Raw genomic sequence first — 144179 nt, 5'->3', positions numbered from 1 at the left:
AATGTCATTGTTAATTAGTAGCTCCAACAGTTTTGGCATGCTTTAAACTTTGACAGAGTTTTGGCCAAATAACTCTGAAAAGGCTTTCACGTACATGTTTGATCAAGGTTTATGGGCCTCAAGTAGTTAAAATGTCAAGATTTTTTTGATAATTATTTACCTACAGGGTCTCAAGATTGCATCAAGACCAAATTTGTTTTGATTGATTAAGGACTTAAAGACAAGTTCGAAAAGAGCAATTTTTACTCTTTTGGCCACTGATGAAAATCTTTGCATTTTTGGTAAATACATGTAATTACAAAGTTGTAAAGGCTACAGCAAAGTATACAAATAAAAAAGAATAACAAGCCTAGGCCACTTGTACCTTTAGATATAACTGATTATCTGCTATAGCGCCCCCTTGAGGCCAATCAACGCCATATTTTAATGGATAATAGAAGGCCCTGAGATACATGTAGGATATAAGTATCGTCCTGATTGGTCATTGTTTAGCATGTCAAAAGCTTGCTGGAATCTGATTGGCTAATACCGATCGCAAAAATTTGCATATCAAATTTTCCTTCTGCAAAACATTAGGACATAGGCCATAGATGATACATGCCAAAGGAGAGCTTCATAGCTTGTACGGTTCCTGAGAAACAGATTTTTAGCTTTGGCTCCGCCCCCTGGGGGCGTATGTCTACACAGATTGACAGGCTACCTCAGAATCATGTTGGCATCAAAGTTGTAAAGTGGCATTAGTGTAGGTTTAAGCATTCAAAAGTTACAGCTGTTAGAGTAAATTTGGGTGTGCCACGGTAAGATTAATTTGCATATGGCGGCCATATTGTTTACAAATTTCACAATTTTTTTGATAATTATTGAGGTTGGGACTCTGCTGAGTTGTTTGACACCAAATATCACAGGATTGGTCAATGACCCTAGGACAAGTTCTCAAAAGTAGGTTTTGCATATTATGCTAAATAGCAAAAAATCTAAGTGGGCGGAGCTTAGTGGTTCTATTTGCCTTTTTGATTTGCTATTAACCAAGGAATCATATAATGCAAGAATTTTTGCTCTAGCTATCAGGGCGTGGGAGTTACAGGGCAAAAGGCATTTTGCTTTGCCATAGCGCCCCCTTGAGGCCGATAGGGCTCATCTTTTGAAACTGAGTAGCGGTGAGAAGTACTACCATATGACCAAGTCTCAGCCCTGTGGGCCTTACGGTTTCTTCCGCCCGATCACTTCTATGGCAGAAAAAGAATAAGAACTATAATAATCGGAACAATTACAATAGGGTTTCTAGCACTACGTGCTCGAACCCCTAATAATAATAATCAGAACAATTACAATAGGGTTTCTAGCACTACGTGCTCGAACCCCTAAATATAGCCGCAAGCGGCGATTTACGGGGTTCGAGCGTTACAGGCAAAGAGACCCCTGGAGGCCAGTTAGGCTTAAAACATGTTGCCGGTTGACCGGCATCGCCAAACTGGATGAGGATGACCAGCATGACCGTGAAGACCAAGCTAGATTACCAGCATGACTAATCTGGATGACAAACTTGTTGACCATATTGACCAAGCTGGAAGACCATAATGACCAAACTGGATGACCAGCATGGCAAAGGTGGTTGGCCAGTATGACCAAGCTGGAAGACCACCATTACTATGAGGACAAAGCTGAATGACCAGCAGGACCATAATGACCAATGTGAATGGCCAGCATGACCAAGCTGGATGGCCAGCATAACCAAGCTGGGTGACCAGCGTGACCATAAAGACCATAATGGCAATGCTAGATGAGTGGTGTGAGTAAACTAGTTGAAAAGCATTGATAAATTGAGCTGTAGTTTTCATCAGGTTTTATGTGGTGTCTTACTGCACCCTAGTGGGCATTTGGTGAAACGAATTCAGTTCTTAAATTGAAAAAACACAAGGCATAAAAAGGGCATATAAATAACCCGTATATAGTATATAAGTTTTGACCTGATTAACATTCCGCCTGTTAAAAGCTTGCTGGAATGTGATTGGCTAATAGTGACCACAAAAGTGTCCATATCAAATTTTCATTTGGTGTACCATTAGTGCATGGGCCATAGATGATAATTGGCTAGGATGACCTTGATAGCTTGTGTGGTTCTAGAGAAACAGCTATCGAGCATTGGCCCCGCCCCCTGGGGGGGTGTATGTCTACTTATACTGACAGGGTATCTGAGAATCATGTAATGATCAAAGGACTGAAGTGGTATTAGTGTCAGGTTAAGCATTCAAAAGTTATAAGTGTTAAAGACATTTTACTGCACCATGGTAGAACTCATTTGCATATGGCGGCCATATTGTTTATAAATGTAAAGATTTTTTAAATAATTATTGAGGAGTAAGCTCTGCTGAACTGTTTGACACCAAACATGTCATGATTGGTCAAGGATCCAAGGACAAGATCTCAAAAGTAGGTTTTGCATATTATGCAAATTAAAAAAAAATTAAGTGGGTGGAGCATAAACAAGAATGACCCAGGCGGCTGACCAGCATGAACAAGAAGGATAAATATGTTCAATTAAGCAAGACAAGCAAGATTGAATAAGTTCAGCAGAGCTTTAATTTAGAATAATTCAAATGTAACTGTTTCACCAAATGACCACCAGAGCGCAGCAAGAGACCACATATAACCTGCTGGAAATCTACCACTCTATAAGTAAGACAGAACATTCCCTATCAGTGTGTTTCTATTTATTAAAAAGAGAAGAAAAGTCCGATTGGGCTCCAAATTGGTACTCATGATCAAGTGGTCTGTATATACATGTATGTAAATTTGTGTGTTGATAGGGTCAAAGGTTCCTGACTTCTGACCATTTAGGTTTGAAAAAAGTGATAATACAGGCTTATGGCCTACAAAATGGCTGTTGCTCTTTGGCCATATTAGAGGCAAAAAATATCTGATTTGGCTCAAAATCAGCAATCAGGATCACAATATCAGTCTATATATGTATGTCAATTTCTGTGTCAATAGGGTCAAAGCTTCCTGACTTCTGTCCATTTAGATTTGCAAAAAGCGATAATACAGGCTTGAGGCCTACAAAATCGCTGTAGTTTTCCAGCCGTTGTAGAGGCAAAACATGTCCGATTTGGCTGAAAATTTGCAATCAAGATCAGATTATCAGTCTATATATGTGTATAAATTTGTGTGTTGATAGGGTGAAAGGTTCCTGTCTTCTGTCCATTTAGGTTGGAAAATAGCGGTAAATAAAATAAATTGAAAATAGTTATTTTTTCACTGTAGAGCCTACTGAAGACTTATTTGGCTCATACTTGGCACATGTACTTCAAATGTCATTGTTAATTAGCAGCTTCAACAGTTTTGGCATGTTTTAAACTTTGACAGAGTTTTGGCCAAATAACTCTGAAAAGGCTTTCACGTACATGTTTGATCAAGGTTTATGGGCCTCAAATAGTTAAAATATCAAGATTTTTTTGATAATTATTTACCTACAGGGTCTCAAGATTGCATCAAGACCAAATTTGTTTTGATTGATTAAGGACTTAAAGACAAGTTCGAAAAGAGCAATTTTTACTCTTTTGGCTACTGATGAAAATCTTTGCATTTTTGGTAAACATATGTAATTACAAAGTTGTAAAGGCTACAGCAAAGTATACAACTAAAAAAGAATAACAAGCCTATGCCACTTGTACCTTTAGATATAACTGATTTTCTGCTATAGCGCCCCCTTGAGGCCAACCAACGTCATATTTTAATGGATGATAGAAGGCCCTGAGATACATGTAGGGTATAAGTATCGTCCTGATTGGTCATTGTTTAGCCTGTCAAAAGCTTGCTGGAATCTGATTGGCTAATAACGATTGCAAAAATTTGCATATCAAATTTTCCTTCTGTAAAACATTAGGACATAGGCCATAGATGATACATGCCAAAGGAGAGCTTCATAGCTTGTACGGTTCCTGAGAAACAGATTTTTAGCTTTGGCCCCGCCCCCTGGGGGCGTATGTCTACACAGATTGACGGGCTACCTCAGAATCATGTTGGCATCAAAGTTGTAAAGTGGCATTAGTGTAGGTTTAAGCATTCAAAAGTTACAGCTGTTAGAGTAAATTTGGGTGTGCCACGGTAAGATTAATTTGCATATGGCGGCCATATTGTTTAAAAATTTCTCAATTTTTTTGATAATTATTGAGGTTGGGACTCTGCTGAGTTGTTTGACACCAAATATGACAGGATTGGTCAATGACCCTAGGACAAGTTCTCAAAAGTAGGTTTTGCATATTATGCTAAATAGCAAAAAATCTAAGTGGGCGGAGCTTAGTGGTTCTATTGACCTTTTTGATTTGCCATTAACCAAGGAATCATATAATGCAAGAATTTTAGCTCTAGCTATCAGGGCGTAGGAGTTACGAGGCCAAACGCGTTGACCTTCGCCATAGCGCCCCCTTGAGGCCGATCGGGCTCATCTTTTGAATCTGAGTAGCGGTGAGAAGTACTACCATATGACCAAGTCTCAGCCCTGTAGGCCTTACGGTTTCTTCTGCCCAATCACTTCTATGGCAGAAAAAGAATAAGAACTATAATAATAATAATAATAATAATAATAATAATAATCAGAACAATTACAATAGGGTTTCTAGCACTACGTGCTCGAACCCCTAATAATAATCAGAACAATTACAATAGGGTTTCTAGCACTACGTGCTCGAACCCCTAAATATAGCCGCAAGCGGCAATCATCGGGTTCAAGCACCAACTTGCACAATGGTGCCTACTGGAGCATTGAATGGTGATGTGTAAGAAGGTCTAGTATGATTGGAGATGCCCTGTCACATTTAGAAATTATCAAGTTTTTCACCTGTTATTAATGTTGAGCAGAGGCCTTTCAACCTGATCAGTGCTTAAATTCACATGTAAATCTAGTGAACTTTGTAGGATATTCATTAAGTGAGTTAGAACTAGTCAAAAGGTGTCTACATGTTATTGGTATTGATCAGGTGGCTTCAACCAGAATGTTCACAAAGTGGTATTCAGATTGACCTTTGAACCTTTGCAGAACAAGCTGAAATGTTTGACCAAACAAGTTTAAATTAACACAAAGGAGTGAATGTTCTGATATGACATGTAATTACGAAGTTATTATAAATCTAGTTCTGAATTAAATGGCGCTTCATCAAGCACCAACTAGCACAATGGTGCCTACTAGAGCATAGGATGGTGATGTGTAAGAAGGTCTAACACAATTGGAGACATTCTGTCACATTTAGAAATGATCAAAAGTCTTTCACCTGTTATTAATGTTGAGAAGAGGCACAAAGGAGTGAATGTTCTGATATGACATGTAATGACAAAGTTATTCTTAATCTAGTTCTGTATTAAATGGCGCTTCATCAGAGTGATATTGTACAGAGGTCTTTAACATTGTGAGATTACAGCAAATACTACAGAGTTACAGCAATTTAGGTTAGAAATTCCAAGGATGCACAGATTGCTTGATGCCTGGAGAGTATTGTATGTGAAATTTTCACAAATGTTTTTAATGAACATTTACCTAGAGACTCTACAGTGTGCAGCAAGACTGAAATGGAGGTGATAGGCCAAATATCCAGAGAGTAGTTTCAATATAGCTATTTTCAAACAATTAGCAATTATGAATGAACAAAGCACTTTTTAAACATAGTTGTATTGAGAAATTTGTCAGAGCCACTGTACTAAATATGGCAAAAACAATTAGATGTCAAAATAGTACAGCATGATTGACATATACTCGTTTTTTTGGAACAGCGCCCCCCAGTGGGCGGATTGTTTCAGCACTTTGCAGGTCACTACAGTGTCACCACCTGAACATAACTGCCAAATATCATCCAGATTGGGCAACATTCAGCCTGCCAAAATGTCTGCTGAATGCTGATTGGCTGATGGTGTTCAGCCATGTTGATTGATTAAGTTGCCCTTTGAACATCCTTTAGAGGCTGTATGATAGATTCTGCATGCAAAGTTTCAACTTGCTAGGTTGCACGGTTGCTGAGAAACAGTGCTCCAAATTTACCTCTTGAAGTGAATGGGGCATATATCCGGAAGGACTAATTTGCATATGGCGGCCATATTGTTTACATATTTCAACTTTTTCTTAATGAATATTGAAGCGCATGCTCTCACGAGTGTTTTGATACCAAACATGCCAGGATTGGTCAAAATTCCTAGGACTAGTTTGCAAAAGTAGGTTTTGCATATTATGCAAATTAGCAAAAAATCTATATAGACGGAAGTGCATGGTCCAAATTGGAAAGTTGTTGGTATTGACCCAAGGAATCCATCAAAAAAAGAATTTTGAATGTAGGTCTTATGGTTTTTGAGTTATTGAGAAAATTGTGAAAAATGAATTTCCTTGTTTATAGCGCCACCACTTGACCAATCGGTGCCATTTTTGTTGTCCACCGAGATGCACTGATCCTACATCTACCTACCAAGTTTCATTTCTCTATGACTTACGGTTTAGGCTGCACAACTGTTTTTACAGGAGAAAAAGAATAATAATAATAATAAGAAAAATCTTAGCAAAAACAATAGGGTTCTACGCACCTTCGGTGCTTGAACCCTAATAATCAGAACAATTACAATAGGGTTTCTAGCACTACGTGCTCGAACCCCTAATAATCAGAACAATTACAATAGGGTTTCTAGCACTACGTGCTCGAACCCCTAATAATAATAATAATAATAATCAGAACAATTACAATAGGGTTTCTAGCACTACGTGCTCGAACCCCTAATAATCAGAACAATTACAATAGGGTTTCTAGCACTACGTGCTCGAACCCCTAATAATAATAATAAATATAGCCGCAAGCGGCGATTTACGGGGTTCGAGCGTCACAGGCAAAGAGGCCCCTGGAGGCCAGTTAGGCTTAAAACCTGTTGCTGGTTGACCGTCATCACCAAACTGGATAACCAAGCTGGGTAACCAGCGTGACCATAAAGACCATAATGACAATGCTAGATGAGTGGTGTGAGTAAACTAGTTGAAAAGCATTGATAAATTGAGCTGTAGTGTTCATCAGGTTTTATGTGGTGTCTTGCTGCACTCTAGTGGGCATTTGGTGAAACAACTTCAGTTCTTAAATTCAAAAAACACAAGGCATAAAAAGGGCATATAAATAACCCATATATAGTGTATAAGTTTTGACCTGATAAACATTCTGCCTCTCAAAAGCTTGCTGGAATGTGATTGGCTAATAGTGACCACAAAAGTGTCCATATCAAATTTTCATTTGGTGTACCATGAGTGCATGGGCCATAGATGATAATTGGCAAGGATGACCTTGATAGCTTGTATGGTTGTAGAGAAACAGCTATCGAGCATTGGCTCTGCCCCCTGGGGGTGTATGTCTACTTAAACTCACAGGGTATCTGAGAATCATGTAATGATCAAAAGACTGAAGTGGTATTAATGTCAGGTTAAGCATTCAAAAGTTATAAGTGTTAGAAGACATTTTACTGCACCATGGTAAAACTAATTTGCATATGGCGGCCATATTGTTTATAAATGTAAAGATTTTTTTAAATAATTATTGAGGAGTAAGCTCTGCTGAACTGTTTGACACCAAACATGTCATGATTGGTCAAGGAGGCAAAGACAAGATCTCAAAAGTAGGTTTTGCATATTATGCAAATAAAAAAAAAAATAAGTGTGTGGAGCATAAATAAGAATGACCCAGGTGGCTGAGCAGCATGACCAAGAAGGATAAATATGTTAAATTAAGCAAGACAAAAAGATTAAATAAGTTCAGCAGAGCTTTAATTTAGAATAATTCAAATGTAGCTGTTTCACCAAATGACCACCAGAGCGCAGCAAGAGACCACATATAACCTGCTGGAAATCTAACACTCTATAAGTAAGACAGAACATTCCCTATCAGTGTGTTTCTATTTATTAAAAAGAGAAGAAAAGTCCGATTGGGCTCCAAATTGGTACTCATGATCAAGTGGTCTGCATATATATGTATGTAAATTTGTGTGTTGATAGGGTCAAAGGTTCCTGACTTCTGTCCATTTAGGTTTGAAAAAAGCGATAATACAGGCTTATGGCCTACAAAATGGCTGTTGCTCTTTGGCCATATTAGAGGCAAAAAATATCTGATTTGGCTGAAAATTTGCAATCAAGATCAGATTATCAGTCTATATATGTGTATAAATTTGTGTGTTGATAGGGTGAAAGGTTCCTGTCTTCTGTCCATTTAGGTTGGAAAATAGCGATAAATAGAATAAATTGAAAATAGTTATTTTTTCACTGTAGAGCCTACTGAAGACTTATTTGGCTCATACTTGGCACATGTACTTCAAATGTCATTGTTAATTAGTAGCTTCAACAGTTTTGGCATGTTTTAAACTTTGACAGAGTTTTGGCCAAATAACTCTGAAAAGGCTTTCACGTACATGTTTGATCAAGGTTTATGGGCCTCAAATAGTTAAAATGTCAAGATTTTTTTGATAATTATTTACCTACAGGGTCTCAAGATTGCATCAAGACCAAATTTGTTTTGATTAATTAAGGACTTAAAGACAAGTTCGAAAAGAGCAATTTTTACTCTTTTGGCCACTGATGAAAATCTTTGCATTTTTGGTAAACATATGTAATTACAAAGTTGTAAAGGCTACAGAAAAGTATACAACTAAAAAAGAATAACAAGCCTAGGCCACTTGTACCTTTAGATATAACTGATTTTCTGCTATAGCGCCCCCTTGAGGCCAATCAACGCCATATTTTAATGGATGATAGAAGGCCCTGAGATACATGTAGGGTATAAGTATCGTCCTGATTGGTCATTGTTTAGCCTGTCAAAAGATTGCTGGAATCTGATTGGCTAATAACGATCGCAAAAATTTGCATATCAAATTTTCCTTCTGTAAAACATTAGGACATAGGCCATAGATGATACATGCCAAAGGAGAGCTTCATAGCTTGTACGCTTCCTGAGAAACAGATTTTTAGCTTTGGCTCCGCCCCCTGGGGGCGTATGTCTACACAGATTGACATGCTACCTCAGAATCATGTTGGCATCATAGGTCTAAAGTGGCATTAGTGTTGGTTTAAGCATTCAAAAGTTACAGCTGTTAAAGTAAATTTGGGTGTGCCACGGTAAGACTAATTTGCATATGGCGGCCATACTTTTTGCAAATTTCAAGATTTTTTTAATAATTATTGAGGTTGGGACTCTGCTGAGTTGTTTGACACCAAACATGTCAGGATTGGTCAATGAGTTTAGGACAAGTTCTCAAAAGTAGGTTTTGCATATTATGCTAAATAGCAAAAAATCTAAGTGGGCGCAGCTTAGTGGCCTTTTTGATTTGCCATTAACCAAGGAATCATATAATGCAAGAATTTTTGCTCTAGCTATCAGGGCGTGGGAGTTACGAGGCCAAACGCGTTGACCTTCGCCATAGCGCCCCCTTGAGGCCGATCGGGCTCATCTTTTGAATCTGAGTAGCGGTGAGAAGTACTACCATATGACCAAGTCTCAGCCCTGTAGGCCTTACGGTTTCTTCTGCCCAATCACTTCTATGGCAGAAAAAGAATAAGAACTATAATAAATATAGCCGCAAGCGGCGATTTACGGGGTTCGAGCGTTACAGGCAAAGAGACCCCTGGAGGCCAGATAGGCTTAAAACATGTTGCCGGTTGACCGGCATCGCCAAACTGGATGAGGATGACCAGCATGACCGTGAAGACCAAGCTAGATTACCAGCATGACTAATCTGGATGACAAACTTGTTGACCATATTGACCAAGCTGGAAGACCATAATGACCAAACTGGATGACCAGCATGGCAAAGGTGGTTGGCCAGTATGACCAAGCTGGAAGACCACCATTACTATGAGGACAAAGTTGAATGACCAGCAGGACCATAATGACCAATGTGAATGGCCAGCATGACCAAGCTGGATGGCCAGCATAACCAAGCTGGGTGACCAGCGTGACCATAAAGACCATAATGGCAATGCTAGATGAGTGGTGTGAGTAAACTAGTTGAAAAGCATTGATAAATTGAGCTGTAGTGTTCATCAGGTTTTATGTGGTGTCTTACTGCACTCTAGTGCGCATTTGGTGAAACAAATTCAGTTCTTAAATTGAAAAAACACAAGGCATAAAAAGGGCATATAAATAACCCGTATATAGTATATAAGTTTTGACCTGATTAACATTCCGCCTGTTAAAAGCTTGCTGGAATGTGATTGGCTAATAGTGACCACAAAAGTGTCCATATCAAATTTTCATTTGGTGTACCATTAGTGCATGGGCCATAGATGATAATTGGCTAGGATGACCTTGATAGCTTGTATGGTTCTAGAGAAACAGCTATCGAGCATTGGCCCCGCCCCCTGGGGGGGTGTATGCCTACTTAAACTGACAGGGTATCTGAGAATCATGTAATGATCAAAGGACTAAAGTGGTATTAGTGTCAGGTTAAGCATTCAAAAGTTATAAGTGTTAAAGGCATTTTACTGCACCATGGTAGAACTCATTTGCATATGGCGGCCATATTGTTTATAAATGTAAAGATTTTTTAATAATTATTGAGGAGTAAGCTCTGCTGAACTGTTTGACACCAAACATGTCATGATTGGTCAAGGATCCAAGGACAAGATCTCAAAAGTAGGTTTTGCATATTATGCAAATTTAAAAAAAAATTAAGTGGGTGGAGCATAAACAAGAATGACCCAGGCGGCTGACCAGCATGAACAAGAAGGATAAATATGTTCAATTAAGCAAGACAAGCAAGATTGAATAAGTTCAGCAGAGCTTTAATTTAGAATAATTCACCTGTAGCTGTTTCACCAAATGACCACCAGAGCGCAGCAAGAGACCACATATAACCTGCTGGAAATCTATCACTCTATCAGAAAGACAGAACATTCCCTATCAGTGTGTTTCTATTTATTAAAAAGAGAAGAAAAGTCCAATTGAGCTCCAAATTGGTACTCATGATCAAGTGGTCTGTATATACATGTATGTAAATTTGTGTGTTGATAGGGTAAAAGGTTTCTGACTTCTGACCATTTAGGTTTGAAAAAAGTGATAATACAGGCTTATGGCCTACAAAATGGCTGTTGCTCTTTGGCCATATTAGAGGCAAAAAATATCTGATTTGGCTCAAAATTTGCAATCAAGATCACAATATCAGTCTATATGTCTATGTCAATTTCTGTGTCGATAGGGTCAAAGGCTCCCGACTTCTGTCCATTTAGATTTGAAAAAAGCGATAATACAGGCTTGAGGCCTACAAAATCGCTGTAGTTTTCCAGCCGTTGTAGAGGCAAAACATGTCCGATTTGGCTGAAAATTTGCAATCAAGATCAGATTATCAGTCTATATAAGTGTAGCGATAAATAGAATAAATTGAAAATAGTTCTTTTTTCACTGTAGAGCCTACTGAAGACTTATTTGGCTCATACTTGGCACATGTACTTCAAATGTCATTGTTAATTAGTAGCTTCAACAGTTTTGGCATGTTTTAAACTTTGACAGAGTTTTGGCCAAATAACTCTGAAAAGGCTTTCACGTACATGTTTGATCAAGGTTTATGGGCCTCAAATAGTTAAAATGTCAAGATTTTTTTGATAATTATTTACCTACAGGGTCTCAAGATTGCATCAAGACCAAATTTGTTTTGATTGATTAAGGACTTAAAGACAAGTTCGAAAAGAGCAATTTTTACTCTTTTGGCCACTGATGAAAATCTTTGCATTTTTGGTAAACATATGTAATTACAAAGTTGTAAAGGCTACAGCAAAGTATACAACTAAAAAAGAATAACAAGCCTAGGCCACTTGTACCTTTAGATATAACTGATTTTCTGCTATAGCGCCCCCTTGAGGCCAATCAACGCCATATTTTAATGGATGATAGAAGGCCCTGAGATACATGTAGGGTATAAGTATCGTCCTGATTGGTCATTGTTTAGCCTGTCAAAAGATTGCTGGAATCTGATTGGCTAATAACGATCGCAAAAATGTGCATATCAAATTTTCCTTCTGTAAAACATTAGGACATAGGCCATAGATGATACATGCCAAAGGAGAGCTTCATAGCTTGTACGCTTCCTGAGAAACAGATTTTTAGCTTTGGCTCCGCCCCCTGGGGGCGTATGTCTACACAGATTGACATGCTACCTCAGAATCATGTTGGCATCATAGGTCTAAAGTGGCATTAGTGTTGGTTTAAGCATTCAAAAGTTACAGCTGTTAAAGTAAATTTGGGTGTGCCACGGTAAGACTAATTTGCATATGGCGGCCATACTTTTTGCAAATTTCAAGATTTTTTTAATAATTATTGAGGTTGGGACTCTGCTGAGTTGTTTGACACCAAACATGTCAGGATTGGTCAATGAGTTTAGGACAAGTTCTCAAAAGTAGGTTTTGCATATTATGCTAAATAGCAAAAAATCTAAGTGGGCGCAGCTTAGTGGCCTTTTTGATTTGCCATTAACCAAGGAATCATATAATGCAAGAATTTTTGCTCTAGCTATCAGGGCGTGGGAGTTACGAGGCCAAACGCGTTGACCTTCGCCATAGCGCCCCCTTGAGGCCGATCGGGCTCATCTTTTGAATCTGAGTAGCGGTGAGAAGTACTACCATATGACCAAGTCTCAGCCCTGTAGGCCTTACGGTTTCTTCTGCCCAATCACTTCTATGGCAGAAAAAGAATAAGAACTATAATAAATATAGCCGCAAGCGGCGATTTACGGGGTTCGAGCGTTACAGGCAAAGAGACCCCTGGAGGCCAGATAGGCTTAAAACATGTTGCCGGTTGACCGGCATCGCCAAACTGGATGAGGATGACCAGCATGACCGTGAAGACCAAGCTAGATTACCAGCATGACTAATCTGGATGACAAACTTGTTGACCATATTGACCAAGCTGGAAGACCATAATGACCAAACTGGATGACCAGCATGGCAAAGGTGGTTGGCCAGTATGACCAAGCTGGAAGACCACCATTACTATGAGGACAAAGTTGAATGACCAGCAGGACCATAATGACCAATGTGAATGGCCAGCATGACCAAGCTGGATGGCCAGCATAACCAAGCTGGGTGACCAGCGTGACCATAAAGACCATAATGGCAATGCTAGATGAGTGGTGTGAGTAAACTAGTTGAAAAGCATTGATAAATTGAGCTGTAGTGTTCATCAGGTTTTATGTGGTGTCTTACTGCACTCTAGTGCGCATTTGGTGAAACAAATTCAGTTCTTAAATTGAAAAAACACAAGGCATAAAAAGGGCATATAAATAACCCGTATATAGTATATAAGTTTTGACCTGATTAACATTCCGCCTGTTAAAAGCTTGCTGGAATGTGATTGGCTAATAGTGACCACAAAAGTGTCCATATCAAATTTTCATTTGGTGTACCATTAGTGCATGGGCCATAGATGATAATTGGCTAGGATGACCTTGATAGCTTGTATGGTTCTAGAGAAACAGCTATCGAGCATTGGCCCCGCCCCCTGGGGGGGTGTATGCCTACTTAAACTGACAGGGTATCTGAGAATCATGTAATGATCAAAGGACTAAAGGGGTATTAGTGTCAGGTTAAGCATTCAAAAGTTATAAGTGTTAAAGGCATTTTACTGCACCATGGTAGAACTCATTTGCATATGGCGGCCATATTGTTTATAAATGTAAAGATTTTTTAATAATTATTGAGGAGTAAGCTCTGCTGAACTGTTTGACACCAAACATGTCATGATTGGTCAAGGATCCAAGGACAAGATCTCAAAAGTAGGTTTTGCATATTATGCAAATTTAAAAAAAAATTAAGTGGGTGGAGCATAAACAAGAATGACCCAGGCGGCTGACCAGCATGAACAAGAAGGATAAATATGTTCAATTAAGCAAGACAAGCAAGATTGAATAAGTTCAGCAGAGCTTTAATTTAGAATAATTCACCTGTAGCTGTTTCACCAAATGACCACCAGAGCGCAGCAAGAGACCACATATAACCTGCTGGAAATCTATCACTCCATCAGAAAGACAGAACATTCCCTATCAGTGTGTTTCTATTTATTAAAAAGAGAAGAAAAGTCCAATTGAGCTCCAAATTGGTACTCATGATCAAGTGGTCTGTATATACATGTATGTAAATTTGTGTGTTGATAGGGTCAAAGGTTTCTGACTTCTGACCATTTAGGTTTGAAAAAAGTGATAATACAGGCTTATGGCCTACAAAATGGCTGTTGCTCTTTGGCCGTATTAGAGGCAAAAAATATCTGATTTGGCTCAAAATTTGCAATCAAGATCACAATATCAGTCTATATGTCTATGTCAATTTCTGTGTCGATAGGGTCAAAGGCTCCCGACTTCTGTCCATTTAGATTTGAAAAAAGCGATAATACAGGCTTGAGGCCTACAAAATCGCTGTAGTTTTCCAGCCGTTGTAGAGGCAAAACATGTCCGATTTGGCTGAAAATTTGCAATCAAGATCAGATTATCAGTCTATATAAGTGTAGCGATAAATAGAATAAATTGAAAATAGTTCTTTTTTCACTGTAGAGCCTACTGAAGACTTATTTGGCTCATACTTGGCACATGTACTTCAAATGTCATTGTTAATTAGTAGCTTCAACAGTTTTGGCATGTTTTAAACTTTGACAGAGTTTTGGCCAAATAACTCTGAAAAGGCTTTCACGTACATGTTTGATCAAGGTTTATGGGCCTCAAATAGTTAAAATGTCAAGATTTTTTTGATAATTATTTACCTACAGGGTCTCAAGATTGCATCAAGACCAAATTTGTTTTGATTGATTAAGGACTTAAAGACAAGTTCGAAAAGAGCAATTTTTACTCTTTTGGCCACTGATGAAAATCTTTGCATTTTTGGTAAACATATGTAATTACAAAGTTGTAAAGGCTACAGCAAAGTATACAACTAAAAAAGAATAACAAGCCTAGGCCACTTGTACCTTTAGATATAACTGATTTTCTGCTATAGCGCCCCCTTGAGGCCAATCAACGCCATATTTTAATGGATGATAGAAGGCCCTGAGATACATGTAGGGTATAAGTATCGTCCTGATTGGTCATTGTTTAGCCTGTCAAAAGATTGCTGGAATCTGATTGGCTAATAACGATCGCAAAAATGTGCATATCAAATTTTCCTTCTGTAAAACATTAGGACATAGGCCATAGATGATACATGCCAAAGGAGAGCTTCATAGCTTGTACGCTTCCTGAGAAACAGATTTTTAGCTTTGGCTCCGCCCCCTGGCGGCGTTATGTCTACACAGATTGACGGGCTACCTCAGAATCATGTTGGCATCAAAGTTGTGAAGTGGCATTAGTGTAGGTTTAAGCATTCAAAAGTTACAGCTGTTAGAGTAAATTTGGGTGTGCCACGGTAAAATTAATTTGCATTTGGCGGCCATATTGTTTAAAAATTTCTCAATTTTTTCGATAATTATTGAGGTTGGGACTCTGCTGAGTTGTTTGACACCAAATATGACAGGATTGGTCAATGACCCTAGGACAAGTTCTCAAAAGTAGGTTTTGCATATTATGCTAAATAGCAAAAAATCTAAGTGGGCGGAGCTTAGTGGTTCTATTGACCTTTTTGATTTGCCATTAACCAAGGAATCATATAATGCAAGAATTTTTGCTCTAGCTATCTGGGCGTAGGAGTTACGAGGCCAAACGCATTGACCTTCGCCATAGCGCCCCCTTGAGGCCGATCGGGCTCATCTTTTGAATCTGAGTAGCGGTGAGAAGTACTACCATAGGACCAAGTCTCAGCCCTGTAGGCCTTACGGTTTCTTCTGCCCAATCACTTCTATGGCAGAAAAAGAATAAGAACTATAATAATAAATATAGCCGCAAGCGGCGATTTACGGGGTTCGAGCGTTACAGGCAAAGAGACCCCTGGAGGCCAGTTAGGCTTAAAACATGTTGCCGGTTGACCGGCATCGCCAAACTGGATGAGGATGACCAGCATGACCGTGAAGACCAAGCTAGATTACCAGCATGACTAATCTGGATGACAAACTTGTTGACCATATTGACCAAGCTGGAAGACCATAATGACCAAACTGGATGACCAGCATGGCAAAGGTGGTTGGCCAGTATGACCAAGCTGGAAGACCACCATTACTATGAGGACAAAGTTGAATGACCAGCAGGACCATAATAACCAATGTGAACGGCCAGCATGACCAAGCTGGATGGCCAGCATAACCAAGCTGGGTGACCAGCGTGACCATAAAGACCATAATGGCAATGCTAGATGAGTGGTGTGAGTAAACTAGTTGAAAAGCATTGATAAATTGAGCTGTAGTGTTCATCAGGTTTTATGTGGTGTCTTACTGCACTCTAGTGCGCATTTGGTGAAACAAATTCAGTTCTTAAATTGAAAAAACACAAGGCATAAAAAGGGCATATAAATAACCCGTATATAGTATATAAGTTTTGACCTGATTAACATTCCGCCTGTTAAAAGCTTGCTGGAATGTGATTGGCTAATAGTGACCACAAAAGTGTCCATATCAAATTTTCATTTAGTGTACCATTAGTGCATGGGCCATAGATGATAATTGGCTAGGATGACCTTGATAGCTTGTATGGTTCTAGAGAAACAGCTATCGAGCATTGGCCCCGCCCCCTGGGGGTGTATGTCTACTTAAACTGACAGGGTATCTGAGAATCATGTAATGATCAAAGGACTGAAGTGGTATTAGTGTCAGGTTAAGCATTCAAAAGTTATAAGTGTTAAAGACATTTTACTGCACCATGGTAGAACTCATTTGCATATGGCGGCCATATTGTTTATAAATGTAAAGATTTTTTTAATAATTATTGAGGAGTAAGCTCTGCTGAACTGTTTGACACCAAACATGTCATGATTGGTCAAGGATCCAAGGACAAGATCTCAAAAGTAGGTTTTGCATATTATGCAAATTAAAAAAAAAATTAAGTGGGTTGAGCATAAACAAGAATGACCCAGGCGGCTGACCAGCATGAACAAGAAGGATAAATATGTTCAATTAAGCAAGACAAGCAAGATTGAATAAGTTCAGCAGAGCTTTAATTTAGAATAATTCACCTGTAGCTGTTTCACCAAATGACCACCAGAGCGCAGCAAGAGACCACATATAACCTGCTGGAAATCTATCACTCTATCAGAAAGACAGAACATTCCCTATCAGTGTGTTTCTATTTATTAAAAAGAGAAGAAAAGTCTGATTGGGCTCCAAATTGGTACTCATGATCAAGTGGTCTGTATATACATGTATGTAAATTTGTGTGTTGATAGGGTCAAAGGTTCCTGACTTCTGACCATTTAGGTTTGAAAAAAGTGATAATACAGGCTTATGGCCTACAAAATGGCTGTTGCTCTTTGGCCATATTAGAGGCAAAAAAAATCTGATTTGGCTGAAAATTTGCAATCAAGATCAGATTATCAGTCTATATATGTGTATAAATGTGTGTGTTGATAGGGTGAAAGGTTCCTGTCTTCTGTCCATTTAGGTTGGAAAATAGCGATAAATAGAATAAATTGAAAATAGTTATTTTTTCACTGTAGAGCCTACTGAAGACTTATTTGGCTCATACTTGGCACATGTACTTCAAATGTCATTGTTAATTAGTAGCTTGAACAGTTTTGGCATGTTTTAAACTTTGACAGAGTTTTGGCCAAATAACTCTGAAAAGGCTTTCACAGACATGTTTGATCAAGGTTTATGGGCCTCAAATAGTTAAAATGTCAAGATTTTTTTGATCATTATTTACCTACAGGGTCTCAAGATTGCATCAAGACCAAATTTGTTTTGATTGATTAAGGACTTAAAGACAAGTTCGAAAAGAGCAATTTTTACTCTTTTGGCCACTGATGAAAATCTTTGCATTTTTGGTAAACATATGTAATTACAAAGTTGTAAAGGCTATAGCAAAGTATACAACTAAAAAAGAATAACAAGACTAGGCCACTTGTACCTTTAGATATAACTGATTTTCTGCTATAGCGCCCCCTTGAGGCCAATCAACGCCATATTTTAATGGATGATAGAAGGCCCTGAGATACATGTAGCGTATAAGTATCGTCCTGATTGGTCATTGTTTAGCCTGTCAAAAGCTTGCTGGAATCTGATTGGCTAATAACGATCGCAAAAATTTGCATATCAAATTTTCCTTCTGTAAAACATTAGGACATAGGCCATAGGTGATACATGCCAAAGGAGAGCTTCATAGCTTGTACGCTTCCTGAGAAACAGATTTTTAGCTTTGGCTCCGCCCCCTGGGGCCGTATGTCTACACAGATTGACGGCCTACCTCAGAATCATGTTGGCATCATAGGTCTCAAGTGGCATTAGTGTCGGTTTAAGCATTCAAAAGTTACAGCTGTTAAAGTAAATTTGGGTGTGCCACGGTAAGATTAATTTGCATATGGCGGCCATATTTTTTGCAGATTTCAAGATTTTTTTTAATAATTATTGAGGTTGGGACTCTGCTGAGTTGTTTGACATCAAACATGTCAGGATTGGTCAATGAGTTTAGGACAAGTTCTCAAAAGTAGGTTTTGCATATTATGCTAAATAGCAAAAAATATTCTATTGACCTTTTTGATTTGCCATTAACCAAGGAATCATATAATGCAAGAATTTTTGCTCTAGTTATCAGGGCGTGGGAGTTACGAGGCCAAACGCGTTGACCTTTGCCATAGCGCCCCCTTGAGGCAAATCGGGCTCATCTTTTGAATCTGAGTAGCGGTGAGAAGTACTACCATATGACCAAGTCTCAGCCCTGTAGGCCTTACGGTTTCTTCTGCCCAATCACTTCTATGGCAGAAAAAGAATAAGAACTATAATAATAATAATCAGAACAATTACAATAGGGTTTCTAGCACTACGTGCTCGAACCCCTAATAATAATCAGAACAATTACAATAGGGTTTCTAGCACTACGTGCTCGAACCCCTAATAATCAGAACAATTACAATAGGGTTTCTAGCACTACGTGCTCGAACCCCTAATAATAATAATCAGAACAATTACAATAGGGTTTCTAGCACTACGTGCTCGAACCCCTAATAATAATAATAATCAGAACAATTACAATAGGGTTTCTAGCACTACGTGCTCGAACCCCTAATAATAATAATAATAATCAGAACAATTACAATAGGGATTCTAGCACTACGTGCTCGAACCCCTAATTACAATAGGGTTTCTAGCACTACGTGCTCGAACCCCTAATAATCAGAACAATTACAATAGGGTTTCTAGCACTACGTGCTTGAACCCCTAATAATAATCAGAACAATTACAATAGGGTTTCTAGCACTACGTGCTCGAACCCTTAATAATAAGATTACGAAGAACAGTAAGTTGGCTTTTCCAAGCCAACTTAATAACTAGAAAAGGTAAAGTTCGTGAACGAACTTTAAGTTGGCTTGGAAAAGAACGCTAATAACGTTAAAAATTTAAAATGGTTGCTAAGCTGTTTCTGTCTGAAGAGTGTGAAGAGTCATTGATATGCTGTTAACCTGTGGCTAAACGCTAAATGCTAAAAATGCTGAAATCTAAAAACTTTTCTTGAAACGCTGAAATCTAAAAACGTTTGGTAAAACGCTGAAATCTAAAAACATTTGTTCAAATGATGAAATCGTAAAACTTTTGGTTAAGCTTTTGATTGCTAATGTGTTGCTAGGCGGTTGCTATCATTTCTGAAGTGGTTGCTAAGCTGTTGCTAGGCAGTTGATAATATTTTCCAGGTGGTTGCTAAGCTGTTCCTAACTGTTTGCTAGGCAGTTGCTAACATAAACCAGGTGGTTGCTAAAGTGTTGCTAGGTGGTTGCTAGGGTGTTGCTAGGTTGTTGCTAAGGTGTTCCTATGGTATCCGGGGTGGTTGCTAAGATGTTGCTAGGTGGTTGCTAACCTGTTGCTAGGTGGTTGCTAAGGTGTTGCTATGGTATCTGGGGTGGTTGCTAAGGTGTTGCTAGGTGGTTGCTAGGTGGTTGCTAGGGTGTTGTTAGGTGGTTGCTAAGGTGTTGCTACAGTATCTGGGGTAGTTGCTAAGGTGTTGCTAGGTGGTTGCTAGGTGGTTGCTAAGGTGTTGCTATGGTATCCGGGGTGGTTGCTAAGGTGTTGCTAGGTGGTTGCTAGGTGGTTGCTAGGGTGTTGCTATGATATCCGGGAGGTTGCTTAGGTGTTGCTAGGTGGTTGCTAAGGTGTTGCTATGGTATCTGGGGTGGTTGCTAAGGTGTTGCTAGGTGGTTGCTAAGGTGTTGCTAGGCGGTTGCTAAGGTGTTTCTAAAGTGGTTGCTAAGTGGTTGCTAGGCAGTTGCTAACATTTTCCATGTGGTTGCTAAGTGGTTGCTTAGTGGTTGCTAGGCAGTTTATGTCATTTCTAAAGTGGTTGCTAGGCAGTTGGTAACATATTCCACGTGGTTACTTAGTGGTTGCTAGGCAGTTGCTGTCATTTCTAAAGTGGTTGCAAGCTGTTTCTAAACAGTTGCTAACGTTTTCCAGGTGGTTGCTAAGCGGTTGCTATGTAGTTGCTATCATTTTTAAAGTGGTTGCTAAGTGGTTGCTAGGCAGTTGCTATCATTTCTAGAGTGGTTGCTATGCAGTTGATAACGTTTTCCAGTTGGTTGCTAAGTGGTTGCTAGGCAGTTGCTAACGTTTTCCTAGTGGTTGTTAAGGTGTTGCTAAGTGGTTGCTAGGTAGTTGCTATCATTTCTAAAGTGGTTGTTAAGGTGTTGCTAAGTGGTTGCTAGGCAGTTGCTATCGTTTCTAAAGTGGTTGCTAAGTGGTTGCTAGGCAGTTGCTAACGTTTTCCTAGTGGTTGTTAAGGTGTTGCTAAGTGGTTGCTAGGCAGTTGCTATCGTTTCTAAAGTGGTTGTTAAGGTGTTGCTAAGTGGTTGCTAGGCAGTTGCTATCGTTTCTAAAGTGGTTGCTAAGCTGTTGCTAGGCAGTTCCTAACGTTTTCCTGGTGGTTGCTAAGGTGTTGCTAACTGGTTGCTAGGCAGTTGCTATAATTTCTAAAGTGGTTGCTAAGTGGTTGCTAGGAAGTTGCTAATGTATTCCTGGTGGTTACTAAGTGGTTGCTAGGCAGTTGCTAACGTTTTCCAGGTGGTTGCTAAGGTGGTTGCTAAGCAGTTAATAGGTGGTTGCTAAACCCTGGCAGGGGTGCCGGGGTGTCCAAACTTTTGACTGATAGCTGCTCCATACAGCAGCTCCTCCATACACTCACAGTACTGGAGGAGCAGGGGAGAGAAGGGGTTCCGTGCGCAGAGCTGCTTGTGTGCAAGATGGAATTCTGGGCCCCACATTCATTTCTATGGGGAAACTTCGTACGACATTTGTACGAAAACCGTACAACGTATCATTTTATTAATTTAAAGATCTCGACAAGATCTATAAGCCCTCCGAATTTGGTCTTCGTATCTCAAAAATTGTGCCGTACACGGCTATTCAAAATTCTCCTAGTTCATTGTCTATGGGAAAAAAGGCGCACGTTTACGAAGTTTTTACGAAAACCATACGATATATCGCTTCAAAAAGCATAAGCAACCTAATCGGGTATAGGTCCTACGATACTGTAAAATTTTGTCATTCTACGTCAAAAGCTGTAGGAGGAGTAGTCGATTAAATTTCGCGAATAGAATAATAAGTAGAACTAGAAAAGGTAAAGTTCTTGAACGAACTTTAAGTTGGCTTGGAAAAGAACACTAATAACGTTAAAAAGTTAAAATAGTTGCTAAGCTTTTTCCGTCTGAAGAGTATGAAGAGTCATTGATATGCTGTTAACTTTTGGCTAAACGCTAAATGCCAAAAACGCTGAAATCTAAAAAACGTTTGGTTAAACGCTGAAATCTAAAAACATTTGGTTAAACGCTGAAATCTAAAAACGTTTGATTAAACGCTGAAATCTAAAAACGTTTGGTTAAACGCTGAAATCTAAAAATGCTTGTTTAAATGCTGAAATCGTAAAACTTTTGGTTAAACTTTTGATTGCTAATGTGTTGCTAGGCGGTTGCTAATGTTTTCCAGGTGGTTGCTAAGCTGTTGCTAACTGGTTGCTTGGCAATTGCTAACATATACCAGGTGGTTGCTAGGTGGTTGCTAGGGTGTTGCTAGGTTGTTGCTAAGGTGTTGCTATGGTATCCGGGGTGGTTGCTAAGCTGTTGCTAGGTGGTTGCTAAGGTGTTGCTATGGTATCTGGGGTGGTTGCTAAGCTGTTGCTAGGTGGTTGCTAGGGTGTTGCTAGGTGGTTGCTAGGTGGTTGCTAAGGTGTTGCTATGCGGTTGCTAAGGTGTTGCTATGGTATCCAGGGTGGTTGCTAAGGTGTTGCTAGGTGGTTGCTAGGTGGTTGCTAAGGTGTTGCTATGCGGTTGCTAAGGTGTTGCTATGGTACCTGGGGTGGTTGCTAAGGTGTTGCTAGGTGGTTGCTAGGGTGTTGCTATGGTATCCAGGGTGGCTGCTAAGGTGTTGCTAGGTGGTTGCTAAGGTGTTGCTAGGTGGTTGCTAAGGTGTTGCTATGGTATCTGGGGTGGTTGCTAAGGTGTTGCTAGGTGGTTGCTATGTGGTTGCTAAGGTGTTGCTATGCGGTTGCTAAGGTGTTTCTAAAGTGGTTGCTAGGCAGTTGCTAACGTTTTCCATGTGGTTGCTAAGTGGTTGATAAGTGGTTGCTAGGCAGTTTCTATCATTTCTAAAGTGGTTGCTAGGCAGTTGCTAACATATTCCACGTGGTTACTAAGTGGTTGCTAGGCAGTTGCTGTCATTTCTAAAGTGGTTGCAAGCTGTTTCTAAACAGTTGCTAACGTTTTCCAGGTGGTTGCTAAGTGGTTGCTAGGTAGTTACTATCATTTTTAAAGTGGTTGCTAAGTGGTTGCTAGGCAGTTGCTATCATTTCTAGAGTGGTTGCTATGCAGTTGATAACGTTTTCCAGTTGGTTGCTAAGTGGTTGCTAGGCAGCTGCTAACGTTTTCCTAGTGGTTGTTAAGGTGTTGCTAAGTGGTTGCTAGGTAGTTGCTATCATTTCTAAAGTGGTTGCTAAGTGGTTGCTAGGCAGTTGCTTTCATTTCTAAAGTGGTTGCTAAGCTGTTGCTAGGCAGTTTCTAACGTTTTCCTGGTGGTTGCTAAGGTGTTGCTAACTGGTTGCTAGGCAGTTGCTAACGTTTTCCAGGTGGTTGCTAAGGTGTTGCTAGGCAGTTGCTAACATTTTCCAGGTGGTTGCTAAGATGTTGCTAACTTGTTGCTAGGCAGTTGCTATCATTTCTAAAGTGGTTGCTAAGTGGTTGCTATGCAGTTGCTAACGATTTCCATGTGATTGCTAAGGTGTTGCTAACTGGTTGCTAGGCAGTTGCTATAATTTCTAAAGTGGTTGCTAAGTGGTTGTTAGGCAGTTGCTAACGTTTTCCATGTGGTTGCTAAGTGGTTACTAACTGGTTGCTAGGCAGTTGCTATCATTTCCAAAGTGGTTGCTAAGTGGTTGCTAGGCAGTTGCTAACGTATTGCATGTGGTTACTAAGTGGTTGCTAGGCAGTTGCTGTCATTTCTAAAGTGGTTGCTAAGCTGTTGCTAGGCAGTTGCTAACATTTTCCAGGTGGTTGCTAAGGTGTTGCTAACTGGTTGCTAGGCAGTTGCTATCATTTCTAAAATGATTGCTAAGTGGTTGCTAGGCAGTTGCTAACGTTTTCCATGTGGTTGCTAAGGTGTTGCTAACTGGTTGCTAGGCAATTGCTATCATTTCTAAAGTGGTTGCTAAGTGGTTGCTGGGCAGTTGCTAACGTTTTCTATGTGGTTGCTAAGTGGTTGCTAACTGGTTGCTAGGCAGTTGCTATCATTTCTAAAGTGGTTGCTAAGTGGTTGCTAGGCAGTTGCTAACGTTTTCCATGTGGTTGCTAAGGTGTTGCTAACTGGTTGCTAGGCAATTGCTATCATTTCTAAAGTGGTTGCTAAGTGGTTGCTGGGCAGTTGCTAACATTTTCTATGTGGTTGCTAAGTGGTTGCTAACTGGTTGCTAGGCAGTTGCTATCATTTCTAAAGTGGTTGCTAAGTGGTTGCTAGGCAGTTGCTAAAGTTTTCCATGTGGTTGCTAAGTGGTTGTTAGGCAGTTGCTATCATTTCTGAAGTGGTTGCTAAGTGGTTGCTAGGCAGTTGCTAATGTATTCCACGTGGTTACTAGGCAGTTGCTATCATTTCTGAAGTGGTTGCTAAGTGGTTGCTAGGCAGTTGCTAACGTTTTCCATGTGGTTGCTAATGTGTTGCTAACTGGTTGCTAGGCAGTTGCTATCATTTCTAAAGTGGTTGCTTAGTGGTTCCTAGGCAGTTGCTAACGTTTTCCAGGTGGTTGCTAAGGTGTTGCTAACTGGTTGCTAGGCAGTTGCTATCATTTCTAAAGTGGTTGCTAAGTGGTTGCTAGGCAGTTGCTAACGTTTTCCAGGTGGTTGCTAAGGTGTTGCTAAGTGGTTGCTAGGCAGTTGCTAACGATGAGCAGGTTTCTGAGGAGGAAGATGATGTGGATTATCGACTGGAAGACACAGACACGTGATCAGTCTGATGAGGAGGACATCAGTGCTAAAGCTGCTCCCGTTCCTGCTTCCTTTCGTGACAAAAAGCCCAGAATCATCCTGGACTATAACAAAAACAAAGGAGCAGTGGACACCATGGACAAGCTGACTGCCACCTACACTTGCTAGCCAATAACGAGAAGAGGGTCAATGTTTGTATTTTACAACATCCTTGATGTGTCTGCACACAATGCATTCAACATCAGCCACAACAGCCACAACCCCAGAGTGACCATCTGATTCAAAAATAAAGAAATTTCAGGTCTGCCCTAGCAATAAGGACAGAAAGACAAATACATTGTGCTTCACCTGCAAAAAATACTTCTGCAAAGAACACACAAAAAGTTTCACTTTTTGCCACACATGCCTCTAACAATACTAACGCACCTAAAAACTAGAACTTGATTTCTGTTGGTTTGATTTGCTTGATTGGTTGTTTGTTTGACCTTGAAAATTTCCATTTTATTATTATTATTATTATCTATAAAAAACATTTCTGTTCTTTGCCTTTTTCTTAAAGTATTTTATATATTGGTTAAAATTGACCTGTAACACCATAGATGTTACTAGAGTTAATATTATAAAACATATACATGTATTTATTTTTTACATTTAAGAAATGTGTTCTAAAACCCTTCAGTAATAGTCAGGGAATATATCAACCTTTTTTAAAGTTTTATTATTCTCTTGAGGTTCATTTGGCAATATTTTTATATTGAAAATCAGGGGTATGCTCTCAAATGAAGGGCCCAGGGGGCCCCAAAAAAATTTTTTAAAATCAAACCTTTCATGGATGATCAACCCTAACAAGGTAACTAAGAGGTGATAAACAAATTGGATCATAAATAATTGTTTTTAGGGTATCTTAGGGCTGATTTAAGACATGGGTCAAAACCGACCCGTTAACATAAGCAATAGTAACACTAGAGGAAGGTTAAAAGCCCATGCGGTGAACTCGCTGTTTTGTCGCCTCCTAAAGGAACTTCCACACGCTGCAATAATGTCTTCTTTTCATCTCCCATGATGCACTGCGTTTTAACGGCTTCAGTCATTCAAGTAGTGCAGTCGGTGTGTGTGTAGCTACGCGATCACTTGGAGCTCCGGATCCGGATCCGTGTCCTGGACTGGACTGGACTGGACCCGACCCGTGTTAAACTCGAATTTCCACTCCATGTTTCGCACACTGCTGGACTGAAGAGAAGCAATCGACTTACTCACAGATATATGACAGACTCACAGAGACAAACCGCCGACATTAAGCAGCACCAGAACTTGGATGGAATTTGACTCAGGGCGGAACGAACTGGGAGCGATGGGGGAACCTTTGCAGCCGGCGACGCCGAGCCGCCACGAGAAAAGCCTCGGACTATTAACCACCAAGTTTGTTACCCTGCTGCAGGAGGCGAAGGATGGAGTGCTGGACCTCAAAGCCGTAAGCATGACATATTGTCCGTGTCTCAAATGGTTCCGTGCTCCTTGTGTAGGGCGCTGCACAGCTCATAATATATCGGCTTCTCTGGGGAAAGTAGTGCATCGTATCTTTAAAAAATGGGCTTACCATTCCCTCATAGACCTCATTATTGATTGCCAAACCTTCCGTTACTTGTTAGTACACTAGTTAAGAAGGGAACACGGGGGTGCTTGAGATCGGACCCCAGTTAGCACGTTGTTGGTTAGCGTTAGCTAGCTAGCTCATCGTGTGCATTTACCGTGGAAACTTTTGTAATGCTTTTACAGCTTGTCTTACTCCTCTTCCCTGCTCAGAATCGTGGAGTTTTTGTTTCAGTTGTGAATCTTTTAATAAAGTTGTTCGAAAGTTAGTCTCGGCCTGTTTGACGGCACTTGGAGAGAATGAAAACAGCCAGTTAGTTGCGCGCCTCAGCATTGCAGAGCTGACTATGTGTCATGAGTTGCCGTATGTTGCCTTTATTAGTTATCTAGTTAATTAGCCATAGTGAGATTATTATTATTATTATTATTATTATTATTATTATTATTATTATTATTATTATTATTATTATTATTATTGTTATGTGGTGGAACTGGGGGTTACTGATCCTGTACTGCGGTCAAGCCAGCCTCCACTTCCACATACTTGGTCAAAGTAGCCGCCGCGTTGGGGCATTGGGACAACAGGACATTATGATGTCATTTCAAAATAAAGGCCCGTCAAATTATAACAATTGTTATTTTAATCTAGGTTTAGACCTGTATTATAAGGAATATGATATCGCAGATCAATTTCACGTAGTCCTGTAGTACACCATTTGTATATGTCACTCACTTAATAACGGGACAATATACAGACAATATAAAGGCCCATTCAATTATAACTATTTTGACTTAATATTTAGACTGTTATTAAAGACAATCCACCTGTTAATATGAAGGCTTTTTGGAATGTAATAATTGTTATACTTTAAATGATCTTTATTTTACATTTACACATCATATTGTCCTATTTTTAAGTGTGTGACTCAAAGTGCTGTACTATCAGGACTGGGTAGAACTTATCTTAGTTAGCAGATGGATTCCTTTTAAAAAGTTTAAATTCAGAGTAAAATATTATTTTTGTTATAATTTAAAGGGCCTTTATTTTGAATTTACACATCGTATTGTCCTGTTAAGTGAGTGCCGCACACACACATGCGCTATACTATCAGGACTAGGTGCCAATGATCTGTGATAATAGGGCTGCAGCTATCGATTATTTTTGTAATAGAGTACTCTACTACAAATTTATGTGATTAATCGAGTAATCGGATAAAACGTTTTTGCTTGGTTAAAGAGCAATTAATAAGACACAAGGGAAAACAAGACATTTCACTTAATAATGAATGACCAATTGGTTTCCTTGTTTAGATAAGTAATATTTTAAAATTCACAACATACTTTTTCCAAGGTACATATACAAATACTTAAAACACAATAAAGAAATAAATACCACAAGTAAAAAAATACATTTAATTACATTACTTTTAAATTTGGATTTATTGTAAGTATCAAATATAGGGTATTAATCAATAAAAACGGCATAAACATTGGCTTTGTGTTGTGCATCTTAGCTTCTGAACAGCAGAGATGTTGTTAGTTCTGCCAATAAGGGAGAAGTGTGCTGCATTCTTTTACCACCAAGCCGGTTCTCCCAAATATATCAGGACCTGTGGAATAATTGTGACGACAGAAGTATTAAAAAGGCCGTGTCTCCATTGTAATAAACTAACCACACAAATTAGACAACATTCCTAATAATCCACACTCCACAGGGCTGCCGTTATATTAAGATACATTAATGTTAATATCATTGATTTTATTCCTTTAAAATCGCTGTATTCCCTCACCGCTTCCATATTCCTGCTGCTCAACTTAAACCTCCCCCTCCTTCTTCCTGGGCGAGGGAGCTGAGTGCGTTATTTCACAATAAATATTGCGAAAATACCGCATTCAGAGACCGAGTCTTATTTTTCATGTTTAACTTTTATAATAGGATAGAGTTCAGATTGTTAAGGCTCTAATTGTTCTATTATTTTGTACATTCCTGTATTTGTTTATTATTTATTTTTTTGTTGCACATTGCTGTTTTAATATTGCACACTGCTGCTACCAAAAAAAAGCCAATAGATTGCATTACATATATATCTTAATTAATTTATTTAAATTTGACCTTTAGTGCCTAATGTGGTGTATTACAGATCACTTTGCATCACTTATATCAAGCCCACCTTTTGAAATAAGCTATTGTTAATTTGATGAATCAAACCAATGACTGACCATAGACTAATCTAAAACTGGCATAGGCCTCTCTGCTGTAAAAAAAAGAAAAAAGAAAATCGAGAATCGAATGGAATCGTGACCCTAAAATCGGAAATAATATCGAACAAAATATATATATATATATATATATTAAATATCTTTTTGATATTACCTTATGGGATGAAAACATATCAAAATATATATCGTATATCGCAATTCAGAAAAAAAATATTGAGATATAGGTTTTGATCCATATCGCCCACTCCTAGCGTAAACACGGTAGGTAACCGCAGGGTTCGTACAGTCATGAAAACCTGGAAAAGTCATGAAATTTCAAAACAGCAAATCCAACCGGAGCTTCAGCTGCTGCACTGTAACTCTAATTCACTCAGTGAGAGAAACTTGCTGATTTAGTGCTCTCCGGCTTCATTCAGACTAATAAAAGGCAGATACGCGAGGACCTGAACTGCAGAAATGTGACTTTGTACACAGGAGAAGGAGCACGGGCTAGCTAGCGTTAGCTACTTAAACACCAGACTGATGCTGCTGCTCTCATTCCGGCCCTGGTATTTACCCCCGGGAAAAGCCCGGTTACCCTGCAGCGCTAAAGCAACGAAATCTCGCTGTTCCTTTAAACTGTGATTCAACAGACTGTCCAGATTTAACTTCTTAAAACCCACCGAGGAGACATGAGCGCCCGCCCCTGCCTGTAGGACTGAGAGTAAAAGAGATGAGAGGTGTGTGTGTGTGAATGAGGGGGTTATGCTTATTCAGTGTAGGTCGGTTTATATACATATATATCTTCAATTAATCTCTCCACATTTTCCATTAAAAATAAATGTTGAAATTAGAAGGAAAATGACTAGCTCCGTTTTAGTTTCTGAAAGAACAACATAGCCCGAGAGCAAAAACACATTTTAAGTAGGATACAGGCCTACTATAATCAGTTTTATTGTTCATGTCTGCACTGATATTTTAAAGACTGTACGGTCATGAAAATTTGAAAAGTGTATGAACCCTGTAACAGCTTCAGACAGTCTGTCCAAAGCTGTGCACCTCACTTCCACACAGTTTTGCGCAAATATTTCCAGCTGAATTCATGCTTTTAATCCCAGAAACACGCTATTATTTACCTTTTAAAAGGCCATGTAAATGCTTAATTATTGTTGTTTTGCTGTTTTCCTCCAGTTTTGAGTGCTTAGCTGACTCTAAAATGCTGACTCAGCTCTTGGTCTGTCCAGATCTCTGTCCTGAGACAGCGTGCTGGTGGGGGTGGGGCTGGTGATGTCACTGATCCTGCGTTGTGTAATATTGGGGATATATATTGCAGACAACTAAAACAATGCGATGTAAAAAAAAATCCAATATCATGCAGCCCTAGTCTAAACCTAATGTAAAGCAACATCTATCCATCGTCAATACCCACTTTGTCCGGAGGGCTGGGGTGAAATGAAGCTGGAGCCTATCCCAGCCGGCATCGGGCGGAGGGCAGAGTACACCCTGGACAGGCCACTAATGTCAAGTAAAAATGTATATCATGGATATTTTTCAAGAATCTGTCTTTTTTAAGGTATATCACGGTATTATTTAATTTAATTTATTTTTTTGCATGACTGGGCTTTAATATAGGTTTGTGAGTTAATGTACTGTTAGAAGTACGTATAATATAAAAAATAAATGAATGAATAAATCAGACTTCATTAGCTGCAAAACACCTGAAAAAAGTGAATAGACCAAAAGAGATATGCCAACAACTTTAACACTGCTTCCTTTACAAAACTAAATATTTAAAATTGTTCCATAAACACTATAAATAGGCCTGTCGTGATACTTAAGTTACCGACTTATTGTATGATAATTATTTTTAACCGCTATCATTTTTGCCGACGTCGATAACAGCCATCGGGTCTCCGCGCGAGTTTGTTTACATTAGAACGTTAGATTTCTAGTGCTGCTCCTCACCGGCTCTCTGGCTAAGGCTAAGTCGAATCTGTCAGACAGCGACATCTATCGGTTAATGAGTGTACTCACACAGAGCTGCACCAGTAACGGTGCCTCCACACACACACGCGCACGTACACAGTGGAGAGTGTGTGGAGATGTTAGCTGGCAAACGTATTTGAATGTCTGACAGTTACATTTAAAAAATACTTTTATAGCAAGAGCTATGGCTGAACCATCTGTGCCTTTGACCATATGGACACGTGTATTTTTGAGCTAATGTGTGTTTTACAGAATATGCCTATATGATCAGAAAAAAGAATCTGCGAGTTCCTTTGTGTTATATCTAGAGTATTCATGTAAATGTTACTTTCTTCTATTTGATTTGAACTATTTTAAGCTAGACAGACACTGTGTGATATTTTTTTTTTATCGGGTGCGGAGAGCCCTTCCGCATGTTGGAATGGTTTGTCCTGTAGGAAAACGCACACGATTTACATGGTGACACTGTAGTCTGACTGGCAAGCTGAGGGACTGCACTTCATGCAGTCCGTAGACAGTAGAAGAAGCGCGAGGTGCGCACCTATTAATCCACCTGCAGAGCTTTAAACGCGTGGATGAGCTGTAACTTTTGGATCACAGTGTGATTTGTTACATTGAACATAGTTCTACATCACGTCACAGGCCATTTTCTTCAGCCGAACCTGACAGCACGCCAGGAAAGCGGTGAAAATTCTCGACGGCCCAAATTCTGGCATCGGGTCAGTCAGGCTCGGGCAGACAATCTAAACTCTAGTATGCAGAACTATATTATTATTGTTGTTATTAATTTTCCATTCTTTTAAATAGCAGGATACTTTGATTTTTATTTCTCTGCCCGGACTCAGGAAAGTGATGGGAAATCTCGGGTCGAGTCCAGGCTCCAGGAAATATACTGTGATGTAGTCATCTGTTTTTAATATTTTTTTTATTTTATATAAAGCTATGGCATGATAATCACTATATAGCTAAGTAACCAAGTATTATTGTTACCGAAAACGGACGAAATAACGAAAAACTGAAAGTGAGTTATCCTTAACTGAAACTAATAAAAACGGTAATTAAAAGAAAAAATAAACGAACTGAAATTATAGATTGAATACCCTAATTTTCGTGTTTGTTTATTTATAAGCGCAGTTTCCACAACAGCAGTTTAACAGCGGGTGGTGTTGTGCAGTTTCTGCTCGCGAAAGGGTAGCCGGATTCTGCGGGGGTCAGATTCCAGCAAGTGAATTCCTCGTGGTCCACGGAATTACTTATTTTTACAGCGCTCGAGCTAGCTGCGAAATAAAGACAGAAAACCCTGAGGAAACTGCAGAATTTTGCATGGGATTAGAATATGAGCGCGATGGAGATAAAAGCCCGTGTTTTGTAGAGAAACAGGTGATGAGGAGTAAACTCCAAAATCCATTTGAGAAGCAGCTGTAACTTTACCTGTGAGTAACTCCTACATTAACTCCACCAGCTCCAACTGCTTATCCCTCCCACTGCACAGAATGTCTTAAATGTCCCGTTTTTTTTTAAAAGTACAGATTTGGCTCGTGGTTAATATACCGTCACTATTTTACAAAACCGTCACCATATTTAAATATCGTGGTATACCGAAATATCGTCATACCGCCCAACCCTACTAAGTAGGTTACATTACTCTAAGGTATGGCAGCACAAACCATGTCTTTGCAATTTGTGGACAATGGCTCTCACTGTGGTTCGCTGGATTCCCAAAGCTTTGGAAGCAGCTGTAACTTTACCTGTAAGTAACTAATACACCAGAACACCCCACGCAGCAGGATAAACTGATAAATCTGATCATTTCAGAGTTTGAGTTTTTGCTGTATGATCTCTTCAGTGAGAATCCCCACCCCATAACCAATCAGTGAGCTCCAACTGCTTACCCCTCCCACTGCTCTTTCATTATGGATGCGCAAAATGTCTTAAATGTCCCATTTTTCAAAGTACAGATTTGGCACGTCACGTCATGTGGTTAATATACTGTCACCATTTTACAATGCTGTTACCATATTTAAATACCGTGGTACACTGAAATACCGTCATACCACCCAACCCTATTCTGGAGTTTGATAACAGATGGCGTGCTATTTAGATTAGTAGGTTCTGGGGTTTGATAACAGAGGGAACTGTGCTGGTTAGATTAGTAGATTCTGGGGTTGGATAACAGGGGGATGGAACTGTGCTGGTAAGATTAGTAAGTTCTGGGGTTTGATAACAGATGGATGGCACTGTGCTGGTTAGATTCGTAGGTTTGGGGTTTGATAAGTTAAATCAAGTAGTTTTATTGTAAATACTGCATATGTACGGGACATACAGAGAATTGAAATTATATTACTCTCCTTCCCCAAAATTACTGCAAGTACAGAAAATAGATATATGATATAAAATAATGGAAGACACTGTATGTACATTACAACAAGGACACAAATAGACATATGTAAGACAGATGACAATAGTGCAAAAGTGATGGGGGGTGATTAAGATGGAATGACAGTATAAACAGAACCCGTATAAACAGTAGTGCAAATATGATATAATAGCTTATGGCTGGTAATGTGAATGATTGCGTAAAGTTCTTAAAGTTCACAGTTTTATGGGGAGTTAATGTGTGTATGACAGTGCAAGTATAGCAGTAGTGCAGGTATGGGGTGTGTTGTGCATGTCCCTTTTGAAAAAAGTTCCAGTACTGTGTGTATTCTGGTACAGAATGGGGGTGGGGGCTTCAGCTCTTCTCAGCTTGCGGAGAAGGTAGAGACCTTGATTTGCCTTCCTGGCCAGTGATGCTGAGTTGATGCTCCAGAACAGGTCCTCTGTGACCTGCACTCCCAGGAACTTGGTGCTGCTCACCCTCTCCACAGCAGTTCCGTTGATGTACAGAGGGGTGTGCTGTGTGCGACTTCTCCTGAAGTCCACAACAATCTTTTTAGTCTTCTCTGTGATCAGAGAGAGAGATTGTTGTGTTTGCACCAGGAGGCCAAGTGGCTCACCTCGCTCCTGTAGTGTGACTCATCGTTGTTGCTGATAAGACCCACCACCGTCGTGTCATCCACAAACTTGACCAAGAGGTTGGAGGTGTGTTCTGGTGTGCAGTTGTGGGTCAGCAGAGTGAACAGAAGAGGGCTCAGCACACATCCTTGGGGAGCCCATGTTTTCAGTGTGGTGATGCTGGATGTGTTGCTGCCAACCCACACTGCCTGTGGTCTTCCGGTCAGGAAGTCTAACAGCCAGTTGCACAGTGATGTGCTCAGCCCCAGACTGTCCAGTTTGTGAATAAGCTGTTTGGGGATGATTGTGTTGAATGCTGAGCTGAAATCAACAAACAGCATTCTGACGTAGGTGTTGTTCTTGTCCATGTGTGAGGGCTGAGTGGAGAACAGTGGAGATGGCACCATCGGTCGAGCGATTTGACCGATGTGTAAACTGGTAGGGGTCCAGGGAGGTGAGGAGCAAAAACTTGATGTGGTGCATAACTAGTCGTTCGAAGCATTTTATGAGGATGGGGGTGAGTGCAACCGAATGATAGTCTTTGACACAGGATGGCGATGCCTTCTTTGGGACAGGGATGTTGGTGGTGGTTTTGAAGCATGCGGGAACCATAGCCTGACTCAGAGAGGTGTTCGAGATGTCCGTATAAACCTCTGCAAGTTCCCAGGCACAGTTCTTCAGCACATGACCAGGAATGTTGTCAGACCCAGGAGCCTCTTGAGCAATGATCCTGCTGATGCTCTCCTCACACTGTCTGGGGACAGCATCAGCACCTGGTCACCAGGAGGAGGGGTGGATTTCTGGGCGGGTGTGTTGTTGAGTGGCTTGAACCTAGAGAAGAATCTATTCAGGTCGTTCAGCAGAGAGATGTTGCTGTCGCAGGTTTGTGGATGGGGTTTATAGCCTGTGATGGACTGAATTCCCTGCCACAGGTTCTGTGTGGCTCGGCTGTCACTAAAGCATTGGGATATATTCTTGGAGTACTGCCTTTTGGCTTTCCTGATCCCGTGGGACAGGTTGGCACTAGTTGTCTTCAGGCCTGCCTGGTCTCCTGTTGTGAAGGCTGCATTTCTAGTCTTCAGGAGCTTGTGGACCTCTTCTGTCAGCCATGGTTTCTGATTAGCCCAAACAGTGATGGTCTTGAAGTCAGTTACATCATCAATGCACTTGGTGATGTAGGCAGAGACAGTTTCTATGTACTCCTAAATGTCTCTGGAGTTGTTGTGGGTGGCAGCCTCTCTGAACATATTCCAGTCTGTTGTGCTTGGTCCTCTTCTTTTCTCACTCTATACTCACTCTCTGGGTGAAATCATATCTTCTCATGCATTCTCATACCACTGCTATGCTAAAGACACTCAACTAATCCTTTCTTTTCCTCCTTCCGACACTCAGGTTTCATCCTGGATCTCAGCATGCCTCAGTTACGTCTCGTCGTGGATATGTTCTCATCATCTAAAACTTAACCCTAGCAAGACTGACCTTCTGTTTATCCCAGGAACTACGAGCCCTCATCACTCCATCTCTTTCGAGAACTCACTGGTCAGTCCATCGGCAGAAGCACAAAGTCTAGGCGTAATAATGGACGACCATTTATCATTCTCGAGCCATATTGCAAATCTGACCCGATCACGCAGATTTCTCCTGTAAAACATCCAAAAAATGTGACCGTTTCTTTCTCAAGAAGCCACTCTGGTGCTTGTGCAATCTCTTGTCATCTCAAGACTTGACTACTGCAAATCTCTACTGGCTGGTCTTCCTCTGCGAGCCACCAAACCACTACAATTAAATTAGAATGCGGCAGCAGGACTTGTCTTCAATCTTTCAAAGTTCAGTCACGTGACTCCTTTGCTGCGTCAGACCAGCTCCTTCATACTTGGTGGCAATGGTCAAAGCCAGATCTGTACCAAGAGCTCTCAGAGCTTCCAGTACGGCTCGGCTCGAACCTCCATCCATCAAAACACACAGAAAGCAAACATCCAGACTCTTCTCTGTGCTGGCACCAAGGTGGTGGAATGAACTTTCACTGGTTGTCAGAACAGCAGAGTTACTCGCAGTCTTCAAATGTCAACTGAAGACTCATCTTTTTAAAGAATTTCTAAACTAATAAAAAAAAGGGTTCTAAACATGATTAAGCTCTGTGTCTCTCTTAATTCTAGTCTACAAACTAGCTTTGTATATTTTAAGTAACATCGAAGCACTGTTGTAAGTCGCTCTGGATAAGGGTGTCTGCTAAATACCTTAAATGTAAATGTTCAGAAGTGCCTCTGAGGAACCCTCTGGACACACTCGTAACTGCTTAAGAACTGATTTGGTGAATTTAACCAGTGGTCTGTAAGCTTTCATTAAGCATAATGGTGAGGTGATCGTGGGGGAGGTGGGAGGCTTTGTAGGCTCCTCCTGGTCCAATGTGTTGCTTGCCCTGGTTGGAAAGTCTATGTGTTTAAGAAGTTCAGAAAACACACTCTTTGGGTCTGCATGGTTGAAATCTCCAGCCAGAATGAGAAAAGTGATGTTTTTCAGTGAGTTTATTTATACCTCACTCCTCACGCTATTGTTGGAGCTCGGATGGAGATACACAGCAGCGATCAGCACTACCGAGAAATCTCTCGGTAGATAGAACTTACCGCCCGATAGCATGTTAGCCGCTCCAGCTGAACGGCGTGGTCCGGGAGGCAGTTGTTGAGCCAGGTTTCCGTGACAACATTAACGCAACAGTCTCACACGGTCTTCTGAGTCGACCGAAGTACTCCAGTTTATTGTCCAGAGAGCGTATGTTGACCAGAATCATGGCTTTTTAAAAGGTAAATAAGTGTTTTTCTGGGATTAAAAGCGTAATTCCTGCTTTAACTGGAAATAGCTGCGCAAAACTGGACTAGACTGGACTGCTTTTGACACATGCATTTACAAGCACGTGAAGCATGGTAACCGTGGTAACCGCATGACCTCAGCACAGGCCTAGCCATGTGGCTGGAGTCCATGTGGTTACCTCGTGTGATAAATATATCTCATTTGGTTTTATATATATATATATATATATATACACACATTTTTTGTACTATTTTCTTTAGGGATGCAACGGTACAGTATCGCTGTTCTTGAGCCACGGTTTCGGTTCGGTTTCAATATATTAATATTATCTAGCTCCAACATGCAGTACATTTTTAGCCCCTTTTATTTCTAATCAACAAGTTGCTTCTACTCACTTGCAGAGCCAATATTAAATAGAAAAAAAGCACAGATTAATTAAAATCACAAAATTTATTATAAAAAGGAAAACTTAATCCTACCTAGGCCTGGACAATATTTCGATATCGGTATTTATCGTGATAAGAAATGTTTCAATAACGGTGATATCATTTTTGTGGCATATCGATATGTATTATTTACAGAATTGATCACAGACAGGGTTTTTTTAGCGGCGTCAGTTCACTGCAGAGCTGAACACAATCAGCCTCTGTAGCCGGGCTATGTCTGTGCATAATGACAAACATACAGACACGTAGGCAGCTAGGCTAGGCTAGGCCTGGGTCGGCTCCACTCCGCTCTGCATTGCACCTAAAATGTCCCACGATAAAGCTCGGCTGCGCTCCAGTCTGAACCTAAAATCTCCCGCGATGAAGCGAAATCGACCCTAACCGATCGGATCTCGGCCGCTCTCCTCTTCGCACCTAAAACCTCCCGCGATGAAGCGAAATCAACCTTAACCGAGCAGATCTCAGTCGTGGCCGCACCTAGAATACCCTGCGATGAAGCTCCTCTGCACTCCGGTCCGGTCTGTTCCACCACTTCAACCAGTTTCACTACACACAATATCTGAAGCACTTTTGTAGTTTATGTTGTATCTAAGTTATTTATAGTTGATATAGGTTTGTTTATTTGACAGGGATGTCATGTTCCCTTTAAATATATGAAGGCTTTTTGTATTCCTTTTCCTGGTTGAAGCACTTTTGTTTTGGTCTGTTAAATATGTTTACAAAAGAATAAGAAGCTCTGCCTCTGTTGTAATGTAAAGTTATTTATATTGGTAATATGTATAAAGGTTATAGGTTTATGTTTGACAGAGATGTCCTGTTTTTATTTTGCTACATGCAAATAAAAGTGAGCATTGATTTATTCTGACCATTTTTTATTTTTTTATACAGTTTTTGTGAGAGGAGGCTTTAAAGACTTAAATTAAACTTTTAGACAGTAGTGTACAGATTTCCCTTGCAGGGATTCTTAGCAGTTTTTCTGCGGCCTTCAAAGTATTTATATCGATATCGAAATTATATTGTATCGACGAAAATTAAGGAATATATCGTTATATAAATTTTGGCCATATCGTCCAGCACTAATGCTACCATTAGTCAAAAACAGGCCAAATGAAATAAAGTTCAGTAATATGCAAAGAAATGCTTGCACACTGTGCCTTATCTGCTGACTGTCTTTTACCTTGTTTATCAAACTCAGTGCTGAAGCCAAATTGTCCCAAATAGTCCTTTTTGCGTTCACTCTCATGATCATGCAGCTGAAAACGTTTTGTTTAATTAGCCCTCAAATCTTCAGCGTCTGCCTTCAGCGTCTGCCTTCAGCGCTGATTTGCTCCTGGGAAATTCAGAAAAAAATTTGATTGGTTGCTGCATGGTTTTGGAAAGACATGCTGAGAAAAGTATATAAAAAAAGTCTCTCCTGGGTCCTAAACAGTCCTGATTATCGCCCACAGAATACAGTGTCCAATCAATAACCACAAATAAAACATTAAAGTTTTATCACCAGCGAGAAAGAACCAAACAGAGACAGCCGGGTAAACTCAAACTTTTTATTTTCTTAACAGGGAATTAGCAGGCTCAAATTAAAGTGTTCTTTTTTTCTGTAGAGAGGAAAAAAAGCGGTTGGGCTGGGGTGGGGTTGTGGGGTGGAGCAGATGGATGATCACAAGCCATCAAACCAAGCTGAACTGTTTTAATTCATTCAAAAGCTGTAAGACTGGTGGAGAACATTCCAAGATGCATGGAATGCAACTGTGATTAAAAAACAGGGTTGTTCCACCAAATATTAGTTTCTGAACCCTTCAAACTTTATGAATGTTTTCCTTGCATTATTTGAGGTCTGAAAGCTCTGCATCTTTTTTGTTATTTCAGCCATTTCTCAATTTCTGCAAATAGATGCTCTAAATGTCATTATTTCTATTTGTAAATTGGGAGGAATGTTGTCCGTAGTTTATAGAATAAAAAATGTTAATTTTACTCAAACATATACCTATAAATAGCAAAATTAGAGGAACTGATTCAGAAACTAAAGTGTTCTCTTCCCAAGTATATATGTGCCACTCCACTAAGTTGGTGACATTTGCTTGTTGTAACTCTTCCAAATTGCAATATGCGTAGGAATTTTTTTTGTAGTTTAAGAACAAGCAATGATGTTTGTTCTTAATAAAGTGTGCCACAAACATGCTTACTGTTTCAACAAGATTAAAAAAGATGGAGTCTTTCATGGTGACAGTGTGAGAATGAGATTACTTATACATTGTGTCATCAATCAATCAATTAATCAACCTTTATTTTGACTAGGATATATATACATTGAGGACAACCCTCATTTTCAATGTAGCCAAGCATTTACAAACACAGGGATTGACATGACAGAGAAAATAATAGCTAAATTTAATTATTTTTAAATAACAGTAAATAAAGTATAAAAATAGATAAAAAAAAATAAAAATAGAATTAGAATAAAATAAAAAAATTAAATTAATTATTGTAATAGTGTGGTTTAATTGATAAAAATTAAGATCAAAAGAAAATAAGATGAACCCTACAAAAATGAGTTAAAATTAGCTAAAACTAACTTTTACATTATACAATAGAAATACAAATAAATAAATGAACTAAAATAAATAAAAATAAAAACAATAATAATAAAAATAATTGTCATAATAAAAGAAAATCAAAGTAAGTTAAAAAGCAATAATACCAAACTATAAAAAATATATATAATAATAATAATAAAAATATTAAGGAAACAAATAAAAGGAAAAAAAACTAAAAGAAGAACTAAAATAAAAAATAAAAGTTAAGAATAAATAAGATTAAGTAAAACAGGTACAGGCTATATGAAGGTGGTTAGATATTAAATGTTTAAAATGATTTATTGACACCAGTGAGCTGAGTTTTAGAGTGTCCTGTAGTGAATTCCAGCTCACTGGTGCACTGTTCACTAAAAACATTTGGAACCTGGCAGCTGATCCAATCACTAGAGTGAGTCAGATGATTACTGTTTTTTACATTCATCAATGAAGTGATGTATTCTGGCAAATGACCGGAGAGTGTCTTATAAATAAAAATCAACCAGTGTGTTTCCCTTCTTATCGTTAAAGATGACCAACCAACTTTTGCGTACAGCTCACAGTGATGTTCTGTATGGATCTCCAGTAATGAACCTCAGTGCAGAGTGATCAAAAATCAGCTGGAGTAACATAATGAAGCAAGTGCTTTTCATCATACTGTAATTGCTTTCACTTTCCTTCCAGGCTGCAGATACACTGGCTGTACGGCAGAAGCGGCGAATCTATGATATCACTAATGTTCTAGAGGGCATTGGACTGATAGAAAAGAAATCAAAGAACAGCATTCAGTGGAAGTAAGTCAGGCATTCACAAGCACAGGTCTTAAAACTGAACACACATTTGCTATTTTGTTGCATTTCTTTATTTTTAATTTTCTGTCTGTCTGTAGAGGTGTTGGTCCTGGCTGTAACACACGAGAGATTGCTGATAAATTGATAGATCTGAAGCTGGAGTTGGAGGATCTGGACAGGCGAGAACATGAGCTGGACCAGCAGAGGGTCTGGGTTCAACAGAGCATCAAAAATGTGACTGATGACTCTCTGAACTGCCCATATCCTTTCCAAACCATGCAGTGAGTGCGTTCAGTGGCCAAAGCTTAGGTTGATTTCAGTTAACTGTTTTTTTTCCTGTGCTAAAATGATATGAGCTATCCTTGTAGAATGTAACACACTAACGCGTACACAATAGCTACGTTAGCTAATTCACAGTCTCTATGAATCAGTATGTCACAATAGAATTCACTATGGGAATGTAACCCCATAGGTTTGGATTGTTTATTTTCAAGAATTGGAGCAGTATCAATTACCGCACAAGGTATGCTAAGAAGGAGGGCTTGTACAAAAATGCATTGTACCACAGTGTACAGGTTACAAAGTTACAATAATATGTTTAAAAAATTATGTGGATGTAGTGAATATAAAATAAAATAAGATATTATTGGGTGGGGGGGTAAAAGTATATATTAATTCAATGGGCTCCATTCACATTTAAAATAATAAATTGGCAAGAATGTTCAGGTACTAAAAACAACAAATATGCACATACAGTGGTGTGAAAAAGTGTTTGCCACCCTCCTGATTTCCTTATTTTTTGAATGTTTGTCACACTTAACTTTTTTGGAACATCAAACCAATTTAAATATTAGTCAAAGACAACACAGGTAAACACAATACTGTTTTTAAATGAAGGTGTTTATTAGTGTGATTGCAGTATGCAATCACAGTATTGTTCTTCTTAAGTCTTATTCTTCTTCTTATTATTTAGTGTGATTGCAGTAATGCAATCACAGTATTGTTCTTCTTAAGTCTTATTAGTGTGATTGCAGTATGCAATCACAGTATTGTTCTTCTTAAGTCTTCTTCTTATTATTATTATTAGTGTGATTGCAGTATGCAATCACAGTATTGTTCTTCTTAAGTCTTATTCTTCTTATTATTAGTGTGATTGCAGTATGCAATCGCAGTATTGTTCTTCTTAAGTCTTATTCTTATTATTAGTGTGATTGCAGTAATGCAATCACAGTACTGTTCTTCTTAAGTCTTATTCTTATTATTATTATTATTATTATTATTAGTGTGATTGCAGTATGCAATCACAGTATTGTTCTTAAGTCTTATTAGTGTGATTGCAGTATGCAATCACAGTACTGTTCTTCTTAAGTCTTATTCTTCTTATTATTATTAGTGTGATTGCAGTATGCAATCACAGTACTGTTCTTCTTAAGTCTTATTAGTGTGATTGCAGTATGCAATCACAGTATTGTTCATCTTAAGTCTTATTAGGGGTTCGAGCACGTAGTGCTAGAAACCCTATTGTAATTGTTCTGATTATTAGGGGTTCGAGCACGTAGTGCTAGAAGCCCTATTGTAATTGTTCTGATTATTAGGGGTTCGAGCACGTAGTGCTAGAAACCCTATTGTAATTGTTCTGATTATTATTATTATTATTATTAGGGGTTCGAGCACGTAGTGCTAGAAACCCTATTGTAATTGTTCTGATTATTATTATTATTATTATTATTAGGGGTTCGAGCACGTAGTGCTAGAAACCCTATTGTAATTGTTCTGATTATTATTATTATTATTATAGTTCTTATTCTTTTTCTGCCATAGAAGTGATTGGGCAGAAGAAACCGTAAGGCCTACAGGGCTGAGACTTGGTCATATGGTAGTACTTCTCACCGCTACTCAGATTCAAAAGATGAGCCCGATCGGCCTCAAGGGGGCGCTATGGCGAAGGTCAACGCGTTTGGCCCCGTAACTCCTACGCCCTGATAGCTAGAGCAAAAATTCTTGCATTATATGATTCCTTGGTTAATGGCAAATCAAAAAGGTCAATAGATTTTTTGCTATTTAGCATAATATGCAAAACCTACTTTTGAGAACTTGTCCTAAACTCATTGACCAATCCTGACATGTTTGGTGTCAAACAACTCAGCAGAGTCCCAACCTCAGTAATTATTAAAAAAATCTTGAAATTTGCAAAAAATATGGCCGCCATATGCAAATTAATCTTACCGTGGCACACCCAAATTTACTTTAACAGCTGTAACTTTTGAATGCTTAAACCGACACTAATGCCACTTTAGACCTATGATGCCAACATGATTCTGAGGTAGCATGTCAATCTGTGTAGACATACGCCCCCAGGGGGCGGAGCCAAAGCTAAAAATCTGTTTCTCAGGAACCGTACAAGCTATGAAGCTCTCCTTTGGCACGTATCATCTATGGCCTATGTCCTAATGTTTTACAGAAGGAAAATTTGATATGCAAATTTTTGCAATCAGTATTAGCCAATCAGATTCCAGCAATCTTTTGACAGGCTAAACAATGACCAATCAGGACGATACTTATACCCTACATGTATCTCAGGGCCTTCTATCATCCATTAAAATATGGCGTTGATTGGCCTCAAGGGGGCGCTATAGCAGAAAATCAGTTATATCTAAAGGTACAAGTGGCCTAGGCTTGTTATTCTTTTTTAGTTGTATACTTTGCTGTAGCCTTTACAACTTTGTAATTACATATGTTTACCAAAAATGCAAAGATTTTCATCAGTGGCCAAAAGAGTAAAAATTGCTCTTTTCGAACTTGTCTTTAAGTCCTTAATCAATCAAAACAAATTTGGTCTTGATGCAATCTTGAGACCCTGTAGGTAAATAATTATCAAAAACATCTTGACATTTTAACTATTTGAGGCCCATAAACCTTGATCAAACATGTACGTGAAAGCCTTTTCAGAGTTATTTGGCCAAAACTCTGTCAAAGTTTAAAACATGCCAAAACTGTTGAAGCTACTAATTAACAATGACATTTGAAGTACATGTGCCAAGTATGAGCCAAATAAGTGTTCAGTAGGCTCTACAGTGAAAAAATAACTATTTTCAATTTATTCTATTTATCGCTATTTTCCAACCTAAATGGACAGAAGACAGGAACCTTTCACCCTATCAACACACAAATTTATAAACATATATAGACTGATAATCTGATCTTGATTGCAAATTTTCAGCCAAATCGGACATGTTTTGCCTCTACAACGGCTGGAAAACTACAGCGATTTTGTAGGCCTCAAGCCTGTATTATCGCTTTTTTCAAATCTAAATGGACAGAAGTCAGGAACCTTTGACCCTATCAACACAGAAATTGACATACATATATAGACTGATATTGTGATCTTGATTGCAAATTTCGAGCCAAATCAGATATTTTTTGCCTCTAATATGGCCAAAGAGCAACAGCCATTTTGTAGGGCATAAGCCTGTATTATCGCTTTTTTCAAGCCTAAATGGACAGAAGTCAGGAACCTTTGACCCTATCAACACACAATTTTACACACATATATATACAGACCACGTGATCATGAGTACCAATTTGGAGCCCAATCGGACTTTTCTTCTCTTTTTAATAAATAGAAACACACTGATAGGGAATGTTCTGTCTTGCTTATAGAGTGATAGATTTCCAGCAGGTTATATGTGGTCTCTTGCTGCGCTCTGGTGGTCATTTGGTGAAACAGCTACAGGTGAATTATTCTAAATTAAAGCTCTGCCGAACTTATTCAATCTTGCTTGTCTTGCTTAATTGAACATATTTATCCTTCTTGTTCATGATGTTCAGCCGCCTGGGTCATTCTTGTTTATGCTCCACCCACTTAATTTTTTTTAAAATTTGCATAATATGCAAAACCTACTTTTGAGATCTTGTCCTTGGATCCTTGACCAATCATGACATGTTTGGTGTCAAACAGTTCAGCAGAGCTTACTCCTCAATAATTATTAAAAAAATCTTTACATTTATAAACAATATGGCCGCCATATGCAAATGAGTTCTACCATGGTGCAGTAAAATGTCTTTAACACTTATAACTTTTGAATGCTTAACCTGAAACTAATACCACTTCAGTCCTTTGATCATTACATGATTCTCAGATACCCTGTCAGTTTAAGTAGACATACACCCCCCCCAGGGGGCGGGGCCAATGCTCGATAGCTGTTTCTCTAGAACCATACAAGCTATCAAGGTCATCCTAGCCAATTATCATCTATGGCCCATGCACTAATGGTACACCAAATGAAAATTTGATATGGACACTTTTGTGGTCACTATTAGCCAATCACATTCCAGCAAGCTTTTGACAGGCAGAATGTTAATCAGGTCAAAACTTATATACTATATACGGGTTATTTATATGCCCTTTTTATGCCTTGTGTTTTTTCAATTTAAGAACTGAATTTGTGTCACCAAATGCCCACTAGAGTGCAGTAAGACACCACATAAAACCTGATGAACACTACAGCTCAATTTATCAATGCTTTTCAACTAGTTTACTCACACCACTCATCTAGCATTGCCATTATGGTCTTTATGGTCACGCTGGTCACCCAGCTTGGTTATGCTGGCCATCCAGCTTGGTCATGCTGGCCATTCACAGTGGTCATTATGGTCCTGCTGGTCATTCAGCTTTGTCCTCATAGTAATGGTGGTCTTCCAGCTTGGTCATACTGGCCAACCACCTTTGCCATGCTGGTCATCCAGTTTGGTCATTATGGTCTTCCAGCTTGGTCAATATTTTGTCATCCAGATTAGTCATGCTGGTAATCTAGCTTGGTCTTCACGGTCATGCTGGTCATCCTCATCCAGTTTGGCGATGCCGGTCAACCGGCAACATGTTTTAAGCATAACTGGCCTCCAGGGGTCTCTTTGCCTGTAACGCTCGAACCCCGTAAATCGCCGCTTGCGGCTATATTTATTCTTATTATTCTTTTTCTCCTGAAAAAACAGTTGTGCAGCCTAAACCGTAAGTCATAGAGAAATGAAACTTGGTAGGTAGATGTAGGATCAGTGCATCTCGGTGGACAACAAAAATGGCACCGATTGGTCAAGTGGTGGCGCTATAAACAAGGAAATTCATTTTTCACAATAACTCAAAAACCATAAGACCTACATTCAAAATTCTTTTTTTGATGGATTCCTTGGGTCAATACCAACAACTTTCCAATTTGGACCATGCACTTCCGTCTATATAGCTTTTTGCTAATTTGCATAATATGCAAAACCTACTTTTGCAAACTAGTCCTAGGAATTTTGACCAATCCTGGCATGTTTGGTATCAAAACACTCGTGAGAGCATGCGCTTCAATATTCATTAAGAAAAAGTTGAAATATGTAAACAATATGGCCGCCATATGCAAATTAGTCCTTCCGGATATATGCCCCATTCACTTCAAGAGGTAAATTTGGAGCACTGTTTCTCAGCAACCGTGCAACCTAGCAAGTTGAAACTTTGCATGCAGAATCTATCATACAGCCTCTAAAGGATGTTCAAAGGGCAACTTAATCAATCAACATGGCTGAACACCATCAGCCAATCAGCATTCAGCAGACATTTTGGCAGGCTGAATGTTGCCCAATCTGGATGATATTTGGCAGTTATGTTCAGGTGGAGACACTGTAGTGACCTGCAAAGTGCTGAAACAATCCGCCCACTGGGGGGCGCTGTTCCAAAAAAACGAGTATATGTCAATCATGCTGTACTATTTTGACATCTAATTGTTTTTGCCATATTTAGTACAGTGGCTCTGACAAATTTCTCAATACAACTATGTTTAAAAAGTGCTTTGTTCATTCATAATTGCTAATTGTTTGAAAATAGCTATATTGAAACTACTCTCTGGATATTTGGCCTATCACCTCCATTTCAGTCTTGCTGCACACTGTAGAGTCTCTAGGTAAATGTTCATTAAAAACATTTGTGAAAATTTCACATACTATACTCTCCAGGCATCAAGCAATCTGTGCGTCCTTGGAATTTCTAACCTAAATTGCTGTAACTCTGCAGTATTTGCTGTAATCTCACAATGTTAAAGACCTCTGTACAATATCACTCTGATGAAGCGCCATTTAATACAGAACTAGATTAAGAATAACTTGACATTACATGTCATATCAGAACATTCACTCCTTTGTGCCTCTTCTCAACATTAATAACAGGTGAAAGACTTTTGATCATTTCTAAATGTGACAGAATGTCTCCAATTGTGTTAGACCTTCTTACACATCACCATCCTATGCTCTAGTAGGCACCATTGTGCTAGTTGGTGCTTGATGAAGCGCCATTTAATTCAGAACTAGATTTATAATAACTTCGTAATTACATGTCATATCAGAACATTCACTCCTTTGTGTTAAGTTAAACTTGTTTGGTCAAACATTTCAGCTTGTTCTGCAAAGGTTCAAAGGTCAATCTGAATACCACTTTGTGAACATTCTGGTTGAAGCCACCTGATCAATACCAATAACATGTAGACACCTCTTGACTAGTTCTAACTCACTTAATGAATATCCTACAAAGTTCACTAGATTTACATGTGAATTTAAGCACTGATCAGGTTGAAAGGCTTCTGCTCAACATTAATAACAGGTGAAAAACTTGATAATTTCTAAATGTGACAGGGCATCTCCAATCATATTAGACCTTCTTACACATCACCATTCAATGCTCCAGTAGGCACCATTGTGCAAGTTGGTGCTTGAACCCGATGATTGCCGCTTGCGGCTATATTTATTATTATTATTAGTGTGATTGCAGTAATGCAATCACAGTATTGTTCTTCTTAAGTCTTATTAGTGTGATTGCAGTATGCAATCACAGTACTGTTCTTCTTAAGTCTTATTCTTATTAGTGTGATTGCAGTAATGCAATCACAGTACTGATCTTCTTAAGTCTTATTCTTCTTCTTCTTCTTCTTCTTATTAGTGTGATTGCAGTAATGCAATCACAGTATTGTTCTTCTTAAGTCTTATTCTTCTTATTAGTGTGATTGCAGTAATGCAATCACAGTACTGATCTTCTTAAGTCTTATTCTTCTTCTTCTTATTATTATTATTAGTGTGATTGCAGTAATGCAATCACAGTATTGTTCTTCTTAAGTCTTATTCTTCTTCTTCTTATTATTATTATTAGTGTGATTGCAGTAATGCAATCACAGTATTGATCTTCTTAAGTCTGTTTCTTATTATTATTATTCCACCTGTTTTTTGTCCGGTTAACTAGTGCCGCAGTTTTCGAAATATCGACTTCGTTCAAAAGAGAAAACGTGCGTCCTTATCGGGAATGGTGGGCTTGTATACAGCTTTCCGATCGGACTTACGTTTTTCGTAAAAACTTCGTAAGTACGCGTTTTTTTGCCCATTGAAAATGAATGGGCAGAACTTTGCACGCCCGTGGACGTCGCAATTTTTGAAATACGAAGATGAAACCAATTGAGGACCTGTAGAACTTATTGAGCTCTTTCCGTCAATATGCGTTACGAAAAGTTACGACGTACGGATTTCGTACGATTGTCGTACGAAGTGGCCCCATTGGAATGAATGGGGCCAATCGGAGGACGGCAGCTAGATCGAAGGACAGGTAGCTAGAACTCCAGTACTGTGAGTGTATGGAGCAGCTATGGGATAAAACAGCATTAGGTCAAAAGTTTGGACACCCCGGCCCCCCAGTACTGTGTGTAATGGAGCCATGGGTCAAAAGTTTGGACACCCCGGCCCCCCAGTACTGTGTGTAATGGAGCCACGGGTCAAAAGTTTGGACACCCCCGAACGGCCAGAGCAACCTAGCGTGCATAGCTGATTGATGTAATCAGCTGATTTAATCTAATTTATGCATATACATCACCTAGCAACCACCTAGCAACACCTTAGCAACCACCCCGGATACCATAGCAACACCTTAGCAACCGCCTAGCAACACCTTAGCAACCACCTAGCAACCACTTAGCAACACCTTAGCAACCACCCCGGATACCATAGCAACACCTTAGCAACCGCCTAGCAACACCCTAGCAACCACCTAGCAACACCTTAGCAACCACCCCGGATACCATAGCAACACCTTAGCAACCGCCTAGCAACACCTTAGCAACCACCTAGCAACCACCTAGCAACACCTTAGCAACCACCCCGGATACCATAGCAACACCTTAGCAACCGCCTAGCAACACCTTAGCAACCACCTAGCAACCACCTAGCAACACCTTAGCAACCACCCCGGATACCATAGCAACACCTTAGCAACCGCCTAGCAACACCCTAGCAACCACCTAGCAACACCTTAGCAACCACCCCGGATACCATAGCAACACCTTAGCAACCGCCTAGCAACACCCTAGCAACCACCTAGCAACCACCTAGCAACACCTTAGCAACCACCCCGGATACCATAGCAACACCTTAGCAACCGCCTAGCAACACCTTAGCAACCACCTAGCAACCACCTAGCAACACCTTAGCAACCACCCTGGATACCATAGCAACACCTTAGCAACCGCCTAGCAACACCCTAGCAACCACCTAGCAACCACCTAGCAACACCTTAGCAACCACCCCGGATACCATAGCAACACCTTAGCAACCGCCTAGCAACACCTTAGCAACCACCTAGCAACCACCTAGCAACACCTTAGCAACCACCCCAAATACCATAGCAACACCTTAGCAACCGCCTAGCAACACCTTAGCAACCACCTAGCAACCACCTAGCAACACCTTAGCAACCACCCCGGATGCCATAGCAACACCTTAGCAACCGCCTAGCAACACCCTAGCAACCACCTAGCAACCACCTAGCAACACCTTAGCAACCACCCCGGATGCCATAGCAACACCTTAGCAACCGCCTAGCAACACCCTAGCAACCACCTAGCAACCACCTAGCAACACCTTAGCAACCACCCCGGATACCATAGCAACACCTTAGCAACCGCCTAGCAACACCTTAGCAACCACCTAGCAACCACCTAGCAACACCTTAGCAACCACCCCGGATACCATAGCAACACCTTAGCAACCGCCTAGCAACACCCTAGCAACCACCTAGCAACACCTTAGCAACCACCCCGGATACCATAGCAACACCTTAGCAACCGCCTAGCAACACCCTAGCAACCACCTAGCAACCGCCTAGCAACACCTTAGCAACCACCTAGCAACCACCTAGCAACACCTTAGCAACCACCCCGGATGCCATAGCAACACCTTAGCAACCGCCTAGCAACACCCTAGCAACCACCTAGCAACCACCTAGCAACACCTTAGCAACCACCCCGGATACCATAGCAACACCTTAGCAACCGCCTAGCAACACCTTAGCAACCACCTCGCAACATCTTAGCAACCACCCCGGATACCATAGCAACACCTTAGCAACACCTTAGCAGATACCAGCCAGCACTGCAATCACACTCGCAGTTTCTGCAGGAACTGCAATCTAGTTATTAGTGTGATTGCAGTAATGCAATCACAGTATTGTTCTTCTTAAGTCTTATTCTTCTTATTATTATTATTATTATTCCACCTGTTTTTTGTCCGGTTAACTAGTGCCGCAGTTTTCGAAATATCGACTTCGTTCAAAAGAGAAAACGTGCGTCCATATCGGGAATGGTGGGCTTGTATACAGCTTTCCGATCGGACTTACGTTTTTCGTAAAAACTTCGTAAGTACGCGTTTTTTTGACCATTGAAAATGAATGGGCAGAACTTTGCACGCCCGTGGACGTCGCAATTTTTGAAATACGAAGATGAAACCAATTGAGGACCTGTAGAACTTATTGAGCTCTTTCCGAAAATATGCGTTACGAAAAGTTACGACGTACGGATTTCGTACGAATGTCGTACGAAGTGGCCCCATTGGAATGAATGGGGCCAATCGGAGGACGGCAGCTAGATCGAAGGACAGGTAGCTAGAACTCCAGTACTGTGTGTAATGGAGCAGCTATGGGATAAATCAGCGTTAGGTCAAAAGTTTGGACACCCCGGCCCCCCAGCACTGTGTGTAATGGAGCCATGGGTCAAAAGTTTGGACACCCCGGCCCCCCAGTACTGTGTGTAATGGAGCCACGGGTCAAAAGTTTGGACACCCCCGAACGGCCAGAGCAACCTAGCGTGCATAGCTGATTGATGTATTTGCACGTTGCGTAGCAACGTGCAAACACCATTTAATCTAATTTATGCATATAAATCACCTAGCAACCACCTAGAAACACCATAGCAACCACCACAGATACCATAGCAACACCTTAGCAACCGCCTAGCAACACCTTAGCAACCACCTAGCAACACCTTAGCAACCTCCCCGGATACCATAGCAACACCTTAGCAACCGCCTAGCAACACCTTAGCAACCGCATAGCAACCACTTAGCAACACCTTAGCAACCACCCCGGATACCATAGCAACACCTTAGCAACCGCCTAGCAACCACCTAGCAACACCTTAGCAACCACCCCGGATACCATAGCAACACCTTAGCAACCGCCTAGCAACACCTTAGCAACCACCTAGCAACACCTTAGCAACCACCCCGGATACCATAGCAACACCTTAGCAACCGCCTAGCAACACCCTAGCAACCACCTAGCAACCACCTAGCAACACCTTAGCAACCACCCTGGATACCATAGCAACACCTTAGCAACCGCCTAGCAACACCTTAGCAACCACCTAGCAACCACCTAGCAACACCTTAGCAACCACCCCGGATACCATAGCAACACCTTAGCAACCGCCTAGCAACACCCTAGCAACCACCTAGCAACCACCTAGCAACACCTTAGCAACCACCCTGGATACCATAGCAACACCTTAGCAACCGCCTAGCAACACCCTAGCAACCACCTAGCAACCACCTAGCAACACCTTAGCAACCACCCCGGATACCATAGCAACACCTTAGCAACCGCCTAGCAACACCCTAGCAACCACCTAGCAACCACCTAGCAACACCTTAGCAACCACCCCGGATACCATAGCAACACCTTAGCAACCGCCTAGCAACACCTTAGCAACCACCTAGCAACCACCTAGCAACACCTTAGCAACCACCCCGGATACCATAGCAACACCTTAGCAACCGCCTAGCAACACCCTAGCAACCACCTAGCAACCACCTAGCAACACCTTAGCAACCACCCCGGATACCATAGCAACACCTTAGCAACCGCCTAGCAACACCCTAGCAACCGCCTAGCAACCAACTAGCAACACCTTAGCAACCACCCCGGATACCATAGCAACACCTTAGCAACCGCCTAGCAACACCCTAGCAACCACCTAGCAACCACCTAGCAACCACCTAGCAACACCTTAGCAACCACCCCGGATACCATAGCAACACCCTAGCAACACCCTAGCAACCACCTAGCAACACCTTAGCAACCACCCCGGATACCATAGCAACACCTTAGCAACCGCCTAGCAACACCCTAGCAACCACCTAGCAACCACCTAGCAACACCTTAGCAACCACCCCGGATACCATAGCAACACCCTAGCAACCACCTAGCAACCACCTAGCAACACCTTAGCAACCACCCCGGATACCATAGCAACACCTTAGCAACACCATAGCAGATACCAGCCAGCACTGCAATCACACTCGCAGTTTCTGTAGGAACTGCAATCTAGTTATTATTATTATTCCACCGGTTTTTTGTCCTTTTAACTAGTGCCGCAGTTTTCGAAATATCGACTTCGTTCAAAAGAGAAAACGTGCGTCCTTATCGGGAATGGTGGGCTTGTATACAGCTTTCCGATCGGAATTACGTTTTTCGTAAAAACTTCGTAAGTACGCGTTTTTTCGCGCATTGAAAATGAATGGGCAGAACTTTGCACGCCCGTGGACGTCGCAATTTTTGAGATACGAAGATGAAACCAATTGAGGACCTGTAGAACTTATTGAGCTCTTTCCGAAAATATGCGTTACGAAAAGTTACGACGTACGGATTTCGTACGAATGTCGTACGAAGTGGCCCCATAGGAATGAATGGGGCCAATCGGAGGACGGCAGCTAGATCGAAGGACAGGTAGCTAGAACTCAAGTACTGTGAGTGTATGGAGCAGCTATGGGATAAAACAGCATTAGGTCAAAAGTTTGGACACCCCGGCCCCCCAGTACTGTGTGTAATGGAGCCACGGGTCAAAAGTTTGGACACCCCAGCCCCCCAGTACTGTGTGTAATGCAGCCACGGGTCAAAAGTTTGGACACCCCAGAGCCCCAGTACTGTGTGTAATGGAGCCACGGGTCAAAAGTTTGGACACCCCAGAGCCCCAGTACTGTGTGTAATGGAGCCACGGGTCAAAAGTTTGGACATCCCCTAACGGCCAGAGCAACCTAGCGTGCATAGCTGATTTATGTATTTGCACGTTGCTTAGCAACGTGCAAACACCATTTAATCTAATTTATGCATATACATCACCTAGCAACCACCTAGAAACACCATAGCAACCACCACAGATACCATAGCAACACCTTAGCAACCACCTAGCAACACCTTAGCAACCACCTAGCAACACCTTAGCAACCACCTAGCAACACCTTAGCAACCACCCCAGATACCATAGCAACACCTTAGCAACCGCCTAGCAACACCTTAGCAACCACCTAGCAACACCTTAGCAACCACCCCAGATACCATAGCAACACCTTAGCAACCGCCTAGCAACACCTTAGCAACCACCTAGCAATCACCTAGCAACACCTTAGCAACCACCTAGCAACACCTTAGCAACCACCCCGGATACCATAGCAACACCTTAGCAACCGCCTATCAACACCCTAGCAACCACCTAGCAACCACCTAGCAACACCTTAGCAACCACCCCGGATACCATAGCAACACCTTAGCAACCACCTAGCAACAACTTAGCAACCACCCCGGATACCATAGCAACACCTTAGCAACCGCCTAGCAACACCCTAGCAACCACCTAGCAACACCTTAGCAACCACCCCGGATACCATAGCAACACCTTAGCAACCGCCTAGCAACCACCTACCAACACCTTAGCAACCACCCGGATACCATAGCAACACCTTAGCAACCACCTAGCAACCACCTAGCAACACCTTAGCAACCACGCCAGATACAGTAGCAACACCTTAGCAACCACCTAGCAACACCCTAGCAACCACCTAGCAACCACCTAGCAACACCTTAGCAACCACCCCAGGTACCATAGCAACACCTTAGCAACCACCTAGCAACAGGTTAGCAACCACCTAGCAACATCTTAGCAACCACCCCGGATACTATAGCAACACCTTTGCAACAACCTAGCAACCACCTAGCAACACTTTAGCAACCACCTGGTTTATGTTAGCAACTGCATAGCAACCAGTTAGCAACAGCTTAGCAACCACCTGGAAAATATTAGCAACTGCCTAGCAACAGCTTAGCAACCACTTCAGAAATGATAGCAACCGCCTAGCAACACATTAGCAATCAAAAGCTTAACCAAAAGTTTTACGATTTCATCTTTTGAACAAATGTTTTTAGATTTCAGCATTTAACCAAAGGTTTTAGATTTCATCGTTGCACCAAACGTTTTTAGATTTCAGCGTTTTACCAAACGTTTTTAAATTTCAGCGTTTAATGAAACGTTTTTAGATTTCAGCATTTTTAGCATTTAGCGTTTAGCCAAAGGTTAACAGCATATCAATGACTCTTCACACTCTTCAGACAGAAACAGCTTAGCAACCATTTTAAATTTTTAACGTTATTAGCGTTCTTTTCCAAGCCAACTTTCGTTCACGAACTTTACCTTTTCTAGTTATTATTATTAAGTTGGCTTGGAAAAGCCAACTTATTGTTCTTCGTAATCTTCTTCTTATTATTATTATTCCGCGTTTTTTTTGTTGTCCGCATCTCCTCCTACAGCTTTTGACGTAGAACTACGAAATTTTACAGTATCGTAGGACCTATAGCGGTTCAGGTTGCTTGTGCTTTTTGAAGCGATATATCGTACGGTTTTCGTAAAAACTTCGTAAACGTGAGCGTTTTTTTCCCATAGGAAATGAATAGGGGACAACTTTGAACATCTATGTAGGTCACAATTTTTGAGATACGAAGACCAAATTTGGCGAGCTTATAGATCTTATCGAGATCTTTAAATTAATAGAAGGTTGCGAAGTAATACGACGTACTTTTTTTGTACAATTGTCGTACGAAGTTTTCCCATAGAAATGAATGGGGAGCCCAGAGTTCCATCTCACACACGAGCAGCTCTGCGCACAGAACCATGAAACTTCACACGATGGTAGAACTTATAGCCGCGGGGTGTGCTTGTGCTTTGTGGAGCGATACATCGTGCGATTTTCGTAAAAACTTCGTAAACGTACGCCCTTTTTTCCATAGACAATGAACTAGGAGAATTTTGAACGGCCGTGAACGTCACAATTTTTAAGATATGAAGCTGAAATTCGAATGACCTATAAAACTTACCGCGTTCTTTCCGAAAATATGCTTTACGAAACGATACGTCGTACGGATTTCGTACAAATGTCATACGAAGTTTCCCACAGAAATGAATGGGGGGCCCAGAGTTCTAACTCGCACACAAGCAGCTCTGCGCACGGAACCCCTTCTCTCCCCTGCTCCTCCAGTACTGTGAGTGTATGGAGGAGCTGCTGTATGGAGCAGCTATCAGTCAAAAGTTTGGACACCCCGGCACCCCAGCCAGGGCTTTGCAACCACCTATTAACTGCTTAGCAACCACCTTAGCAACCACCTGGAAAACGTTAGCAACTGCCTAGCAACCACTTAGCAACAACTTAGCAACCACCTGGAAAACGTTAGCAACTGCCTAGCAACCAGTTAGCAACACCTAAGTAACCACTAGGAAAACGTTAGAAACTGCCTAGCAACAGCTTAGCAACCACTATAGAAATGAAAGAAACTGCCTAGTAACCACTTAGCAACACCTTAACAATCATTAGGAAAACATTAGCAACTGCTTAGCAACCACTTTAGAAATTATAGCAACTGCCTAGCAACCACTTAGCAACCACCTGGAATACGTTAGCAACTGCCTAGCAACCAGTTTGCTACACCTTAGCAACCACCTGGAAAACGTTATCAACTGCATAGCAACCACTTAGCAACCACTCTAGAAATGATAGCAACTGCCTAGCAACCAAATAGCAACAGCTTAGCAACCACCTGAAAAACGTTAGCAACTGCCTAGCAACCACTTAGCAACCAATTTAGAAATGATAGTAAGTGCGTAGCAACCACTTAGCAACACCTTAGTAACCAACTGGAAAACGTTAGCAACTTCCTAGCAACAGCTTAGCAACCACTTTAGAAATGACAGCAACTGCCTAGCAACCACTTAGGAACCACGTGGAATATGTTAGCAACTGCCTAGCAACCACTTTAGAAATTATAGAAACTGCCTAGCAACCACTAAGCAACCACTTAGCAACCACATGGAAAACGTTAGCAACTGCCTAGCAACCACTTAGCAACCACTTTAGAAACACTTTAGCAACCGCATAGCAACACCTTAGCAACCACCTAGCAACACCTTAGCAACCACCTAGCAACCACCTAGCAACACCTTAGCAACCACCCTGGATACCATAGCAACACCCTAGCAACCACCTAGCAAGACCTTAGCAACCACCCTGGATACCATAGCAACACATTAGCAACCGCATAGCAACACCTTAGCAACCTTAGCGTTTAACCAAACGTTTTTAGATTTTAGCGTTTAACCAAACGTTTTTAGATTTCAGCGTTTAACCAAACGTTTTTAGATTTCAGCGTTTAACCAAACGTTTTTAGATTTCAGCGTTTTTGGCATTTAGCGTTTAGCCAAAAGTTTACAGCATATCAATGACTCTTCACACTCTTCAGATGGAAAAAGCTTAGCAACCATTTTAACTTTTTAACGTTATTAGTGTGCTGTTCCAAGCCAACTTAAAGTTCGTTCACGAACTTTACCTTTTCTAGTTAAGTTGGCTTGGAAAAGCCAACTTATTGTTCTTCGTAATCTTCTTATTAAGTTGGCTTGGAAAAGCCAACTTCTTGTTCTTCGTAATCTTCTTCTTCTTATTATTATTATTATTCCGCGCTCAAAATTTAATCACTATCTCCTCCTAGGGCTTTTGACGTAGAACCACGAAACTTTGCAGTATCGTAGTACCTATACCCGAATAGGTTGCTTGTGCTTTTTTAAGCGATACATCGTACGGTTTTCGTAAAAACTTCGTAAACGTACGCTTTTTTTTCCCATAGGAAATGAATGGGGGACAACTTTGAACGTTTGTGTAGGTAACAATTTTTGACATACAAAGACAAAAATCGGACGGTCTATAGAACTTACCGCGTTCTTTCCGAAAATTTTAACGTTTTGACGATACGTCGTACGGTTTTTGTACAAATGTCGTACGAAGTTTTCCCATAGAAATGAATGGGGGGCCCAGAGTTCCATCTCACACACGAGCAGCTCTGCGCACGGAACCCCTTCTCTCCCCTGCTCCTCCAGTACTGTGAGTGTATGGAGGAGCTGCTGTATGGAGCAGCTATCAGTCAAAAGTTTGGACACCCCGGCACCCCAGCCAGGGCTTAGCAACCACCTAATAACTGCTTAGCAACCACCTTAGCAACCACCTGGAAAACGTTAGCAACTGCCTAGCAACCACTTAGCAACACCTTAGCAACCACCTGGAAAACGTTAGCAACTGCCTAGCAACCACTTAGCAACCACTAGGAAAACGTTAGCAACTGCCTAGCAACCACTTAGCAACCACTTTAGAAATGATAGCAACTGCCTAGCAACCAGTTAGCAACCACTTAGCAACCACCTGGAAAACGTTAGCAAATGCCTAGCAACCACTTAGCAACACCTTAACAACCACTAGGAAAACGTTAGCAACTGCCTAGCAACCACTTAGCAACCACCTTAGAATCGATAGCAACTGCCTAGCAAGCACTTAGCAACACCTTAACAACCACTAGGAAAATGTTAGCAACTGCCTAGCAACCACTTTAGAAATGATAGCAACAGCCTAGCAACCACTTAGCAACACCTTAGCAACCACTAGGAAAACGTTAGCAACTGCCTAGCAACCACTTAGCAACACCTTAGCAACCACCTGGAAAACGTTAGCAACTGCCTAGTAACCACTTAGCAACCACTAGGAAAACGTTAGCAACTGCCTAGCAACCACTTAGCAACCACTTTAGAAATGATAGCAACTGCCTAGCAACCAGTTAGCAACCACTTAGCAACCACCTGGAAAACGTTAGCAAATGCCTAGCAACCACTTAGCAACACCTTAACAACCACTAGGAAAACGTTAGCAACTGCCTAGCAACCACTTAGCAACCACCTTAGAATCGATAGCAACTGCCTAGCAAGCACTTAGCAACACCTTAACAACCACTAGGAAAATGTTAGCAACTGCCTAGCAACCACTTTAGAAATGATAGCAACAGCCTAGCAACCACTTAGCAACACCTTAGCAACCACTAGGAAAACGTTAGCAACTGCCTAGCAACCACTTAGCAACCACTTTAGAAATTAAAGCAACTGCCTAGCAACCAGTTAGCAACCACTTAGCAACCACTAGGAAAACGTTAGCAACTGCCTAGCAACCACTTAGCAACCACCTTCGAAACGATAGCAACTGCCTAGCAACCATTTAGCAACACCTTAACAACCACTAGGAAAATGTTAGCAACTGCCTAGCAACCACTTAGCAACCACTTTAGAAATGATAGCAACAGCCTAGCAACCACTTAGCAACACCTTAGCAACCACTAGGAAAATGTTAGCAACTGCCTAGCAACCACTTAGCAACCAATTTAGAAATGATAGCAACTGCCTAGCAACCACTAAGCAACACCTTAGCAACCACTAGGAAAACGTTAGCAACTGCCTACCAACCACTTAGCAACCACTTTAGAAACACCTTAGCAACCGCATAGCAACACCTAAGCAACCACATAGCAACCACCTAGCAACACCTTAGCAACCACCCCAGATACCATAGCAACACCTTAGCAACCACATAGCAACACCTTAGCAACCACCTAGCAACACCTTAGCAACCACCCTGTATATCATAGCAACACCCTAGCAACCACCTAGCAACACCTTAGCAACCACCCCAGGTACCATAGCAACACCATGGCAACCGCATAGCAACACCTTAGCAACCACCTAGCAACCACCTAGCAACACCTTAGCAACCATACCTGATACCATAGCAACACCTTAGCAACCGCATAGCAACACCTTAGCAACCACCTAGCAACACCTTAGCAACCACCCCAGACACCATAGCAACACCTTAGCAACCACCTAGCAACACCCTAGCAACCACCTAGCAACCACCTAGCAACACCTTAGCAACCACCCCGGATACCATAGCAACACCTTAGCAACCACCTAGCAACATCTTAGCAACCACCCCAGATACCATAGCAACACCTTAGCAACAACCTAGCAACACCCTAGCAACCACCTAGCAACCACCTGGTATATGTTAGCAATTGCCTAGCAACAGCTTAGCAACCACTTCAGAAATGATAGCAACCGCCTAGCAACACATTAGCAATCAAAAGTACAACCAAAAGTTTTTCGATTTCAGCATTTAAACAAGCGTTTTTAGATTTCAGCGTTTAACCAAACGTTTTTAGATTTCAGCGTTTAACCAAACGTTTTTTGATTTCAGCGTTTAACCAAACGTTTTTAGATTTCAGTGTTTAATCAAACGTTTTTAGATTTCAGCGTTTAATCAAACGTTTTTAGATTTCAGCGTTTAATCAAATGTTTTTAGATTTCAGCGTTTAACCAAATGTTTTTAGATTTCAGCGTTTAACCAAATGTTTTTAGATTTCAGTGTTTTTGGCATTTAGCGTTTAGCCAAAAGTTAACAGCATATCAACGACTCTTCACACTCTTCAGACAGAAACAGCTTAGCAACCATTTTAACTTTTTAACGTTATTAGTGTTCTTTTCCAAGCCAACTTAAAGTTCGTTCACGAACTTTACCTTTTCTAGTTCTTCTTATTATTATTCTCTTCGCAAAATTTAATCACTATCTCCTCCTAGGGCTTTTAACGTAGAAACTCGAAACTTTACAGGATCGTCGGACCTATGCCCGATTAGGTTGCTTGTGCTTTTTGAAGCGATATATCGTACGGTTTTCGTAAAAACTTCGTAAACGTACGCTTTTTTTCCCCATAGGAATGAATGGGGGGGAATTTTGAACGGCCGTGAACGTCACAATTTTTGAGATACGAAGACGTAATTCAGCTGGTCTATAAAACTTACCGCGTTCTTTCCGAAAATATGCTTTACGAAATGATGCGACGTACGGTTTTCGTACAATTGTCGTACGAAGTTTTCCCATAGAAATGAATGGGGGGCCCAGAGTTCCATCTCGCACACGAGCAGCTCTGCGCACGGAACCCCTTCTCTCCCCTGCTCCTCCAGTACTGTGAGTGTATGGAGGAGCTGCTGTATGGAGCAGCTATCAGTCAAAAGTTTGGACACCCCGGCACCCCAGCCAGGGCTTAGCAACCACCTATTAACTGCTTAGCAACCACCTTAGCAACCAACTGGAAAACGTTAGCAACTGCCTAGCAATCACTTAGCAACCACTTAGCAACACCTTAGCAACCACCTGGAAAACATTAGCGACTGCCTAGCAACCACTTAGTAAACACTTTAGAAATTATAGCAAACGCCTAGCAACCACTTAGCAACACCTTAGCAACCACCTGGAAAACGTTAGCAACTGCCTAGCAACCACTTAGTAACCACTTTAGAAATTATAGCAACTGCCTAGCAACCAGTTAGCAACACCTTAGCAACCACCAGGAAAACCACATAGAAACCATGTGAAATACGTTAGCAATTGTCTAGCAACCCCTTAGCAACACCTTAGCAACCACCTGGAAAACGTTAACAACTGCCTAGCAACCGCTTAGTAACCACTTTAGAAATGATCACAACTGCCTAGCAATCGCTTAGCAACACCTTAGCAACCACCTGGAAAACGTTAGCAACTGCCTAGCAACCAGTTAGCAACACCTTAGCAACCACACAGAAAACGTTAGAAACTGCCTAGCAACAGCTTAGCAACCACTTTAGAAACAATAGCAACTGCCTAGCAACCACTTTGCCACCACTTAGCAACCACTAGGAAAACGATAGCAACTGCCTAGCAACCACTTAGCCACCACTTAGCAACCACTAGGAAAATGATAGCAACTGCCTAGCAACCACTTAGCAACACCTTAGCAAACACTAGGAAAACGTTAGCAATTGCCTAGCAACCACTTTAGAAATTATAGCAACTGCCTAGCAACCACTTAACATCATCTTAGCAACCACCTGGAAAATGTTAGCAACTGCCTAGCAACCATTTAGCAACCATTTGGAATATGTTAACAACTGCCTAGCAACTGCTTAGCAACCACTTTAGAAACGATAGCAACTGCCTAGCAACCACTTAGCAACACCTTAGCAACCACTAGGAAAACGTTAGCAACTGCCTAGCAACCACTTTAGAAATTATAGCAACTGCCTAGCAACCATTTAGCAACCACTTAGCAAACACCTGGAAAACGTTAGCAACTGCCTAGCAACCACTTAGCAACACCTTAACAACCACTTTAGAAATTATAGCAACTGCCTAGCAACCAGTTAGCAACCACTTAGCAAACACCTGGAAAACGTTAGCAACCACTTAGCAACCACCTTAGAAACGATAGCAACTGCCTAGCAACCACTTTAGAAATGATAGCAACAGCCTAGCAACCACTTACCAACACCTTAGCAACCATTAGGAAAACGTTAGCAACTGCCTAGCAACCACTTAGCAACCACTTTAGAAATGATAGCAACTGCCTAGCAACCACCTAGCAACACCTTAGCAACCACCCCAGATACCATAGCAACACCTTAGCAACCACCTAGCAACACCTTAGCAACCACCTAGCAACACCTTAGCAACCACCCCGGTTACCATAGCAACACCTTATCAACCACCTAGCAATACCTTAGCAACCACCTAGCAACCACTTAGCAACCACCTAGCAACCACCTAGCAACACCTTAGCAACCACCCCAGATACCATAGCAACACCTTAGCAACCACCTAGCAACACCTTAGCAACCACCTAGCAACCACCTAGCAACACCTTAGCAACCACCCCGGATTCCATAGCAACACCTTAGCAACCACGTAGCAACACCATAGCAACCACCCCAGATACCATAGCAACACCTTAGCAACCGCATAGCAACACCTTAGCAACCACCTAGCAACATCTTAGCAACCACCCCGGATACCATAGCAACACCTTAGCAACCACCTAGCAACATCTTAGCAACCACCCCGGATACCATAGCAACACCTTAGCAACCACCTAGCAACCACCTAGAAACACCTTAGGAACCACCCCAGATACCATAGAAACACCTTAGCAACCACCTAGCAACATCTTAGCAACCACCCCGGATACCATAGCAACACCTTAGCAACCACCTAGCAACCACTTAGAAACACCTTAGCAACCACCCCAGATACCACAGCAACACCTTAGCAACCACCTAGCAACACCCTAGCAACCACCTAGCGACACCTTAGCAACAACCCCGGATACCATAGCAACACCCTACCAACCACGTAGCAACATCTTAGCAACCACCCCAGATACCATAGCAACACCTTAGCAACAACCTAGCAACACCCTAGCAACCACCTAGCAACACCTTAGCAACTACCTGGTATATGTTAGCAATTGCCTAGCAACCAGTTAGCAATAGCTTAGCAACCACCTGGAAAACATTAGCAACTGCCTAGCAACAGCTTAGCAACCTTTTCAGAAATGATAGCAACTGCCTAGCAACACATTAGCAATCAAAAGTTTAACCAAAAGTTTTACGATTTCAGCATTTAAACAAGCGTTTTTAGATTTCAGTGTTTCATCAAACGTTTTTAGATTTCAGCGTTTAACCAAACGTTTTTAGATTTCAGCGTTTAATCAAACGTTTTTAGATTTCAGCGTTTAACCAAATGTTTTTAGATTTCAGCGTTTAACCAAACGTTTTTAGATTTCAGCGTTTAATCAAACGTTTTTAGATTTCAGCGTTTAACCAAATGTTTTTAGATTTCAGCGTTTAACCAAACGTTTTTAGATTTCAGCGTTTTAACCAAATGTTTTTAGATTTCAGCGTTTTAACCAAATGTTTTTAGATTTCAGCGTTTAACCAAACGTTTTTAGATTTCAGCGTTTTTAGCATTTAGCGTTTAGCCAAAAGTTAACAGCATATCAATGACTCTTCACACTCTTCAGACGGAAAAAGCTTAGCAACCATTTTTAACGTTATTAGCGTTCTTTTCCAAGCCAACTTAAAGTTCGTTCACGAACTTTGCCTTTTCTAGTTATTATTAAGTTGGCTTGGAAAAGCCAACTTATTGTTCTTCGTAATCTTCTTATTCCATTTTATTATTATTATTATTATTCTCTTCGCAAAATTTAATCACTATCTCCTCCTAGGGCTTTTAACGTAGAAACTCGAAACTTTACAGGATCGTCGGACCTATGCCCAATTAGGTTGCTTGTGCTTTTTGAAGCGATATATCGTACGGTTTTCGTAAAAACTTCGTAAACGTAGGCTTTTTTTTCCCATAGGAATGCATGGGGAAGAATTTTGAACGGCCGTGAACGTCACAATTTTTGAGATACGAAGACGTAATTCAGCTGGTCTATAAAACTTACCGCGTTCTTTCCGAAAATATGCTTTACGAAATGATGCGACGTACGGTTTTCGTACAATTGTCGTACGAAGTTTTCCCATAGAAATGAATGGGGGGCCCAGAGTTCCATCTCGCACACGAGCAGCTCTGCGCACGGAACCCCTTCTCTCCCCTGCTCCTCTAGTACTGTGAGTGTATGGAGGAGCTGCTGTATGGAGCAGCTATCAGTCAAAAGTTTGGACACCCCAGCACCCCAGCCAAGGCTTAGCAACCACCTATTAACTGCTTAGCAACCACCTTAGCAACCACCTGGAAAACGTTAGCAACTGCCTAGCAACCACTTAGCAACCACCTGGAAAACGTTAGCAACTGCCTAGCAACCACTTAGCAACTGCCTAGCAACCACTTGGAAAACGTTAGCAACTGCCTAGCAACCACTTAGCAACTGCCTAGCAACCACCTGGAAAACGTTAGCAACTGCCTAACAACCACTTAGCAACCACCTGGAAAACGTTAGCAACTGCCTAGCAACCACTTAGCAGCTGCCTAGCAACCACCTGGAATATGTTAGCAACTACCTAGCAACCACTTAGCAACCACCTGGAAAATCTTAGCAACTGCCTAGCAACCACTTGGAAAACGTTAGCAACTGCCTAGCAACCACTTAGCAACCACTTTAGAAATGATAGCAACTGCCTAGCAACCACTTAGCAACCACATGGAAAACGTTAGCAACTGCCTAGCAACCACTTAGCAACACCTTAGCAACCACCTGGAAAACGTTAGCAACTGCCTAGCAACCACTTAGCAACTGCCTAGCAACCACTTGGAAAACGTTAGCAACTGCCTAGCAACCACTTAGCAACTGCCTAGCAACCACCTGGAATACGTTAGCAACTGCCTGGCAACCATTTAGCAACCACCTGGAAAACGTTAGCAACTGCCTAGCAACCACTGAGCAACCACCTGGAAAACGTTAGCAACTGCCTAGCAACCACTTAGCAACTGCCTAGCAACCACCTGGAATACGTTAGCAACTGCCTAGCAACCACTTAGCAACCACCTGGAAAACGTTAGCAACTGCCTAGCAACAACTTAACAACTGCCTAGCAACCACCTGGAAAACGTTAGCAACTGCCTAGCAACCACTTAGCAACCACCTGGAAAACGTTAGCAACTGCCTAGCAACCACTTAGCAACTGCCTAGCAACCACTTGGAAAACGTTAGCAACTGCCTAGCAACCACTTAGCAACTGCCTAGCAACCACCTGGAAAACGTTAGCAACTGCCTAGCAACCACTTAGCAACCACCTGGAAAACGTAAGCAACTGCCTAGCAACCACTTAGCAGCTGCCTAGCAACCACCTGGAATATGTTAGCAACTACCTAGCAACCACTTAGCAACCACCTGGAAAATGTTAGCAACTGCCTAGCAACCACTTAGCAACTGCCTAGCAACCACTTGGAAAACGTTAGCAACTGCCTAGCAACCACTTAGCAACTGCCTAGCAACCACCTGGAAAATGTTAGCAACTGCCTAGCAACCACTTAGCAACCACCTGGAAAACGTTAGCAACTGCCTAGCAACCACTTAGCAACCACTTTAGAAACGAAAGCAACTGCCTAGCAACCACTTAGCAACACCTTAACAACCATTGGAAAAACGTTAGCAACTGCCTAGCAAGCACTTTAGAAATGATAGCAACTGCCTAGCAACCACTTAGCAACACCTTAACAACCACTAGGAAAACGATAGCAACTGCCTAGCAACCACTTTAGAAATAATAGCAACTGCCTAGCAACACCTTAGCAACCACTATTAAAACGTTAGCAACTGCATAGCAACCACTTAGGAACCACTTTAGAAATGATAGCAACTGCCTAGCAACCACTTAACAATACCATAGCAACCACTAGGAAAACGTTAGCAACTGCCTAGCAACCACTTAGCAACCACTTTAGAAATTATAGCAACTGCCTAGCAACCACTTAGCAACCACCTGGAAAACGTTAGCAACTGCCTAGCAACCACTTAGCAGCTGCCTAGCCACCACCTGGAATATGTTAGCAACTACCTAGCAACCACTTAGCAACCACCTGGAAAATGTTAGCAACTGCCTAGCAACCACTTAGCAACTGCCTAGCAACCACTTGGAAAACGTTAGCAACTTCCTAGCAACCAGTTAGCTACACTTTAGCCACCACTTGGAAAACGTTAGCAACTGCTTAGCAACCACCTAGCAACCACTTAGCAACCATGTGGAATATGTTAGCAACTGCCTAGCAATTGCTTAGCAACACCTAAGCAACCACCTGGAAAACGTTAGCAACTGCATAGCAAACGCTTAGCAACCACTTTAGAAATGATCACAACTGCCTAGCAACCACTAAGCAACCATTTTAACTTTTCAACGTTATTAGCGTACTTTTCCAAGCCAACTTAAAGTTCGTTCACGAACTTTGCCTTTTCTAGTTATTATTATTATTCCACGCTCAAAATTTAATCACTATCTCCTCCTAGGGCTTTTGACGTAGAACCACGAAACTTTGCAGTATCGTAGGACCTATACCCGAATAGGTTGCTTGTGCTTTTTTAAGCGATACATCGTACGGTTTTCGTAAAAACTTCGTAAACGTACGCTTTTTTTTCCCATAGGAAATGAATGGGGGACAACTTTGAACGTTTGTGTAGGTAACAATTTTTGACATACAAAGACAAAAATCGGACGGTCTATAGAACTTACCGTGTTCTTTCCGAAAATTTTAACGTTTCGACGATACGTCTTACGGTTTTCGTACAAATGTCGTACGAAGTTTTCCCATTGAAATGAATGGGGGGCCCAGAGTTCCATCTCACACACGAGCAGCTCTGCGCACGGAACCCCTTCTCTCCCCTGCTCCTCCAGTACTGTGAGTGTATGGAGGAGCTGCTGTATGGAGCAGCTATCAGTCAAAAGTTTGGACACCCCGGCACCCCAGCCAGGGCTTAGCAACCACCTAATAACTGCTTAGCAACCACCTTAGCAACCACCTGGAAAACGTTAGCAACTGCCTAGCAACCACTTAGTAACAACCTGGAATACATTAGCAACTTCCTAGCAACCACTTTAGAAATGATAGCAACCACCTAGCAACCAGTTAGCAACACCTTAGCAACCACTAGGAAAACGTTAGAAACTGCCTAGCAACAGCTTAGCAACCACTTTAGAAATGAAAGCAACTGCCTAGCAACCACTTAGCAACCACCGGGAAAACGTTAGCAACTGCCTAGCAACCACTTAGCAACCACTTTAGAAACGATAGCAACTGCCTAGCAACCACTTAGCAACACCTTAACAACCATTGGGAAAACGTTAGCAACTGCCTAGCAACCACTTTAGAAATGATAGCAACAGCCTAGCAACACCTTAGCAACACCTTAACAACCACTAGGAAAACGATAGCAACTGCCTAGCAACCACTTAGAAACCACTTTAGAAATGATAGCAACTGCCTAGCAACACCTTAGCAACCACTATTAAAACGTTAGCAACTGCATAGCAACCACTTAGGAACCACTTTAGAAATGATAGCAACTGCCTAGCAACCACTTAACAATACCATAGCAACCACTAGGAAAACGTTAGCAACTGCCTAGCAACCACTTAGCAACCACTTTAGAAATTATAGCAACTGCCTAGCAACCACTTAGCAACCACCTGGAAAACATTAGCAACTGCCTAGCAACCACTTAGCCACCACTTTAGAAACAATAGCAACTGCCTAGCAACCACTTAGCAACACCTTAACAACCACTAGGAAAACGTTAGCAACTGCCTAGCAACCACTTAGAAACCACTTTAGAAATGATAGCAACTGCCTAGCAACCACCTAGCAACACCTTAGCAACCACCCCGGATACCATAGCAACACCTTAGCAACCACCAAGCAACACCCTAGCAACCACCTATCAACCACCTAGCAACACCTTAGCAACCACCCCGGATACCATAGCAACACCTTAGCAACCACCTAGCAACAAGTTATCAACCACCTAGCAACCACCTAGCAACATCTTAGCAACCACCCCGCATACCATAGCAACACCCTAGCAACAACCTAGCAACCACCTAGCAACACCTTAGCAACCACCTGTAATATGTTAGCAGCTGCCTAGCAACCAGTTAGCAACAGCTTAGCAACCACCTGGAAAAACATTAGCAACTGCCTAGCAACAGCTTAGCAACCACTTCAGAAATGATAGCAACTGCCTAGCAACAAATTGGCAATCAAAAGATTAACCAAAAGATTTACGATTTCAGCATTTAAACAAACGTTTTTAGATTTCAGCGTTTAACTAAACGTTTTTAGATTTCAGCGTTTAACCAAACGTTTTTAGATTTCAGCGTTTAACCAAACGTTTTTAGATTTCAGCGTTTTTGGCATTTAGCGTTTAGCCAAAAGTTAACAGCATATCCACGACTCTTCACACTCTTCAGACAGAAACAGCTTAGCAACCATTTTAACTTTTTAACGTTATTAGCGTTCTTTTCCAAGCCAACTTAAAGTTCGTTCACGAACTTTACCTTTTCTAGTTATTATTATTATTCTATTCGCAAAATTTAATCACTATCTCCTCCTAGGGCTTTTGACGTAGAACCACGAAATTTTGCAGTATCGTAGAACCTATACCCGATTAGGTTGCTTGTGCTTTTTGAAGCGATACATCGTACGGTTTTCGTAAAAACCTCGTAAACGTACGCATTTTTTTCCCATAGGAATGAATGGGGCGAAATTTTAAACGTCCGTAACCGCCACAATTTTTGACATACAAATACAAAAATCGGACGGTCTATAGACTTTACCGCGTTCTGACCGCGTTTTGACGATACGTCGTACGGTTTTCGTACAATTGTCATACTAAGTTTTCCCATAGAAATGAATGGGGGGCCCAGAGTTCCATCTCACACACGAGCAGCTCTGCGCACGGAACCCCTTCTCTCCCCTGCTCCTCCAGTACTGTGAGTGTATGGAGGAGCTGCTGTATGGAGCAGCTATCAGTCAAAAGTTTGGACACCCCGGCATCCCAGCCAGGGTTTAGCAACCACCTATTAACTGCTTAGCAACCACCTGGAAAACGTTAGCAACTGCCTAGCAACCACTTAGCAACCACTTTAGAAATTATAGCAACTGCCTAGCAACCAGTTAGCAACACCTTAGCAACCACCTTGAAAACATTAGCAACTGCCTAGCAACCACTTAGCAACACCTTAGCAACCACCTGGAAAACGTTAGCAACTGCCTAGCAACCACTTAGCAACCACTTTAGAAATGATAGCAACTGCCTAGCAACCAGTTAGCAACACCTTAGCAACCACCAGGAAAACGTTAGAAACAGCCTAGCAACAGCTTAGCAACCACTTTAGAAACGATAGCAACTGCCTAGCAACCACTTAGCAACACCTTAGCAACCACTAGGAAAACGTTAGCAACTGCCTAGCAACCACTTAGCAACCACTTTAGAAATTATAGCAACTGCCTAGCAACCAGTTAGCAACACCTTAGCAACCACCTGGAAAACGTTAGCAACTGCCTAGCAACCACTTAGCAACACCTTAGCAACCACCTGGAAAACGTTAGCAACTGCCTAGCAACCACTTAGTAACCACTTTAGAAATTATAGCAACTGCCTAGCAACCAGTTAGCAACACCTTAGCAACCACCAGGAAAACGTTAGAAACAGCCTAGCAACAGCTTAGCAACCACTTTAGAAACGATAGCAACTGCCTAGCAACCACTTAGCACCACCTTAGCAACCACTAGGAAAACGTTAGCAACTGCCTAGCAACCACTTAGCAACCACTTTAGAAATTATAGCAACTGCCTAGCAACCAGTTAGCAACACCTTAGCAACCACCTGGAAAACGTTAGCAACTGCCTAGCAACCACTTAGCAACACCTTAGCAACCACCTGGAAAACGTTAGCAACGGCCTAGCAACCACTTAGCAACCACTTTAGAAATTATAGCAACTGCCTAGCAACCAGTTAGCAACACCTTAGCAACCACCAGGAAAACGTTAGAAACAGCCTAGCAAAAGCTTAGCAACCACATTAGAAACGATAGCAACTGCCTAGCAACCACTTAGCAACACCTTAGCAACCACTAGGAAAACGTAAGCAACTGTTTAGCAACCGCCTTGCAACCACTTAGCAACCATGTGTAATACATTAGCAAATAACTAGCAACCGCTTAGCAACAGCTTAGCAACCACCTGTAAGACGTTAGCAACTGCCTAGCAACCACTTTCAAGATTTTAGCATTTATCCAAATGTTTTTAGATTTCAGGGTTTAACCAAACATTTTTAGATTTCAACGTTTAACCAAACGTTTTTAGATTTCCGTGTTTTTGGCATTTAGCGTTTAGCAACCATTTTAACTTTTTAACGTTATTAGCGTTCTTTTCCAAGCCAACTTAAAGTTTGTTCACGAACTTTACCTTTTCTAGTTATTATTATTATTCTATTCGCAAAATTTAATCACTATCTCCTCCAAGGGCTTTTAACATAGAAACCTGAAACTTTGCAGGATCGTCGGACCTATACCGGTTCAGGTTGCTTGTGCTCTTTGAAGCGATATATCGTACGGTTTTCGTAAAAACTTCGTAAACGTGAGCTTTTTTTTCCCTTAGGAATGAATGGGGGGCCCCAAAGTTCTAACTCGCACACCAGCAGCTCTGCGCACGGAACCCCTTCTCTCCCCTGCTCCTCCAGTACTGTGAGTGTATGGAGGAGCTGCTGTATGGAGCAGCTATCAGTCAAAAGTTTGGACACCCTGGCACCCCAGCCAGGTTTTAGCAACCACCTATTAACTGCTTAACAACCACTTTAGCAACCACCTGTGAAACGTTAGCAACTTCCTAGCAACCACTTAGCATCCACTTTAGAAATGATAGCAACTGCCTAGCAACCAGTTAGCAACATCTTAGCAACCACCAGGAAAACGTTAGCAACTGCCTAGCAACCACTTAGAAACCACTTTAGAAATGATAGCAACTGCCTAGCAACCAGTTAGCAACCACTTAGCAACCACCTGGAAAATGTTAGCAACTGCCTAGCAACCACTTAGCAATCACTTTAGAAACGATAGCAACTGCCTTGCAACCACTTAGCAACACCTTAGCAACTGCCTAGCAACCACTTAGCAACCACTTTGGAAATGATAGCAACTGCCTAGCAACCAGTTAGCTACACTTTAGCAACCACCTGGAAAACATTAGCAACTGCCTAGCAACCGCTTAGCAACCACTTTAGGAATGATCACAACTGCCTAGCATCCACTTAGCAACCACTTTGGAAATGATAGCAACTGCCTAGCAACCAGTTAGCTACACTTTAGCAACCACCTGGAAAACATTAGCAACTGCCTAGCAACCTCTTAGCAACCACTTTAGAAAAGATAGCAACTGCCTAGCAACCAGTTAGCTACACTTTAGCCACCACCTGGAAAACGTTCGCAATTGCTTAGCAACTGCCTAGCAACCGCTTAGCAACACCTTAGCAACCACCTGGAAAATGTTAGCAACTGCCTAGGAACCACTTAGCAACACCTTAGCAACCACCTGGAAAACGTTAGCAACTGCCTAGCAACCACTTAGTAACCACCTGGAATACATTAGCAACTTCCTAGCAACCACTTAACAACCACTTTAGAAATTATAGCAACTGCCTAGCAATCAGTTAGCAACACCTTAGCAACCACCAGGAAAACGTTAGAAACTGCCTAGCAACAGCTTAGCAACCACTTTAGAAATGAAAGCAAATGCCTAGCAACCACTTAGCCACCACTTAGCAACCACCTGGAAAATGTTAGCAACAGCCTAGCAACCACTTAGCAACAACTTTAGAAACGATAGCAACTGCCTAGCAACCACTTAGCAACACCTTAGCAACCACTAGGAAAACATTAGCAACTGTCTAGCAACCACTTAGCAACCACTTTAGAAATGATAGCAACTGCCTTGCAACTGCTTAGCAACACCTTAGCAACCACTAGGGAAACGTTAGCAACTGCCTAGCAACCACTTAACAACATCTTAGCAACCACCTGGAAAATGTTAGCAACTGCCTAGCAACCACTTAGCAACCATGTGGAATATGTTAACCACTGCCTAGCAACCGCTTAGCAACCACTTTAGAAATGATAGCAACTGCCTAGCAACCAGTTAGCTACACTTTAGCCACCACTTGGAAAACGTTAGCAACCGCTTAGCAACCACCTAGCAACCACTTAGCAACCATGTGGAATACGTTAGCAACTGCCTAGCAACCGCTTAGCAACCATTTTAACTTTTCAATGTTATTAGCATACTTTTCCAAGCCAACTTAAAGTTCGTTCACGAACTTTGCGTTTTCTAGTTATTATTAGCAAGCACCGAAGGTGTGTAGAACCCTATTGTTTTTGCTAAGATTTTTCTTCTTCTTATTATTATTAGGGTTCAAGCACTGAAGGTGCGTAGAACCCTATTGTTTTTGCTAAAATTTTTCTTATTATTATTATTATTATTATTGTTATCATTTTTCCTCAGAAAAACCAGTTGTGCAGCCTAAACTGTAAGTCCTAGAGACATGAATCTTGGTAGGTAGATGTAGGATCAGTGCATCTCGGCGGACAAAAACATGTAAACACACCTATTGGTCAAGTGGTGGTGCTATAAACAAGGAAAGTCATTTTTCACATTTTTCTCAATAACTCAAAAACCATAAGACCTAAATTCAATTTTTTTTGCTGGATTCCTTGGGTCAATACCTACAACTTTGGACCTTCCATCTATATAGATTTTTTGCTAATTTGCATAATGTGCAAAACATACTTTTGCAAACTAGTCCTAGGAATTTTGACCAAGTTGAAATATGTAAACAGTATGGCCGCCATATGCAAATTAGTCCTTCCTGATATATGCCCCATTCACTTCAACAGTTAAATTTGGAACACTGTTTCTCAGCAACCGTGCAACCTAGCAAGCTGAAACTTTGCATGCAGAATCTATCATACAACCTCTAAAGGATGTTCAAAGGGCAACTTAATCAATCAACATGGCTGAACACCATCAGCCAACCACATCAATAGATGTGTATGTGAATTTAAGCACTGATCATGTTGAAAGGCTTCTGCTCAACATTAATAACAGGTGAAAAACTTTTGATAATTTCTAAATGTGACAGGGCATCTCCAATCATATTAGACCTTTTTACACCTCACCATTCTATGCTCTAGTAGGCACCATTGTGCCAGTTGGTGCTTGAACCCGGTGATTGCCGATGAGGCTATATTTATAATTATTATTATAAAAAGAATCCAAACCTACATGGCACTGTGTGAAAGTGATTGCCCCTTGTTAAAACACACCATCACTGTGGTTTCTGACACCTGAGTACACTGTCTCTAGCCACACCCAGGCCTGATTATTGCCACGCCTGTTCTCCATCAAGACACCCTTTAATAGGACCTGTCTGACAAAGTGAAGTCCACCAAAAGATCCTTAAAAGTTACACATCATGCTGAGATCCAAAGAAATTCAGGAGCAATTGAGAAAATAGGAAATTGAGATCTATCAGTCTGGAAAGGGTTATAAAGCCATTTCCAAAGCTTTGGGAGTTCAGCGAACCACAGTGAGAGCCATTGTCCACAAATGGCGAAAAACATGGAACAGTGGTTTACCGCACTGTTACCGCAAGAGCACTGTTACCGCAAGAGCACAGCGACGACTCATCCAAGAGGTCACAAAAGACCCCACAACATCCAAAGAACTGCAGGCCTCACTTGCCTCAGTTAATGTCAGTGTTCATGCCTCCACCATCAGAAAGGGACTGGGCAAAATTGGCCCACATGGCAGAGTTCCTAGATGAAAACCACTGCTGAGCAAAAAGAACATTAAAGCTTGTCTCATTTTTTTCAGAACACATCTTGATGATCCCCATGACTTTTGGAAAAAACATTCTGTAGACCGGTGAGACAAAAGTTGAACTCTTTGGAAGGTGTGTGTCCCAGTGCATCTGGCGTAAAAGAAACACTGCATTCCAGAAAAAAAAAACATTATACCAACAGTAAAATATGGTGGTTGTAGTGTGATGGTCTGAGGCTGTTTTGCTGCTTCAGGGCCTGGAAGACTTGCTGTGATAAATGGAACTATGAATTCTGCTCTCTACCAAAAGATCCTGAAGGACGTTTTGCAGCAGGACAATGATCCAAAACACAGCGGCAAGTCCACCTCTGAATGGCTGAAAACAAAATAAAGACTTTGGAGTGGCCAAAGACTTTCAGTCCTAACCTGAATCTGATTGATATGCTGTGGCATGACCTTTAAAAGGCCGCTCATGCTTGAAAACCCTAGAATGTGTCTGAATTGCAACAATTCTGCAAAGATGAGTGGGCCAAAATTCCTCTACAATGCTGTAAAAGACTCATTGCAAGTTATCGCAAACACTTGGTTGCAGTTGTTGCTGCTAAGGGTGACCCGACCAGCTATTAGGTTTAGGGGGCAATCACTTTTTCACACAGTGCCATGTAGGTTTGGATTTTTTTTTTCTAGCAATGTTCCAAAACATTTAAGTGTGACAAACATGCAAGAAATCAGGAAGGGGCAAATATTTTTTACTCACTTACTTACTTCATCATTACAAAAAAAAAATATTAAAAAGTGTTCTCCCTGAAATTTTTTTTACTGTCTTTCAGTAGTAAACAAGAACCAACATTTTTTTCTCTTTTTTTGTTAGTACTTAATGTTCTTTTTCTATTTCTTCTTTTACCTACAAAGTAATTGTGACACAGAATTATGAATTGGCCGTTACTACTCTTATTTGCTGTCTGTCTCTCTCTGTCAGCGGTGCTGCTGGTGTGTTCAAGCTGCAGGTGTCACTCTCATAGTACTTTGGGACCTGTATAATACATTACTAATATCAGTAAAACTGTATTGCAAACATTCATCTTAACATGTCTCTGACTCAGTAAAATATTTTACATTTACATTTTACATTTTAAATATTTACACACTTTACCCAATTGCTAATGCTACTCACTAATGCTATTAGCCTCTGATACACTCTCTCCAGACAACTTATATGTCACATATTTTATCCAGTTGTTACATGGGTTACATGTTGATTGTGTTTTTGTGTGTCCTTAACAAGATATACTCTGGCCTATGTAACACATCAAGATCTCTGCAATTGCTTTAAAGGTGAGTTCATCATTTACACACAAGTTAGAATTAGGCAAAATGAAAAAGCAGTGTGTTCTGTGATTGATCTAGATTAGGTGTCACCAATCTCACCTGCATCTCATCGGTGTGCCTGCAGGTTTTCATTCCAGTCACGTGACTGCACATCCTGTGTAATTGTATAAATGCTGAGACTAGCTGATTAAACAAGGACAGTCAGTAGTGCTTCTGCTGTATTGAAATGAAATCCAGCAGCCACTTGCCCCTTGAAAGTTTGATGTTTACCCTGCATAATATATAAAAATAAATGCTTTGTTAAAGACTCATGAGCATTTTGCAACCAATTAAGGAGGCGTGGGTATCGTCACTGATCGTCACAACATAGTCTGAATTAGTAACAGCACTTCATAGAGAACACAAACATAATTTTACTATTTACACATTAAATCACTCAGTTACAGGTAAATCTACTGTTATTCCATCTAACATTTAATGCTGTTACACTTTATGTTTGCCTGATGCTGCTAGCGCAGCTGCGGGGGTTACTTTAGCGCGCCGGCCGCATGTAAGGCTCGGAAACCCGGCTAAAGGGGGATTAGATTAACCGGTGAAAAGGTAACATTCTGAGCTAACACTGGATTCAGCCGATCAGGTTTTACTTAAAATAAAGTACAGGTGAAGAAAATAACACTCCTTCAAACAGTGTTAAATGTGCTAGTACTCTTGTGCTCCAGCTCACCACAGCCAGAGGGTGGTGCACGAGAGGATGGTCTCGCCAGATTGTATTCATATACAGGGGAAAATGGGCTAAGTTTAAAGATATAAAGTTTATATGAATCGGAAATCGGATAATTTAAATGAAGATCGATTTAAATCAAAGAATCTGTTTTTTTAAACACACCCCTACTATTGAGTTTAGTGTTGTGAAAAGGATTAACATACTTTTTATTTTTCAGTACGTTTACTCCCCTGTTTTCTCTACTTCTATTTTTCAACCACTAGGCGACACTCTACTAGCAATCCGAGCACCTTCTGGTACACAGTTGGAAGTGCCAATTCCAGAGTGTGTAAGTGCATTACTTTTCTTTCTCTAGTTTCACCTTACAGTTTTGTTTACATTAGCTCTCTAGGAGGTAAGCCATTCCAAATGTGTTTTGATTTTTGCCCATTGGCAGTATCTCCTACATTTATTTGAAGTTTTGTTTGTTCTTTTTAGGTTGTTAACGGGCAAAAGAAGTACCAGATCCATTTAAAAAGTTCCTCTGGCCCTATTGAGGTTCTCCTGGTAAATAAAGATCCCTCCAGCAAATCTCCAGTAGTTTTACCTGTTCCTCCTCCAGAAAACATGCTTCAGAGCCTTCCTGCCTCTGCTGCCTGTGGTACCTCCACCACCAAGCCAGCAGACAACAGTACTGCATCTGCAGCCCCTACCAGCCAGAGTTCTGCCAATGCAGCTACTGCCACAACGGCTGCACCTACCACAGGTATTACAAACAGGATTTATATATGTGAATGGTGGAGCTGCTGTGCATAATGATGGTTCAGTGAGACTAAATCTCTGGCCACAAAATGATGCAAATATGAGCTGTTAGGAAACAGTTCTGTTTTTTTATATTTATATTTGAAAATATCCACATTTTATATTGGTAAAAAATATTTTTTTACCCCTCTATAGTTCAGAGTTCAAGTACTTAGACTTTAAATTGGACCACTCTGAAATGATCAGTAAACGCCTACTGAATTTCAGAATTAGGCTTTAAGGTTTTCAGTGTTGCCACATCTTCATTGATGGTTTACATGTTTTCATCCAGTTGCATCCAGCAACACCACCTTAAAGACACCAGTCATGCCCATTTCCTCAGAGGACCGGCAGCAGCTCCAATCTTCTGCCTTACTGGACAGCAGCTCCTCACTTCCAGAATCCTCAGCGCTATTTGAGCCAATCAAAACAGACCCCTCAGAGTGTAAGTGTCTCTTCTTAGACTACAGGAGAACCTCGGCAAATGAAATGATATGGTCTATTTAATTAATTGTCGATGTATGTGTACATGGCAGTGTTTGCCATTACCTTAGTAAAGAGGAATTAATGTTATTGGGCCATCATGGGGCTGTGCAATATGACTATATATTTCGTCTGATGATAGAAAAATGTGATTGGTGCTCTGTTGTCTGTATAATTACTAAATGCAACAGCCTTTTTTTTTGGGCTCAATTACAACTAGATTGCAGTTTCTGCAGCAACTGCGAGTGTATTTGCAGTGCTGGCTGGTTGCTATGATGTGCAAACTTATTTGTCCAAACGTTTGACCAGTAGCTCCATACACACAGTACTGGAGCTCTGGGATGTCCAAACCTTTGAACTTTGATTGTGCTTCATCTCAGAGCTGCTTCATACACTCACAGTACTGGAGATCTAGCTGCCGTCCTTCAATGGGCCCTTTTGCTATGGGGCCACTTTGTACGACAATTGTTCAAAAACCATACATTGTATCGTTTGGTAGGCCATAGAAAAAAAAAAGTTTACAAAGTTTTTTACAAAGAGCTCTAGGGTGTCCATACAAACAGTACTGGAGCTCTGGGGTGTCCAAACATTTGACCAGTAGCTCCATAACACAGAACTGGTGCACTGGCTATGCACCAGACTTTTGACCTAATGCTGTTTTATCCCATAGCTGTTCCATACATTCGCAGTCCTGGAGATTTAGCTACCGTCCTTTGATGGGCCCCATTCATTCCTATGGGGCAAATTCGTACGACAATTGTACGAAAACCATACATCGTATCGTTTAATACAGCATCTTTTCAAAATGAAGGCCATAAGTTCAATTGAACCAGATTTCGTCTTCGTATCTCAATAATTGTGACGTACACAGGCTTGCGAAAGTGCGAAGTTTTAGGGGAAAAAACGTGTTCGATCGGAAAGCTGTATACAAGACCACCATTCCCGATAAGGACACACATTTTATTGTTGGAATGGAGTTCTCGAAAACTGCGGCCCGAGTTAGTTGTGCATTGCTAAAGCAACCATAATAATAAGACTTAAGAAGAACAGTACTGTTGCCTATTGTTTCAGTGGGATTCAGATAAAACCAATTCACTGGGTAAAACTTGTTTTAAATCCCCCAAAATACTGAAAAAAACACCCATACAGCTGATGTTCATCATATCAACAATATTACAGGGTTTATTCCAACATGATCTTAAATAAAATGCCTTAAATATCTTAAATATCAGTAATTACAAAAAACGATATTTAAATTAGTTTATCTGCATGTTTGTATTATGTGTTTTGTGCCTTGTATCATTGGACACACGAACCAAAAAAAGGTAAATACAGTGCATAAAAATAATCTTGCAAGCAATGAAAGAAATAATCACATGTAATAACAAACATAAACACAGCTTCAAAATTTCATCAGCAGGATTAAAAGCTCTCTCTGCCTGGTTAAATATCTAACTACAATACTGAGTTCAATTTCCAAACTCTTAACACTTAGTAGTCTTGTTCATCCATCAAATCACAGCGTGAGCCGGTGTACGCTGTTAATTTCAGGTTTTCTTCATGTAGTTCAGTAATGTGAGTATTATCTTTTAAACAGCGTAAATATAGCAGGCAGGTAAATTACCTCATGATCAGCTAAGAGCTTCAATAACTTTAATTCAGAGCTTAGTTCAGTGTGTTTATGGAGTTTTAACACGGACCATTTTTTTTTAGCCAAATTCAGGCATCGGGTCAGTAAGGCTCGCGTTCAGGCTTGGGTTCGGGCAGACAATCTAAACTCTAGTATGCAGAACTATATTAATATTAGGGCCCAAGCACCGGGCACCGAAGGCGCAGGCGAAGCCTGCTCCACAGGTGCAAGCCCTATTGTTTTTGGGTTTATTATTATTAGGGCCCGTGCACAGAAGGCGCAGGCGAAGCCTGCACCGGAGGTGGAAAGCCCTATTGTTTTTGGTCCGTTTATTAGGGCCCGAGCACCGAAGGCACAGGCGAAGCCTGCACCGGAGGTGCAAAGCCCTATTGTTTTTGGTCCGTTTATTATTATTAGGTCCCGAGCACCAACTCATTCGAACTCCTCCTAGAGTTTTCGTCAGATTATCTTTAAATTGTCTGTGGATAGGCTCCAGACATACTTGGTGATCAATTGCGAAGGAATAGTCGATAGCTGAAACGACGACGTAACAGCGGACAATTAATTTAATGGAGATGCAACAGTAGCCCAAATAGAAACATTAGCATGGTCAGAACACAGGTGTTTGAAAAATCTTGAAACTTTACAGAAACATAATAGACATCATTACACACATTGTCACCATTGGTATGATTGACTCCGCCCAACAGGAAGTCGGCCATTTTGAAATATATGCATTTTACACACATTTTTTACACACTTTGTCGAACTCCTCCTAGGGAATTTGTTGAATACTCTTGATATTTGTCAGTAATAAACTACTAACATACCTGATGATAAATTGCGAAGGAATATTCGATATCTTAAACGGGGACGAAATGGCGGACAGTTGAGTTGCTGGAGATACCCCATTAAAACAGGAAGTGAATACATTCTGGTGTTGGTAGGTGTTTGAGGAGGTAAAAATGGTTGAAAGCTCACAAAACTTTACAGGCCTGCTTGATTTACGCGGCGCTTTAACCAAAAATTTAAATTGCATGTATACGTATTTCATTGGCTGTATAGCGCCACCTAGGTTTCAATGCATATTTGACATTACGGGAATGCTCAAAAACTCTTGAAAATTGTCAGATTTCATAATACCTAAAAACACTTTACAAATATTGTGATAATTTTTTGACAGGAAGTTGCAAAATAAAAAGTTTCCCGCGGTGTTTTGGGGGGGTTATGATGTTCGAAAACTCATACATTTTGACATACCTATTTGACTTAGGCCGTACTTTGATAATCAACTCGAATTTTGTACATTCAGTTTTAATTAGCTCTCTAGCACCACCTATTTCATATGACTTTTTTGGAAAGCGCTTAGGCTCTTGATAATTAGCAGATTCAATAACACCTCGAAATGATTCAGATATATATTGTCATTTTTGTCATGTGTAGCTAGATGACTCCACAGCGCCCCCTATTTGGTTCGACTAATAAATTAGCCGTGGCATTCTCAAAAATTCTCTGATATTCTTGATATTTGGTAGAAACATACATAATATGATTCCACACATATTAGCAATTGGCATGCATTAGCTCCGCCCAACAGGAAGTTGGACATTTTGGAATTTGTGAAAGTTTTACACATTTTTCACATACTCCTTCGAACTTCGCCTAGAGTTTTTGTCAGATTATCTCAAAATTGGGTTTGGATAGTCTCCAGACATACTTGATGCTAAATTGCGAAGGAATAGTCGATAGCTGAAACGACGACATAATGGCGGGCAATTGATTTAATGAACACGCAACATTAGCCCAAATAGAAACATTAGCATAGTCAGAACACAGGTGTTTGAAAATTCATGAAACTTTACAGAAACATAATAGACATCATTCCACACATTGTCACCATTGGTATGATTGACTCCGCCCAACAGGAAGTCGCCAATTTTGAAAAACGTGCATTTTACACACATTTTTTGCATATTTTGTCAAACTCCTCCTAGGGAATTTGTTGAATACTCTTGATATTTGTCAGTAATAAACTACTAACACACCTGATGATAAATTGCGAAGGAATAGTCGATACCTTAAACGAGGACAAAATGGCGGACAGTTGAATTGCTTGAGATACACCATTAAAACAGGAAGTGAATACATACTGGTGTTGGTAGGTGTTTGAGGAGGTTAAAAAGGTTGAAAACTCACGAAACTTTACAGGCCTGCTTGACTTACGCTGTCCTTTGATCTGATATTGAAATTTCGTATATAAATTTTTAATTGGCTCTATAGCGCCACCTAGATTTCAATGCATATTTTGCTGAAAAACTGCTGCAATATAACTGCACATTTCGTGAGAAATCACATGTGGGTCCAACTTTATCCGGTTCCTCGGTTTGGCCCGGTACGGTTTGCGCTGTTTTGCGAGGGCCCTACGTCCCCCTGTGACAGGGGGACAACTCGTTATTATTATAGTCAGGTTCGCCCATTTTTGAGGCCTTTCCGTTACTCGAAAACTCATACAAATTGGCACAGGCCTAAAACTCAGCGAAAATGAAAAAGTTACATAAGGCATGGGCTTGGTCGTGGTTCAGGAGCTCTATAGCGCCCCCAAACGTCGGCAGTGGCCGGGATGAAGTTTGTCCAATGTGCACCAATTTTGGTACGCTCATTAACCTCCTCATAAAGAACAAGGATCACTTGGTTTTATTTGACTCCGCCCAACAGGAAGTCGGCCATTTTGACAGGAAGTCGCAAAAAAAAAGTTTCCCGCTGGGTTTCGGATGGGTTAAGATGTTTGAAAACTCCTAAAATTTTACAGACCTATTTGGCTTCGGCCATACTTTGACCTTAACTTAAAATTTTGTATATTCGTGTTTCATCAGCTCTCTAGCGCCACCTATTTCATATGACATTTTTGGAAAGCGCTCAGCCTCTTGATAATTGGCAGATTCAATAAGGCCTCAAAGTGATTTAGATATATATTGTCATTTTTGTCGTGTATAGCTAGATGACTCTACAGCGCCCCCTATTTGGTTCGGCTAATTCATTAGCCGTGGCCTTCTCAAAAATTCTCCAATATTCTTGATATTTGGTAGAAACATAGATAATATGATTCCGCACATTTTACCAACTGGCGTGCATTAGCTCCGCCCAACAGGAAGTCGGCCATTTTGGAATTTGTGGAATTTTTACATATTTTTCACGATCTCATTCGAACTCCTCCTACAGTTTTCGTCACATTACCTCTAAATTGTCTGTGGATAGGCTCCAGACATACTTGGTGATAAATTGCGAAGAAATAGTCGATAGCTGAAACGACGACGTAACAGCGGGCAATTAATTTAATGGAGACGCAGCAATAGCCCAAATAAAAACATTAGCATGGTCAGAACACAGGTGTTCGAAAAATCATGAAACTTTACAGAAACATAATAGACATCATTACACACATTGTCACCATTGGTATGATTGACTCCGCCCAACAGGAAGTCGGCCATTTTGAAATATGTGCGTTTTGCACACATTTTTTGCATACTTTGTCGAACTCCTCCTAGGGAATTTGTTGAATACTCTTGATATTTGTCTGCAATAAACTACTACCATCCGTGATGATAAATTGCGAAGGAATAGTCGATATCTCAAACGAGGACGAAATGGCGGAAAGTTGAATTGCTTGAGATGCCCCATTAAAATAGGAAGTGAACACATTTTTGTGTTGGTAGGTGTTTGAGGAAGTTAAAATGGTTAAAAACTCACAAAACTTTACAGGCCTGCTTGATTTATGCGGATCTTTGATCTAAAATTAAAATTTCATTCATACATGTTTCATTGGCTCTATAGCGCCACCTATGTTTCAATGCATATTTGAAACTACGGGAATGCTCAGAAACTCTTGAAAACTGTCAGATTCCATAAGACCTAAAAACTTTATAAATATTGTGATAATTATTTCGTGTGTAGCTAGCAGACTCTACAGCACCCCCTAATTTGTTCAGTTAATAAATTAGCTGTAAATGTTTCAAAATTTGTCTAATCTTCTCAAATTTTGGTAGGATTGTAGATACTATGACTCTGCACATATTTGCAATTGGCTTGTATTAGCTCCTCCCAACAGGAAGTCGGCCATATTGGAATTTGTGAAATTTTTACATATTTTTCACAAACTCATTTAAATTGCTCCTAAAGTCTTTGTCAGATTACTTCTAAATTAGCTGCGGATGTATATTAGACACATTTGAGGAAAATTGCCAAAGGAATAGTTGATTGCTTAAACGGTGACGTAATGGCGGGCAATTGATTTCCTAGAGACGCAACACTAAAACAAAGTGAAACAATGACACGGTCCGAACACAGATGATTGAATATTCATGAAACTTGGCAAAAACACAAGAGACATCATTAGACACATTTTCAGTATTCGTAGGACTGAGTCCACCCAACAGGAAGTCGGCCATTTTAAAATATTTGCATTTTACAAACATTTTTTTTCCGTATGTTGTCAAACTACTCCTAGGAAATTTCTTGAATTCTCATGGTATTAGGCAAAAATAAACATTGAACGTATCTGATGATAAATTGCGAAGGAATAGTCAATATCTTAAACGAGGACGAAATGGCGGACAGTTGAATTGCTTGAGATGCCCCATTAAAACAGGAAGTGAATATGTCTTGGTGTTGGTAGGTGTTTGAGGAGGTTACAATGGATGAAAACTCACGAAATATTACAAGGCGGCTTGACATATTCTGTCCTTTGATCTCAAATGGAAATTTTGAATATACGTATTTCATTGGCTCTATAGCGCCACCTAGGTTTCAATGCATATTTGACATTACGGGAATGCTCAAAAACTCTTGAAAATTATTATTATTATGATTTCATAAGACCTATAAACAATTTACAAATGTTGTGATAATTTTTTCATGTGTAGTTAGCGGACTCTACAGCGCCCCCTAATTCGTTCGTTTAATCAATTAGTTGTGGATGTGTCAAAATTTGTCTAATCTTCTCAAATTTTGGTAGCAGCGTAGATACTGTGACTCTGCGCATATTTGCAATTGGCTTGTATTAGCTCCGCCCAACAGGAAGTCGGCCATATTGGAATTTGTAATATTTTTACACTTTTTTCACAAACTCATTTAAATTACTCCTAAAGTCTTTGTCAGATTACCTCTAAATTAGCTGGGAATGAACATCAGACACAATTGATGAAAATTGCCAAAGGAATAGTTGATCGCTAAAACGGTGACGTAATGGCGGGCAATTGATTGACTAGAGACGCAACACGAAACCAAAGTGAAACCATGACACGGTCGGAACACAGATGATTGAAAATTCCTGAAACTTGGCAAAAACACAAGAGACGTCAGCTGCGGTCCAATCTGAAGGGAGCTGCCTAGGTAGTCATTGCCTTCAAAGGCAGCTCCCTCGTTCGGCAGCATTTTCACCCATAAGGGATCTTATAAGGCAGCGCGTTCGGGACACGCTCTGGAGTCAGCATACGTCATCACGTCTAGCGCGCTGTGCCCGTGAGCTTGTTTATAAATAACTAAAGTTAATGATCACTTACCTCGGGATAAATCTCAATGCAGCGGCAGCTATTTCTCTTTTACTCATCCAAATATTACAGATATTTAAATATTCATGATTTACTTTAATTATACACTTTTCCTCACTTCATTCTCAGAGTATGGTCAGTTTTATGTATGCATTTATTTTATTTTTGATTAGATGCTTTGTAGAAATGCATGAGTAATGAAACCATAATATAATAAATATTTTGTATGAGCCAGAGCTAAATTATCAAACTAAGCTACGTTTCACACAATAGTACATTCATACACAGTCAGCTAATTTTTATTATATCTTTATCTTTTAGTTGCATAAAACACATGATTCATAAACTTTATTTTTTTTTTATTTACCCATACCCACTAGTTGAGATGTGATACTACAATAAGCATAGTGACAATAAACACACAGCAAGCAAAAATAATAATGTTAAGAGAGAAAACTTTATTACATTCAAAGAAAAAATATATATATTCATAAAGGGAGCTAACGCTGCCTCCAGCCGGTCTGACCAGAGTTCACCTTCCCCGGCCCAAGTTCATCCCTGTGGAAAAAATAAATCTGAATTAGTAACAGCGGTTTATGGAGAACACGCTCATAATTACACTATTTACACAGTAAATCACTCAGTTACAGGTAACTCTAGTTATTCCCTCTAACAATTAAACTATTTACACATTAAATCACTGAATTACAGGTTATTCTACAGTGTTACACTATTTACACAGTAAATCACTTAGTTATACGTAACAGTGACTTAAAACAGTTAAAACTTTTTACACTGGACGGCCAGGGTGTCTTTGTTTCCTAGCGGGGGTTTCCTCAGCGCTGCAGCCGCGTTTGGTATTCTGTAAGTCGGCTAGATGCGTGTTAGCTTACCCGGTAAATTAGCGCGATAAGCTAACGGTAGCTTCCGCCGGTCAGGTCTTACATTAAATGAAGTACAGGCGAAAACAACGATGGAAAACAACTTAAAACAGTCTAAAATATGCTAGTTTGATAAACCCACGCAGCGGTGAGTGGAAATACAGGAGGAAATTACTTACATTCGTACAGAAACTCCCTCGCAGTGCCGGCTCCGTCCGCCATGTTTTTAAATCTGAGCGCTGGAACTCTGAGCTGGTGAAATGCATCATGGGATTGCCTTCGCCGTGAAGGATACATCTCACGCTGCCTTCAGAATTGGGGTAAAATAAGGCAGCTGCCCAGGTAGGCAGCACATGCCACCTTCCGAATGGGACAGTCCTTTTCTCGGGAGCGCGCCTATGCTGCCTGAAAATGCTGCCTAGTTGGGCAGCTCCCTTCAGATTGGACCGCAGCTATCATTAGACACGTTTTCAGTATTGGTAGGACTGACTCCGCCCAACAGGAAGTCGGCCATTTTGAAATATCTGCATTTTACACATATTTTTTGCGTATGTTGTCAAACTACTCCTAGAAAAATTGTTGAATTCTCTTGGTATTTGGTAAAAATAAACATTGAACATATCTGATGATAAAATGTGAAGGAATAGTCGATATCTCAAACGAGGACGAAATGGCAGACGGTTGAATTTTTGAGATGCCACATCAAAACTGGAGGTTGACACCTAGGTAATGCTAGGAGTTTTGAGGACGTTATAACAGAGAAAAGCTCATAAAATTTGACCGGCCTGCTTATCTGAGTCTGTTGTTTGATCTAGAATTAGAATTTCAAATACATATGTTTTTACAGTGCTATAGCGCCACCTGTTCTTTAAATGGGTATTTCACATGTGTAATAGGATAGAAAAGTCTTGAAAATTGCCACACTCAATGAGACCTCAAAATTACTTTCACCGGTTTCTCGGTTTGGCCCGGTACGATTTGCGCTGTTATGCGAGGGCCCTACGTCCCCCTGTGACAGGGGACAACTCGTTATTATTAGGGCCCGAGCACCGAGGTGCAAAGCCCTATTGTTTTTGGTCCGTTTATTATTATTATTATTAGGGTTCAAGCACCGAAGGTGCGTAGAACCCTATTGTTTTTGCTAAGATTTTTCTTCTTCTTCTTCTTCTTCTTATTAGGGGTTCGAGCACGTAGTGCTAGAAACCCTATTGTAATTGTTCTGATTATTAGGGGTTCGAGCACGTAGTGCTAGAAACCCTATTGTAATTGTTCTGATTATTATTAGGGGTTCGAGCACGTAGTGCTAGAAACCCTATTGTAATTGTTCTGATTATTATTATTATTATTATAGTTCTTATTCTTTTTCTGCCATAGAAGTGATTGGGCAGAAGAAACCGTAAGGCCTACAGGGATGAGACTTGGTCATATGGTAGTACTTCTCACCGCTACTCAGATTCAAAAGATGAGCCCGATCGGCCTCAAGGGGGCGCTATGGCGAAGGTCAACGCGTTTGGCCCCGTAACTCCTACGCCCTGATAGCTAGAGCAAAAATTATTGCATTATATGATTCCTTGGTTAATGGCAAATCAAAAAGGCTCCGCCCACTTAGATTTTTTGCTATTTAGCATAATATGCAAAACCTACTTTTGAGAACTTGTCCTAAACTCATTGACCAATCCTGACATGTTTGGTTTCAAACAACTCAGCAGAGTCCCAACCTCAATAATTATTAAAAAAATCTTGAAATTTGCAAAAAATATGGCCGCCATATGCAAATTAATCTTACCGTGGCACACCCAAATTTACTTTAACAGCTGTAACTTTTGAATGCTTAAACCGACACTAATGCCACTTTAGACCTATGATGCCAACATGATTCTGAGGTAGCATGTCAATCTGTGTAGACATACGCCCCCAGGGGGCGGAGCCAAAGCTAAAAATCTGTTTCTCAGGAAGCGTACAAACTATGAAGCTTTCCTTTGGCATGTATCATCTATGGCCTATGTCCTAATGTTTTACAGAAGGAAAATTTGATATGCAAATTTTTGCGATCGTTATTAGCCAATCAGGTTCCAGCAAGCTTTTGACAGGCTAAACAATGACCAATCAGGACGATACTTATACCCTACATGTATCTCAGGGCCTTCTATCATCCATTAAAATATGGCGTTGATTGGCCTCAAGGGGGCGCTATAGCAGAAAATCAGTTATATCTAAAGGTATAAGTGGCCTAGCCTTGTTATTCTTTTTTAGTTGTATACTTTGCTGTAGCCTTTACAACATTGTAATTACATGTGTTTACCAAAAATGCAAAGATTTTCATCAGTGGCCAAAAGAGTAAAAATTGCTCTTTTCGAACTTGTCTTTAAGTCCTTAATCAATCAAAACAAATTTGGTCTTGATGCAATCTTGAGACCCTGTAGGTAAATAATTATCAAAAAAATCTTGACATTTTAGCTATTTGAGGCCCATAAACCTTGATCAAACATGTACGTGAAAGCCTTTTCAGAGTTATTTGGCCAAAACTCTGTCAAAGTTTAAAACCTGCCAAAACTGTTGAAGCTACTAATTAACAATGACATTTGAAGTACATGTGCCAAGTATGAGCCAAATAAGTCTTCAGTAGGCTCTACAGTGAAAAAATAACTATTTTCAATTTATTCTATTTATCGCTATTTTCCAACCTAAATGGACAGAAGACAGGAACCTTTCACCCTATCAACACATAAATTTATACACATATATAGACTGATAATCTGATCTTGATTGCAAATTTTCATCCAAATCGGACATGTTTTGCCTCTACAACGGCTGGAAAACTACAGCGATTTTGTAGGCCTCAAGCCTGTATTATCGCTTTTTTCAAATCTAAATGGACAGAAGTCAGGAACCTTTGACCCTATCGACACAGAAATTGACATACATATATAGACTGATATTGTGATCTTGATTGCAAAGTGTGAGCCAAATCAGATATTTTTTGCCTCTAATATGGCCAAAGAGCAACAGCCATTTTGTAGGCCATAAGCCTGTATTATCACTTTTTTCAAACCTAAATGGTCAGAAGTCAGGAACCTTTGACCCTATCAACACAGAAATTGACATACATATATAGACAGACCACTTGATCATGAGTACCAATTTGGAGCCCAATCGGACTTTTCTTCTCTTTTTAATAAATAGAAACACACTAATAGGGAATGTTCTGTCTTTCTGATAGAGTGATAGATTTCCAGCAGGTTATATGTGGTCTCTTGCTGCGCTCTGGTGGTCAATTGGTGAAACAGCTACAGGTGAATTATTCTAAATTAAAGCTCTGCTGAACTTATTCAATCTTGCTTGTCTTGCTTAATTTAACATACTTATCCTTCTTGTTCATGCTGGTCAGCCGCCTGGGTCATTCTTGTTTATGCTCCACCCACTTAATTTTTTTTTAAATTTGCATAATATGCAAGACCTACTTTTGAGATCTTGTCCTTGGATCCTTGACCAATCATGACATGTTTGGTGTCAAACAGTTCAGCAGAGCTTACTCCTCAATAATTATTTAAAAAAATCTTTACATTTATGAACAATATGGCCGCCATATGCAAATGAGTTCTACCATGGTGCAGTAAAATGTCTTTAACACTTATAACTTTTGAATGCTTAACCTGACACTAATACCACTTCAATCCTTTGATCATTACATGATTCTCAGATACCCTGTCAGTTTAAGTAGACATACACCCCCAGGGGGCGGGGCCAATGCTCGATAGCTGTTTCTCTAGAACCATACAAGCTATCAAGGTCATCCTAGCCAATTATCATCTATGGCCCATGCACTAATGGTACACCAAATGAAAATTTGATATGGACACTTTTGTGGTCACTATTAGCCAATCACATTCCAGCAAGCTTTTAACAGGCGGAATGTTAATCAGGTCAAAACTTATATACTATATACGGGTTATTTATATGCCCTTTTTATGCCTTGTGTTTTTTCAATTTAAGAACTGAATTTGTTTCACCAAATGCGCACTAGAGTGCAGTAAGACACCACATAAAACCTGATGAACACTACAGCTCAATTTATCAATGCTTTTCAACTAGTTTACTCACACCACTCATCTAGCATTGCCATTATGGTCTTTATGGTCACGCTGGTCACCCAGCTTGGTTATGCTGGCCATCCAGCTTGGTCATGCTGGCCATTCACATTGGTCATTATGGTCCTGCTGGTCATTCAGCTTTGTCCTCATAGTAATGGTGGTCTTCCAGCTTGGTCATACTGGCCAACCACCTTTGCCATGCTGGTCATCCAGTTTGGTCATTATGGTCTTCCAGCTTGGTCAATATGGTCAACAAGTTTGTCATCCAGATTAGTCATGCTGGTAATCTTCACGGTCATGCTGGTCATCCTCATCCAGTTTGGCGATGCCGGTCTACCGGCAACATGTTTTAAGCCTAACTGGCCTCCAGGGGTCTCTTTGCCTGTAACGCTCGAACCCCGTAAATCGCCGCTTGCGGCTATATTTATTATTATTATTCTTTTTCTCCTGAAAAAACAGTTGTGCAGCCTAAACCGTAAGTCATAGAGAAATGAAACTTGGTAGGTAGATGTAGGATCAGTGCATCTCGGTGGACAACAAAAATGGCACCGATTGGTCAAGTGGTGGCGCTATAAACAAGGAAATTCATTTTTCACAATTTTCTCAATAACTCAAAAACCATAAGACCTACATTCAAAATTCTTTTTTTGATGGATTCCTTGGGTCAATACCAACAACTTTCCAATTTGGACCATGCACTTCCGTCTATATAGATTTTTTGCTAATTTGCATAATATGCAAAACCTACTTTTGCAAACTAGTCCTAGGAATTTTGACCAATCCTGGCATGTTTGGTATCAAAACACTCGTGAGAGCATGCGCTTCAATATTCATTAAGAAAAAGTTGAAATATGTAAACAATATGGCCGCCATATGCAAATTAGTCCTTCCGGATATATGCCCCATTCACTTCAAGAGGTAAATTTGGAGCACTGTTTCTCAGCAACCGTGCAACCTAGCAAGTTGAAACTTTGCATGCAGAATCTATCATACAGCCTCTAAAGGATGTTCAAAGGGCAACTCAATCAATCAACATGGCTGAACACCATCAGCCAATCAGCATTCAGCAGACATTTTGGCAGGCTGAATGTTGCCCAATCTGGATGATATTTGGCAGTTATGTTCAGGTGGAGACACTGTAGTGACCTGCAAAGTGCTGAAACAATCCGCCCACTGGGGGGCGCTGTTCCAAAAAAACGAGTATATGTCAATCATGCTGTACTATTTTGACATCTAATTGTTTTTGCCATATTTAGTACAGTGGCTCTGACAAATTTCTCAATACAACTATGTTTAAAAAGTGCTTTGTTCATTCATAATTGCTAATTGTTTGAAAAGAGCTATATTGAAACTACTCTCTGGATATTTGGCCTATCACCTCCATTTCAGTCTTGCTGCACACTGTAGAGTCTCTAGGTAAATGTTCATTAAAAACATTTGTGAAAATTTCACATACAATACTCTCCAGGCATCAAGCAATCTGTGCGTCCTTGGAATTTCTAACCTAAATTGCTGTAACTCTGCAGTATTTGCTGTAATCTCACAATGTTAAAGACCTCTATACAATATCACTCTGATGAAGCGCCATTTAATACAGAACTAGATTAAGAATAACTTGACATTACATGTCATATCAGAACATTCACTCCTTTGTGCCTCTTCTCAACATGAATAACAGGTGAAAGACTTTTGATCATTTCTAAATGTGACAGAATGTCTCCAATTGTGTTAGACCTTCTTACACATCACCATCCTATGCTCTAGTAGGCACCATTGTGCTAGTTGGTGCTTGATGAAGCGCCATTTAATTCAGAACTAGATTTATAATAACTTCGTAATTACATGTCATATCAGAACATTCACTCCTTTGTGTTAATTTAAACTTGTTTGGTCAAACATTTCAGCTTGTTCTGCAAAGGTTCAAAGGTCAATCTGAATACCACTTTGTGAACATTCTGGTTGAAGCCACCTGATCAATACCAATAACATGTAGACACCTTTTGACTAGTTCTAACTCACTTAATGAATATCCTACAAAGTTCACTAGATTTACATGTGAATTTAAGCACTGATCAGGTTGAAAGGCCTCTGCTCAACATTAATAACAGGTGAAAAACTTGATAATTTCTAAATGTGACAGGGCATCTCCAATCATATTAGACCTTCTTACACATCACCATTCAATGCTCCAGTAGGCACCATTGTGCAAGTTGGTGCTTGAACCCGATGATTGCCGCTTGCGGCTATATTTATTATTATTATTATTATTATTGTTATTATGCCTCTTTGTGTCCATTTTTGAGGCATTTCCGATACTCGAAAACTCACGTATTTTGGCACAGGCCTCAAACTTGGCGAAAATTTTAAAGTTCTATAGAGGCTGGACTTTGTCGTGGTTCAGGAGCTTTATAGCGCCACCAAACGTCGGCAGTGGCCGGGATGAAGTTTGTCCAACGTGCACCAACTTTGGTACGCTCATTGACCTCCTCATAAAGAACAAGGTTCACTTGGTTTTATTTGACTCCGCCCAACAGGAAGTCGGCCATTTTGACAGGAAGTTGCAAAATAAAAAGTTTCCCGTGGTGTTTTAGGGGGGTTACGATATTTGAAAACTCCTAAAATTTTACAGAGCTATTTGGCTTAGGCCAAACTTTGACGTTAAGTTGGAATTTCGTAAATTCATGTTTCATGAGCTCTCTAGCGCCACCTATTTTATATCACATTTATGAAAAGCTTTCAGCCTCTTGATAATTGGCAGATTCCATAAGTCTTTGAAATGATTTAGAAATAGTTTGTCGTTTGTCATGTGTAGCTAGATGACTCTACAGCGCCCCCTATTTTCAACAGGAAGTCGGCCATTTTGAAATTTGCGAAATTTTTACAAATTTTTTCACAAACTCATTTAAACTGCTCCTAAAGTCTTTGTCCGATTACCTCTAAATTAGCTGTGGATAAACATCAGACACAACTGATGAAAACTGCCAAAGGAATGGTTGATCGCTAAAACGGCGACGGAATGGCAGACAATTGATTTACTAGAGTCGCAACACTAAACCAAAGTGAAACAATGACACGTTCAGAACACAGATGATTAAAAATTCATGAAACTTGGCAAAAACACAAAAGACATCATTACACACGTTTTTAGTATTGGTAGGACTGACTCTGCCCAACAGGAAGTCGGCCATTTTGAAATAAGTGCATTTTACACACATTTTTTGCGTATTTTATCAAACTCCTCCTAGGGAATTTGTTGAATACTCTTGATATTTGTCAGTAATAAACTACTAACATACACAATGAAAATTTGCGAAGCAATGCTCGATATCTTAAATGAGGACGAAATGGCAGACAGTTTAATTGCTTGAGATGCCCCATTAAAACCGGAAGTGAATACATCTTGGTTTTGGTAGGTGTTTGAGGAGGTTACAATGAATGAATACTTACAAAAATTTACAGGCCTGCTTGACTTATGCTGTCCTTTGATCTAAAATTGAAATTTCATATATACGTATTTCATCGGCTCTATAGCGCCACAGAGGTTTCAATGCATATTTCACATTGCAGGAATGCTCAAAAACTCTTAAAAAATTGGCCGCTACAATATAACTGCACATTTCATGAGAAATCACATATGGGTCTTACTTTAACCGGTTTCTCGGTTTGGCCCGGTACGATTTGCGCTGTTATGCGAGGGCCCTACGTCCCCCTGTGACAGGGGGACAACTCGTTTTTATTATTATTCTGGACACTTTCGCCCATTTTTGAGGCATTTCCGATACTCGAAAACTCACGTGTTTTGGCACAGGCCTCAGACTCGGCGAAAATGTAAAAGTTCCATAGAGCATGGGCATGGGCGTGGTTCAAGAGCTCCATAGCGCCCCCAAACGTCAGCAGTAGCTGGGATGAAGTTTGTCCAATGTGCACCAACTTTGGCATGTTCATTGACCTCCTCATAAAGAACAAGGATCACTTGGTTTTATTTGGCTCCGCCCAACAGGAAGTCGGCCATTTTGACAGGAAGTCGCGAAATAAAAAGTTTCCCGCTGGGTTTCGGAGAGGTTACCATGTTTGAAAACTCCTCAAACTTCACAGGCCTATTTAGCTTAGGCCATTCTTTGACCTTAAATTGGAATTTCGGATATTCGTGTTTCATCAGCTCTCTAGCGCCACCTATTTAATATCACATTTATGGAAACCTCCCAGCCTCTTGGTAATTGGCAGATTCAATAAGGCCTCGAAAAGATTTAGATATATATTGTCACTTTTGTCATGTGTTGCTAGATGACTCTACAGCTCCCCCTATTTCGTTTGGCTAATAAATTAGCTGTAGCTGTCTCAAAATTTCTCCAGTATTCTCGATTTTTGGCAACAACATAGAAAGTATCATCCCGCACATATTACCCATTGGCTGGTATAAGCTCCGCCCAACAGGAAGTCGGCCATTTTGCAATTTGTGGAATTTTTACACATTTTTCACGCACTCATTCAAACTCCTCCTAGAGTCTTTATTAGATTATCTCTAAATTGGGCGTGGATAGGCTCCAGACATACACGGTGCTAAATTGCGAAGGAATAGTCAATAGCTGAAACGATGACATAATGGCAGGCAATTAATTTTATGGATATGCAACACTAGACCAAAGTGAAACCATGACACGGTCAGAACACAGATGATTGAAAATTCCTGAAACTAGGCAAAAACACAAGAGACATCATTAGACACATTTTCAGTATTGGTAGGACTGACTCCGCCCAACAGGAAGTCAGCCATTTTGAAATATCTGCATTTTACATACATTTTTTGCGTATGTTGTCAAACTACTCCTAGAAATTTTGTTGAATTCTCTTGGTATTTGGTAAAAATAAACATTGAACATATCTGATGATAAATTGTGAAGAAATAGTTGATATCTTAAACGAGGAGGGAATGGCGGACGGTTGAATTTTTGAGATGCCACATCAAAACTGGAGGTTGACACCTAGGTAATGCTAGCAGTTTTGAGGACGTTATAACAGTGAAAAGCTCACAAAATTTGGCCGACCTGCTTATCTGAGGCTGTTGTTTGATCTAGAATTAGAATTTCAAATACATGTGTTTTAACAGCGCTATAGCGCCACCTGTATTTTAAATGGGTATTTCACATGTTTAACAGGATAGAAAACTCTTGAAAAGTGCCACACTCAATAAGACCTCAAAATTACTTTCACCGGTTTCTCGGTTTGGCCCGGTTATGCGAGGGCCCTATGTCCCCCTGTGACAGGGGGACAACTCGTTATTTTTATTTTTAAACTTCGCGCCCATTTTTGAGGCCTTTCTGATACTCAAACTCTTGCATTTTGGCACAGACGTCAAAGCCAGTGAAAATTTTAAAATTTCATGGTTCATGGGCTTGGGCGTGGATCAGGAGCTCTATAGCGCCCCAGAACGTTGCCAGTGGCCGGGATAAAGTTTGTCCAATGTGCACCAACTTTGGTACGCTCATTGACCTCATTATACAGATCAAGAGTCACTTGGATTTATTTGACTCCGCCTAACAGGAAGTCTGCCATTTTGGCAGGAAGTTGCAAAATAAAGTTTCCCGTGGTGTTTTGGGGTGGTTATGATGTTCGAAAACTCATTTCAAAAATCAAAAAATTCACAGGCCTATTGAGCATAGCCTGTACTTTCATGTAAAATTGGAATTTTTCATATTCATAATTCATCAGCTCTCTAGCGCCACCTATTTTATATGACATTTATAGAAAGCTCTCTTTATATAGCCTCTTCCAACTTAGCAGACCCAATATTGCCTTTAAATGATTTCAAGAAATGTAATCGTTTTTCTAATTTGGAGCGAAATGACTACAGCACCCCCTATTTGGTTTAGGCTAATAAATTAGCTGTCTCAAAATTTCTCCAATATTCTCAAGTTTTGGTAGAATTATAGACATTATGAAGCAGCACATATTATCCATTGGCTTGTATTAGCTACGCCCAACAGGAAGTCGGCCATATTGAAAAATATGAAATTTTTACACAATTTTTACAAACTCATTCAAACTCCTCCTACAGTCTTCATCAGATTACCTCTAAATTGCACCTGCATAGGAGCCAGACATACCTGGTGCTAAATTGCGAAGGAAAAGTCGATAGCTGAAACGATGACGTAATGGCGGGCAGTTGATTTAATGGAGACGCAACACTAGACCAAATAGAAACATTAACATGGTCAGAACACAGCTGCTTGGAAATTCATAAAACTTGGCAAAAACCTAAAAGTCACCATTACACACGTTTACAGTGTTGATATGATTGACTCCGCCCAACAGGAAGTCGGCCATTTTGAAAAACATGCATTTTACACACATATTTTGCATACTTTGTCAAACTCCTCCTAGGGAACTTGTCGAATACTCTTGATATTTGTCATCAATAAACTACTAACAAACCTTATGATAAATTGCGAAGGAATAGTCGATATCTTAAATAAGGACGAAATGGCGGACAGTTGAATTGCTTGAGATGCCCCATTAAAACAGGAAGTGAATACATCTTGGTGTTGGTAGGTGTTTGGGGAGGTTACAATTGAGGAAAACTCACGAAACTTTACAGGACTGCTTGACTTATGCTCTCCTTTGACCTGAAATTGAAATTTCATATATACATATTTCATTGGGTCTAAAGCGCCACCTAGGTTCCAGTGTATATTTCACATTACAGGAATGCTCAAAAACTCTTGAAAATGGTCAGATTCCATAAGACCTAAAAACACTTTACAAATATTGTGATATTTTTTTTATGTGTAGCTAGCGGACTCGACAGCGCCCCCTAATTTTTTCGGCCATTTTGAAAAATCTGCATTTTACACATATTTCTTGCATATGTTGTCAAACTACTCCTAGGAATTTTTTTATATTTTCTTGCTATTTTGTAAAAATTAACATTGAACGTATCTGATGATAAATTGTGAAGGAATAGTCGATATCTCAAACGAGGAGGAAATAGTAGATGGTTGAATTTTTGAGATGCCACATCAAAACAGGAGGTTGACGCCTATGTGATGCTAGGTGTTTTGAGGAAGCTCACAAAATTTGACCGGCCTGCTTATCTGAATCTAGAATTAGAATTTCAAATACCGTATTTTTCGGGCTATAAGGCGCACTTAAAATACTTATTTTTTCCTAAAAATCGTCATTGCGCCTTATAATGCAGTGCGCCTTGTGTATGGATTTTGCTTGTGTTTACTGACCTCGATTTTATGTGGTACACGGCGCTCTGTTGTGCAGAATTCCTCACCCACGCCAGAAAAAGATCCCCCTCTTGGGCTAGCGCGCGGTTACCTTTGACTGCCGTACTGCCTCTCGGCTGTGGCTCAGGGTAGCTAGTTTCCACTGTAGCTCCGTGGCCAGAACAAGGTGCCGGTAAACTTTCCTTTCCACCCATTCTGGGGTAATAGCACAAACTGTTTCTTTTTAGCGCCCACTTCTAAGTAAAGTTAACCTCTTAACATGCGCTGGCCCACCGGCGGGCCAGAAATATTTAATATTTCATAACTGGCTGTGTTTCTGAATAGTTATGAACAGTTACAGGTTCAATATAGACATCCAATATAACATTTTAAAGCTTAGAATCTCTGCTTTTGAGCTATTTAGCCTATTTAGCAGAATATACTTTCAGAAAATAAACATTTAGGGCGAAATATGCCCGAAACTCTCATATTTGCGTTTATCGTTCGTCCATATTTCATCGAATGCGGCCATGTCATACACCATTCGAACCGTCTGGCTCTCCGGATTCCAGAACTGTGCTTTTACTGTAGGATGTATGTTTCATGAATTAGAGCTGCGTCAGAGCGCATGTTTCCAGTAATAAAAGGCTCTCCTTTTGTCCTGGGGTAACCTCCGGTCACTGCCGCCACCCCCCGAACACACACCCGCGCTCAGCCACAGGTCCTACCTTCAAAACGCGTCCAGACTAAAGAGAATCCATCAATCCAGTCTCCTGTAATCCACAGTTATATCCAAACAGCGCTGGAAATCACTTCATCCAGAAATGAAACTTATCCAATCTTTATCTCTGTTTTAAAACCGTTTTATTCACCGAATTCGGCACAACACGCTATTATAGTCAGAAGCCTCGCGGAGTAATGCGGTACTTGCTGTGCTTCAACATAATATTATGGTCTGTCGGAGCGTTGCGGCTACCGTTGTCAGGAGCGTCGCGGAGTAATACGTACTTGCTGTGCTTCAACATAATATTATGGTCTGTCGGAGCGTTGCGGCTACCGTTGTCAGGAGCGTCGCGGAGTAATCCGTACTTGCTGTGCTTCAACATAATATTATGGTCTGTCGGAGCGTTGCGGCTACCGTTGTCAGGAGCGTCGCGGATATTGTGAAGGATTCATTGCTCAGAGTTATTGTTACTGATATAAATAAAGCTTCATTTAGTGCGCCTTATAATCCAGTGCGCCTTGTGTATGGACTAACACTAAAAATAGACCGTTCACTCATCGTGCGCCTTATAATACGGTGCGCCTTATAGTCCGAAAAATACGGTACATATGTTTTAACAGCGCTATAGCGCCACCTGTATTTTAACTGGATATTTCACATGATATTTCACAGGATAGAAAACTGGATAGAAAATTGGCACACTGTATAAGACCCCAAAATTACTTTCACCGGTTTCTCGGTTTGGCCCGGTAGGATTTGTATTATTTTTTATTTTAACAATTGCGCCCGTTTTTGAGGCCTTTCCTATACTCGAAAGCTCATTGGCACAGGCCTCAAAGCCGGCGAAAAATTCAAAATTCCATGGTTCATGAGTTTAGGCATGGTTCAGAAGCTCTATAGCGCCCCCAAACGTTTGCATTGGCTGGGATCAAGTTGGTCCAATGTGCACCAACTTGGGTAAGCTCATTGACCTCCTCATGCAAAACAAGAATCACTTGGTTTTATTTGACTCCGCCTAACAGGAAGTCGGCCATTTTGGCAGGAAGTCGCAAAATAAAAGTTTCCAGTGGTCTTTTTGGGGCGGTTATGATGTTCTAAAACTTATAAAACTTCACAGGCCTATTGGGCATAGGTTGTACTTTGATGTAAAATTAGAAATATAAAAAAGCTCTTATTTCATTGACTCTATAGCGCCACCTAGGTTTCAATGCATATTTGAGATTACAGGAATGCTCAAAAACTCTTTAAAATTGTCAGATTCCAGAAGACCTAAAAACACTTTACGAATATTGTGGTAATTTTTTCATGTGTAGCTAGCGGACTCTACAGCGCCCCCTAATTTGTTTGGTTAATAAATTAGCTATGGATGTGTCAAAATTTGTCTCATCTTCTCAAATTTTGGTAGGAATATAGATACTGTGACTCTGCACATATTTGCAACTGGCTTGTATTGGCCCAACAGGAAGTCGGCCATATTGAAATTTGTGAATTTTTTTACACATTTTTCACGAGCTAATTCAAACTGCTCCCAAAGTCTTTGTCAGATTACCTCTAAATTAGCTGTGGATGAACATCATACACATTTGATGAAAACTGCCAAAAGAATTAGTTGATCGCTAAAATGGTGACGTTATGGCGGGCAATTGATTTACAAGAGATGCAACACTAAACCAAAGTGAAACACGGTCAGAACACAGATGATTGAAAATTAACGAAACTTGGCAAAAAACACAACAGGAAGCTTTCCATAAATGTCATATAAAATATGTGGTGCTAGAAAGCTCATTAAACATGAATATACGAAATTCCAATTTCCCATCAAAGGACCATCCAAGCCAAATAAGCCTGTGAAGTTTTATGAGTTTTCGAACATCATAGCCCCCCCAAAACACCACGGGAAACTTTTTATTTTGCGACTTCCTGCCAAAATGGTCAACTTCCTGTTTGGCGGAGTCCGATTAAAACAAGTGATTCTTGTTTTGTATGAGGAGGTCAGTGAGTGTACCAAAGCTGGTGCATACTGGACAAACTTTATCCCCTGCCAATGATGATGTTAGGGGGCGCTATAGAGCTCCTTTTAATTTTTTGCCGGCTTTGAGGCCCGTGTCAAAATGCCAGATTTTTCAAGTATTTTAAAGGCCTCAAAAATGGGCACAAAGTTTAAAAATAAAAGTAACGAGTTGTCCCCCTGTCACAGGGGGACGTAGGGCCCTCGCAGAACAGCGCAAATCGTACCGGGCCAAACCGAGAAACCGGTGAAAGTAATTTTGAGGTCTTATTGAGTGTGCCAATTTTCAAGAGTTTTCTATCCTGTTAAACATGTGAAAAGCCCATTTAAAGGACAGGTGGCGCTAAAGCGTTGTTAAAACATATGTATTTGAAATTCTAATCCTAGATCAAACAACAGCCTCAGATAAGCAGGCCGGTCAATACACCTAGCAACACCTAGGTGTAAAGATCCTGTTTTGATGTGGCATCTCAAAAATTCAACCGTCCGCCATTTCCTCCTCATTTGAGATATCGACTATTCCTTCACAATTTATCATCAGATATGTTCAATGTTTATTTTTACCAAATAGCAAGAGAGTTCAAAAAAAATTCTAGGAGTAGTTTGACAACATTCGCAAAACAAATGTATGTAAAATGCAGATATTTCAAAATGGCTGACTTCCTGTTGGGCGGAGTCAGTCCTACAAATACTGAAAACGTGTCTAATGATGTCTCTTGTGTTTTTGCCAAGTTTCAGGGTTTTTCAAACATCTGTGTTCTGACCGTGTCATGGTTTCACTTTGGTTTAGTGTTGCGTCTCTAGTAAATCAATTGTCCGCCATTGCGTCACCGTTTTAGCGATCAACTATTCTTTTGGCAATTTTCATCAAATGTGTCTGATGTTCATTCACAGCTAATTTACAGGTAATCTGGCAAAGACTTTAAGAGCAGTTTAAATGAGTTTGTGAAAAAAGTGTAAAAATATTACAAATTCCAATATGGCCAACTTCTTGTTGGGCGGAGCTAATACAAGCCAATTGCAAATATGTGCACAGTCAAAGTATCTACGCTCCTACCAAAATTTGAGAAGATTAGACAAATTTTGACACATCCACAAATGGCCGACTTCCTGTTGGGTGGAGCTAATACAAGCCATTTGCAAATTTGCACTACTATTACTTCGCAATATATCATCAGGTCTATTAGTAGTTCATTGCTGACAAATATCAAGAGTATTCAACAAATTCCCTAGGAGGAGTTCGACAAAGTATGCAAAAAATGTGTGTAAAATGCACGTTTTTCAAAATGGCCGACTTCCTGTTGGGCGGAGCCAATGATACCCATGGTGACAATGTGTGTAATGATGTCTTTTATGTTTCTGTAAAGTTTCATGATTTTTCAAACACCTGTGTTCTGACCATGCTAATGTTTCTATTTGGGCTAATGTTGCGTCTCCATTAAATCTATTGCCCACCATTATGTCATCGTTTGAGCTATCGACTATTCCTTCGCAATTTAGCACCAAGTATGTCTGGAGACTATCCAAACCCAATTTTGAGGTAATCTGACGAAAACTCTAGGAGGAGTTTGAATGAGTATGTGAAAAATGTGTAAAAATTTCACAAATTCCAAAATGGCCGACTTCCTGTTGGGCGTAGCTAATGCATGCCAGTTGGTAATATGTGTGGAATCATATTTTGTATGTTTCTACCAAATATCAAGAATAGCAGAGAATTTTTGAGAAGGCCACGGCTATTTTATTAGTCAAACCAAATAGGGGGCGCTGTAGAGTCATCTAGCTACACACGACAAAAATGACAATATATATCTCAATCATTTCGAGGCCTTATTGAATCTGCTAATTATCAAGAGGCTGAGGGCTTTCCAAAAATGTCATGAAATAGGTGGCGCTAGAGAGCTAATTAAAACTGAATGTACAAAATTCGAGTTGATTATCAAAGTACGGCCTGAGTCAAATAGGCATGTCAAAATGTATGAGTTTTCGAACATCATAACCCCCCCAAAACACCACGGGAAACATTTTATTTTGCGAATTCATGTCAAAATGGCCGACTTCCTGTTGGGCGGAGTCAAATAAAACCAAGTGATCCTTGTTCTTTATGAGGAGGTCAATGAGTGTACCAAAGTTGGTGCACATTGGACAAACTTCATCCCGGCCAATGCCGATGTTTGGGGGCGCTATGGAGCTCCTGAACCACGCCCATGCCAATGCTCTATGGAACTTTAACATTTTCACCAAGTTTGAGGCCTGTGCCGAAATGAGTGAGTTTTCCAGTATCAGAAATGCCTCAAAAAAGAGCGAAAGGGTCAAGAAGCGTAATAATAATAATAACGAGTTGTCCCCCTGTCACAGGGGGACGTAGGGCCCTCGCACAACAGCGCAAATCCTACTGGGCCAAACTGAGAAACCGGTAAAAGTAATTTTGAGGTCTTATTAAGTGTGGTAATTTTCAAGAGTTTTCTATCCTGCCAAAAATGTGAAATACCCATTTAAAATACAGGTGGCGCTATAGAGCTGTTAAAACACATATATTTGAAATTCTAATTCTAGATCAAACAACAGCCTCAGATAAGCAGGCCGGTCAAAGTTTGTGAGCTTTTCTCTCTTATAACGTCCTCAAAACTCCTAGCATTACCTATGTGTCAACCTCCAGTTTTGATGTGGCATCTCAAACATTCAACCGTCCGCCATTCCCTCCTCGTTTAAGATATCGACTATTCCTTCACAGTTTATCATCAGATATGTTCAATGTTTATTTTTACCAAATACCAAGAGAATTCAACAAAATTTCTAGGAGTAGTTTGACAACATACGCAAAAAATGTATGCAAAATTCAGATATTTCAAAATGGCCGACTTCCTGTTGGGCGGAGTCAGTCCTACCAATACTGAAAACGTGTCTAATGATGTCTCTTGTGTTTTTGCCAAGTTTCATGAATTTTCAATCATCTGTGTTCTGACTGTGTCATGGTTTCACTTTGGTTTAGTGTTGCGTCTCTAGTCAATCAATTGCTCGCCATTACGTCACCGTTTTAGCGATCAACTATTCCTTTGGCACTTTTCATCAACTGTGTCTGATATTCATTCTCAGCTAATTTAGAGGTAATCTGACAAAGACTTTAGGAGCAGTTTAAATGAGTTTGTGAAAAAAAGTGTAAAAATATTACAAAATCCAATATGGCCGACTTCCTGTTGGGCGGAGCTAATACAAACCAATTGCAGATATGTGCAGAGTCATAGTATCTACGCTCCTACCAAAATTTTAGAAGATTAGACAAATTTTGACACATCCACAGCTAATTTATTAAACGAACGAATTAGGGGGCGCTGTAGAGTCCGCTAGCTACACATGAAAAAATTATCACAATGTTTGTAAAGTGTTTTTAGAACTTATGGAATCTGACAGTTTTCAAGAGTTTTTGAGCATTTCCGTAATGTCAAATATGCATTGAAACCTAGGTGGCGCTATAGAGCCAATGAAATATGTATATATGAAATTTCAATTTTTAATCAAAGGACCGCTTAAATCAAGCAGGCCTGTAAAGTTTCGTGAGTGTTTAACCTGTTTAACCTCCTCAAACACCTACCAACACCAGAATGTATTTACTTCCTATTTTAATGGGGTATCTCCAGCAATTCAACTGTCCGCCATTTCGTCCTCGTTTAAGATATCGACTATTCCTTCGCAATTTATCATCACGGATGGTAGTAGTTTATTGCTGACAAGTATCAAGAGTATTCAACAAATTCCCTAGGAGGAGTTCGACAAAGTATGCAAAAAATGTGTAAAATGCACGTTTTTCAAAATGGCCGACTTCCTATTGGGCGGAGTCAATCATATCAACACTGAAAATGTGTGTAATGATGTCTTTTATGTTTTTGCCAAGTTTCATGAATTTCCAAGCAGCTGTATTCTGACCATGCTAATGTTTCTATTTGTTTTAGTGTTGTGTCTCCATTAAATCAATTGCCCGCCATTACGTCATCGTTTCAGCTATCGACTATTCCTTCGCAATTTAGCACCACGTATGTCTGGAGACTATCCACAGACCATTTAGTTGTAATCTGACAAAGACTCTAGGAGGAGTTCGAATGAGTATGTGAAAAATGTTAAAAAATTTAACATTTTTCAAAATGGCCGACTTCCTGTTGGGAGGAGCTAATACATGCCAATGGGTATTATGTGTGGCATCGTAATATCTATGTTTCTACCAAAAATCTTGAACATTTGGGAAAATTTGAGACAGCTACCGTTAATTTATTAGCCTAAACCAAATAGGGGGCGCTGTAGAGTCATTTAGCACCACATTAGAAAAATGATTACATTTCTCGAAATCATTTAAAGGCATTATTGGGTCTGCTAATTTAGAAGAGGCTAAGAGCTTTCTATAAATGTCATATAAAATAGGTGGCGCTAGAGAGCTGATAAATTATGAATATGAAAAATTCCAATTTTACATCAAAGTACAGCCTATGCCCAATAGGCCTGTGAAATTTTATGAGTTTTCGAACATCGTAACCCACCCAAAACACCACGGGAAACTTTTTATTTTGCGACTTCCTGCCAAAATGGTCGACTTCCTGTTAGGCGGAGTCAAATAAATCCAAGTGATTCTTGATCGGTATAATGAGGTCAATGAGCCTACCAAAGTTGGTGCACATTGGACAAACTTTATCCCGGCCACTGGCAACGTTTGGGGGCGCTATAGAGCTCCTGATCCACGCCCAAACCTGTGAACAATGTAATTTTAAATTTTTCACCGGCTTTGACGTCTGTGCCAAAATGCAAGAGTTTTCGAGTATCAGAAAGGCCTCAAAAATGGGCGCGAAGTTTAAAAATAAAAATAATAATAATAACGAGTTGTCCCCCTGTCACAGGGGGACGTAGGGCCCTCGCACAACAGCGCAAATCGTACCGGGCCAAACCGAGAAACCGGTGAAAGTAATTTTGAGGTCTTATTAAGTGTGGTAATTTTCAAGAGTTTTCTATCCTGCCAAATATGTGAAATACCCATTTAAAATACAGGTGGCGCTTTAGAGCTGTTAAAACACATATATTTGAAATTCTAATTCTAGATCAAACAACAGCCTCAGATAAGCAGGCCGGTCAAAGTTTGTGAGCTTTTCTCTCTTATAACGTCCTCAAAACTCCTAGCATTACCTATGTGTCAACCTCCAGTTTTGATGTGGCATCTCAAACATTCAACCGTCCGCCATTCCCTCCTCGTTTAAGATATCGACTATTTCTTCACAATTTATCATCAGATATGTTCAATGTTTATTTTTACCAAATACCAAGAGAATTCAACAAAATTTCTAGGAGTAGTTTGACAACATACGCAAAAAATGTATGCAAAATTCAGATATTTCAAAATGGCCGACTTCCTGTTGGGCGGAGTCAGTCCTACCAATACTGAAAACGTGTCTAATGATGTCTCTTGTGTTTTTGCCAAGTTTCATGAATTTTTAATCATCTGTGTTCTGACTGTGTCATGGTTTCACTTTGGCTTAGTGTTGCGTCTCTATTCAATCAATTGCTCGCCATTACGTCACCGTTTTAGCGATCAACTATTCCTTTGGCAATTTTCATCAACTGTGTCTGATGTTCATTCTCAGCTAATTTAGAGGTAATCTGACAAAGACTTTAGGAGCAGTTTAAATGAGTTTGTGAAAAAAAGTGTAAAAAAATTACAAAATTCAATATGGCCGACTTCCTGTTGGGCGGAGCTAATACATACCAATTGCAAATATGTGCAGAGTCATAGTATCTACGCTCCTACCAAAATTTGAGAAGATTAGACAAATTGTGACACATCCACAGCTAATTTATTAAACGAATGAATTAGGGGGCGCTGTAGAGTCCGCTAGCTACACATGAAAAAATTATCACAATATTTGTAAAGTGTTTTTAGATCTTATGGAATCTGACAATTTTCAAGAGTTTTTGAGCATTTCCGTAATGTCAAATATGCATTGAAACCTAGGTGGCGCTATAGAGCCAATGAAATATGTATATATGAAATTTCAATTTTTAATCAAAGGACCGCTTAAGTCAAGCAGGCCTGTAAAGTTTCGAGAGTTTTCAACCTGTTTAACCTCCTCAAACACCTACCAACACCAGAATGTATTTACTTCTTATTTTAATGGGGTATCTCCAGCAATTCAACTGTCCGCCATTTCGTCCTCGTTTAAGATATCGACTATTCCTTCGCAATTTATCATCACGGATGGTAGTAGTTTATTGCTGACAAATATCAAGAGTATTCAACAAATTCCCTAGGAGGAGTTCGACAAAGTATGCAAAAAATTTGTGTAAAATGCACGTTTTTCAAAATGGCCGACTTCCTGTTGGGCGGAGTCAATCATATCAACACTGAAAATGTGTGTAATGATGTCTTTTATGTTTTTGCCAAGTTTCATGAATTTCCAAGCAGCTGTATTCTGACCATGCTAATGTTTCTATTTGGTTTAGAGTTGTGTCTCCATTAAATCAATTGCCCGCCATTACGTCATCGTTTCAGCTATCGACTATTCCTTCGCAATTTAGTACCATGTATGTCTGGAGACTATCCACAGACCATTTAGTTGTAATCTGACAAAGACTCTAGGAGGAGTTCGAATGCGTATGTGAAAAATGTTTAAAAATGTAACATTTTTCAAAATGGCCGACTTCCTGTTGGGCGGAGCTAATACATGCCAATGGGTATTATGTGTGGCATCGTAATATCTATGTTTCTACCAAAAATTTTGAACATTGGGGAAAATTTGAGACAGCTACCGCTAATTTATTAGCCTAAACCAAATAGGGGGCGCTGTAGAGTCATTTAGCACCACATTAGAAAAATGATTACATTTCTCGAAATCATTTAAAGGCATTATTGGGTCTGCTAATTTAGAAGAGGCTAAGAGCTTTCTATAAATGTCATATAAAATAGGTGGCGCTACAGAGCTGATAAATTATGAATATGAAAAATTCCAATTTTACATCAAAGTACAGCCTATGCCCAATAGGCCTGTGAAATTTTATGAGTTTTCGAACATCGTAACCCACCCAAAACACCACGGGAAACTTTTTATTTTGCGACTTCCTGCCAAAATGGCCGACTTCCTGTTAGGCGGAGTCAAATAAATCCAAGTGATTCTTGATCGGTATAATGAGGTCAATGAGCGTACCAAAGTTGGTGCACATTGGACAAACTTTATCCCGGCCACTGGCAACGTTTGGGGGCGCTATAGAGCTCCTGATCCACGCCCAAACCTGTGAACAATGTACTTTTAAATTTTTCACCGGCTTTGACGTCTTTGCCAAAATGCAAGAGTTTTCGAGTATCGGAAAGGCCTCAAAAATGGGCGCGAAGTTTGTAAATAAAAATAATAATAAACATTCCAAAAACAATAGGGCTTTGCACCTCCGGTGCAGGCTTCGCCTGCGCCTTCGGTGCTCGGGCCCTAATAACGAGTTGTCCCCCTGTCACAGGGGGACGTAGGGCCCTCGCACAACAGCGCAAATCGTACCGGGCCAAACCGAGAAACCGGTGAAAGTAATTTTGAGGTCTTATTAAGTGTGGTAATTTTCAAGAGTTTTCTATCCTGCCAAAAATGTGAAATACCCATTTAAAATACAGGTGGCGCTATAGAGCTGTTAAAACACATATATTTGAAATTCTAATTCTAGATCAAACAACAGCCTCAGATAAGCAGGCCGGTCAAAATTTGTGAGCTTTTCTCTCTTATAACGTCCTCAAAACTCCTAGCATTACCTATGTGTCAACCTCCAGTTTTGATGTGGCATCTCAAACATTCAACCGTCCGCAATTCCCTCCTCGTTTAAGATATCGACTATTTCTTCACAATTTATCATCAGATATGTTCAATGTTTATATTTACCAAATACCAAGAGAATTCAACAAAATTTCTAGGAGTAGTTTGACAACATACGCATGCATGTATGCAAAATTCAGATATTTCAAAATGGCCGACTTCCTGTTGGGCGGAGTCAGTCCTACCAATACGGAAAACGTGTCTAATGATGTCTCTTGTGTTTTTGCCAAGTTTCATGAATTTTTAATCATCTGTGTTCTGACTGTGTCATGGTTTCACTTTGGTTTAGTGTTGCGTCTCTATTCAATCAATTGCTCGCCATTACGTCACCGTTTTAGCGATCAACTATTCCTTTGGCAATTTTCATCAACTGTGTCTGATGTTCATTCTCAGCTAATTTAGAGGTAATCTGACAAAGACTTTAGGAGCAGTTTAAATGAGTTTGTGAAAAAAAGTGTAAAAAAATTACAAAATCCAATATGGCCGACTTCCTGTTGGGCGGAGCTAATACAAACCGATTGCAAATATGTGCAGAGTCATAATATCTACACTCCTACCAAAATTTGAGAAGATTAGACAAATTGTGACACATCCACAGCTAATTTATTAAACGAATGAATTAGGGGGCGCTATAGAGTCCGCTAGCTACACATGAAAAAATTATCACAATATTTGTAAAGTGTTTTTAGATTTTATGGAATCTGACAATTTTCAAGAGTTTTTGAGCATTTCCGTAATGTCAAATATGCATTGAAACCTAGGTGGCGCTATAGAGCCAATGAAATACGTATATATGAAATTTCAATTTTTAATCAAAGGACCGCTTAAATCAAGCAGGCCTGTAAAGTTTCGAGAGTTTTCAACCTGTTTAACCTCCTCAAAAACCTACCAACACCAGAATGTATTTACTTCCTATTTTAATGGGGTATCTCCAGCAATTCAACTGTCCGCCATTTCGTCCTCGTTTAAGATATCGACTATTCCTTCGCAATTTATCATCACGGATGGTAGTAGTTTATTGCTGACAAATATCAAGAGTATTCAACAAATTCCCTAGGAGGAGTTCGACAAAGTATGCAAAAAATGTGTGTAAAATGCACGTTTTTCAAAATGGCCGACTTCCTGTTGGGCGGAGTCAATCATATCAACACTGAAAACGTGTGTAATGATGTCTTTTATGTTTTTGCCAAGTTTCATGAATTTTCAAGCAGCTGTGTTCTGATCATGCTAATGTTTCTGTTTGGTTTAGTGTTGTGTCTCCATTAAATCAATTGCCCGCCATTACGTCATCGTTTCAGCTATCGACTATTCCTTCGCAATTTAGCACCATGTATGTCTGGAGACTATCCACAGACCATTTAGAGGTAATCTGACAAAGATTCTAGGAGGAGTTCGAACGAGTTCGTGAAAAATGTGTAAAAATTTAACATTTTTCAAAATGGCCAACTTCGTGTTGGGCGGAGCTAATACATGCCAATGGGTATTATATGTGGCATCGTAATATCTATGTTTCTACCAAAAATCTTGAACATTGGAGAAAATTTGAGACAGCTACCGCTAATTTATTAGCCTAAACCAAATAGGGGGCGCTGTAGAGTCATTTAGCTCCACATTAGAAAAACGATTACATTTCTCGAAATCATTTAAAGGCATTATTGGGTCTGCTAATTTGGAAGAGGCTAAGAGCTTTCTATAAATGTCATATAAAATAGGTGGCGCTAGAGAGCTGATAAATTATGAATATGAAAAATTCCAATTTTACATCAAAGTACAGCCTATGCCCAATAGGCCTGTGAAATTTTATGAGTTTTCGAACATCGTAACCCACCCAAAACGCCACTGGAAACTTTTTTTTTTGCCACTTCCTGCCAAAATGGCCGACTTCCTGTTAGGCTGAGTCAAATAAATCCAAGTGATTCTTGATCGGAATAATGAGTTCAATGAGCGTACCAAAGTTGGTGCACATTGGACAAACTTTATCCCGGCCACTGGCAACGTTTGGGGGCGCTATAGAGCTCCTGATCAACGCCCAAGCCCAGGAACCATGAAATTTTAAATTTTTCACCGGCCTTGATGTCTGTGCCAAAATTCAAGAGTTTTTGACTATCAGAAAGGCCTCAAAAATGGGCGCAAAGTTTAAAAATAAAAATAATAATAATAATAATAACGAGTTGTCCCCCTGTCACAGGGGGACGTAGGGCCCTCGCACAACAGCGCAAATCGTACCGGGCCAAACCGAGAAACCGGTAAAAGTAATTTTGAGGTCTTATTGAGTGTGCCAATTTTCAAGAGTTTTCTATCCTGTTAAACATGTGATATATCCATTTAAAATACAGGTGGCGCTATGGCGCTGTTAAAATACATGTATTTGAAATTCTAATTCTACATCAAACAACAGCCTTAGATAAGCAGGCCGGTCAAATTTTGTGAGTTTTTCTCCGTTATAACCTCCTCAAAACACCTAGCATTACCTAGGTTTTCACCTCCTGTTTTGATGTGGCATCTCACAAATTCAACCATCTGCCATTTCCTCCTCGTTTGAGATATCGACTATTCCTTCACAATTTATCATCAGATATGTTCAATGTTTATTTTAACCAAACATCAAGAGAATTCAACAAAATTAGCTAGGAGTAGTTTGACAACATACGCAAAAAAATGTATGTAAAATGCAGATATTTCAAAATGGCCGACTTCCTGTTGGGCGGAGTCAGTCCTACCAATGCTGAAAATGTGTGTAATGATGTCTTTTGTGTTTTTGCCAAGTTTCATGAATTTTCAAAAATCTGTTTTCTGACCGTGTCATGGTTTCACATTGGTTTAGTGTTGCGTCTCTAGTGAATCAATTGCTCGCCATTGGGTCACCGTTTTACCGGTCAACTAATCCTTTGGCAGTTATCATCAAATATGTCTGTTGTTCATTTACAGTGAAATAAGAGGTAATCTGACAAAGACTTTAGGAGCAGTTTAAATGAGTTTGTGAAAAATGTGTAAAAATATTACAAATTCCAATATGGCCGACTTCCTGTGGGGCGGAGCTAATACAAGCCAATTGCAAATATGTGCAGGGTCATACTATCTACGATCCTACCAAAATTTGAGAAGATTAGACAAATTTTGACACATCCACAGCTAATTTATTAAACGAACCAATTAGGGGGCGCTGTAGAGTCCGCTAGCTATACATGAAAAAATTGTCAAAATATTTGTAAAGTGTTTTTAGGTCTTATGCAATCTGTCAATTTTCAAGAGGTTTTGAGCATTCCCGTAATGTCAAATATGCATTGAAACCTAGGTGGCGCTATAGAGCCAATGAAATACGTATATATGAAATTTTAATTTCAGATCGAAGTACTGCTTAAATCAAGCAGGCCTGTAAATTTTTGAGAGTTTTTAACCTTTTTAACCTCCTCAAACACCTACTAACACCAGAATGTATTCACTTCCTGTTTTAACGGGGCATCTCAAGCAATTCAACTGTCCGCCATTTCGTCCTCGTTTAAGATATCGACTATTCCTTCGCAATTTATCATCAGGTGTGTTAGTAGTTTATTACTGACAAATATCAAGAGTATTCAACAAATTCCCTAGGAGGAGTTCGACAAAGTATGCAAAAAATGTGTGTAAAATGCACATATTTCAAAATGGCCGACTTCCTGTTGGGCGGAGTCAATCTTTCCAATACTAAAAACGTGTCTTATGATGTCTCTTGTGTTTTTACCAAGTTTCATGATTTTTCAATAATCTGTTTTATGACTGTGTCATGGTTTCACTTTGGTCTAGTGTTGCGTCTCCATTAAATTAATTGTACGCCATTACGTCATCGTTTCAGCTATCGACTATTCCTTCGCAATTTATCACCATGTATGTCTGGAGCCTATCCATACCAAATTTAGAGGTAATATGACAAAGACTCTAGGAGGAGTTTGAATGAGTTCGTGAAAAATGTGTAAAAATTCCACAAATTTCAAAATGGCCGACTTCCTGTTGGGCGGAGCTAGTACAAGCCAAAGGGTAATATGTGCGGGATGATAGTTTCTATGTTGTTGCCAAAAATCGAGAATATTGGAGAAATTTTGAGACAGCTACAGCTAATTTAATGGCCTAAACAAAATAGGGGGCGCTGTAGAGTCCTCTAGCTACACATGAGAAAAACGACAAAATATTCCTAAATCATTTCAAAGACTTATTGAATTTGCCAATTATCAAGAGGCTGAGAGCTTTTCATAAATATGATATAAAATAGGTGGCGCTAGAGAGCTGATGAAAGATGAATTTACGAAATTACAACTTACGGTCAAAGTATGGCCTAACCCGAATAGCTCTGTAAAATTTTAGGAGTTTTCAAACATCCTAACCACTCCGAAACCCAGCGGGAAACTTTTTATTTTGCAACTTCCTGTCAAAATGGCCGACTTCCTGTTGGGCGGAGTCAAATAAAACCTAGTGATTCTTGTTGTTTATGAGGAGGTCAATGAGCGTACCAAAGTTGGTGCACGTTGGACAAACTTCATCCCGGCCACTGCCGACGTTTGGGGGCGCTATAGAGCTCCTGAACAACGCCAAAGTCCAGCCTCTATGGAACTTTAAAATTTTCGCCGAGCTTGAGGTCTGTGCCAAAACGCGTGAGTTTTCGAGTATCGGAAATGCCTCAAAAATGGACACAAAGAGGCAGAATAATAATAATAATAATAAACGGACCAAAAACAATAGGGCTTTGCACCTCCGGTGCAGGCTTCGCCTGCGCCTTCGGTGCTCGGGCCCTAATAATAATAATAAACGGACCAAAAACAATAGGGCTTTGCACCTCCGGTGCAGGCTTCGCCTGCGCCTTCGGTGCTCGGGCCCTAATAAACATTCCAAAAACAATAGGGCTTTGCACCTCCGGTGCAGGCTTCGCCTGCGCCTTCGGTGCTCGGGCCCTAATAAACATTCCAAAAACAATAGGGCTTTGCACCTCCGGTGCAGGCTTCGCCTGCGCCTTCGGTGCTCGGGCCCTAATAATAACGAGTTGTCCCCCTGTCACAGGGGGACGTAGGGCCCTCGCACACCAGCGCAAATCGTACAGGGCCAAACCGAGAAACCGGTGAAAGTAATTTTGAGGTCTCATTGAGTGTGCCAATTTTCAAGAGTTTTCTATTCTGCCAAAAATGTCAAATATTCATTTAAAATATAGGTGGCGCTATAGAGCTGTGAAAACACATGTATTTGAATTTTTAATTCTAGATCAAAGAACCGCCTCAGATAAGCAGGCCGGTCAAATTTTGTGAGTTTTCCTCAGTTATAACCTCCTCAAAACACCTTGCATTACCTAGGTGTCAACTTCCTGTTTTGAGGTGGCATCTCAAAAATTCAACCGTCCGTCATTTCGTCCTCGTTTAAGATATCGACTATTCCTTCACAATTTGTCATCAGATATGTTCAGTGTTTATTTTTACCAAATACCAAGAGAATTCAACAAAATTTCTAGGAGTAGTTTGACAACATTCGCAAAAAATGTATGTAAAATGCAGATATTTCAAAATGGCAGACTTCCTGTTGGGCGGAGTCAGTCCTACCAATACTGAAAACGTGTGTAATGATGTCTCTTGTGTTTTTGCCAAGTTTCATGAATTTTCAATCATCTGTGTTCTGACCGTGTCATGGTTTCACTTTGGTTTAGTGTTGCGTCTCTAGTCAATCAATTGCCCGCCATTACGTCACTGTTTTAGAGATCAACTAATCCTTTGGCCGTTTTCATCAAATATGTCAGATGTTCATTTACAGTGAAATAAGAGGTAATCTGACAAAGACTTTAGGAGCAGTTTAAATGAGTTTGTGAAAAAAGTGTAAAAATCTTACAAATTCCAATATGGCCGACTTCCTGTTGGGCGGAGCTAATACAAGCCAATTGCAAATATGTGCAGGGTCATACTATCTACGATCCTACCAAAATTTGAGAAGATTAGACATATTTTGACACATCCACAGCTAATTTATTAAACAAACGAATTAGGGGGCGCTGTAGAGTCCGCTAGCTACACATGAAAAAATTATCACAATATTTGTAAAGTGTTTTTAGATCTTATGGAATCTGACAATTTTCAAGAGTTTTTGAGCATTTCCGTAATGTCAAATATGCATTGAAACCTAGGTGGCGCTATAGAGCCAATGAAATATGTATATATGACATTTCAATTTTTAATCAAAGGACCGCTTAAATCAAGCAGGCCTGTAAAGTTTTGTGAGTTTTCAACCTGTTTAACCTCCTCAAACACCTACCAACACCAGAATGTATTTACTTCCTATTTTCATGGGGTATCTCAAGCAATTCAACTGTCCGCCATTTCGTCCTCGTTTAAGATATCGACTATTCCTTCGCAATTTATCATCAGGTCTGTAAGTAGTTTATTGCTGACAAATATCAAGAGTATTCAACGAATTCCCTAGGAGGAGTTTGACAAAGTATGCAAAAAATGTGTGTAAAATGCACTTTTTTGAAAATGGCCGACTTCCTGTTGGGCGGAGTCCAATACTACCAATACTAAAAACATGTCTTATGATGTCTCTTGTGTTTTTGCCAAGTTTCATGAATTTTCAATCATGTGTGTTCTGACCGTGTCATGGTTTCACTTTGGTCTAGTGTTGCGTCTCCATTAAATTAATTGCCTGCCATTACGTCATCGTTTCAGCTATCGACTATTCCTTCACAATTTATCACCATGTATGTCTGGGGACTATCCACTGACAATTTAGAGGTAATCTGACAAAGACTCTAGGAGGAGTTCGAATGAGTTTGTGAAAAATATGTAAAAATTCCACAAATTCCAAAATGGCCGACTTACTGTTGGGCGGAGCTAATGCATTCCGATTGCTAATATGTGCAGAATCATATTGTCTATGTTTCTGTCAAAAATCGAGAATATCTGAGAATTTTTGAGAAGGCCACGTCTAATTTATTAGCCGAACCAAATAGGGGGCGCTGTAGAGTCATCTAGCTACACACGACAAAAATGACAATATATATCTAAGTCACTTCGAGGCCTTATTGAATCTGCCAATTATCAAGAGGCTGAGAGCTTTTTATAAATGTGATATAAAATAGGTGGCGCTAGAGAGCTGATGAAACACGAATTTACGAAATTCCAACTTAAGGTCAAAGTTTGGCGTACGCCAAATAGCTCTGTACAATTTTAGGAGTTTTCAAACATCCTAACCACTCCGAAACCCAGCGGGAAACTTTTTATTTTGCAACTTCCTGTCAAAATGGCCGACTTCCTGTTGGGCGGAGTCAAATAAAACCTAGTGATTCTTGTTGTTTATGAAGAGGTAAATGAGTGTACCAAAGTTGGTGCACATTGGACAAACTTCATCCCGGCCAATGCCGACGTTTGGGGGCGCTATGGAGCTCCTGAACCACGCCCATGTCAATGCTCTATGGAACTTTTACATTTTCACCAAGTTTGAGGCCTGTGCCAAAATGCGTGAGTTTTCCCATATCAGAAATGCCTCAAAAATGAGCGAAAGGGACAAGAAGCGTAATAATAATAACGAGTTGTCCCCCTGTCACAGGGGGACGTAGGGCCCTCGCACAACAGCGCAAATCGTACCGGGCCAAACCGAGAAACCGGTAAAAGTAATTTTGAGGTCTTTTTGAGTGTGCCAATTTTCAAGAGTTTTCTATCCTGTTAAACATGTGAAATATCCATTTAAAATACAGGTGGCGCTATGGCGCTGTTAAAATACATGTATTTGAAATTCTAATTCTACATCAAACAACAGCCTTAGATAAGCAGGCTGGTCAAATTTTGTTGGTTTTTCTCCGTTATAACCTCCTCAAAACACCTGGCATTACCTAGGTTTTCACCTCCTGTTTTGATGTGGGATCTCAAAAATTCAACCATCTTCCATTTCGTCCTCGTTTGAGATATCGACTATTCCTTCACAATTTATCATCAGATATGTTCAATGTTTATTTTTACCAAATACCAAGAGAATTCATCAAATTTGCTAGGAGTAGTTTGACAATGTACACAAAAAATGTGTGTAAAATGCAGATATTTCAAAATGGCCGACTTCCTGTTGGGCGGAGTCAGTCCTACCAATGCTGAAAATGTGTGTAATGATGTCTTTTGTGTTTTTGCCAAGTTTCATGAATTTTCAATAATCTGTTTTCTGACCATGTCATGGTTTCACTTTGGTTTAGTGTTGCGTCTCTAGTGACTCAATTGCTCGCCATTGGGTCACCGTTTTACCGATCAACTAATCCTTTGGCAATTATCATCAAATATGTCTGTTGTTCATTTACAGCGAAATAAGAGGTAATCTGACAAAGACTTTAGGAGCAGTTTAAATTAGTTTGTGAAAAATTTGTAAAAATATTACAAATTCCAATATGGCCGACTTCCTGTTGGGCGGAGCTAATACAAGCCAATTGCAAATATGTGCAGGGTCATACTATCTACACTCCTACCAAAATTTGAGAAGATTAGACAAATTTTGACACATCCACAGCTAATTTATTAAACGAACCAATTAGGGGGCGCTGTAGAGTCCGCTAGCTATACATGAAAAAATTGTCAAAATATTTGTAAAGTGTTTTTAGGTCTTATGCAATCTGTCAATTTTCAAGAGGTTTTGAGCATTCCCGTAATGTCAAATATGCATTGAAACCTAGGTGGCGCTATAGAGCCAATGAAATACGTATATATGAAATTTTAATTTCAGATCAAAGTACTGCTTAAATCAAGCAGGCCTGTAAATTTTTGAGAGTTTTCATCCTTTTTAACCTCCTCAAACACCTACCAACACCAGAATGTATTCACTTCCTGTTTTAACGGGGCATCTCAAGCAATTCAACTGTCCGCCATTTCGTCCTCGTTTAAGATATCGACTATTCCTTCGCAATTTATCATCAGGTGTGTTAGTAGTTTATTACTGACAAATATCAAGAGTATTCAACAAATTCCCTAGGAGGAGTTCGACAAAGTATGCAAAAAATGTGTGTAAAATGCACATATTTCAAAATGGCCGACTTCCTGTTGGGCGGAGTCAATCATTCCAATACTAAAAACATGTCTTATGATGTCCCTTGTGTTTTTACCAAGTTTCATGATTTTTCAATAATCTGTTTTATGACTGTGTCATGGTTTCACTTTGGTCTAGTGTTGCGTCTCCATTAAATTAATTGCCTGCCATTACGTCATCGTTTCAGCTATCGACTATTCCTTCGCAATTTATCACCATGTATGTCTGGGGACTATCCACTGACAATTTAGAGATAATCTGAGAAAGACTCTAGGAGGAGTTCGAACGAGTTTGTGAAAAATATGTAAAAATTCTACAAATTCCAAAATGGCCGACTTCCTGTTGGGCGGAGCTAATGCATTCCGATTGCTAATATGTGCAGAATCATATTGTCTATGTTTCTGTCAAAAATCGAGAATATCTGAGAATTTTTGAGAAGGCCACGGCTAATTTATTAGCCGAACCAAATAGGGGGCGCTGTAGAGTCATATAGCTACACACGACAAAAATGACAATATATATCTAAGTCACTTCGAGGCCTTATTGAATCTGCCAATTATCAAGAGGCTGAGCGCTTTCCAAAAATGTCATACGAAATAGGTGGCGCTAGAGAGCTGATGAAACACGAATATACAAAATTTTAATTTACGGTGAAAGTTTGGCCTAAGCCAAATAGCTCTGTAAAATTTTAGGAGTTTTCAAACATCCTAACCACTCCGAAACCCAGCGGGAAACTTTTTATTTTGCAACTTCCTGTCAAAATGGCCGACTTCCTGTTGGGCGGAGTCAAATAAAACCAAGTGATTCTTGTTCTTTATGAAGAGGTCAATGAGTGTACCAAAGTTGGTGCACATTGGACAAACTTCATCCCAGCCAATGCCGACGTTTGGGGGCGCTATGGAGCTCTTGAACCACGCCCATGTCAATGCTCTATGGAACTTTTACATTTTCACCAAGTTTGAGGCCTGTGCCAAAATACGTGAGTTTTCCCATATCAGAAATGCCTCAAAAATGAGCGAAAGGGTCAAGAAGCGTAATAATAATAATAATAAACGGACCAAAAACAATAGGGCTTTGCACCTCCGGTGCAGGCTTCGCCTGCGCCTTCGGTGCTCGGGCCCTAATAATAATAAACGGACCAAAAACAATAGGGCTTTGCACCTCCGGTGCAGGCTTCGCCTGCGCCTTCGGTGCTCGGGCCCTAATAAACGGACCAAAAACAATAGGGCTTTGCACCTCCGGTGCAGGCTTCGCCTGCGCCTTCGGTGCTCGGGCCCTAATAATAAACATTCCAAAAACAATAGGGCTTTGCACCTCCGGTGCAGGCTTTGCCTGCGCCTTCGGTGCTCGGGCCCTAATTATAATCCTTCCAAAAACAATAGGGCTTTGCGGTGCTCGGGCCCTAATAATAACGAGTTGTCCCCCAGTCACAGGGGGACGTAGGGCCCTCGCAAAACAGCGCAAATCGTACCGGGCCAAACCGAGAAACCGGTTAAAGTTGGACCCACATGTGATTTCTCTCGAAATGTGCAGTTATATTGCAGCAGTTTTTCAGCAAAATATGCATTGAAATCTAGGTGGCGCTATAGAGCCGATTAAAAATGTATATATGAAATTTCAATTTCAGATCAAAGGACAGCGTAAGTCAAGCAGGCCTGTAAAGTTTCGTGAGTTTTCAACCTTTTTAACATCCTCAAACACCTACCAACACCAGAATATATTCACTTCCTGTTTTAATAGGGTATCTCAAGCAATTCAACTGTCTGCCATTCAGTCCTCGTTTAAGATATTGACTATTCCTTCGCAATTTATCATCAAGGATGGTAGTAGTTTATTGCTTACGAATATCAAGAGTATTCAACAAATTCCCTAGGAGAAGTTTGACAAAGTATGCAAAAAATGTGTGTAAAATGCACGTTTTTCAAAATGGCCGACTTCCTGTTGGGCGGAGTCAATGATACCCATGGTGACAATGTGTGTAATGATGTCTATTATGTTTCTGTAAAGTTTCATGATTTTTCAAACACCTGTGTTCTGACCATGCTAATGTTTCTATTTGGGCTAATGTTGCGTCTCCATAAAATCAATTGCCCGCCATTTTGTCATTGTTTAAGCTATCGACTATTCCTTCGCAATTTAGCACCAAGTATGTCTGGAGACTATCCAAACCCAATTTTGAGGTAATCTGACGAAAACTCTAGGAGGAGTTTGAATGAGTATGTGAAAAATGTGTAAAAATTTCACAAAATCCAAAATGGCCGACTTCCTGTTGGGCGTAGCTAATGCATGCCAATTGGTAATATGTGCGGAATCATATTTTGTATGTTTCTACCAAATATCAAGAATATCAGAGAATTTTTGAGAAGGCCACGGCTAATTTATTAGTCGAACCAAATAGGGGGCGCTGTAGAGTCATCTAGCTACACACAACAAAAATGACAATATATATCTCAATCATTTCGAGGCCTTATTGAATCTGCTAATTATCAAGAGGCTGAGGGCTTTCCAAAAATGTCATACGAAATTGGCGCTAGAGAGCTGATGACACACGAATATACAAAATTTAAATTTAAGGTCAAAGTATGGCCTAAGCCAAATAGGTCTGTAAAATTTTAGGAGTTTTCAATAATCTTAACCCCTCCGAAAACCAGCCGGAAACTTTTTTTTTGCGACTTCCTGTCAAAATGGCCGACTTCCTGTTGGGCGGAGTCAAATAAATCCAAGTGATCCTTGTTCTTTATGAGGAGGTCAATGAGCGTACCAAAATTGGTGCACATTGGACAAACTTCATCCCGGCCACTGCCGACGTTTGGGGGCGCTATGGAGCTCCTGAACCACGCCAAAGTCCAAGCTCTGTGGAACTTTTAAATTTTCGCCAAGTTTGAGGCCTGTGCCACAATGCGTGAGTTTTCCAGTATCGGAAATGCTTCAAAAATGGGTGAAAGGGTCAAGAAGCGTAATAATAATAATAAACGGACCAAAAACAATAGGGCTTTGCACCTCCGGTGCAGGCTTCGCCTGCGCCTTCGGTGCTCGGGCCCTAATAATAATAATAATAAACGGACCAAAAACAATAGGGCTTTGCACCTCCGGTGCAGGCTTCGCCTGCGCCTTCGGTGCTCGGGCCCTAATAAACGGACCAAAAACAATAGGGCTTTGCACCTCCGGTGCAGGCTTCGCATGCGCCTTCGGTGCTCGGGCCCTAATGAGGGGTCCCCCTCTCACAGGCACTCCACCCAACAGGAAGTCGGCCTTTTTGAAATATCTGCATTTACACACAAGTATGTTGTCAAACTACTCCTAGGAAATTTGTTGAATTCTCTTGATATTTGGCAAAAATTAACATTGAACATATGTGATGATAAATTGTGAAGGAAAAGTTGATATCTCAAACAAGTTGAATTTTTGAGATGCCCCATCAAAACAGGATGTTGACACCTAGGTAATGCTAAGTTATAACGGACAAAATCTCACAAAATTTGACAGGCCTGTTTATCTGAGGCTGTTCTTTGATTGTCCCAATTTTTTATCGTATCTGTCAGGAGGATCAGAAAAAACTGCACACAGCGCATTTTAGTAACATTACCTTTCCTGTGTTGTGTATTGTGAGTGTTACATTAAATTAAACTGTGAACATGTTATTAATCCACACAGTATAGAGAGAACAGAACCAATTCAAGCGCTGTCCCTGTTTCTGGCTTTACGGTCACGAAAGTTACGATCACTGGTTTTATACTGATTATAAAACACCTGATCCAACTAATCAACTAACAACCAGCTTATCAACTATCTGCCCTCACTGAGGCAAGCTGAGTGAGTTCAGCACGAAAATTAGCATTACAGGGTTACTCTTAACCAGATGTGGAAAGTAACGAATTACATTTACTCACGATACTGTAATTAAATAGATTTTATGAGTAATTTGTCATTTTTTAAGTAGTTTTTAAAATTTTTACTTTTACTCAAGTACATTTTGACACAAGTAATTTACTTCGCTACATTGGAAAACTTCCCGTTACTGAGTAAAAAATAAAATGCCGGGAAAAAAACTGTCTGAACTAAAAAAAATAAATAAAAAATACGAAGCGCAGATAAAATAGCCTCGTTATTGAAAAGGCATATTAAGGTAAATTGATTGTTTCCTACAGTTGACATATGTTGATAAGATATTGTAGTAACCTAGTGATGCACTAATGGTGAATTTGTAATGTTTGCTGTGGCTTGGTACATGCCAAGACATGTCGAGGTTTGTTTGCTAGGTCTAGGCTATGATTCAGGGTTGTAAGTTCGTTTGGAGAGTGTGTGTGAGCTTTTATGAGTTTAGGTGTAGAGGTGTGTAATTTAGGTTCAAAAAGTAAAAATCCATCCCAGGATTTCGCTCCCATTGCCTGGCTGGCTCTGGAGTTCAGTGGGATGGATTTTTAATTTCTGGACCTGGATTATCCACCCCTAGCTACGTGTGAGTTTGGCTCATCCTTAAAGAACCGTTCTAGGTTCCAAGCTGACTAAGAGAGCTGAGAGTAGACAACACTAGCATCAAAGCAAAAGCTTCTACTTTATCATCTTAACGCGCCCTGGCTCACCCGCGGGCCAGAAAAATCTTATAATAAATATCTGGCTGTGTTTATGAATAATTATAGGCTCAATATATACAATACACAATATGCCATATATTGAAGTTTAGAATCTCTGGTTTTCAGTTGTTTAGCCTATTTAGCTGCATTTCCTTTCAGAAAATAAACATTTACAGTGAAATATGCCTTGTTTATTAAAAATATTACTTATAATTTGCATATTTGCTTTTTACGTATGTCCATATTTGATCCAATGTTATACATCATTCCAACCGTCTAACTCCCAGAATTACGGAACTGCAAACGATTTCACTGTATAGTTCCTAAATTAGAGCCTAAACAGTGTGTTAGACTGTTTTATACAGTTTTATAGCAGCTAGTGTAATCCCCTTGGGTTAACTAGAGGTCAAAAGTCACACACACAGCTTCCACCAGCTCCCTCCTCCTCATTTTTGTCAAAGCAGTGCTTATAATATCGAATTTAACGCTTTAGGTTTGGCTGGGTTTACAGCTTACAAATGCACATGCGCTGAATGAGTCTTCTCTGAAGAAAGACGTGGATGTGGAGGGGTCTGTAACCCGACACTGTCACTGAGCAGATTTATAGAATACAGAAACACATTCTTAACTGCAAAGTAAGTTATACAATCAGTAGTTTTTGTTCTTATAAAGTTTCCAGTCCTTTGGAGAAAGAAAGGAATATCCCAGAAGCAGATCACTATAATATCTAACCAGTGAAAGAAAGCAGTTTATAATTTTACATGGTGAATGTAAAGACCTTGTAGCTAAATAAAGAACTGTAAAAACACTTATATAAACACATGTATAAATATTTCATTTTAAAATAAAAAAAATGTAACATTTGAAAAGCACCTGTTTTTTCTTGTTTTTACCGTATTTTGAATATTACATGTTCAATTGTATATTTTAAAGTGTTTTCAGTTAATTTTGTAATATTAATTGATCAAATTAAAATTATCTGAAGAATTTAATATTAGTTTAAAAAGCTTTAAAATTTAGGTATGTATTTTCAGGCAGAAAAGGTTTTGTTGACTATTTTTATGTTTTGTTTACTGCATAACTTTTTGTAAATTCATGTCATTGATTTAATAGCTTTAATGTTAATCTGCAACAAATGTAGCAAAAAAGAGAATTGAATGTGTCCAAACTTTTGACTGATACTTTATATTATTACTATATGCAATATTTGTAAGTTCATTGTGCAAAGTTACAGTCTACAGCTGGTTGGTAAAGCATGTAGTAAGGATAGATATGATGTCTGTGTGAGTCTGTTTGTAAAATATTTTTATTACATCCCTCTGAATCTCTGAAGACTTTTTTAGCATCATTTCAGTTCTTATAGTCATCTAATCATCGGGTGTAGTGCACTATTGGCCTGTGTAGTGCGGCCTAGGCTTCTGTTTATAAGGTCATTTTCTCTTTTCATTACTTTTAAGTAGTTTGAAAAGCAGTAATTGTATACTTTCATTCATACGTTTTTTGTATATTTTATTTAAGTAAAAGGTTTGAGTTGATACTTCAAGTATTTTTAAACCCCAGTATCTATACTTCTGCTTGAGTAATGAATGTGAATACATTTGACACCCTTGCTACTAATGTGTATTAACACCTAAATTAATAGTATATTAAATGCACTGAAAGCTGTATGAAATGCATCTGTCAGCGCAATGTTAACAAGAGATTGAGGCAAATATAACCTAAATACCTTAGCTAATGATCATGGATTACATAGATCCCTTTTAGACATTAAACAACGCTAAACTAAACTGGAGACATATCAAACTGCGTAGGTTAGCTAACAAGTTAGTTAGCTGAGCTGCGCTACGTTATGTGCTTAACCTGCATCCACAAATAGAGTTTACGTTTCAGAAAGTCTTGGTGGTGAGAGAAATGCCTCATAATGTTTGCTGTGTTTATGTTCCGCTGATTTTCATCACAGATTGTTTGCGCTGAGTTTTGTTCTCCATGGCAGCGCAGCTAAACTTTTCCCAGCAATGTTTATTACGGTTAGTGGGAGAGACGCTGTGTGAATCCGTGTAGCCTGGGGTCTGTTTGCGTGGCTCGGGGGAACCGGTGTTCTGACGAGTTATGCTACCCATCAATATGTACTTCTTTACGGCACTGCGCATGCGCCGACCAACATTCTTTTTCGTATGATTTCATGTTTTTAATGATATTTCCTTAAGTTTTTATTGGGAAAATTAAACAATCTGCTTGAATGTTTAAAAAAAAACATGTAAATAGCCGTTAAAGCATAGCAATGGCAAGTTAAAAATAATAATAATGAACTGTAAAACTATAAAAATACGGTTTATAGTCACCTATACATAATTTATGACTTGTATTTTTTTTTACATCAAATAATTAAAAGTTACTATGTAACTTTTGTTCAAAGTACATTTTAAATTGAGTACTTTTTTTTATGTGATCGTGTGGTCACCTGTCCTGCACGCCTATGTGAGCCACGAACGCACATTCTAATCTCTGCAGCTTGTCATGTATCTCTAGTAACAATTACATACATGATTAAGGAATAATTTACCCTTCTTATTGATTATGAATCACTTTAAATAAATACATTTCCATCACAGGAGGAAGCAGTCTGGATGAGGAGATCCAGTAACAGGAAATTATGTATATGTAGCTAGACTATCAGTATCCAGGGTTGGACCAGTATAATTAAAGCTCATACCAATAGAACAGCCAAACACGCCACTATCTCTCATCTTAGCTACACTGGTAAATCGTGTTGCAGCGTTTAAAGCTGGTTCTCTGTAATTATGCGCTGTTGGGTCAGAGAGGGCAGTTAGTTCATTAGTTGGATCAGCTGGCTGTAAATATGCTGTAAACGGCCGGAGTTCGCTGTTGTTGCGCCGAAAAGAGTCCCCTCCTGATCTTGAAGCTAATGCAAACAAAAAGCACATATGCAGAGACTCTCTGCGTGACATCAGCGGTTTCATAAAGCTCCGTTTTCCCCGTCCTCACAGCACTGCTAGGAGCAGAGTTTTCAAAAATCTCCACCTTGTAAGGTGTTTTTGAAAAGCTCTGTTTTCAGTCACAGAAAACACAGTTTTTGTGTGGACAGAAGGCCAAAACGGAGCCAAAAATCTAAGACTTAAAAAGAATTATGTTCATGCTTTTTTTTATAGCGAAGAAAGCAATGTTTGTTTCCGGATGAGCTGATTGTAGGGTGATCAGATTCCATTTCGCCAGATGTGGAACAAAGACTATGTTTGTGTGGGACAATATGGGACACCTTGTCCCACACAATTAAACATTTCTATCCTGCCCCTTTATCACATAAGAGACTGCAAATAAAAATATTCATATTCTAATCCCATTCTGCAGATTCCTCAGGGTTTTCTGTTGTTATTTTGCGGCTAGCGCGAGCGTTATACATAGGAACTAACGCCGTGGACCGCGAGGTGCCGCCACGCTTCGCGAGCACATTCGCCAAAACACTGCTCGCTTTAAAACTGCTGGAGTGGAAACAGCGCTTATAAATAAATGAACAAACACATACTCACACCCCTTACAAAAAAGAAGTTTATTCAAGTGAATTATTAGTATACTTCTCTTGAACTAAAATTAAGCAGGTATGCTTTCAGTTTACTTTTTTTGTTCTTCTCAGTGACATAACACAATTATACTTAAGGATACTTGGCTTGTACTTTTTTTTGGTATATATTGATCAAAACATTAAGTAATTTTGTCTTATATGTAAAGTGTGCTGTAGTTTTAGGTGGAATACCTTACAGTAAGTAGTACATGAGGAGTGGCTCTGAACCTCATCATTTAAAGTGTAATTAACCAACATAAAACACAAACATTTTGCAGATTTTATTACAAATATTCTTTGAAGGTGCGAGTTTTGTAACAGGCTTCATTTATTTATAAGCTATTAACATACATACATACATACATACATACATACATACATACATACATACATTCTCTCTCACTCTCTCTCTCTCTCTCTCTCTCACTTACACACATATACTCTCTCAGAAACTCACTCTTACATACACAAACTGACACATACATTTACATACAGGGGTGGACAATGAAACTGAAACACCGGTCATTTTAGTGTGGTTCAATTAGCAGAGTAAGAGCACAGTTTTGCTCAAAATATTACAATACACACAACATTATGAGTGACATACCAAAGTTTAAAAGAGGACAAATTGTTGGTGCACATCTTGCTGGCGCATCTGTCACCAAGACAGCAAGTCTTTGTGATGTATCAAGAGCCATGGTATCCAGGGTAATGTCAGTATTTCACCAAGAAGCACGAACCACATCCAACAGGATTAACTGTGGACGCAAGAGGAAGCTGTCTGAAAGGGATGTTCGGGTGCTAACCCCGATTGTATCCAAAAAATATAAAACCGCGACTGCCCAAATCACGGCAGAATTCAATGTGCACCTCAACTCTCCTGTTTCCACCAGAACTGTCCGTCACCACAATAAATTATTGTGGTCTAAAATAAGATGTTTCAGTTTCATTGTACAACCCCTTTATATTCACAATCACACACACTCACAAACACACATTCACTCACTCACACACACACACAATCTCACACTCTCATGCACTTACATACGAACTCACTCACACACTCTCAATCACACGTACACACACTCACACTCTTATTCTCACACACTCTTACACACTAATAATCTCACACACCCTTTCTCACATATATTCACTTTCTCACACACACACTCTTATTCTCATGTGCACACTCAAAATCTTGCACACACTCTCAAAATCTCACACTCACTCTTACACACACACACACACTCTTACGCACACACTCACACTTTCTTACATATATTCACTTTCTCACACACACTCACAAAATCTCACACACTCACACACACTTACAAAATCTCACATATTCACTCACTCTCTCACACACACAGTAACTGACACCCACATTCACACACACTCATACACAATCACACTCTATCACATACGCACTTACACACAACTCACACACTCTGTCTCACACACACTAAGTGACACACACACACACATTCACACACTCATACACAAACACACTGTTGTACACGCATTCATTCACTCACACACCACTCATACATACACACACTCACTCACACATATGCACTTACACACTCACACAAACACACAGTCTCTCGCTTATTCTCTGTCAAAGAAGAAGTGGTGAGTTGAAGCAGAGAAATGTGGAAAATGTGATGTTATTAGAAACAGGTATTTGCTGTGGTAAAAAAAAGGCACAGAAAAAACAAATCATTGATTTTAAAAAGCATATGCTATATTGTAATCTGTATTGTTGTCAGAGTATACATTTTGGGCCATATTGCACAGCCCTAGGCCAGCAAGTCCTCTTTGTTTTAATTTGATTAAACATGTAGCCTATGTTTGGTATGGTGACAGATTAGTTTGCGTTAATCTGCTTTTGAAATTCCTGTTATATTGGCAATACCTCTGTGCAGAGGCAATGGGTGCAACTCCAAGTAGCTGAATGCATTCATTAGAAGTACAAACACATTTGGACATATAGTGTGCCATTTAACCAAGCATGTGCATAAGAATGCAAATATGATGATGCTAAAGCCCTAGATGTTTTTGTTTTAATTTTGCTAAACTAAGTTTGTCATGCTAATATAGCATAGTTCTATTCAACTATTCAGCTACTGACTATTTACTTGTCTGGTCATGTTTTAGTGTTGGACTTCCCTAAAGAACTTTCAGAAATGTTTGACCCTACAAAAGGTAAAGTGTCCTTGATCTTTCCTGATCTGATACTTAATGTTTACAGTTGTGCAGTTCACATACCCCAACAGAGTTTGGTAAGTTTGGTAAGTTGTTGGGTGAAGCCAACATTTAAATCATAATGACAATCAAAAACAAATGACCCTGATTAAAAGTTCACATACCTTGGTGATTTTGGCCTGGTAACATGCACATAATTTATCACAAATAGGTTTGAATGGCTAATCTGTTTGCTTGTAATCAGTGTGTGTGTATAAAAGCTGAGTGGGTTTCTGGGATCCAGACAGACTGGCATCTTTCGCTTCTAGATTGTGAGTCATGGGAAAATCAAAATAATTGTCAGTTGATCTATGAGGAAAGGTAGTTGAACTGTATAAAACTGGAAGGGGATATGAAAAGATATCCAGGGAATTGATAATTCCAGTAAGCAGTGTTCAAATTGTGAAAATCAGGGGCTCTGTAAAAACCAAAACCAACTAAAAATTTGGCCACAACTGCCAGGAAAATTGATTGGGATGCAAAAAAACCCCACAAATAACTGCTGAAATACAGGACCCTTTATACAGAAAATAATCGGTGAAGCAGTTTCAAGATGCACAATAAGGAGACACTTAAAACTTTGAGTGTGTGTGGAGATTTGTTGGCTTGTGAATGTATTCGAGACTTATAGGACTTTCTCAAAACTAAACAACTTTAGAGAACATTTATAGCAGTCCAGTCCGAATGGACTTTGTTTTAAAGTTCCAAGGCTCTGGTGTTGGTGTATTTTGGCTTTAAGCCAAATGAGCAAGGAGAAACATTAACTTGTATGAGTCGGTATGTTGACCATCCAGCCCGATTATTGTTACCCCATAGAAATCCGGCAAAATAAAATGAAATACTGTCCCACAAGGTGAACATGTTGGTGTTCCTTGCTCGCAATTTGTCTAACATTTACATTAAAAAATACATTTATAGCCAAAGCTATGGCCTGCTGTGTTTGATTATATGGACACTTGTGTTTTTGAGTTCATTTGTGTTTTATAGCAGAGAGAATCTGCAAGTGTCTTTGTGTTATGTCCAGAGTCCAAAAAAAAAAAAGAATTAATGTAAATGTTACTGTAATCTATTTGTTGTTACTTTCTTTTTTTTATAAAGGACTTTTTAATATTTAGTGCAGTCTGTTCTTAATAATACATTCTCTATAGTGGTGCTTTAAAATGACTTTGTCTATCGCAATCATTTATGGGACATCCAGAATTATCATCCAGAAAATGTTATCCTGACAGGCCTAACTGGAGGCTTTTTTCCGAGAAGAATAGGCAGCTTTAATAAAGAGCCTTATCCACAACTACCATAAAACACTTCAAACTGTCATTGATGTTAGAGAGGGCAATACACAGTATTAAGAACTGGGGTGTGTCAAGTTTTGATCAGGGTAATTTGGATGTTTTTGATTGTCATTATAATTTAAAAAGAGAAAACACAGTAGTTTGACAATAAATGGCTTCACCCAACCACTAACTATGACTGGGGGGGTGGGGTTATCATTGTTCATATTCTCTGATAAAAGGTTCTGCCGAGTATGTATACTTTTGTGCACAACTGTATATGATTTGTGATGTTGCCCAGTTGGGTTTTTGCTTACTACTTCACCTGTCATTTGCAGAAATCATGAATACAGATCTGCTGGAGGAGCTCATGTCTTCAGAAGGTAAAGCTACTCTGACATCAAGCTTTATTTCTATAGTTTACTACTTCATGTAAAGATTCTTACTAAAGTAAGAATTTTTTTCATTTATGAGCACATTTACAGCCATTCAGACCTGCCATCATTTTTTTTGATGTTTGGCAGATCTGAGCCTGTTCTTTTATTAAAGATAAATATATACAGTATTTTAAAAAGTATATTTCAATAGTTGTGTTGGGATTACAGCCCTGTTAGAGTTTTTATATTAATGCAAAATATTCTGAAGTTAATTAGTCAACATTAGTAACCTGTGCATCCTATAACTTTATAACTATAACTATCTAAAAATATGTAGTTAATTCACATTAATGACTGTGCTGTTAAATGCAAAGGACAGTTCCAAACAATACAGTAGGGTTGCCTAGTCCTGGTCTTGGTGAGCTACCTTTCTGAGCTGAATCTCACAGCTCACACAGATGCTGGCCATATTTGTGTTGGACTGGAGCCTTTATGGGTGATTAGACTCCTCTGCATTAGAGAGAATCATATGTACAAAGGGCTTCAGTTGCATGTATATTTTCCAACCAAGCAGGAGCAAATGTGTTACAAATATTAGTGTTTAGAAACTGGCTGAGGCCAGCTGAGGCCTGGCCCTTGTGAATTAGATTAGCCTACCCATCTGCATTAGAGGTTGCTTTTCCTCACCCTCTTTGTTTCTTTTTTTTTAGTTTTCTCTCCACTCCTTCGCCTCTCTCCTCCTCCTGGTGACCATGACTACATCTATAATCTGGACGAGACAGAAGGCCTATGTGACCTTTTTGATGTTCCCATTGCTAACCTTTGACCTGATGATAGTAGTATACTTGTTTAAGAAAAAAAAGTATTTTTTTAAACATTTTCAGAGATAATGTGTGTGGCTCTGTCTCTGGTTTGTGTAAATAAGCTGAGTTTCGTATGTATATAGAGTTGTGGTGGTGGTGGTGGTGTTTTTGTTTTTTTAGTAGTATATTAAAGTAGTTCTATATTCACCACCTAAAAACAATGATCTAAATAGTGGCACATGTTTCCCTTCTTTATGGTTCTCCATACTGCTAAAACTTTCATGAAGTCAGCACCTCTTTAGTGTGAACCTGTCATTTTCACCTAGAACATCCAGACAGCTGTACTTTCTAAAATTTTTAACTAATTGTTAGTACATGGAACAGAGTTCTTTGCCCTGTTTGAGCAGAACATTGTTTTGTTACTTTTCTTTTTTCCAAAGTGTTTTGAAAAATGGTGTTGACCACCTTAATTGTTTTGCTCTGTTCTTTATATTATAAATGGAATAACAGTTGTCGTTTTATTTTTGACAAGAATTTACGAAAAACATGAAACAGATTTTTTTATTATTATTTTGGAGGTGGACATCCCTTTCCATGTTCTCCAGGATTTCCCTGTATTTTGCTACATATACTTTACCGTTACAAGCCTTCTAGGCTCTGTTTTCAAAAAGAATTCCTGCTGCAGGATTCTGCTACCACTGAGCATCACTGTGGGGATGGGCTGTTAGTGGCTGTTTTGGTCTCATCAGATCAAATAACTTCTTCCATTTGACTTGGGATTCACCCACATTTTTTAAAACAAAATGTAGGTGAGATTTATAAACTTTTCCATAAATTATTGACTGGTGAACAAACTGGCAACATTTGTGAAATGCAGTGTCTCTCCCATCTTAGCTGCTGGGGCTTTTATGTAATTCAGAGTGGTCCATCCCCTGGCTTCAGTTGCCGTTTTTGAGTTATGTGAATTTTTTTTTCTTATTCTTCTTCCACTCCCCACCTCCTTTATGGTATTCTTCATCTTCATTGCACACAGGTGATCTCCATTTTCATTAATTGTTAGAATACTAGCACCAGGTTTTTGGACCTTTTATAAATTAGGTTAGTCTCATAATGCATGAAATCTTTTTACACATTTTATAATAAACTATACTTTTTCACTTTGTCATTTAAAAAAGTATTTTTGTAAACCCTTGTCAAAACCAAAAAATATTGTTCATGATTCCATTTATAAAAACAATGAACAGGGGAAAGTAAAAGGAAAAGAATACTTGTAATGGGATCTATATAATATAGGAACACCAGTATCTTTAAAAAAAAGTTTTGGGTGAAGTTTTCTTAGGCACTTATTGTACTACATCTGTGAAAGGAAAGTTAAAATAAACGAAGTTGGTTGATAAAGAAACCTACTATACTAAGTGCACATTTCTGCATAATTGAATACGTAAGATGTAAACAGTTCATGTACAGTAGGTATGGTGTGAAATGGTCATAGTAGAAAACTAAAGGTTTTGGATCAAATCCTTTAAATCAAAGATACAATTTGTCAAGTCAAATTGTGTTCTTTAAAATGTCTTTCATTATAGTCACTATTGTGAACAACTCTGCCTTAGTAGGTTTCTTTATACTGGGACTTTTCACAACAGACCACTCTGAATGACCCAACCATTTAATTATGCCAAAATTCTGAGCTTTAAAATTGTTTGCTTGGAGTTTATTTGTATATTAGCATGTGATCTGATATTCGCTTGTTAAGAGAAAAATATCATGGATTTCTGCAAAAGTTGTAATAATGTAATGTTTTGGACAGATATGCAGATGATTACAGGTATCCTCCCACAAGATGGCGTAAAATGCTCGATTTGACCAATTGCTTGCCATTAAGGCTGTCTGTCGGCCATTCCATGCCTAACTGCATCTCCTTTTGTATGCAGGATAGAGGCAGCCCAACAGGCACCTTTCAGTTCTGCTATAGACATATATGAACCCAATAAACATATAATTTTGCTCTAATATTGTAATCATTGACATATCATTACATTTATACACATAACATTTTGTTTGATTCCAACAACTCTTCCTCTGTACTGTGCAGTTTCCTCTTCTGTGCAAAGGTTTTAGGCACCCATGACACCTTTAAAAGGCTTCTTATCTGTGCAGAATTGGTCAGTTACCCTGACGAAGTTTAAGCCTGTTTGCAGACTGTATGTTCCCTTTAGGGGAAAATTTCCATTTCCATTTTCCATTTCCATTTTCTTTGTGAATGTTGCTTTGTTCACCTCAAAAGATATTGACTGTTTTTTCAGATGCAATTGTAGGTGCCTAAAATATCTACACAGTACTCTGTACTACATATTTTTTGGTAACACTTTCGGATAAGGGTACATGAAATGGCATGAATTCAAGCCGTAATTCATGAGTTAGTAATTATTAATTCATGCACATAATACATCATGAGTCATCATGAGTATACATGAAGTAAGCATGTCTCATACATGTGTTAGTTCATGTATTAATTAAGGTACAAATGTCATTTACTGGCATGAGTTTTTATTGATGTTCATGCAGGTCTTTATGGGAGTCAGGGAAATTGAGGTAAAAACCAAAGGGTCAGCCCACACCTCAAAAACATAATTCAGCATTACTTACGAGTTTATGATGTTGTGGCCCTCAAACTAAAGTGGTACAGTGTTCATTCTGTAATACTGGTGATGTTAATGATAAAAAACAGAGGAACCATGGGTTAAGCAAACATTCTTTATTGTTTTGAATCTTAACAGTGTACATGGATGAATTGGCATCACATAGCAAAGCTTTAAATAAAATAATTAAAAAAAATAAGGTAACCCTTTCAATTACAGTCCCCTAAGTTCTAAGTATTACCCAGGTAATTGTGAGGTACAACCTTAAGTACAAGTAATTATTTTGGTTAACAACAAGATAGTAAGTATCAGGACAGTCTTGCCTAATTGCACTGAAATGTCTCACAGGTTCTAGATATTAAACAGGTACATGGGAGGTACAAACTCCAAAGTACTAGGTAATTATTTGTTAACAAGATGGTAAGAAAAATAACAGTTCAACTTAATGATCTTTTCATCGTTATCACCAGTATTGCAGAATGAATATTGTACCACTTTACTTTGAGGGCCACAACATCATGAACTCATAAAGAATTGTGCTTAAGTAAGGCTGAATTATGTTTTTTCTATGAGGTGTGGGCTGACCCTTTGGTTTTTGTCCTCAATTTTCCTGACTCGCATGAAGATCTGCATAAACATCATTAATATTAGTAAATGACATCTGTACCTTTAATTACTACATGAACTAATGCATTAACACTTGTATGAGACATGCTTACTTCATGTATATTCACGATGACTCACAATGTATTATGTGTATGAATTAATTATTACTCACTCATAAAATACTGCATGAATTCATTTCAAGTTTTTTTTTTCTTTAGTTAGTCGGTTTGTATGTTCCTTTTTGTGGGATTTATCTACACGGCCACTTAAGTGAAACACAGCATGAAATCTGACAGTGTGAAGTCCAATTAAGAAAGGTAGGAACTAAACCCTCCTTCAAGTATAATTTTTTTTATTTGTTTTTTCAAAATATATATCTGCTTTCTAATCTATTATTTGAACTATGACTCAATGGATAGCAGTAATATGAAAGGTAAATACTTTAATACATTAACTTTTGTATTCCACTGTCATAATACCTGCATTTAAAGCTTTTACCTATAAAGTTTTTACCTGTTTGTGTGTATATGTATTTTAGCTTAATGCAGCTAAAACAATTTTATGTTTGTGTACAAATCTGTGTAAAGAAGAGAATGTGTTAAATCCAGGGTATTGAGTAATAGTTCAAACATTATCATTTGTCACTTTGTTAAGCTTAGCATGTATTACCCCAGATGATAAAGCCTGTTACTGTCTGCGGAAGGATATTTCTATGGTTAAAGCATTTTACAATTTATTTTTCTATTTCATATTTAGACAAATGGTCTTAGTGTGGACTGATAACATTGCACTTTATAACCGTATCATTCCTTTGTTTGCTTCTATTCCAAACCTGTGTTTTTCTGTTTAATTGCCATCTACCATGGTCATTTGTCACAAGTCGATCAGTAGCCTAACTGACTCACTGTCTTAGAAAAATAAATATCTGTATTTGTAAAGGTGGTCCCTTGAGTGATTAAGCCAGCATGGGTTCATGGCCTCCACCTCTTTACTATTAACAAATCTACACTCTATTATCTGTTGCAAAAATGGTGAACAAACCATTTGAAACCACGATTACCACGAGGAATAGAAGTTATTACATTTTATTTTATTATGATGGAAGTTTGGCAGTGAGAGACTATAGGGTTGAATCAGTGTACTTTGCATAAATTAGACAACATAAAACACATTGTGCATAAAATTTACGAAGATAAAATCGAAAAAGATTTAAAAGTACAACTAAAACTGAAGAAAATGGGCTAAATCATAGACAGAAATGTGCAAGTTTCAACTGTCAGCACACATAAAAAAGAAATGTGTTAAATTTCAGTTAAAATGGCAATCAAATACATTTGCATGTATCCTAAACACTTACTGCTGTTTTACCATGGTTTGCTATCTAGGTCCTTGTAATTGGCCAATGTTCTTAGATATTTTTTTTTTTCTGACCAGAAAACATTTTTTGGTTCTTTCTTGGTTTTATTTCGTCTTCGCTGGTTTCCTTTTTCACAAGTCTTAATAGACTTGCTTTAGTAAAGCAAGGTAAGCTAGGTGCATCCAGCTCTCATTTTTGTCAGAAAATGTCAGGGGAAAAAAGCAAAACATACGTAGTTTAGATGAACAAAAAGCAACAGTATTTAAACCTTAAAACTCATTCACATAACCTTTTTTTGCATGCAAATTGATATGTATTATGATGTCCAACTAGATAAAGTGACAGCCAATGAAGGACAAATTTCAATGTAAAAACCTATTACAATGGCATTGAGAACACATGCTTTATGTCTTGTATATTAAATATTTTTATTGTCATGTCACAGAGAACCGGTGTACATGTGAGTGAAAAACTTGGATGCAGGTTCCAACTAGTGTGCAGAGAACCATACTTAGTAGACAAGTAGAATAATAAAAAAAATTGAATCAGAGGTGGAAAGTAATGAATTACATTTACTCACATTATAGTTATTAAGTTGATTTTATGAGTAATTTGTAATTTAGAAAAAGTTTTTTTAAAAAAGTAGTTTTTAAAATAGGTAATTTTATTTTTTACTCAAGTAAGTTTTGACACAAGTAATTAACTTCGCTACATTGGAAAACTCCCCGTTACTAAGTAAAAAATAAAATGCTGGGGGAAAAAACGAATTGTATGAATTTAAAAAAAAAAGTGCAGCTGAACTTTTCCCAGCAGTGTTTGTTATGGTTAGCGGGAGAGATGCTTTGTGAATCAACTGTGCCCGGGGGAACTGTCGAGTTATGCTACCCATCGATATATGCTTCTTTATGGCACTGCACATGCGCCGACCAACATTTTTTTTTGTGATAAGATTTCCAAATTAAAATCTTGGATCATTAAAACCACACCACATCTCAAACTTGAGTCACACTTAAGTCGCACACAGAGACTTCAGACTTGACTTGGACTGGTGTTTTGAGACTCGGGATGAAGTCATGTCAGACAGTCTTTACCTGCAGCAGATAAAGACTATAAAAAGAATAAAAGTAGTTATTCCATTAAACTGCAGCTTGGTAACTATTAGGATATATTATAGGCACTGAGTAGTATGTAATATTTATATGAGAGGAAATTATATTAAAACGACCTACCTGGCCTACCTAATATTTAAATGGAAATATTTAATAAGTTAAATATTTATTTATTTAGGTCAGCATTTTCCACTTTTATAACAATGATAATAATATTAATAAACAGTAATGGCCATTAAAAAAAAGCTGTTTTAAAACAACAAAGTCACCATTTTTGAAAATAAAACATTAGGGATATAAAAAATCATTAGAATGTGCATTATTTAGTTGAAGAGAGATTTCTATTATACGTTTATATTTTAGAATAAATAGAAACAGCGTCGGAGTTCTCCCCGTGTCTGTGTGGGTTTCCTCCGGGTGCTCCGCTTTCCTCCCACAGTCCGAAGACAGCACGTTCAGGCTAATTGGAACTTGATTGAAGTTGCCTCTTAGGTGTGAGTGTGTGAGTGAATGTTTCTGTGTGTCTGTCTGCCCTGCGATGGATTGGCGGCCTGTCCAGGGTGTATACTGCCTTCCGCCTGATGCAGGCTGGGATAGGCTCCAGCCCCCCCCCCCCGTGACCCTTAACTAATAAAGCGGTTGACAATGAGTGAGTAAGTGAGTGAAAAACTGCGTCATGGGTTTGTGAGGGGTGTGTCTAGCCAATAAGAATTGAGCTCTGTCGTCATCAAGCTGTCTCTCGTTCGCGAAACTGCCCTTTAAAGCCTGCAGGTCACTTGCTCTTGCAAGATTATAAGGGCGGATGTCACTGACACATACACATAGGGATGACACATACACATAGGTAATTACATGGCATTTCAATCAATCAATCAACCCTTAATTTCATTGGGGAAAAAACATTCAGGGTGACCCTCATTTACAATGTTGCCGAGCCTTTATAACATCAAAGGGATTGAACACATTTAATAATAATTTAGAAATAATAAATAAAATAGTAAAAAATATAAAAAAAAATAAAAGTACTCATTTTCAATCAACATTTAACAAAAATATATATGTAAAACAGAAAATTTTAAAATACCATAAAAATTAAACAAAATTGACACAAGTAAAAAATGTATAAAATATAAAATAAGTAAATAGATAATAGGTAAAGTAAAATGTTAAAAATGATAAGTGATTAAATGAATAATAGAACTAAAAACAAGAATGAAAATATAAAACATTAAAACGAAATAAAAAATATAAGTAATAATAAATAAACAAAAAAATGAATAAAAATATAAATAAAATAAGAAAAAAGATAAACTAATAAAAAAGTAATTTAAAACAGTCACAGGCTTTCTGATGGTGATTAGAAACTAAAAGTTTAAAATGATTCAGTGATCCCAGTGAGCTGAGTCTCAATGATTCCTGTAGTGAATTCCAGCTCGCTGGTGCACTGTAGCTAAAAGCAGATTTTCCCAGTTCACTAAAAACTCTTGGTACCTGACAGATGATCCAGCCACTGGAGCGAGTCTGATATGCATTATTATTAAGTGAGATCAGTGAAGAGATATAAGATGGCAAATGCCCAGAGAGTGATTTATAGATAAAAAATAGCCAAAGGAATTCTCTTCGTGCAGCTAGTGAGGACCAACCAACTCTATGGTATAGTGTGCAGTGGTGAGTAGTGTAAAGGTCGCCAGTAATGAATCTCAGAGCAGAATGGTAGATTTAATCTAATGGTTTGAGAGCACTGGCGGATGCTTTTTTATAGATTACATCACCATAGTCCAGGACTGCTAGTATGGTTGCCTCCACTATTCTTTTTCTAGTGTGCATGGGTAAACAGTATTTATTCCGATAAAGAAATCCAAGCTTTTGTTTGCACTTTATGGCGAGTTTGTTAATATGGGATTTAAAAGAAAGTTTTTCATCAAACCAGATGCCGAGATATTTATACTTGCTAACTTGTTTAGGGTGGATCCTGTCAGATAGTTCCGGAATTTAAAATATTTGAAAATCTGGAAAACAGCATGAATTTGATCTTATTCGCATTTAAAACCAACTTGAGCAGTCTGTAGAGGGTTAAAAGAACATTGAAGTTTTTCTATTGTAGCATGTGCAGAATCTGCTGAGCAGTATAAGATTGAATCATCTGCATAAAGGTGTAATTTGCAGTCTAAGGTAGAGGCGGCAAGATCATTGATAAAAATATTAAATAAAACTGGACCCAGGATTGAGCCCTGGAGCACTCCTTTTGTTATGGGCTGTAGGTCTGAGTTATGGTAACCAATAGAACACATTGCTTTCTGCCAGAAAGGAAATCCTGGGCCCACAGGGTTGCACGTCTTGCTAAAACCAATCTTATGTAAAGAACCTAATAGTAGATCATGATTAACAGTATCAAAAGCTTTTGTGAGATCAATAAAAATGGCAGCACAGTACTTCTTCTTGTCTAGGGCCATGTATAGATCATTTAAAACCAGAGTGGTTGCAGAGATAGTACTATATCTTTCTCTAAATCCAGATTGATAGTTATACAGGATACAGATTTCCTAAATAAAATACTTGAGCTAGTTATTCACTAGGGATTTTAAATTTTAGATAAACAAGACAGTTTTGAGATTGGTCTGTAATTATTTAGATCTTCTGCATCTCCTCCTCTACTGGGAGATACTGGGAGTTCTGCAAGATAAAATAGAAAGATTAACTAGAAAAGGAAAGTTCGATAACGAACTTTAAGTTGGCTTGGAAAAGTTCATTAATAACATTGAAAAGTTAAAATGGTTGCTAAGCTATTTCTTTCTAAAGCGTGTAAACAGTGGTTGCTATGCTGTTGACTTTCGGCTAAATCTTAAAGTCCAAAAAGTTTTGGCTAACATGGTGAAAGCTAATAATTGTCTTCTAAAGTAAAGTGTTGCTAAGTGGTTGCTAGGTAGTTTCTAGGCAGTTGCTAACATATTCCACATGGTTGCTAAGTGTTTGCTAAGTGGTTGTAAGGCAGTTGCTAACGTATTCCACATGATGTTAAGTGGTTGCTAGGCAGTTTCTGATATTTTCCAGGTGGTTGCTAACCTGTTGCTAGGCAGTTGCTATCGTTTCTAAAGTGGTTGCTAAGTGGTTGCTAGACAGTTGCTAATGATTTCCAGGTGGTTGCTAAGTGGTTGCTAGCTGGTTGCTAGGCAGTTGCTATAATTTCTAAAGTGGTTGCTAAGTGGTTGCTAGGCAGTTGCTAACATATTCCACATGGCTGCTAAGTGGTTGCTAGGCAGTTGCTAACGTTTTCCTAGTGGTTGCTAAGGTGTTGCTTAGTGGTTGCTAGGCAGTTGCTATCATTTCTAAAGTGGTTGCTAAGTGGTTGCTAGGCAGTTGCTAACATATTCCACATAGTTGCTAAGCAGTTGCTAGGCAGTTGTGATCATTTCTAAAGTGGTTGCTAAGCGGTTGCTAGGCAGTTGCTAATGTTTTCCAGGTGGTGGCTAAAGTGTAGCTAACTGGTTGCTAGCCAGTTGCTATCATTTCTAAAGTGGTTGCTAAGCGGTTGCTAGGCAGTTGCTAACATATTCCACATGGTTGCTAAGTGGTTGCTAGGCAGTTGCTAACGTTTTCCTAGTGGTTGCTAACGTGTTGCTAAGTGGTTGCAAGGCAGTTGCTATCATTTCTAAAGTGGTTGCTAAGCTGTTGCTAGGCAGTTTCTAACATTTTCCTGGTGGTTGCTAAGGCGTTGCTAGGCAGTTGCTTTCATTTCTAAAGTGGTTGCTAAGCTGTTGCTAGGCAGTTTCTAACATTTTCCTGGTGGTTGCTAAGGCGTTACTAACTGGTTGCTAGGCAGTTGCTATAATTTCTAAAGTGGTTGCTAAGAGGTTGCTAACGTATTCCAGGTGGTTCCTAAGGTGTTGCTAAGTGGTTGCTAGGCAGTTGCTAACGTTTTCCAGGTGGTTGCTAAGGTGGTTGCTAAGCAGTTAATAGGTGGTTGCTAAGCCCTGGCTGGGGTGCCGGGGTGTCCAAACTTTTGACTGATAGCTGCTCCACACAGCAGCTCCTCCATACACACACAGTACTGGAGGAGCACTGGACAGAAAGGATAACGTGCTCAGAGCTGCTGGTGTGCGAGATTGCAGGGTGGGCCCCCCATTCATTTCTATGGGAAAAATTTGTACAGCAATTGTACGAAAACCGTACGTCGAATCATTTCGTAAAGCATATTTTCGGAAAGAAAAGAAAACATTTCGGTAAGTTTTATAGACCAGCCGAATTACGTCTTCGTATCTCAAAAATTGTGACCTACGTGGACGTTCAAAATTCTCCCCCATTCATTACTATGGGGAAAAAAAAGCTCACGTTTACGAAGTTTTTACGAAAACCGTACGATATATCGCTTCATCTTGCCTAGCAAGATGTTGTTAAGTGGTTGCTAGGCAGTTGCTATCATTTCTAAAGTGGTTGCTAGGCAGTTGCTAATGTTTCCCTAGTGGTTGCTAAGTGGTTGCTAAGCAGTTGCTATGTTTCTAAAATGGTTGCTAGGCAGTTGCTAACGTTTTCCAGGTGGTTGCTAAGTGGTTGCTAGGCAGTTGCTTTCATTACTAAAGTGGTTGTTAAGCTGTTGCTAGGCAGTTTCTAACGTTTTCCTGGTGGTTGCTAAGGTGTTGCTAACTGGTTGCTAGGCAGTTGCTATTGTTTTCCTAGTGGTTGCTAGGCAGTTGCTATCATTTCTAAAGTGGTTGCTAAGTGGTTGCTAGGCAGTTGCTAACGTTTCCCTAGTGGTTGCTAGGCAGTTGCTATCGTTTGTAAAGTGGTTGCTATGTGGTTGCTAGGCAGTTGCTAACGTTTTCCGGGTGGTTGCTAAGTGGTTGCTAGGCAGTTGCTTTCATTTCTAAAGTTGTTGCTAAGCTGTTGCTAGGCAGTTTCTATCGTTTTCTTGGTGGTTGCTAAGGTGTTGCTAACTGGTTGCTAGGCAGTTGCTATAATTTCTTAAGTGGTTGCTAGGAAGTTGCTAACGTATTCCAGGTGGTTTCCAAGTGGTTGCTAGGCAGTTGCTAAAGTTTTCCTAGTGGTTGCTAAGGTGTTGCTAAGTGGTTGCTAGGCAGTTGCTATCATTTCTAAAGTGGTTGCTAAGTGGTTGCTAGGCAGTTGCTATCATTTCTAAAGTGGTTGCTAAGTGGTTGCTAGGCAGTTGCTAACGTTTTCCTAGTGGTTGTTAAGGTGTTGCTAAGTGGTTGCTAGGCAGTTGCTATCATTTCTAAAGTGGTTGCTAGGCAGTTGCTAACGCTTTCCAGGTGGTTGCTAAGTGGTTGCTAGGCAGTTGCTTTCATTTCTAAAGTGGATGCTAAGTGGTTGCTAGGCAGTTGCTAACACTTTCCAGGTGGTTGCTAAGTGGTTGCTAGGAAGTTGCTAATGTATTCCAGGTGGTTACTAAGTGGTTGCTAGGCAGTTGCTAACGTTTTCCAGGTGGTTGCTAAGGTGTTGCTAAGTGGTTGCTAGGCAGTTGCTATAATTTCTAAAGTGGTTGCTAAGTGGTTGCTAGGCAGTTGCTAACGTTTTCCTAGTGGTTGTTAAGGTGTTGCTAAGTGGTTGCTAGGCAGTTGCTATCATTTCTAAAGTGGTTGCTAAGTGGTTGCTAGGCAGTTGCTAACGCTTTCCAGGTGGTTGCTAAGTGGTTGCTAGGCAGTTGCTTTCATTTCTAAAGTGGTTGCTAAGTGGTTGCTAGGCAGTTGCTAACGCTTTCCAGGTGGTTGCTAAGTGGTTGCTAGGCAGTTGCTTTCATTTCTAAAGTGGTTGCTAAGTGGTTGCTAGGCAGTTGCTAACACTTTCCAGGTGGTTGCTAAGTGGTTGCTAGGAAGTTGCTAATGTATTCCAGGTGGTTACTAAGTGGTTGCTAGGCAGTTGCTAACGTTTTCCAGGTGGTTGCTAAGGTGTTGCTAGGCAGTTGCTTTCATTTCTAAAGTGGTTGCTAAGTGGTTGCTAGGCAGTTGCTAACACTTTCCAGGTGGTTGCTAAGTGGTTGCTAGGAAGTTGCTAATGTATTCCAGGTGGTTACTAAGTGGTTGCTAGGCAGTTGCTAACGTTTTCCAGGTGGTTGCTAAGGTGTTGCTAAGTGGTTGCTAGGCAGTTGCTAACGTTTTCCAGGTGGTTGCTAAGGTGGTTGCTAAGCAGTTAATAGGTGGTTGTAAAGCCCTGGCTGGGGTGCCAGGGTGTCCAAACTTTTGACTGATAGCTGCTCCATACAGCAGCTCCTCCATACACTCACAGTACTGGAGGAGCAGGGGAGAGAAGGGGATCTGTGCGCAGAGCTGCTCGTGTCCGAGATGGAACTTTGGGCCCCCCATTCATTCCTATGGGGAAACTTCGTACGATAATTGTACGAAAACCGTACGACGTATAATTTCGGCAGTTGCTAACGTTTTCCAGGTGGATGCTTAGGTGTTGCTTACTGGTTGCTAGGTAGTTGCTAACGTATTCCACATGGTTGCTAAGTGGTTCCTAACTTGTTGCTAGGCAGTTGCTATAATTTCTAAAGTGGTTGCTAGGCAGTTGCTAACATATTCCACATGGTTGCAAAGTGGTTGCTATGCAGTTGCTATCATTTCCAAAGTGGTTGCTAGGCAGTTGCTAACATATTCCCCATGGTTGCTAAGTGGTTGCTAGGCAGTTGCTATCATTTCTAAAGTGGTTGCTAAGTGGTTGCTAGGCAGTTGCTAACATATTCCACATGGTTGCTAATTGGTTGCTAAGTGGTTGCTAGGTAGTTGCTAACATATTCCACATGGTTGCTAAGCTGTTGCTAACATATTCCACATGGTTGCTAAGCTGTTGCTAACATATTCCACATGGTTGCTAAGTGGTTGCTAGGCAGTTGTTATCATTTCTAAAGTGGTTGCTAGGCAGTTGCTAACATATTCCACATGGTTGCTAAGTGGTTGCTAGGCAGTTGCTTTCATTTCTAAAGTGGTTGCTAAGCAGTTGCTAACATATTCCACATGGTTGCTAAGTGGTTGCTAGGCAGTTGCTAACATATTTCATGTGGTTGCTAAGGTGTTGCTAACTGGTTGTGGTGTGGGCTGTAGAGTGTGTGTGGTGTAGAATGTGTGGGGTTAGGTGTGGAATGTGTGGGGTTTGGACTGTGTGTGGTGTGGATGGTGTTGTGTGGGGTGTGTCTGGTGTGTAGAGTGTGTGGTGTGGTGTAGGGTGTGTGTGGGGTGGGGTGTATGTGTGGTGGAGTGTGGTGTGCTGAGTGTGGGGTGTGTGTGTCAGATGTGGAGTGTGTGTTGTGTGTAGTGTGTGTGGTGTAGGGTTTGGACTGTGTGTGTGTGGTGTGGAGTGTAGACTGTGTGTGGGGTGTGGTGTGGAGTGTGTGTGGTGTGAAGGGTGTGTTTTGTGGGGTGTGTGTGTTGTGTAGAGGGTGTGGTGTGGTGTAGGGTGTGTGTGGGGTGGAGTGTGGAGTGTGTGGTGTATGTGTGGTGGAGTGTGGGTGTGGTGTGGTGAGTGTGGGGTGTGTGTGTCAGATGTGGAGTGTGTGTTGTGGGGAGTGTGTGGGGTGTGGAGTGTGTGGTGTGGAATGTATGTGGTGTGTGTGGGGTGTGGAGTGTGGACTGTGTGTGGGATGTGGACTGTGCGTGGAGTGTGCGACGTATAAACCGTACGACGTATAATTTCGGCAGTTGCTAACGTTTTCCACGTGGATGCTAAGGTGTTGCTAACTGGTTGCTAGGTAGTTGCTAACGTATTCCACATGGTTGCTAAGTGGTTCCTAACTTGTTGCTAGGCAGTTGCTATAATTTCTAAAGTGGTTGCTAGGCAGTTGCTAACATATTCCACATGGTTGCTAAGTGGTTGCTATGCAGTTGCTATCATTTCCAAAGTGATGCTAAGTGGTTGCTAGGCAGTTGCTAACATATTCCCCATGGTTGCTAAGTGGTTGCTAGGCAGTTGCTATCATTTCTAAAGTGGTTGCTAAGTGGTTGCTAGGCAGTTGCTAACATATTCCACATGGTTGCTAATTGGTTGCTAAGTGGTTGCTAGGTAGTTGCTAACATATTCCACATGGTTGCTAAGTGGTTGCTAGGCAGTTGCTAACATATTCCACATGGTTGCTAAGTGGTTGCTAGGCAGTTATCATTTCTAAAGTGGTTGCTAGGCAGTTGCTAACATATTCCATGTGGTTGCTAAGGTGTTGCTAACTGGTTGTGGTGTGGGCTGTAGAGTGTGTGTGGTGTGGAATGTGTGGGGTTAGGTGTGGAATGTGTGGGGTTTGGACTGTGTGTGGTGTAGATGGTGTTGTGTGTGGTGTGTCTGGTGTGTAGAGTGTGTGGTGTGGTGTAGGGTGTGTGTGGGGTGGGGTGTATGTGTGGTGGAGTGGGGTGTGTGTGTGTGTGTGTGTCAGATGTGGAGTGCGTGTTGTGTGTAGTGTGTGGGGTGTGGACTGTGTGTGTGGTGTGGAGTGTAGACTGTGTGGGGTGTGGTGTGGAGTGTGTTGTGTGGAGTGTGTGTTGTGTGGAGGGTGTGTTGTGTGGGGTGTGTGTGGTGCGTAGAGTGTGTGGTGTGGTGTAGGGTATGTGGGGGTGGGGTGTGGAGTGTGTGTTGTATGTGTGGTGGAGTGTGGTGTGGTGAGTGTCAGATGTGGAGTGTGTGTTTTGTGGAGTGTGTGGGGTGTGGAGTGTGTGTGGTGTGGGGTGTGGAATGTATGTGGTGTGTGGAGTGTGTCTGGGGTGTGGACTGTGTGGGGGTCGTGTGGAGTGTGGACTGTGTGTGAAATGTGTGTGTGGTGTGGAGTGTGGACTGTGTGTGTGGTGTGGAGTGTGTGGTGTGGAGTGTAGACTGTGTGTGGGGTGTGGACTGTGTGTGGTGTGGAGTGTGTGGGCTGTGGGTTTTGGTGTGTGTGGTGTGTAGAGTGTGTGGATGTTGTGTAGGGTGTGTGGGGGTTGGGGTGTGGAGTGTGTGTGGTGTAGTGAATGTGTGGTGGAGTGTGGGTGTGGTGTGGTGAGTGTGGGGTGTAGACTGTGTGTGGGGTGTGGTGTGGAGTGTGTGTGGTGTGAAGGGTGTGTTGTGTGGGGTGTATGTGGTGTGTAGAGGGTGTGGTGTGGTGTAGGGTGTATGTGTGGTGGAGTGTGGGTGTGGTGGGGTGTATGTGTGGTGGAGTGTGGTGTGCTGAGTGTGGGGTGTGTGTGTCAGATGTGGAGTGTGTGTTGTGTGTAGTGTGTGTGGTGTAGGGTTTGGACTGTGTGTGTGTGGTGTGGAGTGTAGACTGTGTGTGGGGTGTGGTGTGGAGTGTGTGTGGTGTGAAGGGTGTGTTTTGTGGGGTGTGTGTGTTGTGTAGAGGGTGTGGTGTGGTGTAGGGTGTGTGTGGGGTGGAGTGTGGAGTGTGTGGTGTATGTGTGGTGGAGTGTGGGTGTGGTGTGGTGAGTGTGGGGTGTGTGTGTCAGATGTGGAGTGTGTGTTGTGGGGAGTGTGTGGGGTGTGGAGTGTGTGGTGTGGAATGTATGTGGTGTGTGTGGGGTGTGGAGTGTGGACTGTGTGTGGGATGTGGACTGTGCGTGGAGTGTGCGACGTATAAACCGTACGACGTATAATTTCGGCAGTTGCTAACGTTTTCCACGTGGATGCTAAGGTGTTGCTAACTGGTTGCTAGGTAGTTGCTAACGTATTCCACATGGTTGCTAAGTGGTTCCTAACTTGTTGCTAGGCAGTTGCTATAATTTCTAAAGTGGTTGCTAGGCAGTTGCTAACATATTCCACATGGTTGCTAAGTGGTTGCTATGCAGTTGCTATCATTTCCAAAGTGATGCTAAGTGGTTGCTAGGCAGTTGCTAACATATTCCCCATGGTTGCTAAGTGGTTGCTAGGCAGTTGCTATCATTTCTAAAGTGGTTGCTAAGTGGTTGCTAGGCAGTTGCTAACATATTCCACATGGTTGCTAATTGGTTGCTAAGTGGTTGCTAGGTAGTTGCTAACATATTCCACATGGTTGCTAAGTGGTTGCTAGGCAGTTGCTAACATATTCCACATGGTTGCTAAGTGGTTGCTAGGCAGTTATCATTTCTAAAGTGGTTGCTAGGCAGTTGCTAACATATTCCATGTGGTTGCTAAGGTGTTGCTAACTGGTTGTGGTGTGGGCTGTAGAGTGTGTGTGGTGTGGAATGTGTGGGGTTAGGTGTGGAATGTGTGGGGTTTGGACTGTGTGTGGTGTAGATGGTGTTGTGTGTGGTGTGTCTGGTGTGTAGAGTGTGTGGTGTGGTGTAGGGTGTGTGTGGGGTGGGGTGTATGTGTGGTGGAGTGGGGTGTGTGTGTGTGTGTGTGTCAGATGTGGAGTGCGTGTTGTGTGTAGTGTGTGGGGTGTGGACTGTGTGTGTGGTGTGGAGTGTAGACTGTGTGGGGTGTGGTGTGGAGTGTGTTGTGTGGAGTGTGTGTTGTGTGGAGGGTGTGTTGTGTGGGGTGTGTGTGGTGCGTAGAGTGTGTGGTGTGGTGTAGGGTATGTGGGGGTGGGGTGTGGAGTGTGTGTTGTATGTGTGGTGGAGTGTGGTGTGGTGAGTGTCAGATGTGGAGTGTGTGTTTTGTGGAGTGTGTGGGGTGTGGAGTGTGTGTGGTGTGGGGTGTGGAATGTATGTGGTGTGTGGAGTGTGTCTGGGGTGTGGACTGTGTGGGGGTCGTGTGGAGTGTGGACTGTGTGTGAAATGTGTGTGTGGTGTGGAGTGTGGACTGTGTGTGTGGTGTGGAGTGTGTGGTGTGGAGTGTAGACTGTGTGTGGGGTGTGGACTGTGTGTGGTGTGGAGTGTGTGGGCTGTGGGTTTTGGTGTGTGTGGTGTGTAGAGTGTGTGGATGTTGTGTAGGGTGTGTGGGGGTTGGGGTGTGGAGTGTGTGTGGTGT

General features: G+C 40.1%; 1 protein-coding gene and 2 long non-coding RNA genes across 7 annotated transcripts; 1 reads left to right on the top strand and 2 right to left on the bottom strand.

The window, feature by feature from the left end:
* Positions 1-25575: 25575 nt before the first annotated feature.
* e2f4 (E2F transcription factor 4) lies at positions 25576-131803 on the top strand. 4 transcript variants are annotated; one of them, XM_049484528.1, is made up of 10 exons: positions 25577-25976; positions 39783-39892; positions 39988-40149; positions 73827-73870; positions 74852-74916; positions 75066-75333; positions 75661-75813; positions 125083-125130; positions 126779-126823; positions 127528-131803. In XM_049484528.1, exons 1-10 carry the CDS (start codon positions 25821-25823, stop codon positions 127641-127643), a joined length of 1167 nt encoding a protein of 388 aa, XP_049340485.1. In that variant the 5' UTR covers positions 25577-25820; the 3' UTR covers positions 127644-131803. The 4 variants fall into 4 exon arrangements, with proteins under 4 accessions (XP_049340486.1, XP_049340485.1, XP_049340484.1 ...); XM_049484527.1 differs by having other exon boundaries at positions 39988-40170; positions 73821-73870; XM_049484529.1 differs by lacking the exon at positions 75661-75813 and having other exon boundaries at positions 25576-25976; positions 39988-40170; positions 73821-73870.
* Positions 54597-64941, bottom strand: LOC125804860 (uncharacterized). Of its 2 annotated transcripts, none has more exons than XR_007441080.1 (3): positions 63771-64941; positions 62963-63113; positions 54597-54648 (listed from the first exon to the last, which is right to left on the bottom strand). It is a non-coding gene; the product is annotated as an uncharacterized LOC125804860 (long non-coding RNA). The 2 variants fall into 2 exon arrangements; XR_007441081.1 differs by lacking the exon at positions 54597-54648 and adding an exon at positions 56981-57031 and having other exon boundaries at positions 63006-63113.
* Positions 83466-84364, bottom strand: LOC125804861 (uncharacterized). Its single transcript, XR_007441082.1, has 2 exons — positions 84088-84364; positions 83466-83585 (listed from the first exon to the last, which is right to left on the bottom strand). It is a non-coding gene; the product is annotated as an uncharacterized LOC125804861 (long non-coding RNA).
* Positions 131804-144179: the final 12376 nt, after the last annotated feature.

This window comes from Astyanax mexicanus, chromosome 10 (genome assembly GCF_023375975.1).
Source record: "Astyanax mexicanus isolate ESR-SI-001 chromosome 10, AstMex3_surface, whole genome shotgun sequence".
Taxonomy (NCBI): Eukaryota; Metazoa; Chordata; class Actinopteri; order Characiformes; family Acestrorhamphidae; genus Astyanax; species Astyanax mexicanus.
This window is presented reverse-complemented; position numbering and strand designations above follow the sequence as displayed.

Bases quoted from the DNA above. Each gene is read 5' to 3' on its own strand.
- e2f4 (XM_049484527.1), top strand. From the start codon at position 25,821: ATGGAATTTGACTCAGGGCGGAACGAACTGGGAGCGATGGGGGAACCT. The intron at 39,893-39,987 runs GTAAGTCAGGCA...GTCTGTCTGTAG, and splicing joins AAGAACAGCATTCAGTGGAA to AGGTGTTGGTCCTGGCTGTA. The intron at 125,131-126,778 runs GTAAAGTGTCCT...TGTCATTTGCAG, and splicing joins AATGTTTGACCCTACAAAAG to AAATCATGAATACAGATCTG.